The 144,179-nt window shown below is 35.4% G+C and overlaps 11 protein-coding genes and 1 non-coding gene across 18 annotated transcripts in view; 3 read left to right on the top strand and 9 right to left on the bottom strand.

The window, feature by feature from the left end:
- The first annotated feature begins 299 nt into the window (after window positions 1–299).
- LOC142553550 (uncharacterized) lies at window positions 300–2,668 on the top strand. The gene is made up of 3 exons (XM_075663885.1): window positions 300–422; window positions 2,167–2,323; window positions 2,413–2,668. Exons 2-3 carry the CDS (start codon window positions 2,168–2,170, stop codon window positions 2,458–2,460), a joined length of 204 nt encoding a protein of 67 aa, XP_075520000.1. The 5' UTR covers window positions 300–422; window position 2,167; the 3' UTR covers window positions 2,461–2,668.
- Window positions 2,669–3,257: 589 nt separating this feature from the next.
- On the top strand, window positions 3,258–8,025 carry LOC142553552 (neutral/alkaline invertase 3, chloroplastic-like). Its single transcript, XM_075663891.1, has 7 exons — window positions 3,258–3,488; window positions 4,058–4,766; window positions 5,244–5,409; window positions 5,486–5,697; window positions 6,574–7,067; window positions 7,156–7,204; window positions 7,462–8,025. The coding sequence occupies exons 2-7, from the start codon at window positions 4,113–4,115 to the stop codon at window positions 7,783–7,785; spliced, it is 1,899 nt and encodes a 632-aa protein (XP_075520006.1). The 5' UTR covers window positions 3,258–3,488; window positions 4,058–4,112; the 3' UTR covers window positions 7,786–8,025.
- A 96-nt stretch (window positions 8,026–8,121) lies between these two features.
- On the bottom strand, window positions 8,122–26,029 carry LOC142553553 (uncharacterized). Of its 2 annotated transcripts, XM_075663892.1 has the most exons (5): window positions 25,553–26,027; window positions 25,220–25,355; window positions 25,002–25,069; window positions 8,980–9,066; window positions 8,122–8,406 (listed from the first exon to the last, which is right to left on the bottom strand). In XM_075663892.1, the coding sequence occupies exons 1-5, from the start codon at window positions 25,916–25,918 to the stop codon at window positions 8,335–8,337; spliced, it is 729 nt and encodes a 242-aa protein (XP_075520007.1). In that variant the 5' UTR covers window positions 25,919–26,027; the 3' UTR covers window positions 8,122–8,334. The 2 variants fall into 2 exon arrangements, with proteins under 2 accessions (XP_075520007.1, XP_075520008.1); XM_075663893.1 differs by lacking the exon at window positions 8,980–9,066 and having other exon boundaries at window positions 25,553–26,029.
- On the bottom strand, window positions 12,709–12,815 carry LOC142554886 (small nucleolar RNA R71). Its single transcript, XR_012822251.1, has one exon. It is a non-coding gene; the product is annotated as a small nucleolar RNA R71 (small nucleolar RNA).
- Window positions 26,030–26,336: 307 nt separating the features above from the next.
- On the bottom strand, window positions 26,337–30,466 carry LOC142553551 (serine/threonine-protein kinase D6PK-like). 5 transcript variants are annotated; one of them, XM_075663889.1, is made up of 4 exons: window positions 30,031–30,466; window positions 29,783–29,866; window positions 27,470–28,982; window positions 26,337–27,233 (listed from the first exon to the last, which is right to left on the bottom strand). In XM_075663889.1, exons 3-4 carry the CDS (start codon window positions 28,813–28,815, stop codon window positions 26,438–26,440), a joined length of 2,142 nt encoding a protein of 713 aa, XP_075520004.1. In that variant the 5' UTR covers window positions 28,816–28,982; window positions 29,783–29,866; window positions 30,031–30,466; the 3' UTR covers window positions 26,337–26,437. The 5 variants fall into 5 exon arrangements, with proteins under 5 accessions (XP_075520004.1, XP_075520005.1, XP_075520001.1 ...); XM_075663890.1 differs by having other exon boundaries at window positions 29,783–29,869; XM_075663886.1 differs by lacking the exon at window positions 29,783–29,866.
- Window positions 30,467–42,066: 11,600 nt separating this feature from the next.
- Window positions 42,067–43,691, bottom strand: LOC142553556 (large ribosomal subunit protein P2-like). The gene is made up of 4 exons (XM_075663895.1): window positions 43,558–43,691; window positions 43,373–43,460; window positions 42,346–42,581; window positions 42,067–42,249 (listed from the first exon to the last, which is right to left on the bottom strand). Exons 2-4 carry the CDS (start codon window positions 43,458–43,460, stop codon window positions 42,223–42,225), a joined length of 351 nt encoding a protein of 116 aa, XP_075520010.1. The 5' UTR covers window positions 43,558–43,691; the 3' UTR covers window positions 42,067–42,222.
- Window positions 43,692–43,772: 81 nt separating this feature from the next.
- Window positions 43,773–45,583, top strand: LOC142553555 (uncharacterized). Its single transcript, XM_075663894.1, has 6 exons — window positions 43,773–43,895; window positions 44,149–44,298; window positions 44,423–44,496; window positions 44,599–44,717; window positions 44,974–45,057; window positions 45,231–45,583. The coding sequence occupies exons 1-6, from the start codon at window positions 43,889–43,891 to the stop codon at window positions 45,325–45,327; spliced, it is 531 nt and encodes a 176-aa protein (XP_075520009.1). The 5' UTR covers window positions 43,773–43,888; the 3' UTR covers window positions 45,328–45,583.
- Window positions 45,584–47,275: 1,692 nt separating this feature from the next.
- LOC142553557 (DNA polymerase epsilon catalytic subunit A-like) lies at window positions 47,276–82,904 on the bottom strand. 2 transcript variants are annotated; one of them, XM_075663896.1, is made up of 49 exons: window positions 82,674–82,904; window positions 82,513–82,578; window positions 82,364–82,423; window positions 82,188–82,283; window positions 81,834–81,994; window positions 81,597–81,685; window positions 81,273–81,490; window positions 80,141–80,227; window positions 79,934–80,068; window positions 79,239–79,361; window positions 78,661–78,744; window positions 77,394–77,558; window positions 76,828–77,004; window positions 76,178–76,291; window positions 74,493–74,597; window positions 73,653–73,771; window positions 73,411–73,552; window positions 73,232–73,326; window positions 72,969–73,074; window positions 72,801–72,880; window positions 72,532–72,708; window positions 72,218–72,302; window positions 71,987–72,067; window positions 71,701–71,844; window positions 71,267–71,362; window positions 70,636–70,836; window positions 69,400–69,454; window positions 69,150–69,292; window positions 68,663–69,072; window positions 68,260–68,383; window positions 67,951–68,148; window positions 67,781–67,855; window positions 66,755–66,945; window positions 66,415–66,598; window positions 66,270–66,334; window positions 53,046–53,178; window positions 52,848–52,949; window positions 52,668–52,751; window positions 52,208–52,282; window positions 51,998–52,057; window positions 51,645–51,907; window positions 51,523–51,571; window positions 51,027–51,187; window positions 50,890–50,956; window positions 50,057–50,203; window positions 49,050–49,217; window positions 48,734–48,946; window positions 47,946–48,052; window positions 47,276–47,830 (listed from the first exon to the last, which is right to left on the bottom strand). In XM_075663896.1, the coding sequence occupies exons 1-49, from the start codon at window positions 82,833–82,835 to the stop codon at window positions 47,470–47,472; spliced, it is 6,603 nt and encodes a 2,200-aa protein (XP_075520011.1). In that variant the 5' UTR covers window positions 82,836–82,904; the 3' UTR covers window positions 47,276–47,469. The 2 variants fall into 2 exon arrangements, with proteins under 2 accessions (XP_075520011.1, XP_075520013.1); XM_075663898.1 differs by lacking the exons at window positions 81,597–81,685; window positions 82,188–82,283; window positions 82,364–82,423; window positions 82,513–82,578; window positions 82,674–82,904 and having other exon boundaries at window positions 81,834–81,956.
- An 8,758-nt stretch (window positions 82,905–91,662) lies between these two features.
- LOC142553558 (cytochrome P450 94C1) lies at window positions 91,663–93,374 on the bottom strand. The gene has a single exon (XM_075663899.1). It carries the CDS (start codon window positions 93,273–93,275, stop codon window positions 91,779–91,781), a length of 1,497 nt encoding a protein of 498 aa, XP_075520014.1. The 5' UTR covers window positions 93,276–93,374; the 3' UTR covers window positions 91,663–91,778.
- An 8,919-nt stretch (window positions 93,375–102,293) lies between these two features.
- Window positions 102,294–107,732, bottom strand: LOC142553559 (putative fatty acyl-CoA reductase 4). Its single transcript, XM_075663900.1, has 10 exons — window positions 107,534–107,732; window positions 107,316–107,419; window positions 106,968–107,167; window positions 106,228–106,328; window positions 105,544–105,742; window positions 105,283–105,444; window positions 104,959–105,040; window positions 103,145–103,429; window positions 102,702–102,829; window positions 102,294–102,596 (listed from the first exon to the last, which is right to left on the bottom strand). The coding sequence occupies exons 1-10, from the start codon at window positions 107,628–107,630 to the stop codon at window positions 102,443–102,445; spliced, it is 1,512 nt and encodes a 503-aa protein (XP_075520015.1). The 5' UTR covers window positions 107,631–107,732; the 3' UTR covers window positions 102,294–102,442.
- Window positions 107,733–126,096: 18,364 nt separating this feature from the next.
- LOC142553560 (protein HIRA-like) lies at window positions 126,097–134,973 on the bottom strand. The gene is made up of 11 exons (XM_075663901.1): window positions 134,844–134,973; window positions 134,285–134,474; window positions 132,916–133,191; window positions 132,428–132,679; window positions 131,882–132,279; window positions 130,796–131,792; window positions 128,885–129,095; window positions 128,538–128,778; window positions 128,008–128,130; window positions 127,281–127,398; window positions 126,097–126,640 (listed from the first exon to the last, which is right to left on the bottom strand). Exons 2-11 carry the CDS (start codon window positions 134,390–134,392, stop codon window positions 126,404–126,406), a joined length of 2,961 nt encoding a protein of 986 aa, XP_075520016.1. The 5' UTR covers window positions 134,393–134,474; window positions 134,844–134,973; the 3' UTR covers window positions 126,097–126,403.
- A 2,030-nt stretch (window positions 134,974–137,003) lies between these two features.
- LOC142554532 (replication protein A 70 kDa DNA-binding subunit B-like) overlaps window positions 137,004–144,179 on the bottom strand; it is an 8,143-nt gene continuing 967 nt past the window's right edge. The window contains exons 2-7 of the mRNA XM_075665198.1: window positions 138,110–138,284; window positions 137,716–137,977; window positions 137,539–137,638; window positions 137,345–137,469; window positions 137,186–137,267; window positions 137,004–137,036 (exon numbers count right to left, since the gene is read on the bottom strand). Of these exons, the coding sequence (XP_075521313.1) occupies window position 137,036; window positions 137,186–137,267; window positions 137,345–137,469; window positions 137,539–137,638; window positions 137,716–137,977; window positions 138,110–138,284 (745 nt within the window). The 3' untranslated portion in view covers window positions 137,004–137,035. The remainder of the gene's footprint in view (window positions 137,037–137,185; window positions 137,268–137,344; window positions 137,470–137,538; window positions 137,639–137,715; window positions 137,978–138,109; window positions 138,285–144,179) is intronic.

Genomic DNA, 144,179 nt, shown 5'->3' on the forward strand with positions numbered 1-144,179 from the left:
TTTAGATGACATCTCCATTTTTATATTGTACATAATATTTCCTTTTGTTAATTAATTTTAATAATAATAGTAGTTATTATAATTATTTGAGGTGCATTTATTTTTATAATAATTATAATAATATACTATATGTTGAGAAATCTAAAGAGCGGGAGTGAAAAATATAAACAAAATATCATCAAAAGATATGGGCTTAATAACAAGGCTAATGGGCTCAAGTTTTACATGTTGACCCAATATCCCGATTTATATCTAGCTGTCTGGCCCATGTTCAGAATGTTACCCGAAATGTCGGCCCATGTTAATATCTCAAGTGCTCTGCCCTTCACTCCCACATTTTGCTCATCCTTGATCCTCCCTCTGTTCGTTCTCTCGCTTCGCACTTTTTCGCCTACTCTTGGGTTTTCAATTCTCGCAATCAGGTATAAATCTCTTTCTTAATCTTTATTTATCTTCTATTTGTTGCAGCTTTTTTTGCATACAGGATTACGTTTGCTTAGTGAAGAGCTTTGTTGGTCAATTAATCTGGATTTGATAATGGGATATGATTATCGGTGGTTTTGGCCTGAAATTTGTGTATTTTTTTGTTGGATCCACTCGTCTAGATCGCAAATTTTTGGATTCTTCCCTTTCTTTGGAGTTCCTTATTTATCTCATGTGCATATAAATGTGTATTGGAAGTTGTAAAATTAGCTTATCATTCTTTTCCCTGATAATTTATTTATTTGATTGCCTGCGACTTTTCCGGCCTGCGCTTTTCATGTTAATTTGCATTCTACATTTGTTAATATATTTTATCTTCACAGTATTTTGGAGACTTCATATATTTTTAATTTTCTTTCACTTGTTCCTGTCACTTAGTGTTGTTCTTTCAATTTTTTCAGTGGAGCTTGGTACCGTGTGAGTGGAGACTTAAGAAATTTAATCAGGGGAGACTAAACATTTATATAATATTTATCAAAATATAAAAAAGTCGAGTCTCAAAATTTGCATATTTTAAATAGTTAATCAAAATGCTGATATTTTATTCGGGGGAGCGTTACCATAGCCCTCCTGCTTCATCAGTGTGCCTCTCTCCATTCCCCTTTCCTTTCAGTGTACTTGTGCTTTTTGGTAATAAACTGGAACTTGTATTGCCTAACCTCTGCCTAAAACTGGTTGGGTTTTTTTTAATGGTTTGACTGCTAGTATAGTCGTGCATTTGTAAGGGCACGGTGGCATCAACGAACTTTCATTAAATAAATTCTTCTGTTTCGGATGATTATTTATAAGTTTAAGTGAATGAGAGTTTTTTTTATGCATTATTTTTTGGATGCTAAATCTCATGAGTAATTAATTTTGATATATCTACCACAGTACAACACATAGTAACTTATTGAACACCCAAGTCTCCATTCCTTTGACCAATATATGATGTTGTAGAGCCATGTATGCATCAATCATATTGTGCATTTTTGTGCATGTCTGGATTCAAATATCTAGAAAACTGCCCTATGTTACTCCGCAAGGGAGACACAAAGTAGCGAGTCTAACTTCTTGGCTGAAATTTGTTGTCAATTTTTTTTTTAAACTTTTTCTGCTCCGAAAATATATACATTATTTGATGTTAAAATAATCGTGTAAAAGAGCTCACTATGCCAAGCCAAGGTTTGCGTCAAGGAAAATCGAGCTTGATTGTAATTTTTTCTGTCTAGAATTTTTTATACCAAGATTGATATATTTGAGAAGGTATCCGGTTAGTTAGGTAACTATAAGGTTGTTATTTTCTGATTTTATTTTGGCTAGTTGCAGTGTGGATTTATGTACATGCGCAAAATGTTCCAATTTTCTTCCCTCAGAAGAAGAGGGGACTATCTCAAATCCCTCACCACTTTGCCATAGTATAAAAAAGCCGTAATCTTAGTGTACTTTTGAGATACACGAGATCTGTTTCCTTCTCAACCCCACTATTTCCCATAATTTTTCCCCAAAATTTGTAATTTTTTGTTAAATAAAATGATGATTTTACTATTTCAAAATTTCTGCATATCTATTGTCTACCTGCCACGACCACACTCTTATCCTCTCCCCCATTTGTGGGGTGAGAGTGATTCGAGGATCTGGAGGGAAGAAGAATCGTGCAAGGTTGTTGACATTTTTTAGTTAAATAGCGTTCAAATGATGCAGGATGTCAGAAACGCCCTTTAGGCCCCGAGAGAAGCTCATCGAGAAGCAAAAGTATTTTCAAAGCATTCACAAGCATACTTATTTGAAAGGACCAGTTGATAAGATCACCTCAGTTGCCATTCCTCTGGCTTTGGCTGGTACCTCTTTATATCTCATTGTGAGTTATTTTCTGTTCTTCATACGATTTGTTTATTTATATCCATTTCTTTGACGTAAGCACTAATTTTTATCGACAATGCCGTGCAGGGAAGAGGGATCTATAATATGTCCCATGGAATCGGGAAGAAGGAATGAGGATATAATAATGTCTTCTGTTCATGGAAAAATCCATTTTGAAAATGGTTTTTTGTGTTTTTGAAGTATTTGCATGTTCAATGTCAATAATTTCTGAATTTCAGAAGTATTAACAGTAGCTGATACATTTCCTTCGTCGTTAATGATGCCACTTTATTATTCCTGGTAGATTTTGCTTTTGAAAAAAGTGCTTATAACATTTACAGAATTGTTGGTTCAGTGATACACTTCAGTTTCAGCGGTCCTGGTTTTGGAAGCACTACCGAATAGGCCTATATAAATTCTATCTCCAATCCTCGACTCTATCCTTGGCAATTGATATCCGCATTACCATCCAATCCAGTGGCTCTAAGGATCCGTATCTATTTTTTCATGCAAGGCAATGAATAACTAAATTTGAGGCTTTTATCCTAATTAATTCGGTGACTTTTTATTTATATAACTCTATTAATGATTTTTTTTTTAAAAAAAAATTAGTCATTTTTAAAATATCTTCAATCATATATTTATCGATATTTTTAAAAAGCAATAATATATTTATACACATTTTTTAAATTTCATTTCTAATACGAGTAAGTCTTTTCTGAGACGATTCACGAATTTTTATCTGTGAGACGAGTCAATTTTATCAATATTCACAATAAAAAGTTATACTGATCCACATAAAAAATCTGTTTCACAAAATACTACCGCTCACACAAATTTTCTTCTTTTAATAAATAATAATAATTTTTACAAAGGAAAACGTAATATTCTTTGTTTGATATATATCCGTTCCCACAGAAAACAGGTCCAAATGTAGTGCTATTTGCTATAGTGTACCAATTGCATGTTATTTCAACGAATTCGGAAGGTCCACGTGCACCGAAAGTCGTGAGTATCACGCAAACTCGGTGAAACCCAACCTGTATCTTTCCAGTTCCGCCAAGAGTTGGCTTCCTCCGTACCACACCCGCCGTCGCTGTGCATGATTCTCCTCCGATTCTCTAAATTCTTTCCGCAAATACGAATTTACACTCATAAATCTAGTAAGAAAATGAGCACTATTTGTTTGCTGGGCTTGTTTGATATTATATTTATTTAGTGCATAGTTGTAATGAAAGAATCTCTTTAATCGTACACGGTTCTGGATTTTGTTTTCGTTTTTGGTTCGTTGAATTTCGTTTCCTCTTCTCGGTGTTCTTTCTCTTTTATATGGGGGAATAATTTTTCGTGCAAATAACGAGAGGAATATTTTTGGTAGACATGCTGCGATTGTTAGTATTGACATTGTTTCTTGGTTAATTTTTGTGTTTGATCGCGATCATTTAGAGCAGACTGGAGAGGTAACAACAAAGAAGGGCACGTAGAATGAGAAGTTGAAAACTGTGTGCTGAGTCTCTGCTATCTTATTATATTCTCTTTTAGTTTATTTTGTTTTTATTTCATGTTAATGTTGTCCACTTCAGCCTGGTATATGAAGAGGCTGGGTTTGTTTAGAAATTCATGTGTTTCTATCAGTTAGAATTGTGTAAGCCTGTGAATCGATTAACTTACCAATTTAGCAAATGTATGTTTTAATTATTATGCTTATGGAGTTGAATGTTGCTTTGTTTAGGAACACCAGACTAGTCTAATCAACGGAAATACCAAATTTTGAAGTTCCTGTTCTGATGGCTGCTTCAGACACATCCCTACAAGTTCTATCATGGGCAGTGCCATGTCAGATTTACCCAAATTTAAATTTCACTTCATCGCTCCCCTTTAAATATAGTCTCAAAAGTGCAAAAAAAGGAGATTATGGAACCATATTGCGGAAGGGCCGTGGGGTAACTCGATATCATGAAGGAAACCGTGTGATGAAAGGTGTAGAACATGTAAGAGGGCAGGAACCAGGTAACTGGTCAAAATCTTTCAAATGCAATTGCATTAGGGCCGAGAGTGTTATAGAGACATTTTCGAAAGATGGAAGTAAAATATTGATGATTGAAAATCAAAGTTATGAGGCAACAGAGCATTTGGTTTCTGAAAAGGAAGGCCTTTCGTCCAACAATGGATCAGCACATGCGACAGAAAATAATAAGACGACAATTACAGGAGTTGCAGAATCTTTAGAGGACGAAGCTTGGAAGTTGTTGCGAGAATCAATGTTATATTATTGTGGCAACCCCATTGGAACCATTGCTGCTAATGATCCATGCGTCGCGAACACTCTCAACTATGATCAAGTGTTTATCCGTGATTTTATACCTTCTGGGATTGCTTTCCTATTAAAAGAAGAGTATGAAATTGTTCGGAACTTTATTCTGCACACTCTTCAGCTTCAGGTAATATTACTATCTTAATTGGATGAAAAGTTTCCGGTTTCTCAAGATGGTTAACTTTGGTGACTGCAATATCAACTATTTCTATGCTTGAAAAGCAAAATTAAGATTGTTTCTGATCTTCTCTAAAATATTTGCACCAGTATCTTTGCTTGTGTGTCATTTGTTTATCTGTTCTTTCTGTCACTACATTTGAAACTATTATGATTATTTTGTTGTTGTGCATGGCTTCGTTGTCCTATGCCTCTACTTCTAGATGTTAGGACTTCCTCATAATTGTGTGGATCCACCAAGTGATATTTGAGTTTTTAAATGTCTATTTTTTCCTTTCCTGTTTGAGTAAAATCACGCTTGGAATTCTGCACCTGACACCGATACATCCCTGAGTCTTTTGCACTACAAGGGCTATTTACTGAATGAAAATGCTGCTTGGGGCGATAGCTGTTGATTCTTCTGGATGTTTTCTTTTGTTCGACTCAGAGCTGGGAGAAAACCATGGATTGCCATAGTCCTGGGCAAGGACTGATGCCAGCAAGCTTCAAGGTGCGTACTGTACCACTTGATGGTGATGAATCTGCAACTGAAGAGATCTTAGATCCTGACTTCGGTGAGGCAGCAATTGGTCGGGTGGCACCAGTCGATTCTGGTTAGTTTTGTTATTTTTGGCAGGCTTGTCGTTCTGACTATCTGGACATATAGAAGCTTAAGACTTGGTTTCACAGGTTTGTGGTGGATCATATTATTACGAGCATATGGAAAATGTTCAGGAGACCTTTCAGTCCAGGAACGGATTGATGTGCAGACTGGAATCAGAATGATTTTAAAACTTTGTTTGGCAGATGGTTTTGATATGTTTCCAACTTTGTTGGTAACAGATGGGTCATGCATGATCGATCGTCGCATGGGTATCCATGGTCACCCCCTTGAAATTCAGGTGTTTTGTCTCAGACGTTCCTTCTATTTTGTCCTATGCAATCTTTCCTTCCCCCTATTAATTCTTCTCCATTCTCCATTTTTTTTCCCCGTTGGTTTATATTCTTTTGAAGAAAATTAAAGAGTTCGTCTCACCTCAAATGGACTTCAATCCTAATATCTCAAAACCATACAACAAAATTTCTACTGGTGGCAGGTTACCCATTATTTGTCTTTCTATATAGTATTCGAATTTCATAATTTCCAGTGTACTGCCCACCCCCCACCCCCCCTCTCTCCAATTCCTGATTAGTAGCCTGCCTTGTGATCTAAGTGTGAAAGTTAGCTAGTCACGATTCTTGGAAGACTTTTTTGTGTTTCAATATTCCAATGGCTGAGTAACCGTTTGTCTACGTGGAACATATGTTTGAAATGCCATTAAATTCTCTCAGAACATCATGAGACCTTCATTGCAATAGCAATTGAATGATGGCCTTTGAGAATAACAGAACTACATATTTTTATGCGGTATTTAAATTAAAATATCCTGCACACCGTTGGCTTTGATCTCATTTCATACCTTTCCGTCTATTTTCTAGTTACAAGGTGTAGGTAGGTTTGTACAAATTATGGAATATCCAAAGTGTTGTCCTGATCATGGTTTTTTTTCGCTCATGCATATTTCATGCTTATGCTCGATGGGATGACCAGTGACATTTACTGGTAAAAACCTGGGAATTATTAGCAAGCGTAAAAATTACCGTAAGCAAGAGATGTCCTCCAGGCTCAATGATACACATTTAACACATGAAAAGGAGTCACAAGAACAAGTGGCCAAAGTATATTTATTGCACAGGTGTGTCACACATATGTGCTGATATGTTGCCCTTTGTTGCAGTCATTATTCTATTCAGCTCTACTTTGTGCTCGTGAGATGCTTGTTCCGGAGGAGGTTTCAGCTAATCTTGTGCAGGCGCTTAACAATCGTCTAGTGGCATTATCAATTCACATCCGAGAATACTATTGGATTGATTTGAAGAAACTGAATGAAATATATCGATACAAGGTAGAAGAGTACTCATTTGATGCAGTTAATAAGTTCAATATCTACCCAGATCAGATTCCTCCCTGGCTTGTAGAATGGATGCCCAAAAAAGGGGGCTATCTTATTGGAAACCTGCAGCCGGCACACATGGACTTCCGTTTATTTTCACTAGGAAACTTATGGGCTATAGTATGCGGTCTTGCTACAACCGAACAGTCTCATGCGATTTTGGATCTTATTGAAGCAAAATGGTCTGATCTTGTAGCAGACATGCCAATGAAACTTTGTTACCCAGCATTAGAGGGCAAGGAATGGCGAATAATTACAGGCAGCGATCCAAAGAACACGTACAGTTCTAATTTAATGTTCTCATCTTGTATTGTTAATCATATTTTGTGAACCGGTTAATAACACATGTTGTTGCTTTCCTTGCAGTCCTTGGTCTTACCATAACGGAGGTTCCTGGCCAACTTTGCTTTGGCAGGTTAGTTTTTCAGTTTACTCCACTTAGGAGTAGTGTTATACCGGTGGCCTAAAAAGAGTTCAAGTTTCATTTTTTTCCCAGAGGACGATAAATATGAAAAATCACGAGGGTGACATTTTTTAGTTTCATGTCATACTCGCTTTTCAACGAGGAAAGTATAAAACCATAGATTATTCCGTGATCAGGCTTTTGTTCCAACAGCTATTTGATTTATTAGATTTTGTATTTTTTATTGATTCATATATATGCTCTTTCAGCTAACTGTGGCATGCATAAAAATGGAGAGACCAGAGATCGCTGAAAATGCAATCAAGATTGCCGAAAAAAGATTAGCAAGAGACAAATGGCCCGAATACTACGACACCCAAGGAGCAAGATTCATCGGGAAACAGGCACACCTCTTTCAAACTTGGTCCATTGCAGGATATCTAGTAGCAAAACTCCTCATTGCCAACCCAACTGCAGCAAATATTTTGGTTAACGTCGCGGACACAGCACTTTTGAATGCCTTTTCCTGTGCACTAGCCACTCCAAGGAGAAACCGACCACGAAAAGGAACATTCCAGAATTTCATTATCTGAGTACCGTTATAATTTGTTTCGTGAACAAGCCAGAATTTCATTGTCTGAACTATAATTTGTCATTCCACCGTTCTCCTATGCTGGCTATATTTTTGTTGTGCCAGATTTCATAGGGGAGAGAAGCAAATTTTAGGATACCATTCAAACAGTCGACTTAGATCGTGGCACACCAGAGGTGTGGCCACATACTTGTTGACTTTTGCGAGCTGTATGATATAAGAATTATTTTCCAGGATAAAAGGTCTGAAGTTCAGATGCATTTGTAGCTCTCTCGAGTTTCTATTATATATGTAGCCTTTGGCATCCCTTCAGATAATGTAACAAATGGAAACATAATAAAAAAATTATATTTTTAGAATCTTAGGACCGAACAGATACAATAAAATTTTCGGTGAACAAAGTGCACAAAGAAATCAAGGTGTTGGGGATGTAGAGTCCTCTACTTTGTTCGCTCAGACAATGCAATTTGCATGAACATTTCGAACAAGCAGTTGATAACAAGGACTAAAGATCTAAAATGTACAGCATCTTGGGTAAAAGCTAAGAAGCTCAAACTTGACGACCCTTGACCACAATTTTATCCAGTAGCGACTCACAAGCATCTTCAAGTAAATCCAGAACCTGCCAGAGATGTGTAGAATATTTCCAAGGAGAAAAAAAGAGTGAATTAACAATATCATTACATGTAACTCATTCGATTGAATCAGCTAAACAGTCATATTGCTGTTGCTAGGGTGTTTAAACTCATGTCAACAGAAGACAACTACTTGATAACTCAAACTGTTCTCTGGCGTTAGACAATAAGATGTTTAAACTCATGTTTTCAAATATTCAATTAGATCCACAATAGCTTCACGGTCACGGTTCATTAGCAGACTGTAGATTAAATAAATATAATCCCAGTATTGGAATATCTTTAGTATCTGAGAAATATATTCCTACAATCGAATCTGTTAAATCAAGTTTGACCAAAACAGAAACCAGCCCTTGTTCTGGCTCAAACGCAACCTTGGCTTGTAATGGTTAGTGCTCAACTAAGTCTCGATTCAACAAAAAGGGACCACAAATGCAGGAGCACGTGCACGATAAAATTAGGTTGAGGAACTCTATATCAGAGAGTATACAAATTTTGAACTGCATTCTAGTTTTTGATATCACATATCATTCCCAAAGAGGAGTGTTATCTAACATTACCTTCTCAAAACCTTGCTGCCCTCCATAATAGGGGTCGGGAACTTCGGTTTCATCGTGCCTCTTGCAATAGGAACACATCAACTCAACCTTTAATATCCATAGGCATGTGTTGATTACAAGCACCAAAGGTGAGCTTTATGTTGTGGATTACGCCGAAGCGCTCATAATTATGATGATAATATAGTACCAAAAAAATGCGGAATTAAAACAATCAACAAGAACGCAAAGATTTGTGTGGTTCACCCAATATAGACTACGTCCACGGAGCTACTTGCAAATCTTTATTGGAACAAATATTACAAGTGTATACAAAACACTCGATCTCTCACAATTCCAACCTCGCACAAAAGAACCTCTACACTCAAGAATAAAACATTTTCTTTGCTCTCTATTTTACGATGCTGAAAAGCTTCATTGGGATATCTTGATATGGTCAAAGAACGTATCGATGCAAGTTTTTAGAAACAATTGAATGCACAACCTACTTTTGCGGAGGAATTCACACTTTACGCTGCAACAATTGACAATTGTGTCACACTTCTACAAAGTTTTCAAACCAGTTGACCCACTTCACCTAACATTTTTCTTCAATCATGTCTTTACACCATCAATGCAACAACTCATATCTTCTCTTTTACACTTGTAGTCAAACTGAAGTTGACAGTTTGTCAATGGTCACAGCCTTTGTGAATGTATCGGCTGGATTCATACTTCCAAAAATCTTTTCAAGCATCAAGATTCCATCTTCCAGTATTGATATAATAAAATTGTATCAAACCTGTATATGCTTTGTCCTAGCATGACAAACATGATTTTTGCTAATTGAATAGGACTATGACTGTCACAATGTAATGTGCTATTCTCAAGCTTCTGACCCAGTTCATCTAGAAATGATCTCAACCATTTCTAGTCCTTGCTAGCTTCTGTAACTGCAACGTACTCAACCTCAGTAGTTGAAAGTGCAACTTCTGCTATCCAGGTCACCACCAATGTCGGCATCGACAAAACCTTGTAAGCCCAAATATGACATCTTAAAGCTTAAAGATAAACTAGCATTACATTTCAAGTATTCGAGAATCAATTTAACTACTTCCCAGTGTTGTTTTCCCGGATCGCTCATAAACCTGCTCACAACTCCCATTGCATGTGCTATTTTTGGTCTTGTGCACACCATTGTATAGACGAGGCTTCCGACAGCAGAAGCATAAGGAACCTTGTTCATATAAGCTTGCTTCGTTGATGGTGAATGTGCTTTGGTTGGTTTAAAATGACTAGCCAAATGAATACTCACGGGTTTAACTTAATCCATATTAAATCTCCTAACCACCTTTTTCACACACTCTTCTTGAGAGAACTTCAAGATTTCATTCACCCGATCTCTTAACATCCAAATTCCAAGGATTTGATTTGCACCATCCAAATCCTTCGTACCAAATCTTTTGATAACTCTTTCTTGAGTTGATCAATTTCTTCCAAACAAGCTTGTGTTATCAAAATATCAACTACATATAATAGCAGAATGATATAAGAACCATCAAACTTCTTCACATAACAACAATCATAAGCCTGACACTTCAGAAACCATCAAACTTCTAGTTTCACTGTCTTGGAGCTTGTTTGAGACTGTACAAGCTTTTTTGAAGTTTGCACACCATTTTATCTTTTCCTAGTACTTCAAATCTCTGTGACTACTTCATATAAATTTTATCTAGGTTACCATGAAGAAACGTCGTCTTTACCTCTAACTGCTCCAGATATTAATCTCTTTTTGCCACTAATCCAAGTTGTGGTCCTGATAGTGGTTAACCTAACCACTTGACAGAAAATCTCAGTATAATCAATGTTTTCCTTTTGTCGAAAACCTTTTATAACAAGTTTTTTCTTGTACCACTTGCTACCATTATGTTCTTCTTTTAACCGGTACATCCACTTGTTATGTAATGTTTTTTTGTCTTGCAGAAATTGTGTCAACTCTCGGTGATTGAAATCAGGAGATCTTCGAGAACAATTACACCACCTGAAAGATAACCCCATGCACTTCACTATATTTTGCTGACAGACAAAAGTGAACTGGATATCTATGAAGTGGCAATGCAAAATGATAATTCAACCAAGTGGAAGTTAGCCATGCAAGATGAAATGGATTCATTGTCATCCAATCATACTGTTTACTGCTTTTCGATTCATTCACATGAATATTTGTCAATGATAATTCCCCAGTCTTTTTGACTTCAGAACATTAATCTCCAACTCCAATGATTGACTTGTCTTTGTACAATACTTGTTTATTGAAGATTACATCTTTGCTCCAATGATCTTCCGATTTTGGTCATTGATAGGCTCGTAATAGTTAGTATTTTTATTTTCATATTTCCCATTATTTCAACCTCCGATATGTTTAATTGATACATTTTTGTGTAATTTTATTGTAGGAGGAACTTTTATGGTCTTGGAGCAAATTTGAGTTAAAAAGGTGATGTTTATTACATTAGAAGTTTCCAAGATAGAGGTGTGAAAGAGAATGGCCAACCGAGAAGAGGTCCTGGAACAAGGTGTGGCCACGCCTTGTGATTATGTTTCAGCTGCCTAAAATTGCAAGAAATGAAAATCGGATTTTGTGAAGATTATGCAAGATTTGAAAGAATTAATTATGGTGTCTGGTTTAGTGGAAATTCTTGGAGGGAAACTCTAGATAAGATATTATCTATTATTTTATATTTTAAGATTAGGGTTAATTAAGAAATTGGTGGGCTTTTCTATTTTTTATTGGACCCAAAAATATTTCCCTTCTTGCCTACACAATTCACGTTCAATAAGAGGCGGCGGGTGACACAATCATTTTTTCTCTCCAACCAATACACACACCTCTCGTGAAGTGAAGAGAAGGAAGGGCACAAGATTTCCTCCAATTTTCTCCATGACTCTAGTACTTTTCCTTTATTTATTTATTTTTATGGAGATTGTAAATCGAGTCATGCTTGGCTAATTTTCTAGTCTGATTTAAAGGTTGTTTTTACTGTTTAATTTATCAATATGAGGTATTCGTTCTTAGATTTAATATTCTTGTTATTCCAAGTATTTGTCGATTTATGATTTAATTATATGAAAATCATATATCGATTTGAGTTTAGTTATTTTATTTTCTTTTATGCCTCGTTCTTCTCGTACAGGTGAACTCGAATATAATCTAGAAATCGAGAAGACAGCGAAAAGATTGAGAAAAGAAGCAAGGCTACATGGAAAACAACCATCATCATCATCATCTCCTGATTTAAACGTAGCCTTGGAGTCAACGGACACTGAAAAAGAATCCGAACTTGATTTTAAGACAGAACAAAGTGAGAGTGACGAAGAAGTAATGGCAGAACCAGTTCAAAAAACCCTAAGGGAGTTAGCTAATCCTAACGTTATTCAACAGCCATTATGCATTCAATTCCCTACTACTGATGCCACTTTTGAATTAAAATCGGGTTTGAATCATGTATTGCCTACTTTTCGTGGCCTTGCAGTGAAGATCCCCACAAACATCTGAAAGAGTTTCATATTGTGTGCACAGCCATGAAACCACAAGGGATTACCGAGGAACAAATCTCATTGCGAGCTTTTCCATTCTCTTTAGCCGACAAAGCTAAGGATTGGCTCTATTACTTGCCCTCTGAGACGATAACGACTTGGGATAATATGAAACAACAATTTTTGGAGAAGTTCTTCCAAGCTTCGCGAGCAGCAAACATCAGGAAGGACATTTGTGGGATTAGACAGTTACAATGAGAGACATTATATGAATATTGGGAGAGATTTAAGCAATTATGTGCCAGTTGCCCTCAACATCAGATTCCAGAACAGCTCCTAGTCCAATATTTCTACGAGGGTCTCTCACTCTTTGATAGGAACATGATTGATGCTGCAAGTGGAGGTACATTGGTAAACAAAACGCCTCAAGAGGCACGAGCTCTAATCTCCAACATGGCTGGCTGCCAATGCACAACAGTTTGGTACTAGGCAAGACAACCCTCCACGACAAGTCAATGAGGTAAGTGTTACTCCTATCGATCAAAAGTTAGATTCTTTGACATCTATTTTGGAAAAGTTGGTTGCAGGACAGGTGCAACAGGTAAAAGCTTGTGGTGTATGTGCTATGGTGGGACATCCTACAGATATGTGTCCGTCACTACAAGAGGAACCCACGCAACAAGCCAATGCGATTGGTGGATTTCCTGGGCAGCCCCAGCATCGATATGACCCATATTCTAATAGCTACAATCCAAAATGGGGGGATCATCCAAAATTTCAGCTATAAGAATCAAGGAGGCCAACAAGGATATCCACAGCAAAATTGGAACAAACAACACGCACCAGAACAAGCATCCAACTCAGGTATGTCTCTAAACGAAATTGTAAAGGCCTTAGCTAAAAACACTCAAAAATTTTAACAGGAAACGAGGGCCAGCATTCAGAATCTAGGAACCCAGATCGCTACATCAGTCAGCAAGTTGGAAGCTCAGAATTCTGGAAAACTACCGTCGCAAACGGTGGTTAATCCAAAAGAAAATGAAAGTGCCACGGTATTGAGGAGTAGGAAGGAGATTGACCAAAAGAACACTTCACCAACAAAGGATACTGAAGAAAAAGGCACAACTAAAGAGATCGAAGGAGAATCTGAGAAACAACCAAAGGTAAATTCTAAGTCTTTCTCATCTACTATTTCTAATGCGGTTGTTCCTCCATTTCCTTCCAGGTTGGAAAATTCCAAAAAAATGGACTACGAGAAAGAAGTGTTGGAAACCTTTAGAAGGGTGGAGATCAACATTCTTCTTATAGATGCCATCAAACAAATTCCAAGGCATGCTAAATTTTCAAAGGATTTGTGCACTAACAAGAGGAGGCTGAAAATTGATGAAAAAGTAAGCGTGGGGATAGTGTGTCCGCGGTTATTAAGAAGTCACTGCCAAACAAATGCAAGGATCCAGGTATGTTTACAATGCCTTGTGTTATTGGAAATCTGAAAATTGAGCGTGCCATGCTAGATTTAGGTGCATCCATTAATGTCATGCCCTATTCAATATATTGTGCTTTGAATTTGGGTCCTTTAAAAGAAACTAGAGTGGTGATTCAATTAGCTGACCGATCTAATGCTTATCCTGAAGGAGTTGTGGAGGATGTCCTGGTGCAGGTTAAAGAATTGATATTTCCTTCGGATTTCTACATATTGCGAATGGAAGAAGACTCCACTGCGATTTCAACGCCGATTTTATTGGGAGACCTTTCATGAAAAAAGCTAGAACCAAGATTGATGTGGAAGAGGGTACTCTTTCTGTCAAATTCGAAGGGGAGATTGTGAAATTTAGTATTTTTGATGCTATGAAATACCCAAATGAAAACCACTTTATATGTTCAATTGATATTGTTGATTCAATTGTGTAGGAATGTTTTGAGGAGACATATGAGTAGGGATGGCAATGGGACGGGGCGGAGACGGGTTTGCCATCCCCGTCCCCAAATTCTATCTCCACCCCCATACCCGCCCCGATCCCCGCTTTTTCGGGTTCATGGAATCCCCAAACCCGAAACTTCGGGGATTAACTTCCCATCCCCGCCTCCATCCCCGTTTCAAAAATATTAATATGGTTAGACGATGACGGATTCGGAAATTTTTTCAAAGTAAAACTTATTATTATATATTATTATTAGTGATAATATTAATATTAATATCAATATTATCACTAACAATATTATTAATATTTTTAAAAATAATAATATTATTATATTATTAATACTAATAATACTATTATTTTATTATTGTTATTATTTTCCGGGCGGGTTCGGTGATGGGGATAGTAATCCCATACCCGCCCCGAACTACATCGGAGATTTAAAAAAATCCCCGAACCCGAACCAACCGGGGATCCCCATCCTCGTTTTGGGTTTTCCCCACGGGGCCCCAAACCTGTGGGGAAAGTTGTCATCCCTACATATGAGATTGACAGTTTTCACATGCAGGCACAGTTGGAGGTGGAAGGAGAGATAGCTGAAGCTTGGGAAATTTCGGAAACTAATGAGGACTCACAAACTGTGGTTCCAAATTTAGAGACCGAAATATTAACCCCTCACAAGAAATTGCTACCCTCTGTTTTGCAGGCATCCAAATTGGAATTGAAAGATTTGTCAGATCATTTGAAGTATATCTATGGGTGACAATGAAACTTTGCCTGTAATCATCTCGAAGAGGTTAACTGAAGAGCAAGAAAGAGATTAACCACAATTCTCAGAGAACATAAGACGGCAATTGATTGGACATTGGCGGACATCAAAGGCATAAACCCTTCCATTTGCATGCATAGAATTCGTTTAAAGGATGATGCCAAATCGGTAAGAGAATTCCAAAGAAAACTGAATCCGGGAATGAAAGAAGTGGTAATGAAAGAGATTCTCAAGCTTTTAGATGAATGCACAATCTATCCTATTTCGGATAGTAAATGGGTGAGTCTGATCTATGTCGTACCAAAGAAAACAGGTATCACTGTGGTAAGAAATCAAAATGATGAGTTGGTACCGACAAGAGTGCAAAATGGTTGGCGTATGGTTATTGACTTTCAAAAGCTTAATTTAGCTACTAGAAATGATCATTTTCCTTTGCCTTTTATTGATCAAACATTGGAAAGACTAGCTGAAAAAACTTATTTTTGTTTTCTTGATGGATTTTCAGGTTATTACCAGATAGTCATTGCTCAGGAGGATCAGGAGAAGACAACCTTTACATGTCCCTTTGGAACATTGCCTACAGACGTATGCTTTTTGGATTTTGTCATGCTCCAGGTACATTTCAAAGGTGCATGCTTAGTATTTTTTCAGAGTATATTGAGAACTGTATTGAGGTATTTATGGATGATTTCATTGTCTGTGGGGATTCATTTGACAATTGTTTGAGTCACTTGTCCAAGATTTTGAAGAGGTGTATGGAAACCAATCTGGTTTGGAATTATGAAAAATGTCATTTTATGGTGACCGAAGGCGTTGTGTTAGGACATGTGGTTTCCTCTAGGGGTATTGAGGTTAATAAAGCAAAGATTGATTTAATCACAAATTTACCCTACCCCACTAACGTTAATGAAGTTCGAGGTTTTCTTGGACATGCAGGTTTTTACCGCAGGTTTATTAAGGATTTCTCAAAGATTGCTCTACCGATGTCCAAGTTGCTCCAAAAAGATGTACCCTTCGAGTTTGGAGAAGATTGCAAGGAAGCTTTTAACAAGCTAAAAAACATGTTGACCATAGCGTCTATTATCCAACCACCTGATTGGAATTTGCCTTTTGAAATCATGTGTGATGCGAGCAATTATGCTGTGGGGACTGTTCTAGGCCGGAAAGTTGATAAGAAGAGTCACGTCATATACTATGCCTCAAGAACATTGGACTCGGCGCAGTGCAATTACACCACTACAGAAAAGGAGCTTTTAGCAATTGTTTTTGCTTTAGAAAAATTTCGATCATATTTGCTAGGCTCTAAAGTAATTGTGTTTTCTGATCATGCAGCATTGAAATATCTGTTGACAAAAAAGGAGTCAAAACCGAGGTTGATAAGTTGGATACTCTTACTCCAAGAATTCGACATCGAGATCAAGGATCGGAAAGGAATTGAGAATCCAGTAGCTGATCATCTGAGTAGGTTGGTGAACGAAGATAATGTTTTGCCTCTTTCCGAATTTTTTCCTGATGAGCAGCTATTTCAAGTGAAATGTATGAATCCCTGGTATGCAGACATAGTTAATTACTTGGTTACCGGAATTTTACCTAATGATCTTAGCAAATCTCGTAAAGTGAAAATCCGTTGTGAGACAAAGTATTATGTGTGGGATGAACCTCATTTATGGAAATTTTGTGCTGATCAAGTTATTAGGAGGTGTGTACCTGAAATTGAACATAAGTCGATCTCGACTTTCTGTCATAATTATGCATGAGGTGGCCATTTTGGACCAATGATCAAGGAACCTATTTTTGCAATCGAACAATTGAAGCTTTGATGAAAAATATGAGGTGCATCATAGAGTTGCCACAGCCTATCATCCACAAACAAATGGCCAAGCCGAAGTTTCTAATCGAGAGATCAAGTCTATCCTATCAAAAACAGTCAATCCGGGAAGGAAAGATTGGAGTCTCCGTTTAGATGATGCACTTTGGGCTTATCGGACTGCATATAAAACACCAATAGGGATGTCTCCCTACAGGTTAGTTTTTGGGAAATCATGTCATTTGCCCGTGGAGATTGAACATAGGGCATATTGGGCAGTTAAAAACTGTAATATGAACTGGGAAGAGGCTAGTGCATCGAGAAAAATGCAACTACAAGAGTTAGAGGAGATAAGATTGGAGGCATATGAGAATTCGAGAATCTACGAGGAGAAAAGAAGTTGTTCCATGACAACGCGATTTTGCGAAAGCAATTTAGCATTGGTCAAAAAGTACTATTGTACAATTCTCGGCTAAAACTTATGTCAGGTAAACTTCGTTCTCAATAGATTGGTCCATTTGTTGTTACTCATGTGTTCCCTTATGGTGCAGTGGAAATCAAGAGTTTGGATACCGATAAAAGATTCAAAGTGAATGGACATCGATTGACGGTGTTACATGAAGATGAAAGCGCGTCCCAAGTACTAGAAATCGAGTTGCAAAAACCCCAATATTCTGAAAGTTGTTGGGACGAAAAATGTCGAGCATAACGACATTAAAAAAATTGCGCTTTTGGGAGGCAACCAAAATTTTAGTTCTTGTTATTTTTTATTTCGTTCCAGTAGAGGTTTTCGCACAAGGCGTGGTCACGCCTTATTGAAACACCTCTACTGATTTTAAAATATATATATATATTTCGTTCCAGTAGAGGTTTTCGCACAAGGCGTGACCACGCCTTGTTGAAATACCTCTACTGCTGGGAACATATTTTTTTCATATTGTTTGCACAACCACAGTAGAGGTTTCCGCACAAGGCGTGACCACGCCTTGTTGAAATACCTCTACTGCTGGGAACATATCTTTTTTTCTCTTTTTTTTATTAAACCTAATTTTTTTTCTCGCTCTCACAGCAGCCTCCATCGCCTCTCTCCAAATCCCCTTTCCCATCTCACGCCACCTTCTACAGCGCCGACGCGACCCACCAGCCGCTCGTCTGCTCTAACTTCCATAGCCGAGCCACGCAGCCACTAAATCACCACCAATCCCTGTTCGTGCGACCCTCACTCTCACTTCTCCACCGCAAACACCAACCACCAAGGCGCCACCTTTCTGCATCAGCCACTCACGCCTCCTACAAAAGCCGAGAACCATCAGCCGTTCGGGTTTGCCAGCGAACCCAGTGCATCACCAGTCCACATCTCCAACGCAACACCATCACGATTATTATCGGTGACATCTCTCAATTTCGCACTTTTAATTTCAGTTAGTTGATTTGTCATTGTTGTCTGAATTCGTGGACAATTATCTATTTGTTGGACTTGATTGTGATTTTCTGCTGTGTTGGAGCGTATTGGGAAGTATTGGTGGGAGAAAATTCTGTTAATTGATACAATTCTTTGAATTCAATGGATATAGGCACGAGTGAGTCACGTTCATATAAAAAGGTTAGGATGGGGAAAGAGATGAATTCGTTACCACCATCTGAATCAGATTTGAATGGTCATTTGACCTTCACCAAAAGTGGAAAAAGATAGATATAAGGCATTGTGTAAAAAAAGAATCACCCATGCAAGTATATTCACCACCCCACCATGGAATTGTTGAATATTAATACTGGAGTGCTTGATTTGATTCGCAACATTGGGTGGGAATCATATTTTTCTGTCTTATGTCCTGCTTATATAGAACTTGTGCGTGAATTTTATGCTACTTTTGAATTGGTCAAGGCTGCAAGTTTCACACTCTCCAGTCCAGGAGTAGTTCGTTTTAGGTTAATGGGACGCACTTTCAAATTTTCAATCACTGAATTTAATATTGCTTTTGGTTTTATTGAAAATGATTTTGCAAAAACTGATGAATATTTGAATAGTGCGTGTGATTTTCATGATCAATTTAATCCCATTGCCCTTTATCGAGCTATGTCCACACAGAACGATTACGACCCGAGTAAATCCAAAAATTGTTACTTGCACAGCCCAGAGTGGAAAATACATTCACAGATTCTTTGCTTTTACTTTTTCGGGTCGAAAAGATTCTGCAGGTGTGTTTACAAAAGCAGAATTGTTTTTCTTTTGGTGCATGCAAAATAGAACAAAAGTTAATTTGGGGTTTTGGTGTTTGCTGGTGTCGTTGCTCATAAACGTCATTTGATTCTTGGTTCATTGATCACTGCATTAGCTGTCAACCTGAAGTTGATTGCTCTTGATAAGAATGATCTTCATGTTGCTTGTCCTATGCTTCCTCTTGATTTGCGTTGTTTAGAAAATATGGGATTGATAGAACAAGTGCAGGGAGTTTTTTCTTTTTGTCCACCAGGTCCAGTGACTACACGACCCGGCCACCACAATTCTGAATCTGATGGTTCGGACGACCCTTTGGACTCACGTGCGCCTCCACACACATCAGCTACTCCATCACGAAGCGTATCGACGTGGAAATAGATGAGATCAAGCAGCGGTTGACCAGAATGGAACATAATCAGTTGGCATTCTACAGACACATGGGATTCGAACCACCGTTTCCCCCACCGCACCAGTAGATGATGTTTCTTTACGATGCTCAACATTTTTCAGGGGAGTTCTCTAACTCTTCCTACCATTTTATCGTTTTAGTTGAGCATCTATTTTTTTGTCATTGAGGACAATGTCAAGTTTAGGTGTGAGTTTTTGATTTGATTCTGAGAAATTTGACTGGACTGTGGGATTTTTGATTTTTTTTATTTGATTTTTAGTATGATTGATTTAATTTTTCTGCATTTTGGATTTAAAAAAAAATTAAAAATAGTGACGTTAGTTTCAAGCAACTAGTTTCCACGTCGATACGCCTTCGTGATGGAGTAGCATATGTGTGTGGAGGCGCACGTTTGTCCAAAGGGTCATCCGAACCATCAGATTCAGAATTATGGTGGCCGGGTCGTGCAGTCACTGGACCTGGGGACAAAAAGAAAAAACTCCCTGTACTTGTTCTATCAATCCCATATTTTTTAAACAACGCAAATCAAGAGGAAGTATAGGACAAGCAACATGAAGATCATTCTTATCAAGAGCAATCAACTTCAGGTTGACAGCTAATGCAGTAATCAATGAACCAAGAATCAAATGGCGTTTATGAGCAACGACACCAGCAAACTGAGAAGCCAACCAAAAACCCAAATTAACTTTTATTCTATTTTGCATGCACCACAAGAAAAACAATTCTGCTACACACACCCACAGAATCTCTTTTCGACCCGAAAAAGTAAAAGCAAAGAATATGTGAATGCATTTTCACTCTGGGCTGTGCAAGTAACAATCTTTGGATTTACTCGGGTCGTAATCGTCCTGTGTGGACATAGCTCGATAAAGGGCAATGGGATAAAATTGATCATGAAAATCACACGCACTATTCAAATATTCATTAGTTTTTGCAAAATCATTTTCAATAAAACCAAAAGCAATGTTAAATTTAGTGGTTGAAAATTTGAAAGTGCGTCCCATTAACCTAAAACGAACTACTCCTGGACTGGAGAGTGTGAAATTGACCAATTCAAAAGTAGCATAAAATTCACGCACAAGTTATATATAAGCAGGACATAAGACAGAAAAATATGATTCCCACCCAATGTTGCAAATCAAATCAAGCACACCAGTTTTAATATTCAACATTTCCATGGTGGGGTGGTGAATATACTTGCATGGGATAATTCTTTTGTTACATAATGCCTTATATCTATCTTTTTCCACTTTTTTGTGAATGTCAAATGACCATTCAAATTTGATTCAGATGGTGGTAACGAATTCATCTCTTTCCCCATCCTAGCCCTTTTATATGAACGTGACTCACTCGTGCCTATATCCATTGAATTCAAAGAATTGTATCAATTAACAGAATTTTCTCCCACCAATACAATACTTCCCAATACGCTCCAACACAGCAGAAAATCACAATCAAGTCCAACAAATAGATAATTGTCCACGAATTCAGACAACAATGACAAATCAACTAACTGAAATTAAAAGTGCGAAATTGAGATATGTCACCGATAATAATCGTGATGGTGTTGCGTTGGAGATGTGGACTGGTGATGCACTGGGTGCGCTGGCAAACCCAAACGGCTGATGGTTCTCGGCTGTTGTAGGAAGCGCGAGTGGCTGGCGCAGAAAGGTGGCGCCTTGGTGGTTGGTGTTTGCGGCGGGGAAGTGAGAGTGAGGGTCGCACGAACAGGGATTGGTGGTGATTTAGTTGCTGCGTGGCTCAGCTATGGAAGTTAGAGCAGACGAGCGGCGAGCGGCTGGTGGGTCGCGTAGGCGCTGAGAAGGTGGCGCGAGATGGGAGAGGGGATTTGGAGATAGGCGATGGAGGGTGCTATGTGAGATAGAGATTTTTTTTAATAAAAAAAAGAGAAAAAAAGATATGTTCCCAGCAGTAGAGGTATTTCGACAAGGCATTGTCACGCCTTGTGCGAAAACCTCTACTGTGGTTGTGCAAACAATATGAAAAAAATATGTTCCCAGTAGTAGAGGTATTTCAACAAGGCGTGCTCACGCCTTGTGCGAAAACCTCTACTGGAACGATTATTTTTTTTTTTAATCAGTAGAGGTGTTTCAACAAGGCGTGACCACGCCTTGTGCGAAAACCTCTTTTGGAACGAAATTTTGGTCATCCCGAAAACGATAACCAAACTCATTATCTCCATAACCAATACAGAAACATTTCTTTGATTTCGGATCCAGTTTTGCTATGCTAGCTGAATCATTATGAACATAAGATAAACATTCAAACACTTTCAAGAAAGAAAGGTTTACTTTTTTGCCACTTCATATCTCTTCGGGTATTTTGCATTCAAACGATACCGAAGGATCTGTTTATCAGATATGTTACAATGTTAACATCATCAACCCAGAATGATTTTGGCAATCCAGAGTGCAATCTCACGCTCCTAGCGCGTTCCTCAGGGTTTTATTCATCTTTTCAGCTATACAATTCTGTTGAGTTGTACCAAGTATGGTTTTCTCCATCTTGATCATGTTCTGTTCACAATATTTCTTGAACTCATCATCTTCATATTCACCACCGTTATCAAACTGTAAGTACTTTATCTTCAAGTTTGTCTCATTCTCAAACATGATTTTCCACCTTTTAAAGGTCTCATAAACATCATATTTATTTTTCATAAATTAAACCCAAACTTTCTTGCTCGAATGATCGATAAATGTAATATAATATCTTGAGCCTCCAAGATATGTGATAAGAGATGGTCCCCATACATCAGTATGAACCATCTCCAACTTTCCTGCTTTCGGTTCTCTGTCGGCTTTAGAAAAGCTCACATTTTTCTACTTTCCAGAAATACAGCTTTCACATAGCTTGTGTTCAATGATCTTTAATTCGGGTTGCTTCTCATTTGACACCAGCATCTTCATTCTCTTCTCACTCATATGCCCAAGTTTACAATGCCATAGACTTGAATTAAATCCAACGTCCACGACCGTTAATGTATCTCTACAACCGGTAGTCATATAAAATGTTCCAATTTTCTTTGCTCGAGCGACAATCATGGCTCTTTTGTTCACTTTCCAGGAACCATCACCAAAGGTTACATTATGGCATTGGTCATCAAGCTGTCCCACTGAGATCAGATTGTGTGTCAATTTTGGTTATATGCCCGACTTTGTTTATTTTCCAAACAGATCCATTTGACATCTTCATACAGACATCAACCATACCAACTATTTCCAAAGGTTTTCCATCTGCCAAGAAAACTTTTCCGCAATCACTAGCAATGTAACTGTCGAAAATATCACGATTACCAATGGTATGGAACGAAGCTCCCGAGTCCATAACCCAAGAATCAACTGGGCTTTCTATGGATAGTAGTAGAACATCATGTACCTCCTCAGTAACAACATTTGCATTGTTTTTTGTTGATTTGCACTTCTTTTTCAAGTGACCAGTCTCACCACAACTCCACCACTTCGGATTCTTTTCAAATGTGTTTTTGTCTTTTACATTTCTGGACTTGGATCTAGCATGCCATCGGTCATAACTTTTTTTGCCACTTCTGCCCCTGCCTCTGTTCTCGAAATTTAGAAAAGATCTCGATGATGTTCCTTCACCAGAATTCATCCTGAGAACTTCTTCCGCAAGAATTTGATCCCTGACATCAGTGAATTATAGTTTTTTTTCCCAATAGAGTCGCTAACTGTTTCTCGTATACGTTCCCAAACATTTGGTAAAGACGAGAAAAGAATAAGTGCACGAATCTCATAATCAAAATTAATTTCAACCGATGTTAGCTGAGAAACAATCGCGTTGAACTCATTGATGTGTTTAGCCACCGAAGCACCTTCTCCCGTTTTCAAGTTGAACAATTTTTCATTAAATGTATTTTGTTGTTTGCCGATTGCTTCTCGTACATGTCCAATAAAATGGACATCATTTCTTTTGTGGTTTGTGTCTCCGCCACGTTATGTGTCACGTTCTTCGTTAGGGTCAATCACATAACATCTAACATCTGTCAGTCAAGAAGCTCCCAGTCATCATCCTCCATCTTTTCCGTCTTCTTTCCTGATAAAGGTTTTGATGCAACTACTTGCTGTATAGATAATCTCTAAGTAACGACAGAATGAAAAATATGTTCCGTTGAACTTGTTGATAACCCAGGCGCAACACTTTAAACAGGTGCACGCCTCTGCCTAGGCGTGGTGCTACTACTTTTAATTTATCATGCTTCTTTTTATCCTAATTACAAAATTTTGTTCGTTTAAAACTTTAATGTATTTTCTCGGTTCTTGATTTTTCTAACTCCATCAACATACTGTGCTTCATAAAAAATGACAATGCCAGCCACAAATATCAACTTCCATTGCTTCTCGGATGATTGGATCCATTATTCATAAGATAATTAAAAGATCAGTTCAGCGTCTTGTGCCATTGAACGTGCTGCAAAATATGAATTTGAACGACCTAAAATCACTTGAATTATGTGCAAGCATCTTTCGAGAAGGATGAAGATGAATTTGATGATTTAGATTTTTGAATTTTTTTCCCTTAATATACTATGATGCACTTATGACTTACTAATTAATTTTAGATGACTGAAGCTTTTTTCTGATTATGATTGATGCTATATTATCTTTTAATGGATTTTTATTTATGTTGTTTATTATCTTTGTGAAAAATATTTAATTTAAATAGTATAAATTATTTTATATATGTTGAATTTTAAAATTTGAGTCAAATACGCTTTATTTCGATAAAGCGGACGCTTCGTCTTGCACCTTGTGCCTCAGGCCCCAAGGCACCCTAGCGCTTTAGTGCGCCTTGTGTCCTAAATAACTATGATCTTCGGCCATCACTTCTCTAGCTTTAGCAAAAAATTCTCAAAAAATCTTCTCTAACGTGAAAGATCAGACAAAGCTGTGCCCACATAACATACCCAAAATTCTAAGAAATTTTACAACAAGTCTCTGACCAGTAGTTGTGGATTACGTCGAAGCTACCTCAAATCTTTATTGAAAAAATATTAAACTACAAGTATATATAGAAAACTCGATCTATCTCAACCCAGAGCATAACCAATGATATATTATATCTAACTCACCAAAGAGAACCTCTACACTCAGCAAAAATGCTCTTTCATTGGGATATCTTGAAATGGTAATAGATGCAAGTTCTTAGAAACAACTGAATGTGCAACCTACTTTTGCGGAGGAATTCACGCTCACGCTGCAACAATCGACAATTGTGTCACACTTTTACAAACTTTTCAAACCAGTTGGCAAACTTCACCTAACAGTTTATTCCATGATAATTATTTCATGCATAGTTCAAGATAAAAAAATAAACTAAATTTGGAGCGATGTCCACTAACCAACCTTCTTATCCGCATCAACGGGAAATGCTTCTCTGTGCCTCCACCTCTCAAATGCCTCGAGTATATCCTCTTCATCCAACAAGATCGATTGAAGCATTAAACAAATGCTAAATATTATTGAAAGATATTTTAAAGAACACCAACAGAATCATAAAGCAAGAAACTCAGAAATAAAAGCACACTCATAATTGAGTTAAAAGGTTCTACCGATAAATATACCTCTGTTTTGCCTATCCATAGCAAGAATAAGATCGAACTCCCTGAAATCAGACGGCCTAATCGGCCTCGAGATAGAAGTTATTTCAATTCCACGCCTTTTAGAAGCTGCCCTCATTCTTGAATCTGCTGGATTACCCTTCATTTTCAAAGAAGCACCACAACACACACAGCATCATTAGCATTCCAAGAATCCGCAGATTCAATACAGGTATGAAAAAAAATTATGCTAAATGTGGTCAGTCCTAACAAGAACCCTTTTCAGTCAATCCTCTGATTCAACTTTCAGACATCTCTGACACGCAAAACAAACAAAAACAGCGAAGAAATATAAACCTCATGATAATTGATGGTCCCCGCAGAATCAATATAGAATGTAGAATCGAGATTCTTCTGCTTGACAAGATGTCTGAAAACACCCTCAGCAGCTGGGCTTCTACAAATGTTCCCGAGGCAAACAAATAGAACTGAGAATGGCTTAGTGGTCTGTGAACGATCACTCGAGGCTGTAGATGGTGTGGAAGCCATTGATGAAGCTTTGATTCTTTCGGGTATTCTTGATTTTCCTCTGTGTGTGTGTGAAGTGTCGGCTGAATATCGGAGCAATGGCGAAGATTTGAGGGAGAGATTAGGATAGTAGTGGCAAATTCGTAACTTCAAGGTATTTGGTATTAAAATAGTAGCTGTGCATAAGGATTTCATTGAAGATGTTTTTCCGCTGTGCTAGAGGAATAATGAATTTGTAATGGTGGTGGTGTGTTCTTGTCCCATCAAGGGAGAATCTTGTTTTATTTATTCATACGCATATAATTTTACGAGAGATTGAAAATCAAAGTCCTCTAGTTTGGTAAAATTTATCCAAAAATAATTTTAGTTTTTACGTGTGCATTTCTTTTTTTCCCCTTTTTAACTCACGTTTGACTTGAAATTTCAGGAAAATAAATTTCATAATAATCATTTCAGATTTGTTTGAATGGCAGATTCATCATTCCTTGATATCGGTTTTCGGTTGTGACTTGCGCTGGCAGATAAACCAAGATTTTTAGAGATTTTAGGTGTGATTCACTACAACTTTGGATATAACAGTTATTTTATTTTCCACGGGTAGCATATTCTTTGAAATACATTTGCACCATATTCTATATATCAGTAACAAACTGTAAGAAGAAACTTGAGTTAAAATGGAAATTCCTAGCTGTAATACTTCCACATTAAAATTTGCTAAAACATCTCAAATTCTATTTCATCCGCTCTAAACTCAGGGATGGTGCTTCCCAAATCGAAGAACTTAGGAGGCGTTGCGCATCGAATCAAAGCCCAGTTCAGGCCTTCAAAGAATGGGTGTTGCTTGATCTCTGCTGCACCCTTTGTCGAGCCTAGTCTATTCTCTGGTTCCTTCTGTAATAACTGTCTGATCAAGTCTCGAGCACGAGAACTCACCATAGGATAAGCAGGAAACTCGAGGCATTGGGACGACACATTTGATATAGTATCCTCGTTGCTTGATCCTTTAAAGGGCGTCTTACCATATAAAAGCTCGTATAGAAAAATCCCTAGTGTCCACCAATCCACTGCACTCCCATGGCCTTCCCCCTTGATTATCTCTGGAGCCAGGTATTCATGTGTTCCTACAAAGGAGTTGGACCGAGCATTTGTGGGCTCGACTACAAGTTGCGGCAATGGAATGAATTGGTCAGGGTTTAGTTTTCGTGTTTTGGAGGCTGCGAATAAAAATCTTGGTGTAAAACAAGATAGCTGCCATGATGGTTGGAGGCAAAAATGGTCGATGCAGCTAGAACCAGAGCATGGACTGGACATTTTCTTTGGGGGTTCCGAAAGTGGCGACGATGAGTTGAGCAGCATAGGATTTACGGTGCATCTAAAAGACAAGTCAAAATCTGAGAGCATTATATGCCCATCTTCTCTAACCAATATGTTTTCGGGTTTCAGGTCTCTGTACACAACGCCAAGCATGTGAAGGTACTCCAGTGCAAGGAGGACTTCAGAAACATAGAACCTGCATAGAGTGTTGAAACACAAATCCAGTTATTATTCCTTAACAAGCCTTGTTAATAAACCTCTGAACTTTGCAAACACGAATAAAGCTCTTGTGAGAAAGTACAAAGTCAAAAGCAGAGGACTTCGGTTACTATACTTTCGAGCATGCTCATTGAAGTTTATGGTGTAGTTTACTTCCCCAAATAAATTATACGTCTGAAAGGGCTATTGGGAAACTACTGTTTGAAACTTTACCTGACTGCCTGCTCAGGAAAACTCTTCGTGGACTGCTTTTGACGGTGCACATGAAGATCACCTCCCGGACAGTGCTCCATAACCAACAACAAGAATTTCTTGGTTGTAAAGTGCGCATAAAGTGTGGGGAGAAATGGGTGATCCAGCATTTCTAGTATCTCTTTTTCAGTTTGAGCCCTCATAACTTTCTTTCTGCTTGCCAAAAAATCATAATCCATTACTTTCACAGCAAAGAGGCAACTAGTGCCAATCAGCTCAGAAAGATAAACTGTCCCAATATCTCCACCTCCAAGCATCTTCAACAGCTTGAAGTGTTCCAAACCCAAGCTTCCGTGCTGCTTCTGAACAGAGTGTAACGCTTTCCATCTCAAGTCTTTCGACATGTGCGGCCGATAGCCACTGCGACTAGACAGACTTACATAACTTTCATCGCTATTACTAGTCGTACTGCTGTATTCCCCTACGCTACTTTTTGAGCTTTGAGATATCTCCCCTCTTTCCCTTGATCTCGATCTTTCATCAGCTCTTGTCAATACAATCTTTGATTTGCTTATGATACTAGGACCAAGATTGTTCTTGTTTCTTAAGCCTTGCTTGTTAAAACCAAAAACCCTGCTTGAATGTTCGATAAGCTTGCTTTTTGAAGAAAAACTTGACAATAGAAATACAGACTGTAACCTTTCTTCCTTTTCCTTGGCCTTTGCACTCCTCGTGATTGAACCCTCCTCAGAGATAGGAACTGTCTCATTCAAAACAGAAAATTGTGTATTTCTCTCAGATATTCCTGTAATGAATGAATGTCCAAATTCAGGTTTTTCTAAAATATTTAACGAGATTCTTTCCGGTGTTAAGGATAACTCTTTGCTTTCATCATGGGGTTGAACAGATTCACTGGAGGCAACCCTGTATAACCTATGGATAGCTCCTGCATATGAAGCGCCAGGTGATGCTGACGGTTTCGACGTTCGTTTTCTCATTGCGGCCATTTCTGATGCTTGAGAGATGCATGATCCTCTCAGGGCTTGTTTCAAGCTCCCAGACTCTGAAGTTCCGATACCAGAAACTTGAGACGGGCCGATTCTCATCGGTCTTTTCATGGCTCTTTTACTAAAAGTACCTCCAGCATTTCGCTCTAGCCAGTCAACATCTAGACTAGAACTTCGCCTAATATCAATCGTATCAAAAAGTTTGTTAATTTCATCCTCTATAGAGTAGTACTTCTTCCGAGCCTTTCCTGAATGCCACTTTCTATTATTTCCACTGACTCTTTCAGTTTCGGGATTGTGTTTTTCGGTCAACTCTACTATTTCACAACTCCCAGGCAACACATTTGTGATTAGAGACATCTATACCAACAAAATTTAGTCGTAGAAACAAAAGAAACCCTCTATCGATCTCAGACATGCACTCAAGTGACGAAGAAGCCCGGGTCTGGAAAGCTAAACCAAAATACTAGATGGGATCCCTCAATCATCTTGAATGTTGGAGCCCTCAACAAGGCAAACTCCCTAGGCTGTATTCATTTTACAGCACAAAATATCGGTTAAAGTTTAACACTTCCAGGAAATTATGAGCTAAAATTAGTTGATTAAGAAATGCTATACAGCTATATTTTGCACTTCCATTCTCACTTTCTAATGATTTTGCCATAGATGAATACAACAGAGAATGAAAGTAATTGTATATCAACTGAAGTAGATAATAAACTTACTTCTTCAAAATAAATCAAGAATAGAAAAGCAGATAATGTATTGCACAAAGCATTCACATTAAGAAATTTGACCCTCATTCCGTTATCTCGAAATGGTTTTAAATGCCGTGAAACTGGCTATTTGAATAATTTCTCACAACTTAGTTAAAACTGGAATTCATAGCTCCAATTCAAATAATTTCATTCCGTTCCCAGATTTTCTTAAAATATTGTACAATCTTCCATGAAAACATATGCTGTTGACCATGAAGCTCACCCATCCATTTCCTCTAGTTTCTTGAGTCTCATTCTTAATTTCTCAAAAAATTTGATATGTATCCATGTAAAAAACTCAGGAATTTAAAAAACAGTCCTCCGCTGAGTAAAATGAACTAACCATCTATCATCAGCTTTGAGAAATTAACAGAAAACTAGTGAAAGCCAAAACACACCAACAATAGGATAATAGTAGGCAAAATATTAAAAATTTGAGAACAAAATATTGGAAAAAAAAAGAAGAAAAAAAAAACAGCATTAACCGATAACACAACTAAGTTATTTTCTTCCCTCCAAACAACAAATTCCCATCAAATAAGCGGAGATGGAAAGGAGAAGAAAGAAACCACTATCGCTCATTTATTTCTTGTTGCTCCATCTCCGGACCAGTAACATGGATAAACCAATAAATTGGACCACTTGCAGACCAACTGCTATTAAAAAAAAAAAATTAAGCACAAAAAAGCAAGAAACTAAACAAGAAAACCGAACTTAAAAAATTACTACCAATTAACCTAAAAACGTAGTAAACACACAAAGATAATAGATATTGATTCTGAGAAAAGAAACAGAGAGACAGAACTCAAAATGGTACCTGATGAAATGATCAAAGCATCAAGAACCAAAATTCCACTACTCTCTTCAAATTTGAAACAGATTAGAGGCAGAACCGCCAGTATATTTGGAAAAGTTTATAGCTTTTCCCTCCATTAAGAACACGAGGAACGGAGGGGTCGAGTTTACAGGCAGATTGATTAAAAGGGAGTAAAAAGAAACAGCCCAAGTTTTGTACGTTGAGTAGTGGAGATATAAGGAAGAAGAGCGTATGAGAATGGGAAATTCTTGATTCAACTCACGAGAAGAAACACTGTGGTCTGTTTTTGGTCCTGCACCGTGAATTATGATGATGATCATTTAATTTGTGTTGGCACTAGAATGGCGGAAAGTGGAGTTGAAAAATGCCGCAAAATAAATAAGCTTCAAGATTTTGTCTCCAGTAAATCACACACTATGCTAGGCTTGTGAGTGTGGGATGTAGGTGGGGTTGGAGGAAGTAATGCATGAGTTTTTTTTATTATAAAATTTTTTGAAAAAATTCATAATTAATTTAGTTGTTGGGGTTTTGCAGTTTTGCATTAGTTTTGCAAGAGTAATGCAAAACGCCACCAGCAATAGTAGATGTTGCCCATGTAGTAGCATACACTGTAAGTGGTAAAGGCAGCATTCGCTTCTGTTGACAGCTGACATTGCACGTTTTTAGCGTCACAGCGTCTCCTAAGCCATCTAAACCAAATTCTGCTACATGTTGGCCAAATACGAAATTAGGTTGAGACCTAAATGTTGATTGAGCAAGTTGGAATCCATAAAGTTATAATTGTGAGCCAAAATCCATAAAGTTATAATTGTGAGCCAAACAATGTTGGCTTATATACGGGGCTCGTTTTACGAATCTGGCCACTGATGAGGATGTTTTCAGAAGTGATATTGAACCGGGGATGTCACGTAACGAGTCTGAAGAAGAAGAAGAAGAAGTGAATGCCGACGAAGATGTGAATACACATGCAAATCTTGATGAAGTGATATCATCTCGTCAACCACCTCGTGAAACGTTGCTGAGGCAAGTCGTATAATTTTTTTTAACACTTTCGAAATACCGTCATTTTTTATTTAAGTTTTCGGGGAAGAGCATTTTAATTATGTCGGTGTACCTTCTGAAATGGGAACAAGCTACTATAATCCGGAGAGATGAGATATGCGTAAATATGTTTTTTAAGGATAAGAATGATCTTATTATATCTGTGAAAGATTACTCTGTTAGAGTTGTCAGGCGTGAGTATCATGGCGTGGATGATACATGCATTTTATGGAAATTATGATGCAAAAATGATTCTTCTACGATCATATGTTGATGGGGTCTTCGAACTTCTTTCAAGTCGAAAACGGGTTACTGGAAAATAACAAAATATGGCGGGTCTCACACATGTATATTTACCACTGTCAGTATAGACTATCACAACTTGAACAGTGATATGGGGGCAGAAACGCTATTGAGAGTTGTACGATGTGATATTTTATACGAGATTAAATATATCGTGTAAAATGTGAAAGATAAATATAAATATCAAATCTCGTATATGAAAGCATGACGAAGTTTGAAATACACAGTGAAAATTGCTTATGGTCCATGGAAGAGCTCTGTGCAAAAATTTCCAAAATATATATGTGCCATGTCCAAATATAATCATGGAACGATTGTGAAATGGAAATTTCTCAGATCAAATACAAAAGCGATTGAAGACATTGAACTATGTTTTCTAGACATTCAAGACGTTCACATATGAGTTTTGGCACTTTCGAAAAAAATTTAGCGTCGATGGTACACATTTATACACAAAATACAAACAGAAAATGTTGATCGATGTCACTCTGGATATGAACAATCAGGTTATACTGGTAGCATTCGTCATTGTGGATGAAGAAACATATGATTCCTGACAATGGTTCTTGGAGAATCTTCGTTGACATGTTATTTGTGGTACTAATGGTGTATGCCTATTTTTATAGGCAGAAGGGAATTGTACGAACATCTGAGAATTTTCCTTATTTTCTACCTCATCATGTATGTAAAACATGTATTACAGTCACTGGTCACCATCAATTGTTAGACCCCAAATTATCGAAACATCTTGTAACGTAACAGTTGTTTCACCACATCAAAAATAAAATGTGTGTCTCATATCACCATCGTTCAGCAAGAGCAATAATCAAATAGTTGTCAAACACTCGAAAGACTGCTTTAGTTTTGATTTTTTAAATTAATAAAAAAAAAGTTGTAATGTATGGGTGGTGTATAATAACACAAAAACTCTTGTCATCTTATAAGTTAATTTTGTAAAAAAGATTTTCAACCCGACCCGATTAAAAAAAAATATTATTTTCCACTTTAAGTGTGAATCATGTTTACATGTTTCACGGAAAAAGATATATAAGACTGTCTCATAAAAGACTTACTCGTACAATAATAATAATAATAATAATTCTAACAAAAATTACTTAAAAGTATTAATATGATCACCATAATAATAATACTAATAATAATGATAACAACAACGAAGCAAGTTTTGCTATTGACATTTAAGTATCTATATTGAAGAAAGACGGCGTAAATAATCCAATGCCATTGTAACGAATATTTTTATTATTATCACTGGGGAGGGGGACAGGACTAACTCTGAGTCCCCCTCAAGTTGGCGGACAAGTGAGACCACTGGATAAAAACCCGGTTTTTTGTCACAAGTTTTATTAATGATTAATGACAATAAGAATATCATTTCAAAAATTACTTTTTGACCAAAAAAAAAAAAGAATCAGATTTTGAATAGAAGATGGACTTATTTGGAAACAGGAATTCAAGTAAAAATCAAGCTCGATGAGCTTAAAATAAAATTAACGTCGCACTGTACAGAAAAAAGCCCAATATTTTTATACAAAGCGGGCCATCTTTGATATTTTATAGTCTTTTGGGCCATGTATGGTTTAAATGATAGGATTACGGAATGATTAACACATAAATGATAAAAAGAATGATTGAAGTAGATAATGATAAAATAATATTATGTTTGATATGATTATTAAGAATGAAATAAATAATAATCTTTTGATGAATTGACAAAATTGTCCTTCCATTTTTGCGGCGGTGGTGGTCGGCCAGCGGTGTGATTGTCGGTCGGCGGCGGCAGGAGGAGGGGGTGGTTGGCCGCGGCGGCGGCCGGGGGATGGCCGGCGGGGGTCGGAAGGGGTGGTCGGCGTCGGCGGCGTCGGCGGCGTCCGATGACGGGCGGCGGGCGGCGGGAGTCGGCCGGCGGCGGAGGTAGTCGGTTGGTGGATGAAAGTGGTGGTGAGTTTGGATTTGGAGAAGGGTAAAATTGAAAAAAATAGGATGTATTAAGAGTAGGATAAATAATCATAGGGGTGAGGAATGATTATTTTATCCCAGTTAATATAACCTAATCATTCATAGGAGGGATTGACTTGATTAAATAATCACTCGTACCAAACAAGGAATAAGGTGGGTTAAAAATTATAAACCCACATTACCACCCCTGCCAAACACTCCCTTAAGATCCATTTGTAATCGGCCATTTTCGCAGGTGCACAAGTTTTTGTTTCAAATTTATGTCTATATTATTATACTGGTTCAAATAAATATATGTTATCCTCAAAAAAAATTATAATATATATATAATGTAAATATATTATCACTTTTCCTATAATAAATAATTGAACAGTGCATAAAATAATTGATCATATTCTTTTGATATGATATTAAAACAATGATTTCAATATAGCCCATAAAGCTATTATAAAATATTAAAAAAAAAACTAAAGGAATATAATTACTCAATTTAAATATAGAAAAAAATGTTCTGGAAATTAATATTCGAAATTATGCATTTTATTATAAAAAAATTACTTGACATCAAATAATATTATATACAAAAAGTAAATATATGCATAATTGTGTGTTAGAAAATATATAAATAGTAAAATTATCTACTTAAACAATAGAATTTTGTTATGATGTTCTAAGATAATATCAAAATATAGAAAGAAAACGATAGCGGATAGCTTGTATGCAACTCATATTACACCAAAATATTAATTTGGGAAGAAACATCATATTTGTATAAAAATTTATAAGACACCATTTCATAAGTCAATTATGTGAACAGATCTTCGATCTGTATCTATCTCGGTCCTTGATTTTTTTTTTATTATTAGTTTTTTTTGTAAATATAGATAATGTCAATCTATCTCACAGATATTGTAAGGCCCGAGAATTTTATCCTATTAATCTGAAATGATTCGTTAATCAATTGAGGAGAGTATAGACGAAACGGATCAGATTAGGATATCCGAAAAGGAGATTGAATTATGAATTGAAAATGATATGACATGGAAGAGGACATGGAATAGCATGAACAAAGGTTGAAAACCAGTAGGCATCATGCACATGCGCGGAGAAAGGCGCGCATATGCGCGAAAGATCCTTCGCGAGGACAGAACACCTCGCGCATATGCACGAGGCAAGTATTTGGGGTGATTGCCGAGACAGTAAGTCTCGCGCATATGCGCGAGACATGACGCGCATATGCGCGAGCAGGTGTATTCAGGAATGCCGAGTCCAGAGAGTTGGGCGCATATGCGCGGAAATGTGTCGCGCATATGCGCCAGCAGTTGGGAAGACACGCGCCGAGACTTAAGGTCTCGCGCATATGCGCCGATTGATGTCGCGCATATGCGCGAGACGTGTTGCGTGAAGAATGTGCCATTTGCCTTGCTGCATGTACGGGTATGTGTATATATATATATATATATATGCACGATTTCTTCAGAAGCAAAGAAACGTAAAGAAAATTGAGAAAAGGTTTCTGAAAAAGGGTTGAAAATCCTTACGCCTTTATATTTCAATCCGTCCGTCAGATTTTGAATCCGACTTTGGTATTATGTTCCTACCGACGCAGGCTACAATTGGACGTAAGTTTTGTTACGTTTTGATATGATTTGAAATTATGGTATTGTCAGAATCTGATATGATTCTTATATGATGTTCTGGTCATGTTAGACATCGTATAATCGAAATCGGACTGAAGAATAAATACCATATGGAATTGTTATGATTTTCGGAGTTGTTTTGGAATCGATTTGATATCAGAATTGAATTATTACCGATTATAAAATGTTAGAATTGATATCTGACTGAGATGATATTACTGGATATATTGAGACTATGACGTTATATTGTTGAAACAGAATTTGATTGAATTCTGATTATATCCAGTATTGATTGAGTGGTGTATTGATATCGTACCCTCGATATTGTTATTGTCAGATTGAGTATTGACAGGCTTTGAGTTCGAGACTTCGACAGAGTCAGAGTATCAGAAAGAAATGTATAAATTAATGTTGAGTTGAGATTGCACAACTCGAGTGAGGTTTGACTCGAGTTTTCCTAAATCACATACTTAGTTTATTGCATTGATATTTGTAATTGATGATATTGATGTTTGTAGTCTATTGATTTATAGCCACTGCATGTAATTGACTACTGATTGTTTAGTCATTGGCTGATTCGCTTAGTCACCGGCTGATTCGTCTGGTTATTGGCTGATTCGTCTGGTTATCGACTGATTCGTCTAAACTTTGGCTGATTCGCTTAATTACTGGCTGATTCGTCTAGTTATTGGCTGATTCGCTTAATTCTTGACTGATTCGTCAATTCTGTGGCTGTTTCGCCCAGACACTGGATATATGAATTATATCGATGCCGTTTAGGGTTGATTCATTCCTATCGACTGGGATTCGATATAATTATCAATATCCAGACATTGGGATCCCTAGGTTAGAGTTGAGTCGAGTCTGAGACGACGCGTTGTTTGAGTCGAGTCTGTGATGACTAGTTGATTTACAGTTTTATATCATTCATGTTTGTTGATTGGCTGCATGTGAATGATATTTGTTATATGCTTTTGTATATGTTTTTATATGATTGCATGTTTACATTGTTTATACTCGGATTTATTCTCACCGGAGTTATCCGGCTGTTGTCTTGTTTTGTATGTGTGCATGACAACAGGTGGGACAGGTTCAGGGTCGAGGAGATGAGGAAAGATCGTGATTAGAGTGGAGGCTCCGGACTTGGATTAGAGATAGGGTTGGACACTTGATATTAGCTGTTAAACCTTAGTTGAATAAATGTATGTAGTACATGACTTGTACTTTTATACTGAGATGTATATATGTTTTATTTCACTACTGTTCCGCATTTTAAAAAGAAATTAAACCATGTTTATAATTAATTAATTAGTCCCAATGATGATTAAGAACATGATTAGCGTCCGGGTCCCCACAGATATAAATATATTAGACTGTCTGGAAACTTACTCTCATATTTCAGACTTCATTTAAAAAAATTGTTGATAACTTACAACTCATATGATATCAAAATATCAAATTTTGAATGAGATGTTGATTCGAAATTAAGTATATTATACTAATCTCTAACTTTTTTTAAAAAAAAGCAAAAACAAAAATCAAGTGGTTAGCGATATTCTTAGTGATAGATTAATTATTTACTGTGACGATGCGATGTTTGGGTTTTTTTTAAATATTATAAATTAATAAATTTATTGTAAAAATGTGGTAAATTGTAAATTTTTGTAAAACTAGTACAATTCAGGACTTACAGTCCCGGATTCATATTTTTTATTTTTTTAAAAAAAAGAAAAAGAAAGTGGGGGCACGAATTTAAAAAAATAATAATAAAAGAGAGATCGGCAAAACCGTCGCTATTGGCGACGGTTTAACCAAAAACCGTCGCTAAGGCAAATCCGTGAAACCCTGTCACGGATTCTAAGAAGCCGTGTGTGTTTTCTTCTATCAAGTACAAATGCGGGTATTCTTTCCATCATCGTCGAAAATAATTGTTCCTCATATTCATTCTCGCAACTTATTTCTTTCATCCGATTTATATGTGCAAAATCCATCTTTTCTACTTCGATCATATATTAATATTATTTGTTGATTTTATCGTCAATTTCATTTGAAGAGATACGAATATGTAATGTTTAATTTCGTTGATAATATTATAATTATATATTAAGAAGTATTTTTTGTGTAATTTTTTTATAATATATGTCATTTATTTCAGATATTAGCATCGTCCGTTGATATTATTACGAGTTCTGTATAATTACGTCTGAGAAGATAATTTAATTAAATTTTTTAATATTTTGTTTGTATTATTTATATTATATTAATGTAATTATAATTTTGTTCACTAACATTATATGATTAAGTATAATTTAGTTAAATAGTATATTTTTAATATTAATCGCGATATTAAAAAATAGTTTGAATATTAAAAAAATAATAAATATGGTACCTGCAATGAACAAGAATTATTAATAAATACAAAATTTTAATACATAATTTTGTAATTACATTAATAACTTCACATGTTGTAGTTTTTTTATTTATAATATTTTTTTTTAGAAAAACCCGTTCATTATACCAGTTTTAAGTTTTAAGTAATAACAATAGTTATAATATTATTTGTATTATTGGAATTGTAATACTGTAATTTAGAATTTTTCGAATAATAATAAATATACTTAATTTAAATATAAAAATTATATTTACGTGATATAATATTATATCTACACTAATTACAATAATTTAATAACTATACTTAATTTAATTACAATAATTATATTTACTTGATATAATATTATATCCACAACAATTACAATAATTACAATAGTTATATTTAATTTACGTGATATAATATTATATCTACAATAATTACAAAATTTAATTAATATACTTAATTAAATATCAATAATTATATTTACTTAATATAATATTATATCTACAATAATTACAATAATTATATTTAATTTACGTGATATAATATTATATCTACAATAATTACAAATTTTAATTAATATACTTAATTTAATTACAATAATTATATTTACTTGATATAATATTATATCTATAATAATTACAATAGTTATATTTAATTTACGTGATATAATATTATATCTACAACAATTACAATAATTACAATAATTATAATATTAATTGTTTTATTGGAATTAGAATATGTATATCAATTACGGACTTTATATTTACGTGAAATTTTATGTATAATATATGTATAATTATAATATTAATTGTATTATAAATTACGGAGGTTAAAATTACGTGAAAATTTTAAAACTTATTCTCAATATACTTTAAAAACGTAACAAAATACTTTATAATTTCATTAGTATTAAGTACACTAATATTAACTCATTCTTATATTAAATTAAATTATTTATATACGGAACTTGTAATAATATCAACGGACGATGCTAATATCGAAATAAATGACAAGTATTATAAAAAAAGTACACAAAAAAATTATTTCTTAATATATAATTATAATATTATCAACGAAATTAAATATTAACTCTTCGTATCTCTTCAAATAAAATGGACGATAAAATCAAAAAATAATATTATTATATGATCGAAGTAGAAAAGATGGATTTTGCAAATATAAATCGAATGAAAGAAATAAGTTGCGAGAATGAATATGAGGAACAATTATTTTCGACGATGATTGAAAGAATACCCGCAGAAAACACTTTAAAATCCGTGATGGTGTTTCACGGATTTGCTTTAGCGACGGTTTTTGTTTTAACCGTCGCCAATAGCGACGGTTTTGCACAAACCGTCGCCGATCTCCATTTTATTTTTTTTAAATCCGTGCCCCCATTTTCTTTTCCCTTTTTTTTAAATATATATATATATATATATATATCCGGGACAGTAAGTCCCGGATTGTACTAGTTTTACAAAACTTTACAATTTGCCACATTTTTACAATAAGTTTATTAATTTATAATATTTTTTAAAAAAAACCGCGGTGTTTTGTACCTCATATAGTTGATAATGTTACATTCGTTAAATGAGTACTTGATTGAGCAAATATGAACAAATGTGCTTTATTGACTAAGATTTATACTTTAATTGAGCATTAATGTAGTTGTTTTGGTTTCATTTGTATTTTGGTGATGATTAGCTCTCTTGTGAGACGGTCTCACGAATCTTTATCTATGAGACGGGTCAACTCCACTGATATTCACAATAAAAAGTAACACTCTTAGCATAAAAAATAATAATTTTTCATGGATGACCCAAATAAGAGATTCGTATCACAAAATACGACTCGTGAGACCGTCTCCCACAAGTTTTTGCTTTTGGTGAAGTGAGTAGTTAATAATTTGATTATTTACTTGTCGATTGACATTAGTCTAATCAGTCTGACTTAAAATGTGATACAAATGTTCTCTATTCACAAAATAACATTATAATACCGTATTTAGTCTAATTTGTATTTTATTGAAGTGAGTAGTTAAAACTTTGATTATATACTTATCAATTGACATTAGTATAGCTTGTGCGAGGCCAAATCATGTGATACAAATGTGCTTATCTTATTTGAAAATTATTGTACATAATTTAGTTGCATTTGCACCTGGGTGAAGTGATTAGTTAACAACTGATTATTAGTCAACTGATTTCTTGTTAATCAGAAATAGTGTAGTCAATTTGTGTGACTGAATGCTCAAATATTTCAATATCTCAAACATATATCAACTTCGTGTTCTATGTTTAGGATATTTTTGTCTCTAGATAAAGTCACGTCATATTAACATATCATTTACATTCCTGTACTACTTACAAAGAATTTGATCAAGTGTTTTGATAATCATAATCCTTGTGCTTGTGTCAACATCCCCTAGATAATTGAATACAAAAATAAATATCTCGAATAGTGATTTGTATATCATTGCAGCATTTCAATCTAATTAGCAAAAAGAGTATCTTTTATAGTAAATCTTTTTTGTTCACAATCTTCATCGTATTTCTAAAACAAGTGAAGGAGCATCGACTAGAGTATATTTTAAACGTTTTTTCTTTGTCAATCATCAATAACGTTATCTCCTTCCTAAATTCTAAATAATAATAATAATAATAATAATAATAATAATAATAATAATAATAATACAATATATATAAATCAGTAAAACACAAAATATATACCATCATCACATTTTCGTTACCTACAATAAAACCATTTAAATTGGGGATAACAAGCTCTGATTCCAGCACGACGACCTTCTTTCTAAAATCCAGCCTATAACCAATCGTACAAAAATTTTGAATACTCGTTCAAATATGTAAACAAGTAATTTAACGATTATATCAACATGAATACACTGAAAATTTGAGATAATCAATTGAAAATCAAATGCTACATCCTAATTTCTAGATTTCATCCTATTATTTGAACCGATCCAAATACTCATTTCAATATCATAAAAAAATGTAAAAACAATAACGACTTAGGCGCGTGACATAATATTAGATATTTGAAATATTGTTTAATCAATTTATAGAATAAATATTGGACATTTTTAATTTGATATGAATATTATAATTAGTTTGTTTTTACGTATTGTTGTGTATGACAAAAAATCTATTTTTCTATTAAACTTAATTTCAATAAAAAAATGTAATAATATTATGGTAGGAAAAAAAGGGTTTTTTGCGTTAATAATACTAACCGTAAGGTTTTTTAAATTGAGAAGATTTCAGACGTGAGATTGATGTGGTTGGAATAATTATAGGTGGTGTTAAGATGAAGGTAAAAAGAGAAGAAATTTTGGTGTCCTCCTTAAACATTTTTTCTAAACCGTTTTCACTTAGTAATATATAATATACTAGTGCACCAACGCACGCGTTGCGTGCTTCTATAATATTTTTTATAATTCATTTGATTTATATTTAAATGAGGATCAAAATATAATTATAAGAAATAATGAGAGACTACACTGTAATTTTGATATACAAATTAAAAAATAAAAGAATAAAAAAATGACAGCAATAAGAAATTGTACCTATGACCTAAATCCCAAGAAACATTAAGTCTATCCGCTGAACTACAAATACCTTGCATTAAAATTTTAACATTTTATTAATATATATAATTATTAAAACAGACCATGACACCAAATTTAGTTACTCTAATTGTCTCAAACTTAATAAAATAATATAGAAATAGTATAGATTATAGATAGTATAGATAATATAGATATACACTAACAAAATCAATAAGAAAAAACCCTAGAATTTGGGGATAAATGGTTAGAATAGGAGATCAAAAAAATTGTCTCGACGCCACGCAGCAATAAAAAATAATAATTCATGAAAACAATCCTCAAATAGGGTTCAAATTCATAATAATATTACGGTGCAATCCTCTTGTCGATTTCAGACCATGAGGATCTTTTCTCGACTTTTTCTAGTTCTTAACTATCGGCATTCTTCATCTCCTTTACTGCAGTTGATTGGCGGACGTTAGGAATATTCATTTTCCAGATGTTTTATGGTTTCACCCCTTTTCGTGGCGCGGATTACAAAATAACATTGGCCAATATCATTGCTCGAGCCCTTGAGTTCCCTAAGGAGCCACACATACCTGCCACGGCTAAGGACCTGATATCACAATTGGTGGCTAAAGATCCCGGCGACGAATCAGGGCAACAATGGGCTCATCGGCCATCAGACGCCACCCGTTTCTCCACGGAGTGCAATAGGCACTTTTGAGATGCACAAACCCACCCTTTGTTCCTCCTCGTTTCTGTAAAGATTTCTTGCCTGATGATAGTTGGCCCGGCACACCCGTGGACTATTACTAGTGAGATGAACTGATTATAATTTCATGCAAGTAAATGCTCTGTTTCTCTCTTTATAATCTACATTTTTAAAATAAATGCTTAAGCATCCAATTTTTTAAAAAACTTTTTCCATGTTCTTTATTGCAGCTGACAATCATCTTCTAATTGAGTCGTTAAAATAAATTTTTTCGTTGGGGTGCAGCTCCAGACGTATGTAAACGGGATACTTCAATATTTAAGCAACAATTTCATGGCAACTTCATGCGGATAATCAGTATGAGAACATGTTTGCAAAAGCATAACATAAAAGTTAGATAAAATAAGGAAACAACATCGACATGTAAATTCATGTTGAATTACTAAGATTCTGCTGGATTTTGTCCGCGACTAATTTAGACAGCAAAATTACACAAACGTTCCCTTATACCGGAAATTGAAGAACAAGATTCCAAAGATTGCTGTTTCAGGCAAAAAGCCATTGTCGCACCCTCTCAGTCAAAGAGACTGAAGCCCATATCCTGCAATCAAACAAAATATCAGTTGAGAGACGAGTAAAATTTGTCCAAATCTTGCATAATAAATAAGGCTTGATATGGTCATGTCCAGATATTTACATCATCAGACTCCTCTTTCTCTTCTACTTTCTCTTCTTTCTTGGTTTCAGCAGCCGCAGCAGGTGCACCACCACCACCACCAGCAGCAGCAGGAGCAGCAACTGCAACTGCACCCCCCCCACCTGCAGGCACCGAAGACAACTTTTCCCTTCCGGCAGCAATCAATTCAGTGATATCTTTGCCCTCGACCTCAGACAATAGCAAGTTGATTCTGTCATCATCACACTCAGCTCCAACTGAACCGAGAAAGTAGCAGGTCAATACAATCGTAGTCAAAGAACTGATTCCAGGGTGTGAAATATTGATGGTGTGAAACAAGATGCTCCAAAGTTCATTGATAAACTCTTTGGCAACTATACCAGGGGGTTGGCAGAAGCCGCCCTCTCCCACAATCAGGCAAAAGCCAAAAGGTTCTAGTAGTGAGCTAGTAGTTCATATTTAAAACAGTGAATGTTATAAACATCCTCCAATCTTCTTATCTTGTACATCGACTATCCAACGACGATCCATCCCTCTTTCATGGCTTACTATGATGTGCACTAATGTCAATCAGAAACATAGCTTTTAGGTAATGGAAGACCAGATACACGTACATTATCAAATATTTGTCTCTCATCTTTCCCAATATTTCATTACCAAGTTACCAAGTTTGGAACTTCAAAAAGAACTCGAATGTAACAAAGAAAGCCTTGCTTTTATCTTGTCATCCATTAACCATTAAACTAAATAAATTACTCAAACCTTCAAATTTCATAATTAACAGAAATGAGTTCACAAAGCATTCCCTCATCCAATGTTAAAAAACTCAACACCATAATAAAAGGTAGGCTCCAAGTGATCACAAGACTCCTCGTACAAGAAGTTAAGCAGATCTAAAATTCTAAACCCATTTTTAAACATAAAATAATTCCGATATGCATAATCAGATCAAATAACAGTGTATATGAAGATTCGATACTTGAAAAATGTAACTAAAATTAGAACAAAAAAAACGAAAATATACAGACACGGATGGATGGAGATTAACCTGAGTTGAGAATTTTCTTCAAGTCCTTCGCGGACGGATTGGCGTTGCCACCCAACAGAGCCAACAAATAAGCTGCTAATATCTTCATCTGTATGTAGTCCAAACAACAGACTCGAAATAAAATCACAAAACCACAGGCACAGACAAAAGCAGATGAATTATCAAGGAAGAGGGAGAAGAATTACTTCGGATGATTAATCTCTGAGATGAAGGTGCAGCTAGGGTTGTGAAAAATTGCTGGCGATTGGATGGGAACCACTCAAAAAAGATCGAAATATTTAGTGCTCATAGCTAGGGTTTAGGTGTTATGGGCCCTTCTTTATTATTTGGGCTTGAGTCCTATTCCCAGCCCAATGAGCAAAAATGAACTAAAGCCCACCTAAGCTGTTTTTAGCTGCCCAATTAGCAATATCATTACCCTTGGAAAAATTCTCTAGTCACTCTCCCTGTTTCTGAAGCATTTTGTTCGGTGAGGACTTTTTCTGAAGAGTGATTTCGTCGAGCAAATAGAACGCCATGGATGGTACGCCGGTCCTTTACTTTTTGCCCTTTCCCTTCTCGATTCACATTAGCTTTGTTCATATGTTATAGTCGAAAGGGTGGAGGCTGTGATTTCTAGTTTATCGAAATTATGGCTTTGTTTTGAGAAACATGAAGAGTTGCAGTACTTTGGTCTTTGTGTGCATTTGAGCTCAAATTGAATGTTCTGGTCAGATTGCTAAGCATGGTTCCTCAAAAAGTAGCTAGCAATTGAGATTTCTTGTTTGTGTGTATAGTGGATTCGAAGCAAACGATGGAGGACACGGTGTTGGTGGGTGATGATCTGATGATGGGTCCTCCATCACCTCTAATTCCACATGAAATAGCTTCTCATGTTCTGGAAGGTGTTGATTTGTGTGATGGGATTTTGCGGAATCTGTTCCTATGTAAAGTATTCTTCTCATGAACTTTTTAACTTTTTTACCTTAGAGGGCAAGGGAGGATTGTGAGGGTGTAATCTTATGTTCAGATCTTAAAGGTTTGTCCTGTTTTGATCGTTATGGTTAATAGGTCTACACATCAACGATGTGGAGCCATTCTGTCAAGATGAGATTGTGTTGTATCAGGAATGTGCAGAGAGGAGGGTCCGTCGGCTTAACCATTGCGTTATATGTTTCTCCTTTGCTTATTTCTCTTTTGTGTAGTTAACTTCCCCAGTTCTTTGCGGTCGCTTATCTTTTATGCAGGATAAGGAATTAAGACAGCGGCTAGAGGATAGTGAGCGAAAATTAGGGACGTCCATGCCTGTAGAACAAGCAAAGGAGAGATGTAATCAGCTGGAATCAGAAGCCACATTGTTGGAGAGGTCCTTGTTTGTTTTTCTCTGTTTTTGTGATGTGTTTCATGAAGCTTGTGGAATGATCAAATATCAATGATGTCCATTATATATTACTTGCTTCCGGGCACACTCTGACGTGTATTCAAATAAATGTGATATTTTATATTAAATTTTACATTTCCCTGACCCATGGAATGTGAGGAAGTTTCAAAATTATCGATTACAATGTTTACCACATTAGCATAGTTGTTTATGACTCTTTTAAAAATGTTTGGTTGTTTAGGCGCTTGATTTTGGCAAGTGGGGTTGAAGGCATCGAAGGATTTCGACAAAGATGGAGCTTGCATGGTCGCCTTACCGATACAAAGTAGTACCAAGTGATCCTCATGTTTTAAAGAGTCATAGGGGGTAGCATAGAGATTATGCCAACTTATATAAGAGTCCTCTACATCTGCTCTGTTAAAAGTAAAACAAAAAAGGTAGTTCATTCTCATTCTAGATATTCCATGACATTATTTGTACGTGTGCGTCAAATTGTAGGAGGAGATTGGAAGCCCTGAAGTTTGGCTTGGAGAACAGAAAGAAAGACGAGTCAGTTCAAGATTTAACGACCAAGAAAAGATGGTTCTTTTGGTGAACATGGAACGCATTATTTCGTTCTACTTGACCTATTGCCTCTTACTACCGTAATGTGATCGTTACCAGCCTGTGGAATTTTAAATGTAGCTCAATTGGGTATAGCAGTTTATGCTTCTATTTGTAATGTCATGTTATATCATTAATGTTGAATCTTGGGGCAATGCAGTCTAGCTGTCCTTGTTTCTCAAAGAAAAATTTTTGAGAAGATTGAACAAAAGTACGAGTGGATCATAAAATGCGAGTAAACATTTTTTTATGCCTTTCTAAATCTAGTTTCCTTTAAAGAAAATTCTTGGGCTTAAAAAACAACTTTATCATCCATGACATGCTTGTGCGTATTCAATATTTGTGTAAATTGGTCTAAACATACAATTTTGTTATCTCAATTACTAAGTTGGTGCTGTAGTACGTGTAGCAGATTAAAAGGCAAGAGATTTGTACATCGTGGCAACAGATCACCAAAATGCGCGTGCTGACCCTCCGGATGCATGAATCTATACTGTACTATTAAGTGTGAGGATATTATAATAATTACCTAGAGAGGACATCAATTTTTTCTTCCAATTTTACCCTTATATGATACTAATATTACACTTTTGTTTTTTTTGTTTTTTTCAATTTCAACACACAATCTTCCAATTTTAACTTTATATGATATTAATGTTACACTTTTGTTTTTTGTTTTTTTTTTCAATTTCAACACACATTTTTATTTTTATTTTTTTATTTCAACAATTCAAATATCAATTTAGTCCCTCCATAATTTGTCAAATTTCACTTTAGTTAATCGATAATGATAAAAAAAGATTATACACGCGATGCGTGTGCAGAGTAACTAGTATACAAGTAATTCCGTGTCCTTTTTGTTGTTTCTAAGTATTCCATTGAGCACGCACAAAGCACTAAATGTCTGAAATCAAGTTATTCAAAATTAACCTTTGTAATCATGTTAAGTATGAGTTATAGTGGTGGTAAGGATTAAGGATTAATGTTGATAGATCCTTGTTGATCTCCAACGCAGATAGCTTTCGAGTGAAAAATGCTTCGCTTTTGGATGCTTCTGTTTATGCACCATGCCAACATTAAGATCTCCATGTTCTCGTGCATGACGTTTTTTATTTGTTGGCAAAAGAGTGTTCCGACTCGGGTCCATTTTTTACCCATAATTCTTTTTTAAAAAATACTTGTTACGTATACATTGCCTCAATATAAATTTATTATCACAAAAAATTATTTTTTTTCAGCGTCCAATATAAACTTTTTTGTTATTTCCAAGCTTTTTGATAAATTTATTTGTTAGATTTATTATTTCAAGGTCTCATGATAATTTTAATTAATATAAATTTATTCTTCTTGAGCTCAATATTAAAAAGAAATTATTCCTTAATCTTATTATATTATATAGTAATGTAGTTGGACCAATATAAAAACATATTCAATGACTCATAAGGTAATGATATTTAATGAGGATAATTTATTTTCGAAGGTGACATTTTTTAAATTCTCATTATCAAGATAAGCAAATCAACAATTGTGTAGTGAATTATTTTAATAAAATAAATGAATATTTTTTTATGTTCACATTGTTTATAAAATCTTTTTAATTATCTTAGTTACAGTGGTAAGTGTAAAACAAAATTTCTCAAAATTAAAGATCATTAAAAATTTTCTTCCATCAACTATGGCACAAAAGAAGATTGAATGAATTGACTATATTGTCAATTGAGAAATAAAATATTGAACAATTTGATTAATATTTTTAACTCTAAAACTGTATTCAATGATATTTTTGTACATATTTGATATTATTACTCAATTATAATAGAAATTTTTTGACTATTATATAATATTTAATTTTTATTCTTTAATATATTGATTTAAATTGAAAAAATTGTTATAATTATAAAAAAAATATGAACACATGATCATTTATGGACTTATTTAAAGTTTAAACTCATGCCCAAAAATTGTGAGGATCGACTGCCTTTCACTAGCTTTATAAACTTGATTCAACATTTTCAAGTTCATACAAGAGGGGCTTAGATCCCAACAATTTTTTGTTAAGATCTTGCATTGAATGAAGAGCCGGAACCTAAAATGCCTTATATGATCAAATAAGATGAGCCTCTAGTTTTCAGAATTATCGAACCTCTAAGATCCAAGAGATGCATTCTTGGAGTAGCTGAAATTTCTGATCATTTGCAACATTCCAAAAAACTTGCATTTTTCGGTGGAACTCGGAAGACTCCTCCTTGCAAGTGAAGGACCCAGCACATGTACAATATTCAGCCAAGTGTGCAGCTTTGATATGGCTACACTTGAGGCACACCAGGTCTTGAAGATGGTAGAGTCGTTCTCTTTGTCGTAATATCTGTAGAAGAGAATTCTCCAGCACTTCACGGTCATATGGTTGCCCACACTGAGGCGCCGCACAACACCATTCCTGAGATGTTAGGGTCCTGTCACGGCATAAATCTAGATCCCTGCAGTCGTTGCAGTAACTGGCAGACAGAAAAAGAAATGGAATTATGAGAAACAAAACGATACATAAGAAAACCCAAAGAAGACCATTGTTTACAATTCCTTTATACTACATATTTAATGCGACAACTTTACCTGCAAATGACATTTGGTAGAGTTAGAGACAGAGAGAGATAATGAAATTCAGCCTCTGGAGCAAATTCCCTTATGCTGACCAATTTCAAAAGATTTCTTCTCATTATCTGCTTAATAACAACGACATTGGTTTCCAAAGATCAAAGCTCTTCAATTAACCACAAAACATTATTAGAAGTAACTAAACAATCATAAGAGTTTACAGTACGACTTCATGGATTTCTGACAGCGTGTGAGAATAATTAATTAAATGTGAGATATTAGCTAGAATGTGAACATAAGTAGAGACAACTATGATGCATCTCATTAGCACAACAATATAAACCTGACCAAAGACCATATGAGCTTAAAAATAAAAAGATTAATGCTTTTCGTTTTTTATGTAGAGACTCCATTTTTTGTTACAACTTTCAAATGATATTTCAAATCAAGAGAAAAGATCGACTTTTATTACGTCACAAATTATAAAGAAATAAAAATGCTATGATTATAAAAACACTGAAAGATCATATCAAACAAAAAATCCTACGAATGCCATAAGGAAATATGAAAGAAGGAATCAAAGAACTTCATAAATGCAATTTCTCTAGTGCCACACAATCACAATCTTAGACATACCTATTTTCCTCTGATTCTAATATCAATAACTAAATAATTTGAACGAGCAGAAGCAGGTGTATCAACATTGCTATGACTTTGCAGGCAAATATGCACAAGCTCACTACGGAAGGGAAATATGTAGGAATACCAAGATATGCATAAGAAAAAAGTTTAACAGCTATGGTTACCAGGACTTCATGCTGAACTTTTTGGTCCAGTGCCAAAACTGCACAAACATACTTAATGAAATCTAAAGCAGGATCCCCCTTGTAACTACTGTTTATAGATTGCAAACTTCTAGTCAAGGTGTTATGATCACTTCGAGACTTGTTTCTTCCATCCATATGAAGACCTGGATCAGAGACAATTTTAAGAAGTTTCTCCGTAAAGTGAGATCTGATCTGTACGATATACAAAACATGGATCAGCCTTCACATTGTTCAGAAAAAAAAGAAGAAAGGAATAGAGGGACGTCCTAAAATTAAATCTATCAATATTCAATACCTTTATTTTCAGAAACTCTGTCATCTGTGATTCAAGAATTTCAGCAGTTGATGCTGTGATCGATGGAGTGCATAAATTGCCCACTGCAGATGCTCGTTTCTCAGATTCCTCTAGAGCATACTTCCACGGAAAGTACACAAATTCAGAAACAATTAAGATGAAGTGATCCTGCATAAAACAACAAATAGAATTTAACAAGGCAGAGATCAAAACTTGATGTTTAATTGCGACTTCTAAATTCTGTTTAGAGAGCTTAAAAGCTTTTCATTCCATGTCATCAGTGAGACAAATCCCCGAAGCATATAGATAAGCAAGTACCCTTTAGCATACATTCTCCTCAAAAATTTAATTGTTGACTTTTTGGAAAAGCTTTGTTCTTATCAAACATTGAGACCAATTAAATACCACATTTATGTTACTACCTAATAAGAAAAAATTGGAAAGAGAAACTTTTAGCAAGACAAATTAGAAAAAAATACAAGAAAAGGCCTTAAATCACAGCAGCCGCCACCAAAATCCATGAGCCTATCACAAGAAGAAATTCTCTACTTATTCCACATCACCTTAGGATATGGCAATTTGTCAGAGTTCTTCCACTAAAGGTTTTTTTTCCTATTCTTATCGGTTGCTGACCTCTGGAGGCAGGCAGCTAAGATTGCTGAGAATTGGCCGTATATTGAAGTAGAGATGTTCATTTACCATTTTTGGAAAGACACCTATGTGCAATTTTTTTTACAACCATGATTAAGAATCTTGAGCCAGTGATTTTTTTCATGAAACATACAACATTGATTAACATATTGATGATATACTCATAGCAAGGTGGTGGACATTTCCATCTTGCCATGACCTCAATAATGACATGCTTTCATATGGTTTTTTTACAACAGACTTGGAAAAAATATGATTTGACATGCAATATACTTCAGACATATAGTGAAGAATCTTTGGACCCTGCACGAGCACTGAACTAGCTACGTCAATTGTTAAATAAATGGATGCCCCACCTGGGTTGATTTAGGCAAATTTTCCGCAATTGTCCAGCTGGAGACAATATCTATTTGTGAATTGTTGAGCATGCTTTTTACACTTGCTTCTGAAAATTCTTCTGTGGAATCATCTTTTAGTCTTGCTTGAATTCCACCATAGTTGTACTGTGACATCGAGAAGATAAGGAGAAAAAAAAGAGAAGGATACGTCAGAGAGGGAGGAACAAAAAATCATGATAACAAAAAATTGGATCGATTGTCTACTTTGAGTTGCAAATTTGGAATTATACAATTGCAAACAATAAACGTAGTTAAAATAGACCCAATATCCATCTCCAACAAATAAAAAAGGGTCGAGAAAAATAAGTAGCATGTGATGCCACAAAACCTACATTAACACATGGAACACTTCAACCACCCACAATTCATCTGAAGTTAGCACTGGACGTCAATTCTTTGCTTAAAAAGGACTTAAATATATTCATAAATATGACTGTCTAACATGCTGAAAATGAAATCTAAAGTACCTTTCATATGATTGATAGGAAACACAAAAAGCCTAGCATATGCTAAGGGAAGTGTCAGACTCTCATACAGAGGCATATTAATGATTCCACCATGCCAATCAGTTAACAATATGGAAGAAATCGCATAATGATCTATAATTACGTAATTGAAAACCAAAGCTTTAATAAGTTGCATCATACAATATACTAAAGGCAATTCTTCATCTCTTACTAATTTACAAAGCAAGAGATACACTCCCCTGCTGAATCAATCATACCAAATGTTATCAATAAAAAATAGGCATTCAAAGTTACGGTGGCGGATTGTAAGCATAGTGTGCAAACCTGGTCCATAAAGAGTAAGGAATGCCAAAAATGGAAGGGCTCGAGCTCAATCCACTCAAATAAGTCCCTGCCACAAAGAAGCTTCAAGAATAAATGTGATAATAAATAATAACTCCGCAGGTTCTTAAAAGACTAACCTGGTTTGCAAGGTTTTGAGAACACTCTCACAATAAGCTTTGGCTGCGGATATATCTGACTTTCCTGTGTCTATAATAACTTTAGTGAAGCTTGCAAAAACAATTGTCGCGCCTAATTTACGAAGTTCAGCCATCAGCAAAGCAAAAATTTTCTGCATGACCTGTTCATAGATACAGTCAATTGCGTAGAAACGGATCAAAAAGTTTCTTGACACTCTTTGATAAATGAAATTATGCAAAGAAAATAGCACAGTGGCATTTTTTCTCGTTGAAACATTTGGCAACAAATGCTCGACCCTTGACATTATAATGAACGGACAATTATAAATATAGTATTATTGTTCAACTGTGAACTTGTAGAAAATTGAACATTGTTGAATAAAGAAGGAAACATGGAGGCAGATATTTAGATAACGATTGATCTCTCAATCATAGGTACACTGATATTTCTTTTTAGCTTCAAACAGCCATTATGTTTTCCTGAATAAGAAATTACCTTGTGGAGCATGTGGTGAATAGCAGGGTCATGAAGTTTAGACTTTGGACTGCATTTAGCAAAGAAAGGTGTAATTATTTGAAAAGAGAAGTGTAACTTTGAAATGGTTAACTTTCAGCAACCTGCAAAGCCATCGGTACAAATGCTGCAGTATAGTGTCTGCAAAGACATTTCTAGATGAAACAACATCTGCAAGGCATCTTTGTATCAACTGTTTGAGGACACGGAATGCAGGTGAACATGAGATAGCCTCATCAAAGGAATAACTCTCATCAGAAGTAGATGGTGGAGGATTCAACTCCTTCTCTAGACCAAATAAAGCACCTCCTTCCATCTCATTCACTTGGTTACTTTTTAGCAGAGCATTGACTGCAAGGTGATGAATCTAAAATTTGTACAAAATAAACTATTGTCATATGGTTAAATAACATCACAAACAGAAGAAAGAGGAGAGAGAATATGTGCAAACTTAGACCTTAAGCTCAACGGTTACTTTTCTATATGCACCAGGATAAGTGAGAACAGGTTGAGTGACCTGGTTGGAAAAATAGTGGTTAAGTCACACACCTTGCAACAATGTGACATTATTACCTTTGTTATATCTTGCTAAAATATTTAGAACCGGTGGAAAGTAAATCATGCACCCAGAAAAAGATAACATTGTCCAAAGTCCCATATCACTCACCTCATCTATAAAACATGGTACTTCTTCGTCAATGCCTCCCAAGTCTGGAATGCCATTATCAGATATCCAAAGGACCTATTAGGATAAATACAATTTCATCAAGCAAGCAAACCTGATTGAAGCAGCTAAGAACTCATTTAGATTGCTTTATTAGTTGATGACATAATTCAACAAGGATAACTACATTTTCTCCCCTAATGTTAGTCACACACATATGTAACACTTTTCATTTGGTTTTCAACATTATACAACTCTCCTTGTTCTCAGATATACAGTACTATGTTACAGCTTCCCTGACATGCACCTTCCTTAACAGAAATTAAGGACATCAACGACATATTTTGCTCTCATCCAACTCTCTAACCACATTTTGTAAGATATAAAAGGTTGTGAAGATGATAATCCAGTTATTAGAAGCAAGAAAATAAAATTTCAATGTTGCCAGGAAGAAAACAGAAACCTGTTGCTGATCATGTAGAGCTCTCGACAAGAAGATATCAGCTGTATGGATAAGCCAATCACTTTCAAAATTTCCCAACGGAACCTGCTCATTCACATTATTTTGTCGAGTTATCAAAAAAAAAAAAAACAATTTACACAATAACTGTAGCTCACAAAAAACAAGTATAGCAGGTATTACATGAGCATATCGTGAAAGTGAAACTCTCGCATTCAACCATTGGGAGGACGAAGCGCAACGTAGAATTCCATTTTTCGCAGCAAGTACTTGCCAACCAATAGCCTATACAATATAGTGTAACTACGTCTTTTGTTACATCATGTAATGGTAAAATTTACAAACCTAAAGCATTGGTAGAGATTAATAAGTTAGGATCACCTGATATTGGCTATCACGAAGATTAGCTGGGATGGTGACACAGGGGAAATCTTCTAATGCCCGTAGACCAGACTTCAATAATTGGATATTTGGGCATTCAACAACAGCAATTACAGGCCCATGATGTCGTTGCCTGCCAAAAGGATATACGAAGATAATGGTGAGAGAGATCTACCCACTCTGTTATTTTTCAACATAAAAAACAAAAATCAACTACTTGTTCAAGAGATAAGGGTACCAAAAACAAAAATGTGAGTACAAGTTGATTGTGAAAGCTTCAGAAAATCACAGAACACCTCCAAGACTAACATTTGCACCATCTTTGGTCCACTGGAGGAGAGGATTGAGGCATAATTATACACAACACTCAATTTGTTCATATAGTTATTTACCCAAGCCTAAAATAGAAGGACACTGGACAAAACCAGTTATCAGTCAAACCATCTCAGCATACTCTCTGGACTCCATATCGTTGATTATAGCCAGATGAATGGCGGAGTCACTTATTTAAACAGTACTACAAACAAGTTACTTCGTTATTGTTGACGCAGTCTAGAGAAATCTTAGGCTAATTGTTAGAATAATTGCAATAGTTTAGGTCTAGAGAAATCTTAGGCTAGAATAATTGCAATAGTTTAGGTCTAGAGAAATCTTAGACTAATTGTTAGAGTGATTGCAATATTTTAGGATGTGATTAATTAGTTTTATTCTTTCCTTTTTTATCTCTTGTAACCTACAATATAAATAGATAAGTCTGTATCTTAATTTTTTTTTATGAATGAATCAAAAATTATCATCTCCTGTTCTAGTGCTTTTATGGTATCAGAGCAATAAAAGCCTTTTTTGAATATTTTTTCATCTATGAAAAAATCAGAGATGCAACCTGTTCTCAGTGCCTCTGATAACTCCCTTCCATTCCAAATTACCAGCTTTAAACTCAGTGGCCGGAACTACTTACAGTGGTCTCGTTCCGTCCAACTCATTATCCGCGGGAAAGGACGATTTGGATACCTTGATGGTTCCATTTCGACACCAAACCAATCTGATCCTTCGTTTGCAGCGTGGGATATTCAGAATTCCATGGTTATGGCCTGGCTTCTTCACTCTATGGACGACTCCATTGCAGAGATCTACCTTCATTACCCAACAGCAAAGGCTATTTGGGATGCTGTTGCCTTAGCCTACTCAGATCTTGAAGACTCGAATCAGATGTTCGACCTCCGGACTCGCTCTCGTAATCTGCGACAAGACGATGGTACTGTAACTCAGTACTTCGTTTCGCTAACAAAACTGTGGCAAGAACTCGATCTCTTCACTCAACCTGAGTGGACCGATGCTGCCAACCGTGAGATCTACCAAAAATTGCTCGCCAAAGAAAGAACCTATGACTTCCTCACCGGCCTACATCCATCCCTGGATGATGCTCGTGGACGGATTCTGAGTATCAAGCCATTACCGAGCCTTGATACCATTTTCTCCGAAGTCCGTCGAGAAGAACAGAGGAAACGAATTATGCTCGGTGAAGCTACCATACCCGTTGCCACCAATCATGATGCCTCTGCCATGGCCGCTCGAGGATCCCGCAAACCGCAGCTGTGGTGTGAACATTGCAACCGACCTCATCATACTAAAGCCACATGTTGGAAGCTCCACGGCAAGCCAGCTGACTGGGTGCCACGCAGCCAGCGTAACGCCGAGTCCACCAAGCCAGCCGTACCGGTGAAAGTCGACAACAACACACCATCATCCGCTGCAACATTCTCTCAAGCACAACTCAATCAACTTGGCCAGTTCCTTTCCACCTCGACTTCACTGATGGCGCACGGTACTTCTTCCTCTGTTACCGACCCTGGTAACTCTGGTGAGTGTTGAATTATTGATTCAGGTGCATCCGAACACATGTCCGGAGTTCGCACCCTTTTCTCATCATATCAACCATGCCAAAGATCTAGATCAGTAACTTTGGCAGATGGTTCAATTTCTCCTGTTCTTGGTATTGGCACTGTTTCGTTGAGTCCCCGTATGATATTACAGAATGTCTTGTTTGTCCCTCAATTGACTTACAACTTGCTGTCGATCAGCAAACTCACCCTTGACTCCAATTGTATTGCCAATTTTTCACCTAAGTTGTGTATTTTTCAGGATCGGGCCTCGGGGAAGACGATTGGGCGTGCTGCTGAGGTGTCGGGTTTATATCACTTTCTACGAGCTGATTCTACTGTTCGGTGCTGCCAAGTGGTCCATGATTCTACACATCAATCTCGTCCCCAACAAATAATGTTACTTCATCAACGCCTTGGTCACCCAAGTTTTTCTTATTTAAAACATTTGTTTCCTTCGTTGTTTCACTCTTGTGATAGGTTTGTATGCGAAGTATGTCAGATAGCTAAACATACTCGCATACCTTTTGGCATTCATCTTTATCATGAATCTAGGCCATTCTCTCTCATACACAGTGATTTGTGGGGTCCGTCTCGAGTCGCTTCAATTTCTAATAAAAAATGGTTTATTACATTTATTGATGATCACTTTCGTGTCTGTTGGATTTTTCTCCTTCCTAACAAATCTGAAGTTTTGAAAATTTTTGAACAGTTCTACAATATGATCCTTACTCAATTTAACTCTAAAATACAAATCCTTCGGTCTGACAATGGCACCGAGTATTTCAATTCATCACTCAATGAATTTTCTTCAAAACATGGTATTATTCATCACAGTTCATGTGTTGATACCCCTCAACAAAATGGGGTTTCCGAAAGGAAAAACCGACACCTTTTAGAGGTCGCTCGCGCCCTTCTTTTCACAAACAATGTTCCAAAAATCTATTGGGGGGATGCTATTTTAACCGCATGTTACCTAATCAACAGACTTCCGTCTCGGGTGTTAAAATTCCAAACACCATTAAATACCCTCAGAAAATCATTCCCAAAGTCCAAAATATTCACTGATCTTCCTCTACGTACGTTTGGATGTTCGGCGTTTGTTCATATTCATGATAATTCTAGGTCTAAGTTGGATCCTCGTAGCCACAAATGTATGTTTGTTGGTTATTCTTCTAAACAAAAGGGTTATCGATGTTATTCTCCATCCAAAAGAAAATATTTTATTTCACGGGATGTCACATTTCTTGAATCGCAATCGTTCTATCCCCCTACTCCGAATCCAATTCTCATCTCCCCTCATAATTATGCTCCCGATCCTACTTCCTCGCCTCGAACCAAAAATTTTTTTTGGGAATATTTATGGGAACCGAATCCAATACAAGAGTCACAAATCCCACCTCCATCCCAACTTAACACTCAAATCCCACAAAATCAGGAATCTCCCTCTTCCTTAGAGCCAGAATTATTTTTGGGATTTCCGTCCACCTTGGAGCCACATTTAATTCCAGAAAATCCGCAGCCTTCACCCAGTATACCACAAAATCCGCCTACTACTTCTGCTCCAAATCCAATTCCACCTTCAAGTCCACCCGCTGAAATTTCTGTAACACCAACTCATCCTCCTCGTGGAACCACTGACCGCTTTGCAGCAACTTACAGCAGACGCAAGCACAAGAATATCGAACCTGCACCTTCTGCATCGCCCCCGTCAAACCCAGCGCCCGATCCGGATACCACCGAATTGGCAAATTTGGATATCCCGATCGCCCACCGCAAAGGTACTCGGATATGTACTCAACATCCTATTTCACTATTTTTTGGGGCATTCTAAGTTGTCGCAGCCGCTACAAGCCCTGGTCACTAACCTGTCACATTCCACCGTTCCCTCAACCATTGATGACGCCCTTCGCGATGACAAGTGGCGTACAACAGTATTTGCCGAGATCAAAGCCCTCGAAAAAAATGGGACATGGGAGATTGTTCCGAAACCCGATGGCAAGAAACCGGTTGGTTGTAGATGGCTGTTCACCATCAAGTGCAATAGTGATGGGAGCGTTGACAGATATAAAGCGCGACTTGTGGCTAAGGGATACACGCAGACCTATGGTATCGACTACCTAGAGACATTTGCACCAGTAGCCAAAATCAACACTATCCGAGTGTTGCTTTCTCTCGCAGCAAACTTGGATTGGCCACTTCACCAACTCGATGTCAAGAACGCGTTTCTCAACGGCGATCTCGTTGAGGAGGTGTACATGGATCTACCACCCGGTTTTCACAATCAGGGAAGTAACGACAAGGTTTGCCGGCTAAAGAAAGCTCTCTACGGTTTGAAACAGTCTCCGAAAGCTTGGTTCGACAGATTTTCCACCACTGTTCATCTTCTCGGGTACAAACAGGCTCATTGTGATCATACATTGTTCTATCATCGGGTCAAGGATAAGATTGCTATTCTTATTGTATATGTTGATGATATTATAATCACCGGGAATGACGTGGCTGAAATAGAGCGAATTAAGAAGAAATTGGCCACTTCTTTTGAAATGAAAGACCTCGGTCACTTGAGATACTTTCTCGGAATGGAGGTAGCTAGAAGCAAGGCTGGAATCTGTGTTTCACAGCGACAGTACGTCATTAACTTACTCAATGATACCGGATTGATGGGTTGTAGACCGGCCGATACCCCCATGGATCCTAACATCAAACTCGAGGCCAAACCAGATGATACACCTGTCGACAGGGGGAGATTTCAACGGTTAGTCGGCAGATTGATATACCTCTCGCACACCCGGCCGGATATTTCCTTCCCCGTGAGTTGCATTAGTCAATTTATGCACTCACCATACCAATGTCATCTTGATGCTACAATCAGGATATTACGGTACTTAAAGGGCACTCCGGGCCGTGGTCTCATGTTCAGAAAGCAAGAAAAGAGGTGTGTTGAAGTCTTTGTTGATGCCGATTGGGCTGGATGCCCAAATGATCGACGCTCCACGTCTGGTTATTGCTCCTTTGTCTTTGGAAATCTGGTTACTTGGCGCAGCAAGAAGCAATCAGTTGTTGCACGAAGTAGCGCGGAGGCAGGACTTCGATCAACGGCTCTTGGAATTTGTGAAGCTTTTTGGATCAAACTGTTATTGGAAGAACTGAGAATAGAGAAAAAGAGCCCTATGCTTATCCTATGCGACAACAAAGCTGCCATAGCTATTACTCACAACCCGGTTCACCATGATCGTACCAAACACGTTGAAATTGATCGGCATTTCATAAAGGAGAAGATTGATAAGGGGATACTTGAAGTGTCCTATATTCCTACGTCGCAACAAACTGCTGATATCTTAACAAAGGCTTTGTTCAAGCCTATGTTCGAAAGACTGATTGACAAGCTTGGGATGTACAACATTTACCATCCAGCTTGAGGGGGAGTGTTGACGCAGTCTAGAGAAATCTTAGGCTAATTGTTAGAATAATTGCAATAGTTTAGGTCTAGAGAAATCTTAGGCTAGAATAATTGCAATAGTTTAGGTCTAGAGAAATCTTAGACTAATTGTTAGAGTGATTGCAATATTTTAGGATGTGATTAATTAGTTTTATTCTTTCCTTTTTTATCTCTTGTAACCTACAATATAAATAGATAAGTCTGTATCTTAATTTTTTTTTATGAATGAATCAAAAATTATCATCTCCTGTTCTAGTGCTTTTAGTTATTTAGTTTTTTACTTGGTTCATGAGATTTTCATTATTTGTCACTTTATGTCCAATATTATATTCCTAATAACATGCATAATTTTTCATGTATCGGTATTTTAATTACACTGTGTATGGCTTCTATATTACTGTTCGTAGGTGAGGCTTCAGTTTCTCTCCAGTTTGTTCAGAGACGGGTGGAATGGCGAGGGCTAAATTGACAAAATATCTTTGATAAGTTAATTTAAAGAACCCGGAAAAAATTATTTATCCATTATTTTGAGGAGGATCAATGATCAATGCTGACCTCCAACCTCCAAATAGGGGTGGACCAGCTGGAGAATAAAAAACTTAATCAAATTAAATAGTCTTGCACTAAGGTGACAAGAATCTATGACCAAAAAGTCCGTAGCATAAAAGTGCTAACCAATTGGCAGATTTTGCTTGTCTTGGGAAAATTATTTTCGTGTAGAGTGGACCTAAAATTTATAAACTTATTCCAATACAATATTAAAAACCACCTTTATATAATACAATCATATTTTTTTTATAAGAAACAATATTATATTCATTAATTAAAAGTATTTAACAATTGGCGGACAAGTGATCTGCATATTAACAAAAAAGAAAGACAAAAGCACTGCTCAAATTAACAACAAATATAACTCTAATCCAATCTCTCAATAAATATGAGATCAAGAAGTTCTTAACTCTACATGCTACCCAATCGAGCTAGATGTTCGAATCTTAATTTGTCCTAACACTCTTCATTCAACGTCTCTTCTAAACTGTCAAAAATCTGTCTATTCTGCTCCAACCATACTGACCAACAGATACAATGAACTATTAATGTCCAAGAAATTCTACTTGTCCGGCCAAGATCGCGTCAAAGATCTGCAGCAAATAATTCGTGCGGAGATCTTGTAACTACCAAAATCAATCTCATCTCCTCCAAAGCTCTGAACCAATGACAACTTGTGAAATAACAATGAATAAGCAAATGATCATGATTCTCCATCTCTTTCCGACACAACACACCAATTCAGACAAAGATTACACGAAGGTCATCTCTTTTGCATTAACTCACAAGTTGACGGCTTACTCAGCACCTTGGTCCACGGGAACAGTTGAACCTTTGGTCGGATCGGAGCTTTCCAAATGACATGAAAGAGAGGGAATAAAGCAAAACCACTGATCATAAAGAAATACTCTTAGAAAGATTTGACTAAGAATAAACTTGAAGGATCCCCGTCCCAAACCCTCATATCATAAGTCCCTCAACCAATATGATCCTCTCTAAAGACCCTAACAAGGAGCTCAGCTCAAACACTTCCTCATCCTTCATACCCCTCCGCAGATGCAAAACCGAGGACATAGAAGAAGAAGAGGAAGAGCCCTCCCACCAGATAAAATGAGAAATGGAATTATTATGAACCGATAACAACTGAAATAAAATATGATAGAAATCCTCCAAAAAAAAAAAAATTTCCCCCACTACCTATCCCCCAAAACCTGATCTTATTGCCCCTATCACCATTGCCCTCACAAACGGGTGAAAAGCCTGATAATTTCTCGAAATAAACTACAAAGGGCTATAAAAATAACATTTCTTACTAAACCTGCATCCCAACCATTATCATGTAACTCATATTTGCTCACAATAACTTTTTTCCATAACAATAAAAAAAACTTCACCACTCACGTGTTTACCATTAGTTGGGCAAGCTGGCTTTGTCTTTTTCTTACTGGAAAAAAAAGGCTTCACCCAAAAACCTTCTTTCTGGCAATATTTAGTTGCAGTTACCTTTTGCTGAAAATATACAAAGTAGCAATCTTGACTGCGGAAGCAAACTTTTTTGAGATTCATTTTTGCATTCAAGTCTAACTCTTCTTTCTGTCTTTTACTGGATTTCCACTACTTGACTAGCGACTTAAGCTAGCATACTCAGCTTTAGCCCATGCGCTTCGTTATTTCCCTAAAAGATATGGCTATGGAGTCTTGATTTCGCACCCCAACATCGGTAGGACCCAGAGAGCTGCCTTCGCTTTTAATAGAATCACGGGGTTCTTCCTCAACAGAACACCTCCACCACCACTTCCCCAGAAAAACCCTATCCCTCATACAAATGTTTCCAATACCCAAATTTTGGTTTACAGACTTGTTTCCACACAACCATATGACTATGTGAATCTCCATCAACTCCATCCCATAGAAATCCCTCATAGTCCTCTCTACAATCTCTGCTACACCCCTTGAGACCACAAAAAGAGACGTAAAGTACAATTGCACCATATTCAGCACCACATAAATCAAGTTAATCTTCCCCTATAATGAAACACTTTATTCCAACTTGCCAGCTTCTTAGACATCTTGGATAAAACAGGTTCCCATAACGATATTTTCATCGGGTTTCCGCACAGTGGAACCTCCAGATATGTAATAGGCCAACTTCGTCTCCCACAGCCAATCTGTCGAGCTAATATTTCTTCTTCTGCTCCTAGACAATTAATGTTTAACAAGGCACTCTTTTCCATGTTGATTTTTAAACCTGACATTTGACCAAATGAATTCAAGATCTCTACCAAAAACAGCAGATAACTTTCATTGTTGACAAAAAATAGATTATCATTCACAAATTGAATGTGTGACACCTCAACTCTCTTTTTACCCACTTGCATACCCCGAATGGGGTTTCTTGCCTTGGCCTTATCAACCAATCTACACATCACGTCTACTATCAAATTAAACAGGAAATGCGAGTGTGGATCACCTTGTCTCAGGCTTTCTCACCCTTAAATTTACCCCTTGACCTACCATTAATAAGAATTGAAAATGAATCAGTCAAAACACATCCCCGAATCCACTTTCTCCATCTCTTTCCGACCTTTTTTTTCAGCAGAACATGATCCAAAAAGCCTCAATCCACATTATCGTAAGCTTTCTCAAAGTCAACTCCTCCACCACCTCATTCGCTATAAGACGACAATCGAGATTCCGTCTCTTTTTGATATAAGCACTTTGAGTCTCTGCTATTGTGATGGATAAAACTTTATTCAATCTACTTGACAAGACCTTAGCAATAATCTCATACAAGCTAATTGTCAAACTGATAGGCCGAAAGTCTTGTAGTTTGATTGAACCTTGTTTCTTCATTATCAAACATATATATGTTTCATCGGTAATACCATTTATAACACACCCTCAAAAAAGTCATCAAACACCTTTATTAAATCTTCTTCTACAATATCCCAATACTGCTGATAAAATGCCAATGTAAAACCATCTGGAGGTCCAGAGCCTTTTCTCCATCAGTCTCAAACAGTATCGTTTTAATCTCGTCGTCTGATAAAGGTTTGTCCAACTCTACTACGAACTTTCTAGTGATGGAATACCATTCCACTCTTTCTATGCATCAACCTTTTCACCAGATATGTTGTATAAATTTCTGAAAAACTCTACAATGGTCGATTCAATCTGCTCACCATCTGACTTTATCGACCCATCCACTCGCTCCAACTTACCAACCCATCCACTCGCTCCAACTTACCAATAGATGACATGTACGATGGTTAAACAAGGAATGAAAAATTTTCTGTTATGATCTCTTTCTCGCAAACATTTCACTTTTGCCCTTTAATTATCTATCAGCTTCTTACGACACACTAATATTTCTGATGCACATTTGACTTCCATTCTTTTGATTGCTACTCATCTGGCCCCCGACCCTCATTTTCTTGCTCATCCAATTGAACGATTTTATTTTCCAACTCCGCACATCTCATTCCTATGTTCCCGAAAACCTCTTCATTCCATAATAAAATATTACTTTTGATAGCTTTAAATTTCCGTACTAATTTGTACCCATCCCAACCCTGAATATCTGAATTCTTCCACCAAAATGAGACTACTTCGTTAAAACTATTATGTTTCAACCACACTCTCGAATCAAAATGGTGACGGACCCCACTTAGCCTTAGTAATATTATCTAGGATCACTGGAAAGTGATCTGAAGTCAATCTGGGCAAGACTATATGTTTGTAGAAAAGAAAGGATCCACCCACCCCTAAAACAAGAATATGTCCAACCTACAACAAATAAGAAGTGCCCTCAAATTCGAAGAAATATACTTTGCACTCAACAAAGGTGGATCATACAACTCCAATTCCCTTATCAACGAATCAATACATTTCATACTCGTAGTTAAGGATCTACGATTCACCTTTTCACTTGATGGTCTAACGACATTGAACACCAATAATCCCCACAAATTACTCTCAGAATTTATTCCAAAAATTTTGTCTCTCCCTCGGCTTGCAAGGTCCATAGACTGCTGTAAAACACCACCAGATACCAACATCTTTTTCAATTTGAACTGAAACTAAGAACTCTCCAATCAAATTATCGGTAACCGAAACCAATCTAAGGTCCATATTACCAAGATACCTCCCGATCTACCTATAGAGTCAGTAATATCCATTCAATAAACCTAGACTTCACAAACTTGGAATAAATCTCATATTCACCAAGTCTTAATTTCTCGAAGAACAACAATGTTCGACCTCTCTTTGTGCAAAGCTATTATAACTGAACCCCTACGTCTGGCCCGACCCTCCACCGCTAATATTCCAAGAACAAATATTCATTTAACCACTATGGATCCCCTATGAGACGATCCTTTCTCATAATTGATCCCAAGGGTCAACCTCAACCTCTTTAACTCCCTGGGTTTATTAAATCTCGACATACTCCTTACTCTACTCTCAAGAGACACATTCTCAATCCCCAACATATACCAGCAATTCCCACTATCAGCCACTTTTGAAAAATGCATTGTCGACCCCTCAATATTCCCTTGAAACAGCCTCCTCTATTCATCCTCAAACAGGTTATCCACCAACTTACCTCGTATTTCACCCATCAATGATTGCACATCCTCTCCTGATGAACCTTTAGACAGTCCCAAAGTAGAATAAAATGAAGGAAACAAGGAATTAAGATTGAAGGATTGTTTTAGAGGTGATGTTTGAAGAGAAGGAAAAACTTCCCCCATTTTAGGATCTGAAAAATCCTCGATGCGCAATTGCTTGGAAATCGGATGCGATGCAAAGAGAACTCATATGTCCTCCATACCCAAACAAGTAGGCATTGAGATATCTGAACTAACAGAGCTGCCAAACACGGATGATTTTGAGCCCTCTCCGAAACTATCTTCGCTAAAGCATTGTGCATTTGATCCTCGCATTGCCCAAGACCTCCACCACCCAAAGTCTATCTTCCTGCCTCAATGGATCTCCGCTAGAGAAGACATCCGCAAATGAGTTTTCTTTTAACTGTTGTACAGGACTTCCTTCTATAGTATACATTAACAAAATTATGCACTAACGCCCTTCTCGCTACCGCAACTAGACAATTCTGCAACTCCAATGTTTGACTTGTTTATATTCTGAATAGAACCTCTTTTAAATTCACCAACTCTTTTAGGGATAATCATCTTGAGAATTTTCATATGTTTGCCTCATATAGCACTTCTGACCCCAAAGGATTACTTGCTGGACTTTCCGCCTCATCTTCAAGATTTGTCATGCTTTTGATTATTATTAACAAACTAAGTCCACGCCTTCGATGTTGTGAGTATGGCCAAGATCCCAATCCTCATAAGATTCTTAGGTATAGCGCTATCTTTGCTCCCACAAACCCATATTCAGTTGCAGCCTCCAAGACTACTTCCTCGATTTTTTGCTCCAGTAACAAAGTCCACATCTACCTTACCTTAACATTTATATGGTCCTACTCCATTGTGTCCTTCATGAATAATTTTCACTTTCAGACACCCAACCATCCTTTCACTCCGTCAACCACCACCCGAGTGTATGATTGTCATTCAAGGATCTCGTATGCTGCTATATTAATAGAGTCCACTATTCGGATATCCAAGAGGCCAAATTGTGATTGAATCTGCAACATATTATTAATAAAACCACGTTCAGGCCGAACGATAAATCCTCAAGCATAAAAGTGTCTTGGCTAATTTCCAACAAACCTCCACAACGATCCCAAATAATCTTAAACAAATTTGTTGATCACAAGTTCTACGGAATTCCGAAAATCCTAACCCAACTATCACGACGCTCATACACTACCCCATTTATCTTTATCTCCAGACTCCATCTTTCGAAGGACAAAGTAACTCTATTTTCAAATAAAGATCTCCTCAGCCTCAAATAAAACGTGGGATCTTCCTCATTATTCGGCAACCACACCGCCTTATTAACTTGAAACAAAAAAATTTCAATGCGCCGTTTGACCGTCTTACCAAGAACCCCCCAAATCAATTCCCAAGAGACAGGGCCCTCCTTCTAATAAGTGCTTCACTCCGGTCATTATTCTTACCATTAAAAAGTTTGACTTTATCCTAAAGAATGGTAGACGTTGGCTTACTATGTGCATGATCAACTTTTTGAAATGACTGAGAAAATCGCTCTCGACCTACTCGCGAATTTACCAACACCGCTTTCTTCCCGCGGGGCCTTAGACAAATGATTAGAAACAATTTATGTTCAACCTTAAACTCTTTATACAAACGAGCAACATAGGGATCGCAAACCCCCTCAAAGACTGACTACCCACCTTACTCGGAAATATCTGCACCGGTGGCTTTGAGAAGCCCTCCTAACGCATGTTGGACAAATGTGGCGGCCAAGAAACAACAAGGCTTGGATAAGCTAGAAACCAGAAATCGAGTAAGTATCAAATGAAGACACTCGCAGGCAGCCGGCAAGGACCGACGGAGCACGGGAAAGGGAACCTAAATAGAAACAGAAACGACCACCCTCTGACTAAACAAAAGCAACCAGAGGACAACTAAAGAGAAAAAAACGGCATCACCGGTCGGAGAAAGGGGATGGAAGCTAGGAAAGTTAAAGACTGATCGGCTTTAGCCTGGAACAAGAGGGAGAGGCATTTTCAAAAACCTCTCTCTGTAGGGTTTGTTGTAGGTTGAGAGTTGTTATAAACAAATTATTACTCATGTTATAGAATCATAATTTGGATCATGTATTATTATTTTACAGAGATATACATAGTATTATGCAGAAACAAGTAATACCAACCGACGACATATGTCCTCCCAAAACCAATCCAATGATTTAACATGGTTTCCCATTCAAGTTTTTAACAAACATATTGCACTTTGAATGTCAGTCATAAATTCAAATGGGAAGATGATGTCCCTTTTTCAATTCCATGAGACTAGTAGGGTTAGCACAACATTCCATCTCACACCTCTCTACTGTCGTAGTTGATAACAGTATGTAATCTAGCAAGCATGGATGTAGCCAATTTACATCATCTGCTGCTGCATCCTGCTAAAAAAAATTCTGTTGAGATCCACGCAAGCATTAAAAAATTTCAGAAGCTTACCACTTTGTAATATCCATGTTTTCTGCAGCCAACAGAAGTCCACCTATGTTATTGGTTTAAAGGCAGAATTATCTTTAAAAAAGCAGAAGAGCAACAAAATCTCCTCAAAGATCAGAAGTTGTTAAGATTTTGCTTAGACAAAAACATAGCAAACTATGAAAGAGACATCAAAACAAATTGCCACCCAATTTCGACAAGTAACAAATAAGATATTGAAAAAGTGAAAGAAACACCTGTATTCAGTTATTATCCTCTGCAAGGTCATTTGAGCATCCTTTAAATTATCCGTGTAATCCACCTAAATCACGGCAAATTCAAAGAAAAAACATTGAAGTGTAATATTATATCAGAAATTATATTTATGACTGGTTACTTTACCTTGAAAGTAATTCTTTCGTTTGGCATGGGAGGTTGAAAAGATGATGCTTGGGTAGATTCACGAAATTGCCTTTCAAGCATTTGAGTTGATAACTCCTTACTTAGGAAAGGACTGGCAACCACAACAAAAATTTGGCTTGATACAGGAAAATATCCAACAAACATAGCTCGGCCATCAGAAATGCTGCAGAAAATGGGAATATTAGATGGCAAACATAGGTAATGCAACAAAATGGTGTACAGAATCAAATGAAAAAGCAATGCCAATTTTACACTTTAACCAGAGATTATAGTAAACTTGTACCAGAAAAGTTGAATAAGTGTCTAGCAAACATATTACCTATGATACAAATAGAAGAAGGAAATTGACTGTTCCAGGTATGGGCATTCGGCCGTTGTTTTCATATGCAATTCATTCACATTCCAACCATCTTGGAAATTTCGCTTTTTCGCCGTCTTATCAACTTTACAGACACAACCAATCTGAAGGATAGCATTAAATTCCAGTGGAATCTTCGTTTCATATATTCCCTATCAAAGTTTTTGGGTATTATGACATGTGAAAGGATTCAAGAGTTAGAAATGGAGCAAGTTATAAGAGTAGATTTTAGTAATATTCAACCAAGCCATTTTCAAAAATCACCCAATACATAAACACGAAATGCAAGAGATGACCTTTAGCTAACCACCAACAAGAGAACATGTGATGTAATAAAAAACATACTAGTTACTCCAAAAAAATTCTTCACGCTGTAGAGATCTGAGAATGAAGAATAAGGTAGAAACTTCAATGCAACAACAATTACTTTCCTAGTCCAGAGGAAACATTTACTCTGATGGTGAGGGTCATTCCCTCAATCTCCTCTTTGCAAAAGATGTGCATAGAGTCATATTAAGGTTTATTCTAGAGCGAGGTCATGACCATACAAATTAGACAAAAACACAATGACCTGTGCCCTTGCACTGACTTTCTTAAAAGGGACACTGCATACCGAACTTGGAAGGTAGACACAAATATTTCATGCTTCAGTTATATGGGATCACAAAATGAGAAAATTGGCATATCATTTTACACCACTGCGACAAGTGCATTGGCGTGAGAAAAACTGCAGAATATCAAAGGAAGAATGAAGTAAATCTCATGGTGGTTGTATTTTGGTTATTAATTGACTGGATGACTCGGTTACATTTTGAGGTGGACCTTTCGTAAATAGCTCTGAATTACATAGGAGGATTATTATAAAAGTAAATCTAATTGGACCACAGCACACGACATGTTTTCTAAGTGAGTAACTAAAATAATTACTATATCAGAAAAGATATTAAAGGTTTTCTGCTACATGTTATCAGGGGTAGGAAAAAATACCTCAACTTCAGGATCTGCAAGATGAGCAGCTAATTTCTTGCTTTCGGCCCTAAACTGGTCCTCGTCAATTTTAACCTTTGTAGACAGACCATTTTAAACAATAAAAAAACACAAAACTCATTACTCCAATGAGCTAGACATGACTATCATGTAAGGAATAAGAGAAGTACCTCAATCAGGTTATGACTTCGTCGTCCGTGAGGAAGAATCTTGTTCACACGCCTTCCAGGGAATTGTTCTGTTACAGGAGCTTTGGAATTCAGGTAAAATACTCTGGGAACAAATATGGGAATCTTGTGCATTGTCCCTTCTACAACTACCCAAGCGAAAAATTGGCCAGGCTGTGAACCTGCTGCAAGCTGAATTATCTGAGATGGAAAGAATGATATATATTTCATTTCACAGTAGATGCAACAGATTAAGATACAAAATTAGAAGCCAAAAAAAAACCGCATTTAAACTCCTATTAACTTTATCACCTGCCAATGGCAGCGGGTAAGTGCTAAGTCATGTCTTCGGAAATAAGAATTGACTCTAACTCTGCCTTGAGTCCGTTCATGATTGGGAATGCTCGGCATATCAGTACCATTAACCAGGTTCAACCTGCCATTTTAACAGATCCCATTATGACAATTAACAGCAAGGTTTTTATAGGAACAAACATTGCAAGAATTAACACCAAGGAGTGGTGTGGGAATAACTAAAAAAATGGGAAATTTTTTTTTTAAAGGGAAATAAAAAAATTATCTCGTGTCCTTTAATTGCTTGAACTGACTCAAAGCATACAAATGATGTTGCACCAATCAAACATAATATCCTTGCCCCCCTCCCGTGCAGCAACTATAAGCTTCACTCGAAGTAATAAAGTCTGTGGAGGAGTACCTTTGACGCTTCCTTTTCTCTCGTGTCTCTCTCCACTTTCTTTTCCTTAATTCCAGCCAACCTAGATAATCTTCATTGCTGTCAATATTCTCCTCTAAATCATTTTGAAACAATTGTTTTAAGTGGGATCGACTTGTGTTGACTTGATATGGTTTGTCATTGACTCCATAAGTGCAAACAATAGGTTGCGGCCCAACAAGAGATGTTTTTTCAGCTTTTCTAAAGTCTTCCATGTCTTTAACATTATCACTCTTATCCGCAAAGGGATCATTATTCGTTCTCAAGGCCTCATCCCTCTTTTGCGAACTGAAAATATCAATCAACTTTCGTTGGCGAAATTTTTCCTCTTTTTCACGAACCTTTTTGTGCAACCAATCAGGATGAACCACCCTTGGTACAGGATTTGCAACCTGACAAATGAGCAACTCCACATGAGGAACCAGAAAATTTCAGTAAGTGATAATCAATTAATAAGCAGCATCTCCACCTTCTGCATTGCAGCGGGAATCGTTATAATCTTTTGAATTGCAGAACTAAGCCTTAGTTTGTAATAGGACCAATCAATAATGGACCGAATACCAACTTCTGATGAGACTTTGCACCACTTTTTCACATAGAACTTCATAATTTCTGAAAGGCCACAGTGAATCTTGTGAAGGAAACATTATCATACATAACTTGATGCATGTAGCAACCGTTGAAGAAAAAATTACAAGAAAGCTGCTACGAAAGCTCACCAGCTTCAGTTTCAAAAATCGCAACAGGAACAGCACGCTCACTTACTGGGGTCCCCTGCTCAATGTAGGATGAAATAGCCTTAAGGTTCAAAAAATGGATTGAAAAAGAAGAAATCACGAGTGAAAGAATATCAAAGTCTACTTGAAGAAAAGTATTGAGATAGAGCATAAATAACACAAGAAACATGAAATTGAAAATGTCAGACAAGTATTGTAAGGTATCAGTAATACAGCAATGTCCTGGGATAGAGCACAAATAACACAAGAAACATGAAATTGACGAATGTCAGGCAAGTATTATGAGGTTACAGTAATACGACAATGTCTAATACCAATAGTCCACGTCATTCATATCTTCCAGGTGTAAAAAGTTATAAAAGTGACACTTCATATGTCCTGTTCTGAATTGAATGCACGAGTCATTTTTTCATAATATTTTAACATCCTAGTTGAAAAGCCACTTGGCGCCAAAACAGCCAAGCACTAAATTTATTATACACCCAAGAACTCCCCAACAATATGAGATTCGTTCAAACACATTTCTATTTGACAAACAACATATAAGTTTAAAAATTAAAAGAATCAAATTTTGATGAATGAGGCAGCGTTTCTCACTTGTCAAAATACTATTGGATAAAGTATTAGTCTTTCCGTCTAAATTTATTCTTCAACATCCAACCCAAAGCTACTTTTAAATAACCATTTCCTACTAGACCAAACAAATAACTTGATGTTATCGTGTCTAGATCAACTTTTTTGTATTTTACTGAAAGTTCAAAATGGCAATAAATTTTTTGGTAATATTGAATTAAAGTAAGAAGTGTTGGGGTTATAAAAATTATTAAAGAAAAAAGATAATCTTTTAATTATCTTAATTAATTGCGTTTTTTATTCTTCTAAAAGTAAATAATATATATTTTCGAACAAATAGGGGTGAGAAAGTAATTAGAAACTAACTTTGGGAGAGGTTGTCGACTTTTTTCCAAAACTCACTAATGTCATTGAGATTCCCCAAATGAAACTCAGAGCGGTATATTGGAATTCTACTGCAAACGAACTTGCAAATATTTTCTTGAGACAACCGAATTTTATTCCATACCATAAAAAAAAACTTTTGAATGATTGATACTTGGTGACAATTCCAATCAAGTACTTTGATAGGCAATTATTTAGTTCGACACTTTGGAATCTAGAAGCAGAAAGCCTTTCGCTTACTACAGTCAGATAATTTCATACCTTAGGCTCACGTGCAACTATATACTGGCAGCGCAATCCTTTATCTTTAACCATAGCATCCCCAAGAAAATCTGCAAGGCGTTTCGCAGTGGTCACCGCACATGACTTCTGTTCGCCATAGTCTGCCAAAGACTTGCTCATTGTGCTTGATTCGGATATAAAATCTAGTAATTCACTGTCTGCAATGTCTTGTCCTTGATTCTGAATTTATGAAAGATTTGGATTATAAGTAGCAGTGTAACTTCGCTGTTAAAAACGTTTTTCAATAACTGATGCAATTGATTCACTGACGATTACAAAGATTGCACTTACAATTTTTAAAATCGAATATTTTCTCATTGAAGCGTATCAAACTGTTGGATCATTTTACTATATACTTCATGAAATTCTACTGTACACTACTATACACGCTCAAACCTAATTCCTTTCACATAAAATTCCCAATGATATACAGAATGTACAGAGGAAAAAGAGTAGATAGAGGTACTCAATTAAAGTTCCAGCCACTTTAAAGGAGATAATTATATTTAAATGGTACTTGAAAACAAAACTAGTACTGATTAGCGCATAATTTTGCAGACATTTGAAATCAGAAAACTAACAAAAACTCAAGTAAGACTAAGCAACATACGTCAAGAAGATCAAGCCAACGATTTGCAACAGAAGCAACAACTGAATAGCATTCCTCCAATGTTTCTCCATGTAGAAACTTATCGAATAGCTCAGCCTGCAAGAGAACAATGAAAGTGACGCATGGAAAAAAAACATATTACTCTAATTTATATGCCAAAAATACATTATAATAATTGCATGGTTCTTGGTGGCAATTCATATAATAAAATTCTGGCTCCTAGCCCCCAGCTCCACTATTTAGACCATTTTTTTTGGAAAAACAGTAAGTCAAGTGGCGTCCACGGCTGAAATCAAGGACTTTCTACAAAAAAAGTAAGTTAGAAGCCCGCTGTCTCACTTATCTCAACAGTTACAACTAACAAAATGATACTTTTTGATGCAGTAAAAATTTCACTTCAGTTTCGAGAAAGGGATAAGTATTCACGGGACTACCTGGAAAACTTTGATGAGCTTTAGCTCACCTCTTCGTTTGATCTCAAAACCTTTCAGTTCTGCCAGGGTACCATCATCATTAAAAACAGCATAACGCTTTTTTATCAATATCCCTTCTTCCTTGGAAGCTGGAAGAATCATTGCCTAAATTCATGTTTAAGAACATCGAGATTAATACACAAGGCTCAAAAATTTATATTAACAAAGAAACCAGTCAATCAGAGTGTCAATCACATGAAAGATTAAAATAGTTTGTGATTGCATGAGTGAGGTGCATATGCAATACCTTGTACGGACCATCAATTTCAAACTCAATTGAGCACTCACTATGTGTCGTGTATGTCTTGCGCAAAGAATCTTGTAGTGTCTGCAAGAAACATTAGTTCTTAGTTTCTCATCTGCATGATTTTTTTATATTTTTTTATGCACAAAACTTAAGACAAGCCACTAAAGTTCAGAATCATAATTAATCTGAGGATGGATGATACAGAAATGTAACAAAGGTTCATTAGCCAACCTGGTATTGATCGTTGGTATTGTTCCTAGCTACATCAACATTAAGCATGACACAAGGATATGATATGGTCAACTTCTTTGAGTCTCTGATGCATAAATTTCACAGAATATCATCAGCATCTCTTGATAACATTAAAACAAATGGAAAATATGTTTATTGTCTAGAAGTACCTTACTAAATTTTATACTACGACATGCCCACAATTATTTAAATGCACAATGATTGAAGAATCAAGCACATTTGGCTTTAAAATATAAAAACAACAATATTATCTCCACGAAGAAAAAAACAACAAAAGAAGGGAAAAAATATACTTGGACTTGAATGTGTAGTTCTCAGGGAATGAACCAGGTAATGCACACCAGATACCATCTGTGTCTAATTCCAATGGCCTTCCTATTCTTTCAACTAGCAAACGAGCATTCTGAATGATTTTTGCACCAGTATATGTCACAACTCCAGCCATTTCCATCGAGTACCATCTTGCACCCCTGTAAGTTTAAAAAATTTACTAATATATGTATGCCAAAAATATTTCCTGGACAGATAAAAAGTACAAAAGATGATCGTTCACAGTACACACTTGCGCATCACATATCCATAAAAGGAGTTGAGGATGCACTTATGAGCCAGTTGCAACGAATCATAGACGACAACCATGTCCTGTAAAAGTTGAAAATCCTTCTACTTAATTTCCTCACAACAATGTCACTTTTTCTCTACATAGGAGAGGAGAGAGAGGAAGAGATACTTGTGCTTCCTGTATTTTAATAGAATTCCCACTGGCCTTTGCTTCAGATAGCTTTCCCTTCCAAACTTTATTGAGGCCTTTGTATTCATACCTTCTATCTCGAAAACTTTAGCAGGGAGTGACAGAGAGAGGAAAATTACTAATGAGACCACTTAGCATGAGTTTGTCAACTTAAATTACGAAACTTTAGCAGTTTTCTTTGGACAATAGGTTTGAAAATATGTATTATACCCCAAAGGAGTGATGACACTCTAGATGCTTACCTGCGAACAGTATCAACATAAAAAGGGTTTTCGCGCATGCAGATCCCTGCTTCACGGAGTTCAGTAACGGGCTTATCAAGTACTCTTTTGTATGCCTGGGAAAAGGAAAGAACAACCGTGTGAATTTTATCCCAGACACTTGTTTCACTTAAGATAAAAGAGGCAGAAGAACAGTTAACCTTTTGGCAATATTTCTTCAGCCGCTCTTTGAGCTTCGCTTGTTGGTCTGATTTGGGTAGCTCAAGGAAAGATTTCGATAATTGACCATTCATGGTATCGACAAGCTCAGACTCGATTTGTCTCTTAAGATGATGGTAGTCACTGCAGTCATGTTAATGCCAAAAACTTGATGAATATATATATTTCAGTAGAATTCTCACATCAAATGTCGCGAAGGCGGTAGATAAACATGAAATCCAACCTCCTCTTAGCCGTATATGTTTCCCCACGCCAAACCCACTCAAGCTTCCGAAGGCAGTTTTTGCCTGGACGATTAAAATCACATGCAGTGCATACTTCATCCGTAACTATTGATGGTGGCTAGAAATAGGAAGGACATGCTCAAGTTAATAGTACAAAAGTCTGAAATTTTATCTTCATCAGTAACTAAATTTTTCTAATGATGAATTAATTAAGAAAAAATGTCAGTGAAAGTGAATTATTTGAGAATGGAATTAATATGAAGAAAACAGCAAAAAATAAATAATTCAAATCTACGCACGCTATTCTGAAAGATCACATTTGTACTACCCAATTCAAAAGAAGCCCCGACATAACTTTATTGTGTCTAATCAAACATGAAGTCCAATTCAACAATAGCATAAGAAATATTACAATTAAATGCTATCCTATAGTGCAAACTAAAAGTTTAAAACCATTTACAAATAAAAGAGAATTCAGAGTTTGAAAATTCAGAAGATGGCTCACTTGCAAAGAATCGAAAAACATCTAGACAACAATTTGATTACTAGCTAAAGAACACAAAGCTAGGATTCTGTTATATCATTTAGGTTTATGTTCTTTCTACGTATAAGTATCAATAATCAACACTCTATTTCATTACTGGCTAACAAGACATTACATGATTTTATTGGTACACAACAGAGGGACTGAACCCCCAAATAGGTCATAGTATTATAAAACCGTAATGAGTCTTGATTTTACACGTCAGCCAACGTTAATATCCTCCTTAATGTAAATAATACTTAATATCCACGATAGATAATGTTTCATTAGAGGAGATACACCAGAGGAAGAGTACCTGAAGCCTATTTGTCAAAATGATGTTTGGATACATTGCAGCAACGTCAAGATGATAAATGAGAGGACACTCTTCACGTATAGGTTCATCTCGTAAAGTCATAAGCTGCATGTTGATGTGCAGAAGAAATAAAAGTTTGCAAGTTGAATGACATGTCATTTACACGTGCTAAGCAAATTGGTTCACAGAAAACTTTTGGTATGGTTCAAATAAATCAGCTTTTATACATGCCAGTCAGAAAATCACATAAAGCATAATAATGCAATGATCAATATGCAAGTCGGCGTAGCGGGAAGACAGATATAATAATATACTTAATGAGGTATTGCGATATGCCTGCATCCTCGAGTTGAGAAAGATAAGTGCAACCCTATTAGTCATCTATAATTTTCTCTATTTCTCATAGCCAGGCTTCGCATCCAACAGATTGAGCATGCAGTACACACAAAAATATTCCAAGTTCTATTAGTTTTATCACTACTTTTCCAGGAGCCGCCTGCCTTACCTACTTGGTTAAATTTGTACATGAATTAAGATGGTGAAGGGAGATAGATATAACACAGAAGAGCTTTGTGGTCCTATGACACTGCTTATGTTCAAATATACATACCCAAAGGGCTCAATGATTGCAATTTTACTTATTTTAAATTTAAAAAAATACTACAATAGAGTGATGGACAATTATAGCTTTGTGTGATTGATTTGCCATACATGGAAATTGGAATCACCCTAAGAAAATAGGTTATTAAAGAGGAAGGATATCTGAAATATAAGTTGGTCCATAAATTATTCCGTAACCCTCGTAGACAGGGAGCATCAATTACTCCAGAACCCAACCAACGCATGCATTCATGTGGTGTGAACCCCTTGCTAGGCCAACCCATCCTGTGGTAGCAAGTGCTTCTTTAGATAGCATCAGAGCATGACCCGGGTGTATGTCAAAAGGCCTGCTCTGAGGAGTCCATATACACGAGGGAGTATATTAATCGGGTCCATATCACAAATGCATAAAATCAAATCACATATTCACATAATCTTAACAGTACCAAATGTTATGACCAACAAGCCCCTCTAAAATCGAATATGAAAGGAAGTGTTTTGCTTGAAACTGAAGTGATTTTGAGGAAAAAAATAAGGATTTGTACTTCAGGTGACCGACAACTTACGTCTGCTACTCAGAATTAATAAGGAAACATACATCATGCCCTGTGCTATAATGTATGTAACATGCAAACAAAGATATAAAATTAAATGAATAAGCATTGTGAATGTCGATGAAATAAAAGTAAAGAAGGCCCATAAATGCTTCTATACCAAGCTAAAATATCATCAAAATGCAATGAGAATATATAGGCATAACACACTAGAATGCCCAAGTGGCACAGGAACTTTAACTTTTCTTTCTACTTTAAATCCCAATGGTGATCTCCATGGATGCGTGAACAATTACAACAAGTGTCAGTAATCAAAGGAAGAAATCTACAAAATCAAAAAAAAATCTTTATAATCTTAACAATATTATTTTGATTGTTAACAATTGCCGACTTCAAAATGCCGTATGTTCAATATGGCCAAAAAGCATGCAATATGAAAACAAGCAAAGTATAAACATATATAAGCCAAGTATTAGAGAGCCAACCAAAAATGCTTTGAGTTATGAAGGGTTTATGAAGGTCAACACGTACCTTCTCCATGATGGAATTCTTCACCTCATCATAATTTAAAACTGATTCCAGGTTCATTTTTCCCTCCACTCTAATAGCATATTGCAGGTCACGGTCTAGGTTGTCAAGCAGTTGCTGTAGGATAAAGTATTCCAACTGTTAGGACTTAGGAAAACATAAATCTGGGAAAATAGAAAGCACGGAAGCTGTTAAAGCCTGCATTCCCTTCAAACAAATTACCAGAAGACGTGAAGAGGTAATTATAGAAAAACTGTTTCCAACATAAAAGCTGCAGCCCTCAACAAAACATGGTGGAAAAAGTTCCAGAATAAACCCAGATACGGTGATTCTTGAAGAGTATTACAGTAAGTTTACACTATAAAAATCCAGTGGATAAGATATAGTCTGGTGTAAGGACCAGCCATTTGAGAATGAGAAGATAGACAAACAAAACACATTGTACATAAAGTACCTTTATCACCACTAGAAAATGCAAAAGATAAATAAGTTTCATAAATATATCATTTTTAAAACTATTTACATATATTTTAAATTTTCATAATCGAGCCTACGAGAAATATCAAGAACCTTTGATAGATGTGAACTTCAAACTAGTAGTTCAATCACAATAGAATTTTGAATATCCATCGTAGAGGCGACGCGAAACATACTTTGTATGCTGTTGGATCAAGTTTAAAACTAGTTGGAAGATCAGATCTGAAAACACCACTTTCCAAGCATTCCACATGTCCTCCAATATAAGTCTCACTTTCGAGAAGATGATTATTGAAGAACTTCTCAGGATCAGATTGGTGTTTGTTAGGACAAATTACATTTGCTTTGTTCGCCTGCAAGAATCATAAACACAAAAATAACTGATGTTTCAGTAAACAGAATTTAGGAAGGACTGGAGAGGTCAGAGGATTCTTATTCTGTTGTATATTTGCATTTTGCCATATTTTATTTCCTTTTCTCCTTTCCTTTTTCCCCTTCTGGGGTGTTTGGTGAGGATAGGAGGTTGGAGAAGGCAAAATCATAAAAAGAGCAGTGAATAAATAGAAAAAATATTGATGCCTTAAGGATTTCAACTTGTAGTACAGCGAGGTAGATTTTATTCTAGACCCAACTCATTCATAAATAAGTTCAAGCAAACCAAGATTTCCCAAGTATCAGGAAAAAAGGCAATATAAAAAGGTTTGACACAGAGATTCAATTGTATAGCATGTCAATTATCCACCTGAACCATGAGGAGCATTTCACAGAGAGTCCCACTTCCTTTCCTTAGAACCTCATCTGGTGGCATGGGTATTATAGTAGCAAGGGAGAAAATGAAGGGGTGAACATAAGTCATGTACAGGTAGTAAGTTGCAACAGCATCGGATACAGAATAAGATGCCATCATCTGCATGGTCATAGCAAATAGTAAGAATTTTGAGATCAGCTGGAGTATCCTCACATATCTTGCGATATGAATTAACTAAATGTAAAAAATGCCAATCAGATATCATCAAGTAACTAAATTTGAAGAATTGGCTATTAAAAATATAAAAAGATGGGAAGGCACTAATTTTGACACATCATTCTTGATGAGATATGCTGGCAACCAAAAACATAAGAGGATTTTTTCCAATTCAATGCTTCAATCCTAATATGAGAGGTAAAACCCAATAATCAATAAACCGTGTCCCAAGGCAGTTTATCTGCGCACTTAGTTCAAGCAGTGTTTTGACTCCCCAATTAAATTGATCAACCTAAAATATCAGGAGGCTGGAAATCTGTGAACTTTACAAGTACTCATTAAGACAGAAAATCTGATCACTGAGAAAAGTGCCGGAGTGGACCAACATGAACTGGGCATATACTGTGGACAGTTGCTGTTAATTCTGTCACGAGGAAACCATTGTAGATCCAAATCTTGCTCAAACAGATCTTTTGCAATTAGCATTTCTTATAAAACTGTGATTTTCTGTCATCAACTCTTCAATTCAAATTTTGCATGAAATTCTCATGTTCACAGCATCTGAGTGTTAAGTATGAATTTGAAAGTTTAAGATATTGTACCATAAGAAAACCCATCTTTTGAATTGGAGTAGATATTATGTATGAGAAGATAATGTTCTTGCAACCTTAAAAGGAGGACTCCTACTAAACATAAGTTATAAGCAGTCAACAAACACTGGTTCTACAAACTACAAGTTGCTACATTCGCCTTTGATTCAATGAAATCTAAGAATCATTAGTTAAAACATAGCCCCTTCAAAAGCTAACATAAATACATCAACTTTTACCAGTATCTGCTTGCCCTATTACTCTTATGGTACAAGCATTGAGTACTTCTGTTCCTTAACCAAAATCATGAACTTGAGACATTATCCTGCCCGACTTAATATTACTAACATCGTCAGATTATAATGCAGAGTCCTCCACTCAAGTACTTAATCATCATTGAAACTCTCAATGAAAAAACGCCAATATGTCAACTTCCGTTGTCGAACCAATCATACCTGGGGCCTTTCCTTGGCGAATCGAACCATATCCTCAGGATTGACCTCCAACGGATCATAACCTAATTTTGCCTTGGTAACAGCCTGCAATATAGAAAAGTGGTGTATAAATAACTTGCTCACCGACACAACAAGAAATCATGCAATCTCACTAGACCCACTGATGAATCCAGAAATGCTTGATTGTTAATTATCAGAAAAAATGAATTGTTATTTATACCTATACTGTCGGCTGCACCAAGAACGGACACCTCAAAGGTTTAGCTTTTTTCGATTAAAAATATCAGTTTCTACAGTTTGTTACTTTAAACTTTAGGTATGACATTCTGTTGATATTACGATTAAGAAGGAAATGTTGTAGAATAAGTGCTTCAAAAATTATATTGGCAGTCTCAAGGAAAAATTTTAGAATAAACATTTAATTACAAAGAAGAGGAAATGAAAGCCATAATCACCGGGAGAAACATCTTCTATTTTGTAACTTAAGAAAACTAGTTCTGTTTACCATTAAAAGCACGAGGATATATGAAGTAAGCTCTTAAACCCAGCAATCAGGAGTTCATGGAGCAAAATTGTACCTTCAACCCCTGGCTGCCTTGGGGAAGATAACTGTCGCGCTTCACCCATGCAAAACAATCCAGATGGCAGGCAAATTTGGCTCGACATTCGCCTTGATTTGTATCACACTGAAATCCAAGTTCCTGTGGTTTGAAAGTGAAACAGAGATTTTTAAATAAACAAAATACAAGTTAAAATTTCATCTGCATTGGAAAAATAATTCAGGATGCAGTCCGTGGACTAAATTTATACTGTATTAACTAAATCAGCATTCTCAAATGTCTGACAAAACTGAAATGTAGACAAGCTAATGAGAATAAGTATCTGGAGTCGTTGAGACTTGATCTGATAAGAAAATGCAGTTAACGTTAAGACAATATAACCAAAAAAAATAACAGTTTTCATATTTCCGTCAAAAATGTTAATTATTTTTACGGATTAGACAGAGAGCCGCAAAGGTGAAAAATAGCATTTCATAGTATTCAATTTTACTAAGCACGAGGGTACAGACCCAGAAACATGTAAAGTGATGGAAAACTACCCATCCTGTGACTACAAAAATAGCTTGGAGCTTAAATCATGATGTTCCCAACTTTATAAGGACGGTCAACTTTGCCATGGAAAATTTAGAACTTAAAAGGTAGTCTGGACACTTATGATAAAGGAACTTCAATCGACAAGGCACTTGATTTGGTGGTGTAAATAGGTTACATACCTCATTCATCTTGTAACCATGATGAGCTGCTCTCCTTTCCAAGAATGGCCAGTCAAAAAAGTCTCCGTTGTATGTGACATATATCCCAGGCTTTACATCTTGCATATGGGCAAACCACAGCCTCAGAAGTCCTTTCTGTAATAAAATAAAAGTAGAAATTTAATGTCTTTAAGAAAAAATAGCATGTATGAGAAGCACAATATTTACCTCATCTTTCACATTTGTCACTTTAAAATACCCTTCAAATTCTGGTTTCGGCGTATACTCCAAATCCTCAATATCATGACCAACACACTGTGCAGCAACAAAATGACACTCATAAACTATAATGTCATCAGACAATTTGATTAAGTGACATGCATCAAATATTACAAAAAAGAATAACAAATTTTAACTGTCGCATCAATAACTTTGAAGTTTTGATTGTAGAATTCATGAAAGTATCACCGGGGGATAAAGAACTCATATCAGCATAGATGCAATTATTTAGTATTTGCCTGACCTTTGAAATGTAAATATTCATGTCATTGACTCAAAAACTCAAATAGTTACACCATTGACCATCCATTGTTATTACTTTGGTGAATAGGAAAATATCAATGTATACCTCTTAGAAGGACTAGAAAAATTCAAAACATAACCTGTGCAAGAAGATTTTGCTTTTGGGATCCATTTTACATACATTATTTCAAAGTTAATAAACGTCCAAACTCCAAGGGCACTTGTGGTTATGCTGAAAGTGTTGCAAAGCTCGCCTTTGGCCCTAAAAACAAGCTAAGGCCCGATGACACACCTTGGCCGTAAAGATGCATCGTGGCATGCCTTGAAAGTTAAAACCCATAGAATTAATTAATAACTAAATCAATAAATAATTCAACGTATGGGCATAAGTTGATACTTTTTATGTAAGCATCTTTCATTCATATTCCGGATCCATTATACTTTTGTGGTGAATTAAATTAATTCATTTATCTTATATTATAGTACAGTAGTTTATGAGCCAGCTATTTAGGTCCTAAATGTTATGCCTTAACATGCTTTGTTTCAATGAGGGACATGCCTGCCTTGCACCTAATGCTCTGTGCCTAATCTCTATGGTACCATGCACCTTGCGCCTCTAATAACCATGTCCAAGTTCATCCTTTGACTTCTAAATGTTTGTACAAAAAGCAGATGTGCATCCTAGAAAAGACCAACTTTTGTTAAAAAATAAAGAGAAAATATTATACAGTTCAATCAAATAACCTGGGAGAATATTATGTAAAAGAATGGACTCCAGAAATAATTGTTAATAACAGTGGTTCTTCAAAGCAACAGAATCATCTTCTGTTCTGTTTACCTCTCTATTAATGATGAGGTACCCTTGACCATCAACCATGTACGAAATCATCATGATTGAATCATATTCAGCATCTGGAAATTTTAAAGGGAGCTTTGTCGTCTCAATATCAAAAGCACAGAGATGAACTTCTGCACGTTGCAACAGATCCGATCTCCTTTCCATTGCAACACCAGCACAAGAAACACTGACATCAAACCACTGCCCACATCTTACATCTAAATTACGAGAACAACAGAATGAGGTAGAAGAATATAATGGTGATTATAAATTTATAGAAAGAATGAATATGATCCCCAAAACTTATTTGCAGAAAGTAATCACCATTGTCAATGGCAAAGCGAACATGGTATGGCACATCGTACTCGCGAAGATCAATAATGCAGTCCATGGAATCTTGTGGTCGTTGTTTGCTAAAAATCAGTTAGAAATTCAGAAAATAAGTTCTAACCAATAATTATGCTAGATGATCTTAGCACAACTGTAAACTATCAACAAGGACGATGAGATTATTGATTATAAATAAAAACCACAAGTAGTTGTTCAACAGTAGCAGACTACCTTTTCCCTGTCAATATAGATTCATAAGCATCCTCGGCAACCAACTTTGCTTTGTTTCTTTCGACTACATGGATTAGATCATTTTTCACTTGTATCAATTGTTGAACAGTGTCAAAAAAGATCTTTAAATAACATTTGTGCAAGCCAGACAGATGATTTTTCTGCAACAAATAATAATGCATCAGAAAATAATATTTTGAGAAAACTAGATGGCGCATACTGAATATCTGGACATGAAGACAAAGGGCCAGTAAATAAGGATGAAGGAATTCAACTTATTTGATAAGTCTAGTGGCATAAAGCACCAAGAAAACAGCGCTTGAATGGAGTTCTACCAAGAAAATGGTGCCTCACCAGATCAAGATCTTCTTTCTCCACAATTTCAATGTCTGCAATTTGACCTTCGTAACGCCTTTTCAAATAAGCCTCTACGTCCATTTCCATCTTATCCTATAATCACATAAACGCTCAAGTGTGGCAAAAGGATCATTCAATCCAATTTTTTGATACTCAAATCGGATTTCACTCACCTTGGTGGCAGCAAAAAAGTACGGCCGGAACCTATATTTTGCCTTAAATGTTGAACCATCCTAGAGTTAAAGATACAAACATCAAACAAATAAGTGAAACAATACTTCCAAGTCAAACAACGATGGAACTGATCTCTACAGAAAATTACCTGACAAACAAAATAAAGATCAACACAACTATACACTTTACGTGTCTCCTGATCCTCCCAAGAAGACTAACAATACAAAACCACGTCAAAATTTGGAAATTAAAACCGAAGCAACCCGTATAAGAAAAAATGGAGAATTGGGGGAAGAATATGAAACTAACAGAAGCGAAAGTAAGAAGCCATCCGAGGCGTTTGTCTCCTTCAGTGAAGAGATTGAAGCCGAGTTTGGATTCAAGCTGCTCCTCCGCGTTAAGTATCAGCTTCTGCTTTTTTGAAATTCGAGTATCCTTCCTATCTCTCCTCCGATAATCGCCGGCATTCATCTTTTCCACCAAAAGATCAGTACCTGGTGAGGGAAATGGATGCGAATTTGGGAGGAAGTCGGGCAGTAGGTAGAGATTTTCCCGCGCTTTGGCACCTAGTTCGTGAATTAGAATAATTACCGCTCGTGGGCCGACCATCTGGACCGATGGAGTCTCGAATCCCACTAGTGTATAAAACATCATTACTGTAGGCTTTTGCAGAACCCATTTGGAATTACTATACGAACTTGGACTTGGTCTTCTAGCCAATTACGCATTTGGGCCTTAAATTGGGCCAGAGGGCACTTTATACTCTTCTCCCATTTCAATATCTAAATGGACTGGATCCACTTTCCGAGCCTTGTGAAATGCTGTAGTTGGTTTTGAATTCCGATCCAATAACAACCCATAAGTAAAAGGTCCAAGGTTTTTATTTTCTCTGTCATAAAAAAAAACACCTAATTCCCTCAAAATTAACAAATAAGAACGCTTTATTTAAAATAAGACACAAAAATAAAATCGGCAAAAACATGATTTTTAGAAAGAACTCCGACCTATTGCTAATCTAAACAAGAACCTCGGTATACGATTCATCCTCGACATATTGTCCATAACCAAGATAAAACCTTGACACATGAAACCTCACCTCGATCCACCGCCATGATGCACAAGACCAGAGTCACACATTGAAAACGAAGAAGATGCTACATCCATGCACACGAATACACGATGATGATAATTTCAAGTGTCGAACGCCACGCCACGACAATTACATCTTTGATAAACTCAGTATGTTCGATAAACTCACAATTTTATTGACAATAGGAACCAACCTCCTACTGATTAATATGATTTACAACAAGTCAGTCAGTCAGTCAGTGGACGTAAACATGCATACGACGTATAATTTCCACAGACTACATAATGCATTGAACACCAGTTAGTTTATTTAATAAAGGAATCAATCCATTTTAATTGTGGTGTATGTATATGCACATATACAACTATATTAGTTACCCGACAATATAAAAATGTTTTAAATCAGTTTTTCGAAAATTTCATACGCCCGACTAACTTAATAATAAATAATAATATGTAGTATACACGAGTTAGACATTTGGGTGGTCTGTGGATGGAATATTGAAACAATGTGCGACTTTGTCCTATTTAAAATATAAATTATACGATTTTAACGGTTGCAATCTTGGCACTTGGCCCTCCCCCCGGATGTGGCTGCACAGAGTACTTGGAACTCTTTTCTTTTTTATATATACGCGATGCGTGTGTACGATTTTTTTTATCGTTATCGATGGAGTAAATGAAATTTGACAAATTATGAAGTGGCTAAATTAATATTTGAATTGTAAAAATAAAAAAATAAAAATAAAATGTGTGTTGAAAAAAAACAAAAAACAAAAGTGTAATATTAGTATCATATAAGGTTAAAATTGGAAGATTGTATGTTGAAATTGGAAAAAAAAATAAAAACAAAAGTGTAATATCAGTATCATATAAGGGTAAAATTTGAAGAAAAATTTGGTGTCCTCTCTAGGTAGTTATTATAATGTGCTCACACTTAATAATATAGTATAGAAGTATAGATATAGTATAGATATTATAGATTTGGTCATATTAATAATGATAAATCGTTAGTCAACAGGACTGCATTTGCTATATATATATATATATATCCTTTGACATTTTTGTGTAAATTATATCTGTCTGCATGCTTGACTTCTCACAAAAATTAATTAGACAAATGACCATCTTGATAATATGTTCTAATTTACAAAAACAAATTATGGCAAACATCCTTAATTAAATAACGAAAACTCTCGTAAGACAATTTCACGCGTAGATTTTGTGAGACAAATATTTTATTTGAGGTGCTCATAAAAAAATATTAATTTTTTATGTTAAAATTATTATTTTTTATTATAAATATGAGTAAAAAGTTGACTCGTCTCACGGATAAAAAATAAAGACACTATAATTAAATTAAAACCATACTAAAAAGACCAGCTACGCGAGTTAGGTGACATGGAGTAATTTAGGACACGATTATTCTAGTTGTTGCAAACGAACCCAACATAAGGAGAGAGACTTCAAATATATATATATATTTAAAATAATAATATTAATTAATTATATATATATATATATGTGTGTCTTGAATATATATTAGAAGGCCGATGGTATTAAGAGAAACGTGGGGCGGTACTGGATCGACATACTTTATCAACCTAGGAACTCGCATCTAATTTTGTTTTTTTTTTTTTTTTAATTTAAAAAAATATGATTAATAAATAAGTTAAAAAAGAAAAGGAAATAATTTTAAATTCAAGAGTGTTCAAATAGGTATAATGAATTTATTTATATGATTTTCAAGCTTATAAGCCCATTTAAATACATTCTTAAACAGTTTATAAATCTTATATCAAATCAAATACAGTTGATTGGATAAAATTATTGTTTTTTAGGGTTTAGGTTATAGGTTCAATTCTCACTAAAGTCATTTTTTCTATTTTTTTATTTTTAATTTATATATCAAAATTACAGTGTAGTCCGTCGTTATTTCTTATAATTATTTTCTAATTCTCATTTAAATATAAATCCAATGACTTAAAAAAAATTTTATGCAAGCATGCAATGTGTGCGTCGGTGCACTAACGTTGAATAAGGTTGTCCTTAGATGATAATGGAGTTCACTACAAACAAAATTTGTGATAGTTTTTCCAAATATTAGCGACGGTGTAAACAAAAACCGTCGCTAATTAAAAAAACTTGCGACAACTTGAATTTATGAGCCTTCGCTGAGTAGCACATAAACCGTCGCTATAACTACTTTAGCGACGGTGTAAACAAAAACCGTCGCTAATTAAAAAAACTTGCGACAACTTGAATTTATGAGCCTTCGCTGAGTAGCACATAAACCGTCGCTATAACTACTTTAGCGACGGTCTTTCCTAAAACCGTCGCAATATTTCTATAATCATTTTCGCTCACACCGCTTTACATCTGCGATGAATTTTTCTCTTGAACGATTCTATTTTCGATTTAAGATAAGTTTTTTGCTCCTCAATTCTTAGTAAATTTCTGATCAGTGTGTTGGTTAAAATCATGAATTTTTAGCTTGTAATACAGGTCGTTTTTCAGCTGATTTTTGGTGCGTGTACAGTACTACAACATCTGTTACTGTCAAATTGTAAGTTTTTCTTTAGATTTATAAATAATTTAATATGTTTTTGTTGCATGTGATTTAGAAATTAAATAACATATATTGAATGTTTAATTTGTTATTAAAATATTATTTACTTTAATTAATATACATTATCAACATTAAAATTATAAATAGATATATGTAAAAAAAATCATGATTTATCAATCATATATAATGAAAATAAATTTGAATTAAATATATTATTAATTAATGTTGGGCTAAAACATAAATCAATAAATTAGATATTGATGAAAATCTTAAAGAAACATTATGTAAAATAATAATGGATTCAAATCAGGATTCTGAATATAGTAATGATTCTGAAAATACTTCAGAATTATATTATTCAAAAGAAATTCTTGAATCGGACATTTCAAATCAAGAAGAATGTCATAATTGTATACAAGGAAAATATTGTATAAATCATTTAAGTGAAAATGGTGATACAAAAAATGAATTTTATAAACTTATGTCTCAATTTCAAGATCTTAAAAAGTAATGACCGTGAGTTTTATCATAATAAAAAATTATGTACAATGCTATTAAAAAAAGCTATAATAACAATCTAATTTTGGTCGCACCTTTTAAAATAAAATTATTATATGCTTAGTGAAATATTTTAAAAATTCAATAGTGATCCCCATTTACCGAACTGATTTGAATTAAGTTTAAATAAGAATAAATTAGAAGTTCATGTGCGTTAAGCTGCTGATGTTGTGTCATTTGATCTTGTTGATTAAGTGGGTCTCAAAAAAGTAGAGTCAGATCTTAACATGTAATAGTGTCTCTGTTGAGGACATGACCGGTACACACGCGCCTCTTCGAACTCATGAGCCTAATAACCTAACTCATTAGTACTCAATCAGAGATTATGTGCAGAACCAAGACATTTGCTTGGAACGTGTATCTACTCATCAAACAAGTAGCAAGCATCTTTACCAAACTATTATTCGAGGTTAAGTTTTTTTATTTTCGTAATGTTTTAAGTCTCATTGATTTATCTTAAACATCAACTCAGGGGAAATATTGTTTAATATGACTAAGATTTTATAAAATATTGTTGTATTAAATACTCATCCTATTCGACGACCCCACTATGGTATGCGCCAATAAGCCAACTTTATTATATTGACAAGACATTGTTTCTTCTAAAAATGTGTCATTACTGGAATTTCTCCAGTATTCTCTCTTTTTAGAAAACTTTATCATATAATATACCAAATTTTATACATTGTGCTCCTTTATCATTAACCGAATATTGGACAACCTACTGCTTCTATTTTTCAAAACATTTTCTCGCACTTTTATGCAATTGGTCAGTCTATTAGCTCGTCTTTCTAAAAAAATTAAACTAACTGTAAATATGCTGACGTGTGTCCTTGTGTTTGTAACTTATGGTTGTACATTTATTTTAAAAGCATCCTTTCAAAATTTACATCATTTACTTCGCATATATTCATCTTCGAGCCTTCTGCTTTCTTTATGCAATATTTACAATTTTCTGGAAATCTTTCTCTCGATTATTCTAACCTTCAAATGGGCAGAAACGCCCAACGCATATACTCTAAGTGCTTACCAAATCTAGTTTACATATGTCTACATTGTTTGAGATGCCAACCTTGTGGCTATGTTCGAAGCCTTGGAGACATATGGCCTCCGTTAATTTCTGGTAACTCCAACAATCATATATGGAACTACGCTTCTGGATTTCTATGCCAAAGCTTCTATTTTTGTTGAATGGAAGTTCGTCTATTCTCATGACAACAGTACATTTATTATTGATGAAGCTCTACTCATTTCCATCTTGTCTCTTCCCACGATTGGATTGTTGATTTCTCATCCATCTCCAAGGAAGATATGGCTACTGCTTTGAAGAATTTTTCGGCTTCAGGAGAAGATTTGTCGCCATCGTGCTTCAAGAGTTGATGAAAATGGAATTTCGAGTCTTGATCGATATTGTTGCAAAATCTATCTTGATAAAGGCCAGAACCTTTGACAATTGAAAAAAGAGAAGGTCCAGGTGATTTTTATTGTCATTACTACTGGAACTCAAGTCAACAGGATCTACGTTCTGTTCAAGTCACTCTCTGAGATGGTTTAGAAGAAGAGTGTTCATATCAAACTTCTCAGGGATGCTGGTTTTTGTTTCACTTCTGAAAAAGATGACAATTCCACCACTATGATAGATACTGATAATGTGGTTGTCATTCGACCCAAACTTTCTGTGCATGAATTTATCGCAACAAAGAAAGAAATCGGGGTTCAACAAGAAGCTGCTCAAAATCAGAAGAGGATCAAGAGAAATCTTATCACTATGGTCAATGATTCTAAACAAACAGAGTCTGAATAATCATATGCTCTCATTCAACTTCTTCGAAACAGACCTCAGCAAATAAAAAATCCAAACCTACAATCCACATTAAGAAAACAACGGTCATTTCGAATGCACACCTTATAGTGTACGTCTTGTTTTACATTAACTTACATTTTTACTTACCAAATACAAAATTACATTTTTATCCTTTTAACCAATGATAATTTGGTGATTGATAAAAAAATGTAACCAAGGTGTACACTAAGGTGTATATCTGGCAATGCTCTTAAGACAAATAAAATATTTTTGTCAAGATTGTAGTATAAAAAATTCATATGGGGATTGAATACTAATAAAAGATATGACAGAGAGATTTTAGCCCAACTTCCCCTTGTTATATTGTAAAATATAAAATTATCCTCACTTAAATTTTTTTAGCTTGAATGTTTTTTCTAATTGAGTTTTGAACCTAATATCTCGTCGCAAACTTGATATTTTTGATATTTTATTAATTAATTAATAACAAGACTAGCAATCATACAACTTATTATTAACTTTTCTTATTTCATCTAATTGATTCAGGTTATGTTTGGATGGATGAATTTGAGATAATGAATCAAATTTATTGACTTGATATTATTTTAAATTTTTTTCGTATCAATTTATGCAATTTTAATAGTAATTGCGATGAATTTTAAATACATATGTCGTACCCAAATTATGGCAAACCCAAAACAAACTAAAAACCCAATGTTAGAGCTCATTAGATTAAAGAAATTTTGGTCGTTTGAAAACTGGGTCAAACTCGTGATGAACGTCGGGGAAGTTACGGTAATCGTGGGAATAAGGGAGAATTCACTTGGAGGAGTTTGAAGAAAAGAGATGATGAAACATAAGAGAAAGGAAAACTCATAAATCATCAAAAAAATTCAATACAAAAAGCTTTCTGACAAATTCTAGAAATTTTCATCTTTCTAGCCTAATTATTTAGCATATTTTTAATAGATTTTCTAATACTCCCTTCATATTTTATATTATTCCTTGTATATATGTTTATTATAGTTCGTAATTGCAGAATTGATTTGATTGCTATTTGTGAACCTATTCCCCAATTTGTTTTGTATTATTGAATAAATTTCCTATTTCTTTTTGAGTAACAGATAGAATTATTACCAAAAATCGATTCAGGATCAAGAAGATTTATGAAGGAAGTCAAATTTAAAGTTGGCACGCTTTCATGCAGTTATTATAAGTCAAGTTGAAAGATTTGAGAAGCTAAAACTCAAATTTAATCAATCTGAAAATATGGCTGCAACTTATTGTTTTGAGCATATCTCATCACTTGGTTACGAAAATGACCAGCAACCAAAACGGTTGAACAAAAAACTCAATTTTCCACAAATTATGCCTCAAACTTTCTTGACGAATTCGCATGTTACATAGGAAAACCGACGGTGGCAAGATCAAGCTGATGTAATTGAGTTGGAACTAGTTTGACATAACTAGTTCTTGTATTTTGTTCATATCTCACAAACCAGTTTTTGTACTAATTAACTAGCGACGGTTTTATGATCCGCCGCTATAATTAGCGACAGTTTTATTCACAATGTCGCAAGTTTTTATTTAGCGACGAATTTTGTTTAAATCGTCGCTAATTTCTGGAAAAACCGTTGCTAACACTAATTTTTTTTGTAGTGAAACTGAAATCCATTCTCATCTAAGCACAATCTTATTCGACATGGCTAGTCCACTGTTGACTTGTGTGGGTTATCAAAAATTAGAGTAAGAGTTGGGAAATAAAAAAGGGTACTATCCATTTGTTTCTTGAATTAATTCCCACAATAGAAAAGCTATATTTGATTTGAGATAAGATTTATAAACTGTTTAAGAAGGTATTTCAATGGGCTTATAAGCTTGAAAATCATATAAATAGCTTCATTATACCTATTTGAGCACTCTTGAATTTAAAATTATTTCCTTTTCTTTTTTAACCTATTTATTAATCATATTTTTTTAAATAAAAAAAAACAAAATTAGATGTGAGTTCCTAGGTTGATAAAGTATGTCGATCCAGTACCGCCCCACGTTTCTCTTAATACCCTCGGCCTTCTAATATATATATATATATATATATATATATATATATATTGAAGTCTCTCTCCTTATGTTGGGTTCGTTCGCAACAACTAGATAATCGTGTCCTAAATTACTCAATGTCACCGAACTCGCGTAGCTGGTCTTTTTAGTATGGTTTTAATTTAATTATAGTATCTTTATTTTTTTTTCTGTGAAATGAGTCAATTTTTTACTAGTATTTATAATAAAAATAATAAATTTAACAAAAATAAATTAATATTTTTTATGAGCACCTCAAATAAAATATTTATCTCATAAAATCTACACGTAAAATTGTCTCACAAGAGTTTTCGTGATTTAATTAAGGATGATTGTCATAATTTTTTTTACAAATTATAACATATTATCAAGATGGTCATTTGTCTAATTAATTTTTGTGACAAGTCATGCATGGAGACAGATATAATTAACACCAAAATGTCAAAGGATATATATATATATATATATATATATATATATATATATATAGAGTAAATGCACGTCCTGTTGACTATCGATTTATCATTATTATTGTGACCAAATATATATAAAAAATGAAAAGAGTTCCAAGTACTCTTTGCAGCAACATCCGGGGGGACGCCCAAGTGCCAAGATTGCAACCTTCCTTAACACCAAATTTTTTTTAATGTTTGAAACTATCATTTCAAATCATTGATGTATGGATGAATTTATTTCGCTGCAATTGTGATTACCATGGATTTGACATCCATTCTAAACATATGATCAAGAAATGATGAACATAAAGTTCGAGTTTAATCAAAAAATAATAAATTCATATTGTATTTACTTTAGTCTACTTAGCCGAGAGATGACGTTTAAGACGTTTATGAGTAATTTTTATAAATTTATATTTCTAGGGATCTCGATAAAATACTACTGTTGTTTAATTTTTTTAATATATCTTTAATAAATCTTTTTACAATTAATATATATATGATTGTGAGAGTAGGGCAAACTAAAATATTGAAAATTTTGAAATATCAGAAGTGTCGGTTGAAATTGATATATAGCAGCAGATAAGGATTCTAGATTTCTTGAAAAGTCACGAACGACATTCTTGATTTGTTCTTTAGCTCAACGAACACAAGAAGACTTTACGATTACGATGTAACTTTTTTTTTTCGAATTCATTTTAACATACACATCTCTTCGATCGCCCGGAATGGAATGAAATGAAATTACAGGTTAATCATTCAAATATATTCCTTGGAATTGATCTAGCTTGGCCAGATAATAGATACATACAAAATGTGCAAAATACTATATTCTAATTGATGAATTCACCATGTGTGTGTCATCTTTCCCGAACTACGACGGGTAATCCTCCTCTGATCGTGGCCGTGATGCCCGGCCCGAATTTCAGAGACCGATCCGCCATAGCTACTTGGATATCAAACTTCCTGATCAAAGACAAAGCCACCGTTTTCATCTCCACAAGTGCTATTTCCTTGCCCAAACAAACCCTTGGCCCGGCCTGGAAAACGGGATACTTGAATGGATTCGCCTGCTTGAAAACCCCATTCTCCAACCATCTTTCGGGCTTAAATTCTGCACAATCATGGCCCCAAATACTCTCCATCCTCCCCATTGCATAGGGGTGATAAGTTACCCGAGTGCCTCCCGAGACAATCGTGCCGTCTGGCAGAACGTCATCAGCATCGGAAAACTTTGAGTCGAATTGTACCGGAGGAAAAAGCCGCAAGCTTTCGTGTACCGCCGCCTGCAAGTAATGCATTTCTCGCAACTGGTTAAAACTGGGGCATTTTTGAGTCGCCGACCCCATTATCCTGTCTGATTCCTCGATTATGGATTGGATTACACTCGGGTTCTTGCTTAATAACCAGAAGAAACTGGTTAAAGATGAGGCCACCGTGTCGCGTCCTGCTATAAGAAAGCTTATGACTATGTCGCGGAGAAATTCGTCGTCGTCAATGGTAGCCATGAATCTGGACAAAAGATCATTTTGTGATGAGATTTCTTGGTGATTTCTTTTATACTTTATCACCTCTTTTGCCAGGTCGTTGACTGATTCAATGGCCTGTTTGAGTTGCTTCTCCTTCCCCAAATTGAAAAACCTCTTGATTCTCCAAACAATTGGAGATGCAGATATGGCCCTTTCTGCCGAGAGTCTCGACGCCAGATCAAAGGCCGATTCGAATTCCGAGATGGGCAGAGATAAATTCAAGCAACCAAGATCTAATCCGAACGAAAATCTACATATTGATTCGAATGAAAATCGTCGGAAAACGTCTTGCAAATCGAGTAAATCAGCTTTGTTTGCTTGAACAGATAGCAAAGGAATGAGCTTGGACTGGATTTCAGAAGTGACAATCTGGAAAGCATACGATCTTACAGAAAAGCTGCCCAGTTCAAGACTCGCCATTTTCCTCTGGAACTTCCACAAATCACCATCAACGTTGAAAATCCCTCTGCCCAAAAGATCACCGAGTATGGCCGAAAAGGGTTTCCCTTTCGGGTAGTTGTGGAACTTTGTTTTCAGCATATGCTCCACATTCTCAGTATTAGCTGTAATAACATTATTCAGGACATGAACATGAATTGTTCCAGTCGGAGAAATAGCAAGAAGATGAGAGTACCAATCGCAGAGATTATTGAACTGCGAAGACCAGCTTGAAGTGAGAAAACTCTGGCAAATTTCACAGCTACACCATGGCTTCAGCCTCAAAATGAAACTGAAAACGGAGAAGACAAAGAAAAGGGTGGTGAAAATGAAGAAGATGAAACCCAGAATCATCTGTATTGGAGATGTACAAGAAGATTCAAAAGCCATTACTATATTTGTGGAATATTAAAGAGAAACAAGATAGATTAAAGAGACAATTAGGATCATAGAAAAGAAGAGGAAATAAAAGATGACTGTTAGAAGAATGAGAGTGGGGCTCTCATTTATACGGATCGATCGACTTACTTTTTCGTAATTAACAAAGAAGCGTGTGGGGAACATAATTTTTTTTCTAGTCGGCAAATTTTTTATTTTTTTTTTTATTTTTGGAAGGGAGTCGACACATTAAAATTTCAATTTGGGTTTTTATGGCATGAGATTATGATATTTAACATTTTATTCTATGTATGTGAGGAAAATAATCACTTTTTTTTCATAGTCGACAATGTTAAATGTGGTTTGATATATGTTATTCATATGTACCGTGTTTTCATTTAATTAATATATGATATGCATATATGTTGAGTAATCAATCATGATCACTCATTCATACAATATGATTATATGAATGTGTATTATTTATCAACTGAGAACACATGTCATATATTGAGTATATAAATATAATTTTTTACGTAAATAACATGAACTCTTACTCAATTATTAAATGCAAGTACCTGATACGAATTGAGAATAACAACAAAATATGTCTTAAAGAATTTTTTAAAATATATTTAATGTTGTTCATTTAATGGAAATAAAATCATATTATAATTTATAAATGGAATGCTAAGGAGTGAGAAAATAAATAAGCTGTACTCCAACAATGTTTTTTTTTTTTGTTATTTATCATTTGAGTAGGTCTCTTGTGAGCCGTTCTCACGAATTTTTATTTGTGAGACGGGTCAACCCTACCGATATTTACAATAAAAATTAATACTCTTAGCATAAAAAATAATATTTTTTCATTGATGATCCAAATAAGAGATCTGTCTCACAAAATACGACTCGTGAAACCGTCTCACACAAGTTTTTGTCTTATCTATTTTTGTTTAAAAATAGTGATGATAAATTATAATCATTAAGATGGAAATTACATTTACGTTTTCAAGTAGAAGGTTCTATTTTATTGTTTTTGACAGTTTTTCAAGCGACGTGTACTTTCGGAAAAGTTTTTTTTTTTAAAAAAAATGTATAAGAAAGTAAAAACTATGTTTGCTTAACTCATAATAACCTTTTTCCCTCTATCCTTTTATATCATTCATTAAATATGTATTATTTAAGTTTTTTCATATACGATCGTTACATCATATTACTTTATTTTTACATATTACATACAAATACAACTTCATCTGTATTATATTATTAAATTCGAGACTCTTAGAGTAATTACCTTATATGACATCAAAATATTTAATTTCATAATTATATTTCTTACCTTACTAAAAATCTCCTCAAATCACTTCATAGTTTAAATAAAAAAAATCTAAACAAAACTTTTTTTTTAAAATCGAACCACTTTTCTAAATTGAAAATAATTTCGTGTTATTTATTTAATATTATTTGTTAAAATTAAAAATGATAATAACACATGTAATACGTGTGCATTGTGAGATACTACAAAGATTAGTCGTTACGTCGATTCCATATTCAACCGTCACAATCAACCTAAACACGTGAAATTCACACTTGACCTCGTATAAAAACAAAAGTTTTAGGGCCAACGATGACCTACATGAAAACAATACCCTTTTTTTTTATATATACAAAAAGAAAGTGGATATTGACATTTGATTGATACAGAGATTAGTTAGCTGTTACATTTTGTTGTGGCGGGGAAATCACATTTTGGCTCTTGACAGACGTGGTTTCGAGATTATACGCGCGTGTGTATTTTCATTTAAACACACGCTGTCCATTAAGTCTAAAGGATCATAAGTAACGCGTGCGCAAAAGCCTTTGAATTCTTTGCACGTGTGCGTCGATATTCTAGACTTGAGACAAAGTAGATATTTCTTGCGGCGTACGTAATAGAAATGTAACGACAATGTGGCGACACTTCAATTCATTTTATTGGAAAAGTCACGGTTGAAATGTTCTCTCAATTTCAGCGTTTGAATGGATATAATTATTGAATTCCATAAAACAAAATATATAATTATGAAATAAAATCTAATCTATATTTCATTGAAAAAGTCCTGTTGTGTGACCGCGTAACTCTCTTTTTTTTTTTTTTCCTTTTTTTTTCTTCTAGATATTGCATTTGATTGATATCGTCATATATAATATACAATATATCTATTAAAATAATTTTTTTTAACTTGAAATAATGTGTATATACGAGGCTATGTTCAGCTATCGAGTAAATCCACTTAACTTCAAAAATTGTCTAATCTTAAAAAGTTGCAATCATATAAGAATTTAAAAAATATTAAAACTCTCTCTTTTCTTATGATGTATTTATGATGAACACATTCAGTAGACTTAACTTGACGTATGCTACATGACATAGGAAAATAATTTTAGCATTGAGTGAGCTTATATTGAGTTGCAGTTTATAAAATTTTAAGAATGATTGGTCAAGAGTCTCTATCTCGTGTACGCCTGCTTACGGAGGTGCAAATCAAATGCCCGATTTGCATTGAGAATTACTTGGCTTGTGTGCAAGCGTACGAGCGAGACCTGAGTGTGTCGAACTGTCAAACCGAAGGCAAAATTTCCACCAAGGTTCACTTAGTTTTTGCTATTTTTATTTTCAAAAATTCACTCCAGATCTTTCTGAATGTGACCTTTCACCTGCTTGATTGTTAGTGCTCTATATGGCTGACTGTTGGTCCTCCAGCTGGGCAACCTTTGGCCTTTTGGATGGCCAGTCTGTGACTGTCTATATGGAACTCATGTGTCTATATATAAAGGCAGCCTCGAATCCTTCAAGCACATCTCACACTCACGTGTTACTCTTGACTCTCTTCTTTTCCCTACGTCATGGTGCCTTGCAACTCTGCTCCCGCTCGTGATACAATTTAGGTGCTTCTTCATTCACTAACATAGTATTCATGTTAGGTTATTGTTGGTTATCTCGTTTTATCATGAGAAACAGTTGTCCACCTTGATCATCGAAACACATATCGGATGGGACAAATCTATTTTAAGGATACTGTATTTCGTGAAAGTCTCGGTTTGCTTTATTGTTTCAGGTTTGCATATTATTTTTCTCACGTCATCGTTCGTAGTTGTTTTTGTTTTGGATAATGTTCTTATATATATATATATACCAATATAATTAATAATGTTATATAGTATATTGAAATAAGTGTGATTAGGAGTTGTGATATTATTTTAAAAATATAATACGATCAAATAATAGTTTGAAAATGATTTCAAGGTTTTTGTCTATAGTTTAATAATTATACAAGGCTTGGGCACCGAAGCCATTGCCTTTTTTTTAGAAGAAAAGACTGATTCCACCATACTTCTTCTTGCTACGAACATGTTTAGAAGTGGGTCAGTAATAATAAATATTTTTTTTGAAAGAAGGAATAATAAATATTAGTAGTCTATAATTTAGAAATTTCGGGGATATAGTAAATTGATTAATAACATAAACGTCAATTGGACTAACTGTATTAAATTATTAATAAATTGAGAAATACTAGTTTGTGATCTAATTAGCATTATGACTTAGACTTTAAATTAGTGAAATTTTGTAACATGCACGTTACATATAATACTAAATATCTAGGGAATGTCGTCCCTTTAAGTTGATTTATTGTAAGATAGGAAGCTACAAATAAGAAATATTGCATTCTAGGCATACAATTGATATACCTTGAGAACTTGTTCCTTGAAATAGTAAAAAGTCACAGTATGGGCGAAGTGTTCTGATATCAATTATTAAGATCAAGTATTTATTACTAGACCAAAATATATAATTGTTAATCAAGGTACAACTTTATTTTCTTATATTCATGACAGAAAATAGTGCACCTATTTAGGTCCTAATGGGTCCGGCTGCTAGAACTATTAATTCGGCTAAAATTAAATAGACAACTTAAAAGATTTTGAGTATTGAAATGGTCTAGCTAGACTGGTGATACAATATATAATCAATATAAGCAAGTGTTTAACTAAATGTCTAGATTATAATAATGAAAAAGACAAAAATATAAAGTGTAAATAAATAAGACACAATATTTACGGATGTTCGGAGATTAGCAACTCCTACGTCACCCTTTTTTCCACTTAGTAAGGAAACTACTAAAATAATTTGATTTATACAACTCTTGTACAAACTCACTTCTATTAGGATTTATCACTGCCTAGATCAAAACTCTTAGTGACAACTCAAACAACAAAAAAAATGAATCTGACTGTCTTTAGAACATTCTTTAAGACCTATATAACATATTGATAAAAATCATTTATGTCAATTGAAAGATGGTAGAATATTATTCGATAAGTTTGAATAGCAGCTTGAAATGGAACAAGTTCTTGATATAAACATTGCAGTCCAGCTTGACTTCACAGTGACAAGCTCGAAACCTCAGAGTATATATAAATAACAGCAAGATCATGAAACAACTCGAAAATGTTTGTTATCACCAAAATTAAAGATATTTCAATCTAGCTAACATACTCCGTTCTCTGTCTATATCTTTATCAAATCTCAAATGTGATTTCATATTTATCAAATTTGAAATTTAAAATATTGGCATCAATGAGCATAGCTATTTTTCGCTTACACATTCATCAATTCTATGTAAACTCCTAAAACATTAGACATGCCAATCCAATATATCAAATATAAGACAACTACAATAAAACCTCTATATATTAATAAAGTTGGGATCATGAAATTTTATTAATTTATAGAGATATTAATTAATTGATAAATTGATATTTTATTATTTCAAAGAGTATTTTTGTTTTATTCAAGGACGTATTTAATTACTTAAAAAGTCATTTTTTTCCAACAACGTATTGTATCATATTATATGAAGTAACATATGTATAAATTCATTTGTACATAAAAATCATTATCTTACTAATGTATTGAAATTATTAACTTATCACATTGGCCAAAGTCAAGACCGAGAAAAAAAATATTATTTTAGAGTTGTTATTAATTTAGTAAGTATTAATTTATAGATGTTTACTGTAATTAACTTTTAAAATAATCAATACAAAAAACGTCCAATTAATATGAGCGTTATTTAGTTATTTTATTTTTTGACGATGTCAAGTGCAAATATGCAATATTAATCGAGATTAACAATAAAAATAATTATAGAATAATTTTTTGACTTTATTTCAAAACAGATAGATGTTAGTCATCTAAAATATAATAATATTTGAAATGGAGTGTACGTGGTGTGGTGATCATATAGTTAAATCATCACGAAAATGAATTTGTATTATTCTAACCTTTTACAAAAATCGTGACGGTATATTATAATATTCAAAATGAAACTGCATGTGCTTTTTAAAGTGAATGATGCTATTTAAATGTGTTTAATATATATATAAAAAATTCAAATATGATCTGATTTTGAAAAAAAGAAATTGGGTAATTAAAATATATAAAATTAAAAAAATGGGGTGGCTAAATATTTTGATATCAGTATTTATTAATAGTTGCTTCATAAATATAGTTGAATTGCCAAAATATCGGGTTATTCAAAAGTATATAATATTATAGTAGATCTCTTGTGAGACGGTCTCACGAATCTTTATTTGTGAGACGAGTCAACCATACCTATATTCACAATAAAAAGTAATATTCTTAGCATAAAAAGTAATGTTTTTTCATGGATGATCCAAATAAGAGATCCGTCTCATAAAATATGACCCATGAGACCGTCTAACATAAATTTTTGTCATAATATTAATAATAAATTAAACATTGACACGAACGAATTATATAAAGATTGGTAGTGTGGTTTCGTGGATATTTAAACTATGTCTAATTTTCATTTATTGCCTTTTTAGGTGTCAAACATTTTCTCTGACAAATGGATTGCATTGCTTATTATTTATTTTAACCTATGAAATTAGCCCAAATTGGGGCAAACTAGTCTTTACTCGCAATGATTAGTGAGGCACTTGATGAGGGTTCGGTCGACCCTATCCCTGCGGGCAGTGCAGGGATCGATCCAACGGCTCGAATTTTTCCGAGTCAATTTTTTTTTTTACAGGGAGGTGGGCCCGGATCACTCATATGGAGTGATCCGGGCCGTTCATTGCCCGTGCAGGCAGATTGAAACAAGCCCTTGATGAGACGAGTAACACGTTAAGTTTCATGAAAAAATCGAAAAAAAATAATAGGATGTACAAAAATCACTAGTAAACTTATATCATCAAAATTAGCTAACAAATATTATAAAAAAATAAAACTGTAAAGAAATTTTGATACTACATTGACATATCATAGTTAGTTAGTACGAGATCTTCAAATTTAATAATATAATACAGATAATTTTTGTAAGAGAAATAAACGTCAAATATACTAAGTACAAGGAAGTTAATTGCGAAAAATTCTTGCTTTATTCATAACTCTTTTTAAAACTTGTAATTAACTAAGGACAAAAACTTGTGTGAGACGGTCTCACGAGTCGTATTTTGTGAGACAGATATCTTATTTGGGTCATCCATAAAAAATATTATTTTTTTTGCTAAGAGTATTACTTTTTATTGTAAATATCGGTAGGATTTATCTGTCTCACAGATAAAGATCCGTAAGACCGTCTCACAAGAGACCTAGTTTTAACTAATTGCACATAAGTCAAATTCATCTTCCTAGTGGCCGATGTCGGCTGAAATTAATGTAAGAACTTGTAACGTGACCGTAGATGTGGACTTTTTTTTAAAGGACACTAATTTTAAAAAATCATGCGTGAGATGTTACAAATTAGAGGCAAAAGTTAATGTCACATATGTTTGGATTTTTTTTAATATCATTTCGAAAATATCCAAAGTAACTTTTATTTTAAAACGTGTTTAGTTTTTTTCTTTTTCCAAAATTGATTTGATGTTTCTTTGAATATTTTTTAAAAAAATGTGTTTGGATTTTTTGGACAACATTATATAATTGAAAATTTAAAAGCATATATGTGGGAAAGTGTTTTATTTAAATCTGATGTACGATAGATTTCTATTTTGCAAATGAAAGAGCATTTTCATATTATTTTCAATAAAATTTTAAACAATTTTCCAAAATTCATTTAAATTTTATAAAATATATTTAATAAAAGAATTAGATGATATAACTTTGATTTGGACATTACAACCGTCAGAGAAAAAAATGACAAGCGTACTAGGTAATCGAGGATTAATAGAGGTGATATATCCTCCGATATCAAAAAATATATATCATATATCATTTAAAAAAACATTTACGATCGAGATTTCGTTATGATATCGGTATATATTATTTTATATCGAAAAAATACTTTATATTTTTTAAAATTTTAACTTTATTATATAAAAAACATATATTTTTAAATTTATATATATTATTTCAGTATTTCGGTATATACCGAAATTTTCAAATTTCATATCGTTATTATACCGAAAATTTCGATAACTTCAATATTTTTCTATACGATAACCTCGATATACCGAAAATTCGATATTTTTTCATTTACTCCACGTTAAAAATATAGGATACTAAAGAACACATTTTGCACGTTTAAGTATGGGTCGAGGTGTCGACCATAGTCGCTTTTATGAAAAGATTTGATGTGTAACCAGATTGTCTTTTATTGCTTGCCAACTGCCGCAATACAACCTTAAACGTGTTTACTTTCTCGTGTACGTCGGTCTCCAAGATTTGGGGGAAGTTTTGGTACATCACACCATGTTTTTAACTGTCTCAGAATAAATATGTTTTTTCTTAGACCGGACTTGTAGCCCAGTGGTCTCACCCGTCAGATTAGATGGCTCTCTTCCTCGGGTTCGATCCCCCTCCCCGCGTGTGTTATAATAATAATAAAAAAAGATGTAATTATTATTTATTCATTTTTTAGAAAATTTTAAAAAATGTAGTGTTTGATTACAAAAGTTTAAATTTTTTGGGGAAATTTTTTAAAATATCAATATACAATATATTTATTGATAATTTAGTATAATTAAAAGATAAATCTATCCTTTTCGATACCATCTTCTTTCTCTTAACGAACTTTTAAAGTCCAATTTATTTGAATTTATGCGTACAAAGATTTTAACCTATTCAAATAGAATAGAATAAAATTTTATTTTAAATATAATTATTAACACTCATATTGAGTAGTATGAGAGCTTCTGAGCCCAAGCTCAAGCCCAAGCCAATATCGGTCTCTGCCTATATCCTTAGGCAATTTGCTTGGCCCATTGAACATCTCAAATCAAATATCATAAATTTTGAAATTACTCATTTGATTTAACTTGTAGATATAAAATCATTAAGTTTACCATTTATTATAATATTACTTTGACTGTATTTATTTAGGTAATCTCCGACCCTTAATTCTATTACAGTGCAAGTTTTGCACTAAAATAGTTGAATTTCTGTACCAAATCCAACATCCAACTACAACCCATTTACTTCTAATCTTACACCAAAAAGAATATTTTTTTTTATTTTAAATATATGAATCGTTATATTTTATATTTATATTTGTGTTAAATTAACATTTTCAATTGTTATATTGTATTTTTACAAATTGTATTATTCCATTAAAATTTTCATTTGTATTTTACTATTATATTATTTATAAATATTTAAATCAAACCATTAGTTAAATGTTTTTGATTAATATAAATAAAATTATTTAAAAATCTATTTATAAATTTATTTGATTAAATATTGTAATTTTTATGATTAAATATCTAATTATTAAAATAATAAAATTAATATTATACTATTTTTAAATAATATTTATAATCTTTAATACAAATATCTATAATAAATAATAACAAAAAAATTTAAAAATGTAAACAAAAAAATAGGAGTTTGCGCCAAATTAACGCAGAGAAAATGGGGCTGCGCTATTGGAGAACATCTCCATGCACCAAAATGTTAGAGTTGGAGATGCTGTTAGGATCATGCATTTGGTTTTTCTTTAAATAAAAACTAGTTGTGGAAGGAAAAATAAAAAATATCGACCAATTACAGTTTACAAACAAACTCGTTGAGAGTAATAACACTTAATTTTCAAACAAATTCGTGGAGAGTAATAACACTTAATTGTTACATTTTGCACCAATTACAACAGGAATAAAATATTGTTGGAGATAGTAGATCACTTCAATGCATACTTGGTGATTCCAACAAAATGAGTTTTCAAAAAGTACTCATCCCATTGAACATACTTCGGATCAAAATTCAACAAGTTCATACTCGTTTGCGAGCTTCTGATTTTCATTCGCAAATTTTTAGTGTTAGCGTCGTCGAATCTGAAAACAAGAACATCAAATAATACCCATTATGCTCGGGGGACAAAAAATTTGAAAACGTGACCTAATTAGTATGTAAGAAAGAACAAGGTTAAGAAAACCTACATTCCTTGGAAGAATATGTAAGGTTTGTAGAGCTCTGCTAGACGCATAGCATGACTGATACGTCGTTTGGCACTGGTGTATGCACTTTCAAAATGGTTGCAACATATCACGTTCACATATTGCAATGCCTGCAAAATCAAATATATAAATAAACAATATAATACAATAATTGTAAGAACATAGGAGTGGTATATATTTGTTCATCTAGCATATGTAAACAAGGAGAAAAAAAGTAATTGAAAACAACTAATTACTTGAGGTTTACAGGGTCTCGAAGTCGAGATCTGTCTCATTTTTTAGACACATGGCTGCACTGAACCAAAATACCAGTGGTGAATCGCGAAATTTTGGTTCTTCAAAGAGTTAAAATACCATTTTTCCTATAAAAAAATTGCATAAACAATAAGAAATAATTTTGGGCTATAAAGTACATAGATACTAACCTTGACAAATGGCAGGTAATGAGTTGTAATATATCTGTGAAAGCTTGCCATGGTATTTAAAGTATTAGGTTGGCCTACTTTTATAGGTTTTCCTCTGCCATCCGACAATGGGTTCTCAGTTAGAAACCGATACATTAGCCACTTTACGTCTGCAAATTTTAGAGGATTACACTTGGAAGAACCAATATGATATATGGATAATCTTGATTCATCACTTTTTGGAAGTGGCGCGGCTGCTACTGCCATTGCTGCAATCATACAATTTACCACCATGTCTCCTGGTATCTGTTAAATTTTGTTTCAGTTACACACAAAATCGAACTATCAAATTCTTAAATATTTGTCAAAATTATATCCTAATAATGTAGAAAATACTAGAACATATTTAAGGCTATATATAAACTGTTTGAGCTTATAAGTTTGGTGATTTTTTTTTTTTAAAAAAGAGCCTATAAGCTGTCAAAATAAACTAAAGATGTTTTTAAAAAAATTGAGTTACTTCAACTTATTTTTTAAAATCTTATTTGAATATAATTCAAGATCAAATTATCTTTATTAATTTTATCATATATCAAATCTACTATCGTATAATATATTATGCAAGTAGTAATAATAATAAAAATAAATATTATTATATACAATAATTAATAATTACTATTATTTGCCATAAATAAAATTATAATTATACGAATTACATAATAATATTATTTTAATACATTTACTAATAAATAATAGCAATAATTAATAATATAATTGTTATTATAATTTATTGCTATTTTATTTTAATAATATTAATATTATTAAAATAATTTTACAAAAATTGATAATAATTATTATAGTATTAATAACAATATTAATAATTGTTATATTTATGATTAACATTATCATATTTAATAAATAATAATTAAAAATAATTATTTTTTATTTTTATAATGTTATGTTTTTTGATAATTAATATTTTAAAAAATCTTATAGTACCAAACACATCAATATATTTAAGATATACTGTTTAATTTTATCCAAACACTTTAACAACTTACTTTTAAAATAAGCTCATACAACTTATAAGCTCGATAATTTTATACACTGTTTTAAATAAGTTTAGCAAAACACTTTCTAAACATAAATAAATAGAAAACTACTCTATGATCACGTGGGAGAATCTTTTAAACTTAAATATAGCCATGAACTATATGGACCACATTAATATTCGGTTTCTAGATATGATGATTTTAATGTAACGATATAGCGGATACACAAATGAATTTTTGACATTTTTACAAAAATAATTGGATTCAAGTTTCTCTGGAATTCAATGTTTTCGTGTATATATGTTGTTAAATTTGTACTATTTTGTGGACTCATTGCAAAATAGTTGTGGTTAATGGGTTTAAACTTAAATACAAGGAAATTTCTAAATTCATCATTAATTAAGTTGGTCTTTTTTGAGTTATTTGGTTTACATCATGTGAATTTGGTTCGTTTGTGCATATATTTCAATTAAATTTGAGTGATTACTATGACAGACAATGCTGACGTGATATAAAAATTATTGATGTGCATGGACTTAACATACCAATGAAATAAGATTAAATGGTTTTTTTTTTTTTTACTAACAACAAACTTACACTTCCAAGACCTAATTTGAATTAGGACCAAAACAAAAAAATATGTCAACTTAATTAGAGGATTATTTTAGAAAATTTTCCCCTTTATATGCACAAAAATTAATAAATCGATACTTTTGAGGAACCATGCCATGTTACTTAAAATTAGAAACATAATACGTTAGATATATAGGTAGACCAACTTACCATGTCAAGTGTTGACCCAGGATCACCTACGAAAAATTTCAGTTTCCCTTTTCCATAGGCAACAAAGATGCTGTCCAAAGTTCTGTCATCAACAAATTAATGAACAATTAAAAATTGTGAATTGTTTGCAAATTAGTCATAAAAATAAATAGTTTTAGGATATCGAATTCATATGCTTTTTTGGATGAACAAAATCTGACTGAATTTTAAATCCACTTTACATCTACTTAAACAATTTCAATAATAATTGTAGTGATTTGAAATCTATACCTCAAATCGAATCCAACGATGCAATAAACGCAACAATATGAGAAAAATCACTACCTTAAACCTTCAATCCAACCAGAGAATGGTTCTGTTATAGTGCTTGTTATTATAGTGGGACGTAGTATAATAAGATTGGCCTTTTCCTTGAAATTCTCCAAAACCATCTCTCCCATTGCCTTTGTAAACACGTACGTATTCGGCCATCCATGTAGCATTGCTCTGATTAATTCAAAAATCCCAAAATTTATATAATTAAGAAGTTTCAATTCATCAAAATCTTTAGATCCATCCACACTCAAATATGAAATGGCTACAAACCTTTCAATGCCTAAATCCTTCATAGCCCTTGTGATTTCTTTCTCTGTTGCATTCTGTGTTTGAAGTTCCCTCAGCCTTTCCTTCGCGATCTTCGTCTCCGTGTTAATGTCTAAATAAGATATCTTAGCTCCATCAAGGGTGTCTCCCTTATGAAATGCTCTCTCTGGTAAGAGTCCAACACCATTGCCATGTACATATGCTATTCATGGTAATTAAAAAAAAGGCAAGCTGTTAGTTATTTGGTCCTCTAAGTTTCAAAGTTTGATTTTGGTGTATTAACTTCGATTTTTTTGGCTTTCAGCCTTATTTTACCAGAGTACTAGCACGTCACAGGAAAATGCTTATATGACATCGAAAAATGATATCGTTACATTGAAAACAACTTATTTATCTGATGTCACGTCAACAACTTGACAAAAATTGCCAAATATTAAAAGTTTTGTGCAAAAACCAAACTTTGAAATTTTAATGGATTAAAAATCAAAATTAGACAAGTTAATGAACCACAAAATTATTTCCCGGCATGACCACATGAATTGATATATTTATTTTGTGTGTAAGAGTATATATTTAAAAGTTTTAAAAATAATGGAATCCAATCTCCTATAGCCGGGCATTGGGCTAAAGCCTATTCATGTTTCAAATTTTAAAATCAATTAAAAGCTTGAATATGGTATTACTAACCCGTGGAGACATGGAGTAGTGTCTCTAATTTTGAACATTTTCTTGCGAAGTTTTCCACATGCATGGCTCCCAAAGCATTAATCGCCAACGCTACATCATATCTGCATGCATACTCGAAGTTTTTTTATTCAAAAAATTAGAGGTATATTCAATAAATTAGAGGCATCCAACAATTTTAATTAGGCTTTGAAACTAGCTGTTAGGTTATGAATTCCACAGGGGTACCATCCCAAAAGATTTGCATATTGGGTAGTGTAATATTCTAGAGTTTATAATTCATTCTTTATTAGTTTAATATATAAACGCGAGACATATATAACATTGTCGACTCCTTGAGAAACCGACGTCCGCGGTGACCTACTCTAGACGGCTTTCACTCACATTTTCCAATAGTAACCCTTTTTTATATCGGCCCTTCCGCTATACAGACTCTCAACGAGAGCACCAATATTAAGTTATAAACCCAATAAGAGTATCAACCCAAAAGACGCGGTGTAACCTTCTTAGAGTTTATAAGCCACTCTTTATTAATCTAATTTAAAATGGAGAAGAACATTTGTAACACTAGCTTACTTCTAGGTATACCATATTATATATAGTTGCTCCATCATCATCTTAAATATTGAAAATCCTAAAGGGGTAATAATTTTTTCTCAAGCAAGTTTTGACTATTTTCAGATATTATACTTTGTCTCGAAATTTCTGGTAGGAACAAAAGTATGAACCCCATCTTATCGTACCTCTCATCAAAATTGGTGGTTGCAGCTGAGTTCACAATAATGTCAATCTCTCGTAACATATTATGTCTCAATTCCGAGTCGAGAATTCCTAAGTTGTCATTAGCAATGTCACCCGAGATTGGAATAACTTTTTCCAACAAAGAGCTCAAGTCGTCTCTCATCCCTTCTCGTAGAACACGAAACAAATCGATGCCGATGATCTAGGAACACAACAATATAAGTGAGTATGTTTTCATATAAAGAGGAGTTTGTGTGTGTGTGTGTGTGTGTGTGTGTATGATAAATTCAAGTTGTGATATATCTGGCTATTCTATCGAAATGAGTCGATATCTCAATAACTTGTAGTACCTCTTCATGTAGGCGTTGTTCAATAGATCTTTCGGATGTCGGCCGAATTAGAAGAAACAATTTCTTCACGTTTGGCTGCACACGAAGAATTTTTTCCAAGAAAACTGCGCAAACAAATTATCGAAAAAAGGTTAAAAATAAAGGGCATCACCCCCAAACTATACAAAAAAAATTAAATTAAATTTCGTGTTTGGAAATTGATGGCAAAGGAATCTAACTCTTTGCAAGAAAGCCAGTGGCACCAGTGATGAAAATGGTCTTGCCCTCAAAATATTGGACAATTTCAATCTCCTCCATTGCAAAAGAGAATTGCATGCACAAAAATGGCAATTAGAATGCACAAATTTTATTAATTTCGATGTGTACACTTATGCCTTGTTATATACAAGTTAGATGCAACACATATTGACGTTTTGGTTGGAAGGTTGGCTGGCTAATTCATGTTATATATATATATATATATATATATATATATATATAAAGAGAATATTCAAATGTATATAAATAAAATTTCATCCTTTAGTATAGTATAGTATAATATTATATTATATTATTATTATTATTGGCACGAACAAGAATATTTATGGCGAGCGATGCTTCTGGTTGGCCTACCAATAAAAAAAAAATTTACTCGTCTGATTCAAGATTGCGTCAACAAAATTAAGCAGGAAGAATAAAACTAATGAAAATCGGTTTTTTAAATATTTAGTTAAATTATATTGATATTGTAATATGTGAAGCATTTTTTTTATAGAAATTATAAGACGTAGTTACAAAGTCACAGCTTAAAAATGTATAAATTTATTGAATCTGATTTTATAAAAAAAAAAAACACAGTATCGGTTCAGTTCTGACACTTGGATATAAATATAAATAAATTCTATATATAATAATTTTTTATTATTGAACGGGAATTTTATTTTTATGAGGCAAAACAAGTAAACGGTTCACCTACCATGGCTTGTCTTCCAAATTTGTATGTTGTAAAAAAAAGACCTCACAACTGTCGTAACTTGATATTCGGGTAATTTGCTGTCTCGTGTATTTGCAATATATATATATATATATATATATATATATATGCAACATCAAACAATCAAGAGCCAACTTGATTACATCCACCATTAATTCATTTTATATATGATTACTTGTAATACCCCTTGTCCCAAAATATAAGCAAACTCGAGTTAGTTATTATAAACTTCGGATGGGGAATTTATGTATGTAGTTAGATAGTTTTTGGTTAACTAGAAAATATTAAAATTTCACGCTCTTCCACGAAAATAATAATAAAACTAAGGGATAACTACTCGTTGTGACATGCGAAGGATGAAACATAAGAATTTTTATGAGTCGGTCTCATAAGTTCATGAAATTAAGTATTTGATAATATGAAATAATTAAAATAATTATTAAGATGTTAAATTAAAATAATTATTTATTTCAAATAAAATTAAAAAATGGTTCAAAAATAAGTGTTTTAAAATATCAGATATCTATATTATATAAAATATATATCGAATTAAAAAAATACACAAGTAGTTTTTTTTTTTTTTGATAATTTCTAAACTATGGGTGGAGAGGGCTCGAACTTAAGCCACTTATAATTATCGGATGAAAGTAGGTGAGACCTATTAGGCAGAACTCCGTCTCAAAAAATGCACAAGTATAAAAAAATAAACAAAATGGCGATAATTGAGCATTTCACCACCGAAAAACTAAAATAAATTGAAGGTTTTGATAGTTCTCGGCTTGAGCTTCATTTTTATACCATTTTTTTTAAAGGCAAAAATCGTGTCCTCCTTGAGCTCGACCCAGAGCCCCGAACTGGAGGCCCGTTTCTGCGCGATCTTTGTGTTGTCAGCTCGAGAATTTCCATCAAGTTTTGGGTGAGTTTTTCTTTGGTTTCAGACAGCTTATAAAGTTGTATTTGAGCCTAGTATAGTTCCTGACCAAGCCCAGCCTTGTCCAGTTCGTTTCAGCAGTGATTGTAGCTTTCCAGCGAGTTTTGACCAATAGAATATTGTTCCGAGTCCAGCCTGGGAAGCATTGATCCTTAAGATTTTAGACTGTATTTCGAGCTCAAGTTCCAGCCTACAGTTCAAGTTATACAGCAGCCTAGAAGTGAGATTCTTATATTTTGGATATAATCTGATTTTGCAGCTTTAGTTGCAAAATACTGACCTATTAATTGGGTATTTATTGTAGGTTCGATAATTGGAAGCCATCTGTGTATAATTAGACGAGCCTTTAAATTATGTCGAATTAGTTAATACAAATAGTTTGAGAATTGTCGATATCTATACTTCTATATTATGTTATTAAGTTTGAAACACTTAAAGTAATCAATTTTGGTGTCATGACATGTTTTAATAATTATATATATTAATAAAATATTAAAACTTTAATATAAGTAATATGTAGTTCAGTGGATAGAGTCATTGTTTTCTAGAAATTAAATTATAGATTCAATTTTTATTGATGTAATTTTTTGTATCTTTTATTTTTCTATTTATTTTTTAATTTACATATCAAAATTACAGTGTAGTCTCTCACTATTTCTTATAATTATATTTTGATTTTCATTTAAATATAAACCACATGAATTATAAAAGTTATTATATAAGCACGCAATACGTGCATCGGTGCTGTGAGAACCCGAATTTCCAGCACTAGCTAGCATTTTTGCAGCAGCTAGCGAAATTTCAGCAGAAATTAATGCAAAATTACAGAAGAAGCTAATATTTCAGAAGCTGGTATTTTTCCAGCAGATTATAATCCATCAGCAGACAACAGATAAAATCCAGCATCATAAGAGCGATATTCCAGCAGACAATTACTAATTCAGCTCATGACTTGTAACTGAAGCATTTAAAATGGAATAAAGGCTGTTGATGGCAGATTATGTCCATTAATTGGGAGGCTAACAGTCACAATTTTTCCAATAAATATCACCCTCAAACCTCTGAATTGGGTTACACAAATCTTGATATTATCACTTGAATTTTCGATCTAAGAGAGTGCTTATTTTCGAGCAGTATAAACCAGTAGCAAGAACAAGCAGATTCCAGACTTCTACCGAAACCTCATAGCAAATTACGTAAGTGGGCTTATGTATAAATATCTTGAAATCAGTTTGATAATTCTTGTTTTATATATTTCTGATATCTGATTTTGAAGCACTGAAGCCTAGTGAACTAATGGTAGGAATATATATTCTGAACATTTCTGAATTCTGATTTCTGATTCTGGCATCACCCCTTAGAGGAGAGAACATGTATGAGACTGATATCAGTTTAGCCATGAAATTCACAAACGTGCTCAGTGTTTACTTACTTGCTAATTTCTGATTTTTGTTCTGAATATTGATTCATGTTCTGAAAAGAAGAGTTTCTGTATATTATTTGTTTTACTGTTTCTGTTGAAAATGATTTCGAAAACTGGGAGTTATTCCCGCCTCCGTTTATTGAGTGACAACCATATCACTCACCCACCAAACCCATCGCAGATAAGAACAACGAAGAATTGTTAGAAGAAGAAGAGCAAAATCAATTCTGGGGCTGATGAAGAAGACTGTTGTTCTCAGTTATCATTTTTGTTATTTCTGCTGCATTTGTTAAGACACTGTTATGTCTGGTTTTACATTTCCGTTGTAAAATATTAGTTATTTGAGTTGTAACAGATAATTAATTATTTAGTATTATGAATAAAAGACTGGTTTCTGAATTTTGTACTTCTGAGGCTTGTTGTTTTCGAATGTAAATTTGAGAGCAATGCCGGTGTCAACCAACTCCCGTCCCGGGGTGTGACATTGAAGTGGTATCAGAGCAAACTAGGTTTCATAATCTGGGGAGGAGGAACTAGAAATAATAAGTTCTGATAGACTTCTGAAAATAAGTCCTGAAAGTTACTGAGATAGACTACTGAAAATAAACTACTGTAATAGACTACTGAAAATAAGCTATTATAATAGACTACTGAAATAAGTGGAAAAAAAATCAGTAGGCCAAAGTCAGTAGACCAGGAACCAACAAATAACCGAAAAACAGTAGCATCAAAACCAGTAGTCTGGAACCAGAACCAGCAGATGAAAATCAGTAGATCGGAATGCAGCAGGCTGGTGTTAACAATGCTGGAAAGCAGCAGACTTGACTGCAGTAGCATCAGAATTTCAGTAGGAAGTGAATTCCAGTAGGCGCATGCAGTAGGCCTTGCAGATTATATGAAAGTTAAGGTGTTTTTCGCACAAACTTCAAACGAACATAACTTTTGATCCAGGAAGAATTTTTACTATTAAAAGATACGGTTGGAAAGCTCTCGACGAGGAGAACCCAACCTAGAACGAAAATTTCGTTCATTTCCAAATGGCTCAGTATTTTTGCACCAAATTTGGTACACTTCATGTTCTTGATGTGAAAGATTTTTAGTAATTTTTCACGAGATTCTGAGATCGAAAAATTTTGAGCTATTTTCTTCCATATCATGTTTTGGATGTAGGATATGGCTGACCAGAGTAGCTACATTAAGATCTTAGAGAAGAAGCTAGAGAAACTAAAGGAACATAACTACTGCCTAGAGCTGGACAAAGATGAATTAGAGCGTCGAGCAGAACACTTGAGAAGTGATGTTCAACGATATGCTCACTATCTGCATGAGGCAGAAGAGGGGAATAGGAAAGCTCAAAAGGAGTTCGAAACCTCCCAAGAGAATGTTGCAGAGTTAATCGAGTTACGTGATACCTTGGTTGAGAAGATCCAAGTGCTTAAGGATCAAAATCACCAACTCTTTCACCAGCATAATCAGTATAGTGAACAGACTGATGCTCAGATTCAAGAGCTGCAGGACACTGTTGAAGTTCTTAGCGACCAGAATGCAGTTCTGCATGGTCATATTGAACATCTAGAAGCAGTAATAGCCAACCATGAAGACGAACCTGAGGAGGATCCCGAAGAAGATGAAGAAATCGAAAAGGATCCTATGGATTTGGGATTAGGAGAAGTGATAGATTAGACCATCAGTAGTAGTTCTTTGTAATAACTCTCGTTCCAATTACATTTATGTTGGCATTTTCGATGGTTAGTAGTAATGGCACTTTCTTGAGAAATCAATAAAAATTTATTTCTATCCATTGGTTTCATATTTAATTTTTGAGCAATTACTCAATCATTTTGCTTCTTTTGTTTAGTCTCTATTCTGCCATCAACCTTAGAACTTTCATAATTGTAGGAAATGGACGGACGACCGGTTAGAAACAACCGCAATCCTCGCTACGGCAACCGCAACAACAACCGCAATGATGAGGATGCACAGCAACAACCACCAGCAGTTGGCCTCATCCAAGCGGACCTGATGGCTATAGCCACGATTGTGGCAACCACGCTACAAGGGTTTGTCAACCCTAATGCTAATCATCCACCACCACCACCACCTCCTGCTCAGAATGGGACTAAGCAGCACTATGAGGCTCTCCGAAGAGCAAGAGTCCCAAATTTCAACGGAAGCTCCGATCTTGAGGTCGGACAGAATTGGATGAAGGAGGTGGAGAACCATCTTCGACTACTTGAGGTTCCACAAGGGATCAAGGTAGATGTGATTACACCTTTTCTTGTGGATAAAGCAACCAAATGGTGGGAAGGAGTCTCACCAGCTATGGAAAGGGCGGGACCTATCACTTGGCAAAGGTTCCGAGAGGCATTTCTGAAGCAGTACTTCCCAATAGCAGTTCGAGTGCAGAAGCTGTCAGAATTTGAAAGCTTGGTTCAAGAACCAAACATGACAGTGGTGGAGTATTCATCCAAGTTCTACTCATTGGGAACTTACTCTCCAACCATCATGGGAGACAAGGCCTTGAAGATACATCGCTTCAAGAAAGGGTTGAACAGCCGCATTCAATCTGCCCTTGCTGTTATCGAACCCGATAGTTTTGATGAATTGATGGGAGCCGCCATCAGAGCTGAGAATGACATCAAGAGGCGTGAAGGTGAGAACAAACTCAAACGTCCTCATTCAAGTCAGTACATATCGGGCCAACAATTCAAGAAGCCTAGATTTTCAAGCAACTAATTTACCAGTGCTCCATCCAAAGGAACCACTTCTTCTCAATCAAGCAAAGAGGGAGTCAAGTGCCAAACTTGTGGATTCGCTCACACTGGTGAATGTCGTAGGAATTCTGGAGCTTGTTTCCGTTGTGGAAAGATGGACCATAGTATTGCTCAATGCCCTCTTCCAGATTCAAGGAATGGTCCAGCAGGAGGAACAACTCCAAACAAGCCTAAGAAAAACAAGACAAGTGCTCGAGTTTATGCTCTTACTCAAGAAGAGGCTGACAACTCAAATGATGTCGTAGCAGGTACCATTATAATTAATGATATACATGCGTATGTGTTATTTGATCGTGGTGCTACACATTCATTCATGTCTAAGAGATTTGTCAAGAAGTTAGGAACTAAGCCTGATAATCTTAGAAGAATCATATAGAGTAGCAACTCCTGCAAATCGGATTTTAGAAACTCACACTCTATATCGGGATATTGGTGTTCTTATAGAAAATCAGAACTTCAAGGCAAACCTAATCCAATTAAATATGGTGGAATTTGATGTAATTCTTGAAATGGATTGGTTTAGCCAAGAATCATGCTTTAGTAGACTGTAATGGGAAGACGGTAATCATCCAAACTCCACGCCAAGAGAAACTTTTATTTCATGGTAAGACAAAAGAACGAAAGACTCTTCTTTCTGCTTTCAGACTTGGAAAGCCATGAAAAGTGGAGAAGAAGTTTACTTAGCTATGTTAAGCGAGGTAAAGAAAGAAACCACACTTACACTAGAAGAGATTCCAGTAGTACAAGAGTTTCCGGATGTATTCCCTGAAGAACTCCCGGGCACAATTCCCGACCGTGAAGTGGAATTTGAGATTAATTTAGTACCCAATGCTACACCAATCTCAAAAGTATCGTACCGAATGGCTCCAACAGAGTTGAAAGAACTTAAAGAACAACTTCAAGAGTTGTTGGATAAGAAGCAAATCCGACCAAGCGCATCTCCGTGGGGAGCTCCTGTTCTGTTTGTGAAGAAAAAGGACGGAAGCATGAGATTGTGTATTGATTACAGGGAACTAAATAAGATCACAATCAAGAATAAGTACCCGCTTCCAAGGATAGATAACATGTTTGACCAACTCAAGGGAGCTACAGTCTTTTCCAAACTTGACTTAAGGTCAGGCTACCACCAACTGAAGGTCAAGACAGACGATATTCCGAAGACAGCCTTCAGAACAAGATATGGACACTATGAGTTTATAGTAATGCCGTTCAGATTAACAAACGTTCCGGCAGCCTTCATGGACCTCATGAACAGGGTGTTCAAATCATTTCTTGACAAGCTTGTTGTGGTATTCATCGACGATATTCTGGTATATTCATCAAGTGAGGAAGACCACAAAGAACATCTTCGTCTCACCCTCCAAAAGCTGAGAGAAAAGGAACTGTACGCCAAATTCAAGAAATGTGAATTCTGGCTAGAGAGCGTCGCATTCTTGGGACACATAATATCAACAGCAGGAGTATCTGTGGACCCTAAGAAAGTTGAAGCAATCTCAGATTGGCCTAGACCAAAGACTGTGACAGAAATTCGAAGTTTTTTGGGATTAGCAGGCTATTACCAAAAATTTGTTGAAGGATTCTCTTCAATGGCAATACCTCTCACCAAACTCACACCGAAGAACTCTAAATTTCAATGGAGTGAAGAGTGTGAGAAAAGCTTCGAGACTTTGAAAAAAAAGCTTACCTCTACGCCAGTGTTGGAATTACATATGGAAGGCAAAGACTTCACCATCTACAGTGATGCGTCTCAAGGAGGTTTAGGATGTGTACTCATGCAAGAGGGAATGGTGATTGCATACGCGTCGAGGCAGTTGAAGCCGTATGAACAGAATTACCCAACATATGAGCAGCAGTGGTATTTGCACTGAAGATTTGGAGACAATATTTATATGGTGCTAGATGTGAGATATTCACCGATCATCAAAGCCTCAAATACTTGTTCACTCAGAAAGAGTTAAACATGAGGCAAAGACGGTGGATTGAACTCTTGAAAGACTACGACTTGACGATAAGCTACCACCCAGGCAAAGTCAACAAGATAGCAGATTCTTTAAGTCGAAAGAATACGAGTAAAGTGATTCTGACATCACTTTCAGCACAACCATGTCTACGAGAGACAATCAAAATAAGTCAAGATAGAGATTCCATTTTGGTAAAACTAAAAGAGCAAGTTAAATAATGAAAAACACCAGATTTCGAGACGGATAACAAGAGAATCTTGTGGATGAAGGGACGATTGTGCGTACCAGACATCGACATCCTTCGACAAAAAGTAATGTCTGAAGCACACATAAGTCGAAATTTTCAGTCCATCTTGGCAGTACCAAGATGTACAGAGATTTGAAGAAAAATTTCTGGTGGAGTGGAATAAAGAAGGACGTGTCAATGTTTGTTTCTAAGTGTCACGTGTGCCAACAAGTCAAAGCAGAACACCAGAGATCTGGTGGACTTATTCAACCATTAGAAATCCTGGAATGGAAATGGGAATATATTTCTATGGATTTTGTAGTTGGTTTACCCAAGTCGAGACAAGGTCATGATGGCATCTGGGTAATCGTAGATAGCGCATTTCTTATCTGTCCGCATGAACTATAATCTGGACAAGCTAGCCACATTGTACATGAATGAGATCGTGCGACTACATGGAGTTCCAGCTAGCATACTATCAGACAGAGATCTGAGGTTTACATCCCATTTTTGGAAGAGCTTTCAACAAGCTATGGGGACCAAAATTACTCTTAGCACGGCCTATCATCCTCAGACCGATGGCCAAACAGAACGGACAATTCAAACTCTAGAAGATCTGCTGAGAGCTTGTGCTCTAGACTTCAGTGGTAATTGGAGCGAACATCTGCCCTTAATCGAGTTCGCATACAATAATAGTTATCACAGTAGTATTAAAATGGCACCATACGAAGCTCTGTATGGACGAAAGTGTCGATCACCATTGTATTGGGATGAAGTAGGTGAAAAAACCATCGTTGGACCCGAACTAATCCAAGAAACCGTGGATAAAGTTGCTATGATCAAAGAGCGACTAAAAGCTGCACAAGATCGACAGAAAAGCTGGGCTGACCTGAAAAGAAGACCCGTGGAATTTGTAGTGGGCGAAAAGGCATATGTGAAAGTGTCACCCATGAAGGGTGTAATCCTATTCAATAAGGCTGGGAAACTGAATCCCAGATATGTTGGACCTTTTGACATTCTAGAGAAAGTGGGAACACTTGCTTATAGATTAGCACTTCCACCCGATATGTCAAGGATCCATAATGTTTTCCACGTGTCACAGTTAAGAAGATATATTTTCGATCCAAAACATATTCTTGAAGCTGGACCACTGTTAGTTGAGGGAAATTTAAATGAAGAACAGAAGTATGAAGAAATTCCAATTCGAATTGTGGATAACAAAGACCAAGTACTAAGGCGACGAACTATTCCATATGTCAAAGTACAATGGTCCAATCACACTGAAAAAGAAGCTACTTGGGAGTTGAAAAAAAATATGCGAGAACAATACCCATATCTCTTTGAGGATCATGTATAACCAAGTTTCGAGGACGAAACTTTTCATAAGGAGGGAGGGATGTGAGAACCCGAATTTCCAGCACTACCTAGCATTTTTGCAGCAGCTAGCAAAAGTTCAGCAGCAATGCAAAATTCCAGCAGAAGCTAATATTTCAGAAGCTGGTATTTTTCCAGCAGATTAGAATCCAGCAGCAGACAACATATAAAATCCAGCATCAGAAGAGCGAGATTCCAGCAGACAGTTACTAATTCAGCTCATAACTTGTAATTGAAGCATTTAACATGGAATAAAGGCTGTTGATGGCAGATTATGGCCATTAATTGGGAGGCTAACAGTCAGAATTTTGCCTATAAATATCACCCTCAAACCTCTGAATTGGGTTACACAAATCTTGATATTATCACTTGAATTTTCGATCTAAGAGAGTGCTTATTTTCGAGCAGTAGAAAACAGTAGCAAGAACAAGCAGATTCCAGACTTCTACCGAAACCTTATAGCAAATTACGTAAGTGGGCTTATGTATAAATATCTTGAAATCAGTTTGATAATTCATGTTTTATATATTTCCGATCTCTGATTTTGAAGAACTGAAACATAGTGAACTAATGGTAGGAATATATATTTTGAACATTTCTGAATTTTGATTTCTGATTCTGGCATCACCCCTTATAGGAGAGAACATATAGGGGACTGATATCAGTTTAGCCATGAAATTCACAAACGTGCTCAGTGCTTACTTACTTGCTAATTTCTGATTTCTGTTCTGAATATTGATTCATGTTCTGAAAAGAAGAGTTTCTGCATATTATTTGTATTACTGTTTCTGTTGAAAATGATTTTGAAAACTGGGAGTTATTCCCACCCCCGCTTATTGAGTGACAACCATATTACTCACCCACCAAACTCATCTCAGATAAGAACGAGGAAGAATTGTTAAAAGAAGAAGAGTAAAATCAATTCTGGGGCTGGTGAAGAAGACTGTTGTTCTCAGTTATCATTTTTGTTATTTCTGCTGCATTTGTTAAGACACTGTTATGTCTGGTTTTACATTTTCGCTGTAAAACATTAGTTATTTGAGTTGTAACAGATAATGAATTATTCATTATTATGAATAAAAGACTGGTTTATGAATTTTGTACTTTTGAGGCTTGTTGTTTTAGAATGTAAATTTGAGAGCAACGCCGGTGTCAACCAACCCCCGTCCCGGGGCGTGACAGGTCCACTAGTTGTGATTATCATTGAGACTTCATAACGATTATTTAGTTGATAGATAATCGAATATGTGGATATATTGGATATGGGTGTTTTGGAATGAAATTCTGGAAAATAGTTCAACTTTGTATTAATTCTGGGAAATTTAGTTCAAAGTTTGTGAAATAATTGGTTGAGTTGGATATTTAATAAAATAATTCTACGTTAAGAAGTGTGAAAATTTTAGTTTGATTATTTGAGTTATTGTGGATTGATTTATGAATTATTCAGCTTAATTATTTTATCATTGTTAGGCTGAAGAGATTAAAATTGTTTGTTGTACTGTTGTTTACGAATATTTATGTCATTTATGTGATTTTTATGAATTATATGAGTTTAAATGACATTTAATGTCTTTTTGTTTATATGTTAAATTGTTTCACACATTATTTGGCATTTAGAAATATGACACGCAATGATAGGATGTCCTATTTCATAACCTGATTCCACAACTCAGGTTATGAAAATCACAACAATATGAAAGTATATTTTGCTCAAAAAGACGGGGTAATATTTTTGTTTTGTTTTTTTTAGATGTTACTTTCACACAAATGATTTGATAAAGAGATTCTGAGCATTCTATGATGATTCTCCTACCTCAACATTTTTTGTGTGGCAGTATTCTGGCCTTTCGCTCCTTGGCCAAATTTTTTCTAATATTCTATTGCTTTTTCCAATCCTCTCATTGTAATTGACATGATCTTGCTCAATTTTTTTGTCACGCGACTCATAGATTCTTCTATACATCTCATTAAACTTGAAATAATCAAATCCAATTTCTATATTCCTTTTGCTCCACGCCTGAAGTAACACGAGGAACTAAGGAACCCTCATAAATTTTTTTGGGAGGTTCTTTTTGATATTTCACCATATTAGGAAAGAATCCTCCCAGTGATCTTTTTTGTTTTGCATATCCTTGTTCTAGCCCTTCATATAAAACTCGCGTTACTTCTGTTGGGAATTAAACTATCAAAGATCAAACTAATTTGAGAGAAAAATCAATCTATTCAATTCATAAATTTAATTTACAGAAAGAAATAAAAACTCTCAGATCTCACAGCACTCTCAAGCCTCTCCTCTACTTGGGATTATGATTCCTCAACTGGGAATGAGATCATTTAAACAACGAGCTGAAGCCTCTATTTATAGAGGATATTCTGCACATGTTAATTGGTGTGAATGGACGATGACAGCCATTGGAGAATCAACAATAGCTGCACCTACCGTGGACTTTCTAGATGGTGGCTGGAGATTGATTTCCAATTTGAGTTCTTCAATTCTCCCCCTCCAGCCATATCCAAAACAAGCATTCCAGCTATGTCTCTGCATAGCTCTAACTTTTCTCGCGTTACCACTTTTGTCAACATATCTGCTGGATTCTCCTTCGTATGAATCTTAACTAGTCTCAACAGTTGTCGATCCATAACTTCACGTATCCAATGATATTGAATATCAATATGCTTTGTACGGGAATGGTACATGGAGTTCTTGCTTAAGTCGAGAGCACTTTGACTGTCACAATGTACCTTATACTCTTTCTGCTTGATTCCAAGTTCTTGAAGATATCGCTTTAGCCACAACATTTCTTTCCCAGCTTCAGCAACAACAATATACTCTGCTTCTGTTGTGCATAAAGCAACACACTTCTGCAGTCGTGACTGCCATGAGACAGCTCCCCCCGCGAAAGTGTAGATATATCCTGAAGTAGATTTGCTACTATCAATATCTCCGGCCATATCTGCATCCGTATAGCCCTTCAATATTGGATCAGCTCCCCCGTAACAAAGACATAATTTAGTAGTACCCTTTAGATACCTGAGAATCCACTTTACTGCCTCTCAATGCTGCTTCCCAGGGTTGGAGAGAAAACGACTCACCTTTCCCACTGCATGAGTAATATCTGGCCTTGTGCATACCATTGCATACATCAAACTTCCAACGGCTAAAGAATATGGTATTGATGACATTTCCCCGATCTCTTTCTTGGATAAAGGACATGCACTCTTGCTCATCTTGAAATGATTGGCAAGTGGAATGCTGACTGGTTTGGCGTTGTTCATGTTGAACCTCTCGAGCACACGTTCAATGTACTTCTCCTGAGATAACCATAACCGTTGGTTGTTTCTGTCTCGAACAATCTGCATTCCCAAAATCTGTTGAGCTGGTCCTAAGTCCTTCATTTCAAAAAACTTAGAGAGTTCATTCTTCAACTGACTAATCTTCGTTGCATCCTTTCCCACGATCATAATATCGTCTACATAAAGTAGAAGAGCAACGAAACTCCCGTCTGAAAATTTCTGAATGTCAACGCACTCATCTGCAGCAGTTTTCTTATAGTCTTGACTTGCCATGCATGAGTCAAACTTCTTGTACCACTGCCTTGGTGCCTGCTTTAGACCGTACAAGCTTTTCTTAAGCTTGCAAACGAGGTTATCACCTGAAACCTCAAAACCTTCTGGCTGCTCCATATAGATTTCTTCTTTTAAATCTCCGTGAAGAAAAGCTGTCTTCACGTCCATCTGTTCAAGCTCCAAGTTCATACTTGCTACCAAGCCAAGTATAACTCGGATTGACGTCATCTTGACTACTGGTGAAAATATCTCATCAAAGTCAATTCCTTTCTTCTGTTGGAATCCTTTGACTACCAATCGTGCTTTGTATTTCACCACTTGTCCGCTGCCATCTTTCTTCATCTTGAACACCCATTTGTTTCTTAGTGCCTTCTTCCCTTTTGGAAGTTCTATGATCTCATAAGTGTGATTCTTCTGCAGAGATTCCATCTCATCTTGCATTGCTGACAACCATGTTTCTTTGTCCTTATGAGATAGTGCTTCTTGGAAACTCTCTGGTTCTCCATCTTCAGTAAGCAGAAGGTACTCGAATTCCGTATATCTTCTAGATGGAATCCGTCCTCGTTCAGACCTACGAACTTCTGGAATAGTCTGAGAAGATTCACCATCATCTGGGCCTTGTGATGATCCTGGAACATCTGGTGGAGTGGGTTGTGGCTCCCCCTGCTCAACACCCCTTTCTTCCTCAGCTTCTGCTTCTGGCATGTATTCTGTCACTATATCGAACGAGTTTAGTGCTGCATCTGAATTTAGAGCACCAACATTTGACTTCTGAGACATTGTAGGTTTTTCAATGTCTTCTATTGTCTGGCTTTCATGGAACACAATGTCCCTGCTTCTGATCACCTTCTTCTCCTTTGGATCCCATAGTCTGTATCCAAATTCTTCATCTCCATAGCCAATGAAAATGCATGGAGTGGTCCTTGCATCAAGCTTTTGTCTGAGCTCCTTGGCTACATGTGCGTACGCCAAACATCCAAATACTCTTAAGTGTGAGTATGATGGATCCTTTCCAGACCACAGTTTCTCCGGAACTTCAAAATTCAGTGGTACTGATGGTGATCTGTTGATCAGGTAACAGGCGGTTCTGACTGCTTCTCCCCAGAATGACTTTGGCAGTTTAGCCATACTGAGCATACTCCGAACACGTTCCATGATTGTCCGGTTCATTCTTTCGGCTACACCGTTGTGTTGAGGGGTGCGAGGGACCGTCTTCTCATGTCGAATGCCGTATGTTTTGCAATACGCATCGAACACCTTGGAAGTGTATTCGCCTCCATTATCTGACCGGAGATACTTCAATTTCTTCCCAGTCTCACGTTCTACCATGACATGAAACATTTTGAAGTATTCGAATACCTGGTTCTTCGTTTTCAGGAAATAGCCCCACAACTTTCGAGAAGCATCATCAACAAAAGTCAGAAAATATTTATTTCCGCCTAGTGATTCATCCTCCAGGGGACCGCAAACGTCAGAGTGTACCAGACTGAGCAACTCTGATCTTCTCGTTGAATAGGAACTGAATGAGACTCTGTGCTGCTTACCAAATAGACAATGAATGCAAGGATCTGGCGCAGCATCTTTGTCAACGATGATAAGCTCTTTCTTTATGAGGGTAGACAACCCTTTCTCACTCATATGGCCGAGTCTCTGGTGCTACAAATTTTGAGAACCCTCCTTCTCAGCTACGTTGAGGGTGTCTGTACATATCTTCATGTGAGTCTTGTACAGTGTGCCACAAATGTGTCCTCGAGCGACTATCAAAGCACCCTTTGACATCTTCCATGTGCCATTGCTGAAATGATTATCATAGCCCTGGTTGTCAAGGGCTATTCCAGAAAAAAGATTGAGCCGAAGATCTGGCACATGTCTGACATCCTTCAAAGTGATTGTACTTCCAACACTTGTCTTTATTTGGATATCTCCAATTCCTACAATCCCAGAGAAACTGGAATTTCCCATCTTCACTGCTCCAAAGTCACCAGCTTTGTATGTCATGAAGTATTCCTTGTGCGAAGTCACGTGGTAGGAAGCTGCAGTATCTACCACCCATTCTGTGTCTTCTTTTGAAACGTGAGGGCATGTCTCATTATGGGTCGAACAGAACGCTACATCTCCAGGAATGATGACTAGCGTTTCTCCACCCTTGTTCTTCGACTGGGAACTGCTCTGGCCTTGCTCCTCTAGCCATTTGTAGCAATTCTTCTTCATATGACCCTCTATTCCACAGTGATGACATTTATACGAAGGTTTTCTGCCATCGGTGGATCTGCCTCTGCTTTTGCTTCTGCCTCTCCATTTGCATTTACCCCTTTGTTGTTTCTCTTGTTGTCTTCCTCGGGGCTCTGTGACAAGGGCATGAGTCTGGTCTGTGCTCATATCATTTCTCCTTGCCTCCTCGTTGAACAGGGCATCCTTAACCATGGACATGGTAAGTTTGCCATCTGGAGCCGAGTTGCTGAGAGAAACTACAAGTGTTTCCCAGCTATCAGGAAGCGAACTGAGAAGTAGGAGTGCCTGCATCTCATCTCCAAGCGGCATCTCTACAGACGATAATTGATTTACCAGACTCTGGTACTCACTGGTATGCTCGGCAACAGAAGTTCCACTTTTGAACTTCATATTGACTAACCGCCTCATCAACAGGGCTTTATTCCGAGCGGTCTTGGCCTGGTACATGTCCTCCAGCTTCTTCCAGAGAGCATATGCGTCTGTCTCCTGTGCAACATGGTGGAAGACACTATGATCAATCCATTGTCAGATTTGACCAATAGATTTCCAGTTTAATTTCCTCCACTCTGACGCTTTGGTTGGATCAGGATTTTCACCTTTCAATTCTACGGGATCGAACAAATCTTTACAGCTGAGGAGATCTTCCATCCGAGGTTTCCACAGCGTGTAGTTGGTTGCCGTGAGCATAATCATAGCTCCAGAATATGATGTTGACTCTTCTGTGGTCATCTTCAATATTTATTTATCAAAATAGGAGCTGAATCTCGTAAAACGGAGTACACCGTTGTGTCCGGAACGGCCGAAAATGGTGGAATCGGCACTTCGGGGTCAGAAATTCTATTGCTGAAAATTTTGGGATCACTATATAACTTTCTGATAGTTCAGGGGTCTCTAAGTCATTACCAAAAGTTCAGGGGCCATTCTGTACTTTAGGAAAGATAAAGGACCATTTTGAAACGAGCAGAAAATATAAGGACCAAAATGCAATTTTCAGAAAATTGAATAGTGCTGATGACGTGGCACTGACTGGACGCTTACGTGGCAATGACGTGGCGGGCACTGTTCATCATCTTCTTCGTAAAGAACTTTTGAAAAATCACAGAAAATTCATTTGATGTCCAATTTTCGATCTGAAAATACCGGTAGACTCGTGGGAACGAGAGCTACGTCGTGGTATAATCAAAACAAGATTTCAGACACTTTCACGAAATCGAATTTTTCACAAAGAGCTCTCCTTTGATGGCTAATACCTCTAACCAGGCTCTAGATACCACTTGTTGGGAATTAGACTATCAAAGATCAAACTAATTTGAGAGAAAAATCAATCTTTTCAATTCATAGATTTAATTTATAGAAAGAAATAAAAACTCTCAGATCTCACAGCACTCTCAAGGCTCTCCTCTACTTGGGATTAGGATTCCTCAACTGGGAATGTGATAATTTAAACAACGAGCTGAAGCCTCTATTTATAGAAGATATTCTGCACATGTTAATTGGTGTGAATGGGCGATGACAGCCATTGGAGAATCAACAATAGCTGCACCTACCGTGAATCTTCTAGATGGTGGCTGGAGATTTCCAATTTGAGTTCTTCAACTTCTTATAAAATATAATTGTATGGATATGAAAAATCAAAAATCATGTAATCCTCAATGTCAAACAATGCATTCCATTTTTGTGAATGCAGTTCTTCTACTATAGCTCTCGCTTACATGTTACATCATTTTCACTGTAAAAAAAAAAGGCACGAGGAATCTGCATTTAATATGCAAAAACATCACCAAATAAACATGAAGAATTGAGATTAGAATATTTTTCATGTTCCCGATGATTTATTTGTTCATTTCGTTGATGCAATGAACTTCCTCAATATTATCATCATCGCATTCTTTCAACTTGTTTCGACAGAAGTTGTTTGAGAAATCCACTATCTTATTTTATGAAAGATCATTATATGAATATGAAAAATCACAAATCATATATCCTTCATTCCAAGTATCCACTGAGCACATTTCCTTCCAGTGATTCTTAAACCTACTGAACTTTGTAGTATTCTTTTGTCATTCTCAGTGTTTCCTTGCTTCTTTGACATCGTGGTCCCTCTTAGCTTGCCAAATTGTTTATCACGAAAATTTACGGACGTCAGACACAAAATTGTGCCAGATATGTGAAATCCAACTTCTAAATCAAACGGTGTGAGCATCAAATTAGTCGTTAATTCTAATTCTCTCGGTAAACGTAAAAACGGGAAACTAATTTAGGAAAAAAAATTGAAAGGAATATCTTTAAACATCAACAAAACAAATTATGCTATTATGAATCGACATTTTTACAGCTAGAAATTAAAAATAAAAGTTGGAAGAATATACTTAAAACTACTGACATTAAGCTAATGATTGAGTTAATTTAAATGAAATAGTATTAATGAAGATTTACATAGTAATTTGCTTGAGTTGTTGATTGACGACTTGTATGTATATGTTAGTTTTGTTCCCTTATTCACAGCCGTTTGTCCATCTCCCACGTTTATCAATAAAAGGTAGTGGGCCAACTTCCTCCATCGCGCGACCTTCTCAAACCAACAGAATTCTTCACAGGCTTTGGCAACTAATGGGCTTTTATACAGTGCAGAATTCTTCTCAAACCAACCGAATCTTTCGTGGGTTTTGGCAACTAATGGGCTTTTATACCATTTAGGTGCAATTCTACACAGGCTTTGACAAGTAACGAGCTTTTTATACAGTGCAGGATTCTTCTAAAACCAACCTAATCTTTCGTGGGTTTTGGCAACTAAAGGACTTTTAATCATTTATTCATTTAGGTGCAACAAACGGCGTTATAGTATAGTACTTTGATATTTTTCCCGGTTCATAGGTATTTAATATTTGATAGTGGTGACAGGTGAGGCGACTTGTTTGTAAATTTATATATGAACTTTTATTCATTTTAAATAGTAATTTCATTCTCATACTATGTCAACCCAAAACATACAACCAAAACTTTTATTTTATATGCTTGTCAAATACCATACAATTTATTCACACTACATAACTATTTATATGTAACAACCGACCCTCCTATACTAATCATCTAATTATCTCATGCAACGTACCAAACGATAATCTCATACAACGTACCAGACAGTAACCATAATTTAGAGAGTCATACAGATGTTCTCCACCGATAGTTAATCTAACATACATGTATACTTTTCGATTGTCCCATAGATAAAAGCGTTCATAATCACTTGATCAGGACCGACAATAACATAATAATAACATTAGTAACTAATAGCAGCAGATGGAAGGCCCGACCCAAGGTACTTTAACTTTACAATCTTTAATCTGCGGGAGATAAGTTTGCTTGATATTAGAAAATGTACATGTCCAAAAACAAGTAGATTGATTCAGTAAAACTATAAACAGCTATAACCCACAAATTTTTTTACAGCTCCCCCAATGTCACATCCTTCCTTGCACACTACAAAATCCGCTCCAGCTGGGAGACAAACATAATGTTAGCATTTGGCATCCCTAAAATCACCCAAATAAATTTATTGAGATCAAGAACGCTTTTCAGTCACTGCTGGCTGATCCGAGGCAGAATGATCCAGATTATTGTTCTGTATCAATGACTGGTAGAACTTGGTAAGTTAGGGGCTATCAAATCTGAAATCATGTTATCCATTGCAGGAGGGTCGGTATCCATTCTATCTGAGGTGAGATTCATCTGTTTGAGGTTTAGTTCGGCTGAGTGATATTCAGATAGTAGATCCATGAACTCGTTGAGTAACCGTTGAACATTTCTGTTCGATGCCATAGCTGGAAGAATATCTTCCTGAAGGAGGCTGTGCTTGTTCATTCCCTGTCACAAGGCAAAGATTTCAATCGGGACAACGAAAACAGACAAGCCATAGCCGCTGAGACTCTGAGAGGAAATCAATTCCTTTCTCCACGTGGACAATTGCTTTTCACCACTTTTAAATATTTAAAATGAAAACAGAAAACGCTTATACTAAGAAGTGTATAAACACATAAAAGGAGAGCATACAAGGTTGACGATAAAACAGTTTTCACATGAACCCAAATGAATTTATTATCTCGATCTAATTCTGTTCAGTCTAACAAATTAGAGATGGAGCCTGAAATTGGCGAGAAAATTAGGAGATTATTAAATCAACTTTAACCTACCCAAGAAAGCCATATCCTCCCTGCTCATTATGTGCAACCAGAATCATTCATCTTCTTTGGCATTTCTATTAAAGGTAGTCTAATCGTACAATAAAAAGAAACCGTGAAATGGCAGCTCTGGGGATTTCAAGGTTAGAATAGTAAAAAACGAAAAAAATATTCGAGTATAAATCTTCTACCAAGACCCTAAGATTAGGGTCTAGGGACAAGTTTAATAATCCCATTTAAAAAACACAGAAAGAGAAATAAATGAATTTCACTTCTGGTGACAACTACAAAAAAAAAAATAATCAAAAAACAAGATGAGGCCTTACAAGCACGCAAGGGTCCCACTCTGGCGTTTTAGAGTCAGGTGATCCAGATTCAACCATTCCAATGGGAGGTCCAAGAAAGCTCTCACAAACTTCTCGTAAACGGCACTCATCTGCCTCTCTGCATTTTCAAAGAATATACAAAGTGATGACACTTGAAAACAAAAAATCTACTCAACTGACTATCAAGCACAGCCGTTCTTCTCTATAGAAATATAGTCAACTACTCCACGTGTATTATTTGCATAACTCTTAAAAAAATTTCCATATTTTTGGATTAAAATTGAGAGTAAGAAATAACACCTCAATTTAGAGCAAAATACTTTCAATAATTGGAGATCTCTCAAAATGTTTACTACCATCACAAGTCTACATGGTCCAAGCGGTGTTGTTAAAAACATGCCTTGGAAGGTGCAAGGCTCATCAGGCTCCAGCCAGTGCGGCTGGAGACGCTCAAGGCATACTAATCTTGAACAGGCAACTACATTGTTAGGATAGGCGCATGCCTTCAGGTCAGGCGCAAGGCATGCCTGAACAATTAGTGATGTTCTATAGTAGCCCTCAAGTCCAAAACCTCTCGGTGTCTTGATGAGCCTTGAGATCTTAATAATTATTTACGGGTCCAAGTCAATTAATCGAACACTACTGAGTTCCATGTGTATAAATCCTTCCTATTATGAAGAATAGCTGGATCTTTGACACAACATAAAAAGTAAGTAATGCAGCAAACCTTGTCAAAAATCGAACGTAAGACACAAGACATTGGCGATATTCATTTGGGGATCTCAAACTCAGCGCAGATGCCACCTGAGCTTCCAAATGGGCTCGTGTTTGCACCTTGTCATCAGTCCCTCTGCACAATGTAAACACCCTGAGGTAAATTTCTTCTAAAAAACCTTGGAAGATGATAGGAAGTATCCACTTAAAAAGCAACTAAAGTGGACTAGTACAGATGAGCAAAACCGCTAATATTCAAGGCCAAAAACCATTACTATAAATGTAAAAGTTAGAATGTTATTATATTCCAAGTAGAATATTAGGTAGCTTCATATCATCTTATAACATAAGTTCATCAAAGAAAGAATGGAATGAAAGGTCTCAGCAACTGAAATTCATGCAGAACTATTATATGAAGGCTCCAAAACGTAATTTAATGCTCCCGGTGAAGGCAATATCATGGGATTCAATTTTATCATAATGTTTAAAATATCAGCAAAAGATCATTAAAAGATTGAAGTTCTGTAAAACATGCATACAGACCTAGTCCACACTGGTTTCCGGGCCTGAAATTTCCTGACATCAACCTGCAATGCTGCCAACTCACCACCGTGGGATGAGCCAAAACTCCAAGAGCTAGCAAAGTTTGATGCAGAGAAACAATCATCTGCGACCCTCAACCAACACATAAGGCTCACATCAAAGAGGTAAGCATGGCGTGTAGCCAAAACAACAAGGGGTGAACCAGCTTTTGAAAACTTTGCAGAAATAACTTTGATTGTGCCTGGAGGAAGTTCAAGAAAGCAAGTATTTGAATCAATGAAAAGTCACATTCTTCATCATTTACGAAGCCACTATACTGCTTCATAATCAATTGCCTTTCTATTTACCGTTATCTTTAGCTTTGGGCGTCAGGTTTGTAGTAATCAGTGAAACCAAGGAGTCATGGAGTATGCATTTCCTGTTTTGAAGATCCCAAACATACAAGGACCCCTTCCTCGTGACAAGCAACAGCTTCCAAAATTCATCACAATCGATAAATACGGCCGCAGATCCCATCATCATGATTGGCATAGCACGTCTCCCACGATTTGTATAAACCTTCTCAGGGACTAATGTAATTAGTATTTGAAATCAACAAACTAAATTTGATCACAAACAAACAAAACTTGAAGTTTGTGGCACTAACTCAGCTGGTTCCATGGCTCACAGTCATTAAAATACAGAACTTTGCAATGCTTATCCCACTCTCTGATTATTGCCAGCAAAGCAAATGTTTTGTAGTTGATTAAGAAGATCAACCTTGTGCATCGGGGAAGGGAAAAATCAAATGAATTTCAAGGAGATTTCTAGCATGCCCAAAAATATAAAGGCATATTTGAATTGATAATTTGAAATTAAAAGACTACAAATTCATTATTCAAATCCATGGCAATCGTTTGTGATAAGTTACTTGAATTTTAAATTATTTCCCCATTATTTAAACTTGTATTTCTATTATGTAAGCCATAAGGGAGCATGTGGATCCAAATATTAAAATCAAAGAATTTTAGATCCATCACATTTGCTTTGATACTTTTGAATTCAATGAATTTGAAATTCTCCAATTTTCATTTTCAACTTGTTTATTAATTGATATATAGATTTCAACTTTCAAATTACCACAAAGTGATGCCATATAAAATCCGTTCCCTCGAATCCTTTTCTCAAATCCAAATAAGTCCATCCAAATGCAATATGAATGAATTTCAAATACTTCCAAATCAAGCCTTTTTGAAATTCACACGTCAAATCTATTCACTAAACACCAAATCTATCAAACGAAACACATACTACAAAAAATTCAATCACGAGTCTGTAACAGGCACAAAAGCCTGAATCAAGGAAAATGACGATCCAAACCAGCAGCTCAATATTGGGGCCCAACAAGGAAGCGAGCTAGTATATTGTCGATTCACACATGGAAAATTTAAATCAAGGAAGGTGGATATGAACCAGCTCCAGTCAAGGGATAAGGATAGCAAAGAATGAGGATATCAGCCAGCTTCAGTCAAGGAATGAAAATATCAAACAGCTTTAAGACTATAGGATTCTAGTTTTCTAATTTATTATACTTTCTTATTTTTCTTGCATAATTAGTAGTTGATTTCTTTATTGAAGTAGTATCCTATTTGTATCTAACAGACAAAATAAGTGGAATAAATATCATATCTAATATTCCAATGGGCAGTAAGATCGTGAGGGTTTTTTGAGAAAACAAGCCTATAAACTTATTTCTTCCAACATAGGTAGAAAAGTCCGAAAAACCCACAAACAAATCAGCGATCTAAACGACCAATCGCTCAATTGCCCTATAACCAGATTCTTTAGACCTTTACCAAGGACCATAAGTTCCACCACAGAGTCTGACAAAATCACTTGCATATCGGTACTGACATGAGATGATACAGGTATGCTATCAGGCGGAGGGTGACTGATAAATAATAAACGATAGAAAAAGGTCCCATTTGTTTGCGTTGATAAGAGCTTGCAAGTAGGGTAGGCTTAACTGATTGCATTTCTCCTTTGCATGAAAATGGGAACCCTTAGACAGAGAATATTCATACTAGTAACTGCATGTCAGAAATTGAATAAACCCAAAATCATGTCAATCCATCAAATCACTCAGCTAGGTAACATTCCACAAAATTCAATTTATCATTTTATCAGGGAAGGGTTGCCAGAAATTCAATTTCAGCAGTGCAAGACGCTTTTGACTACGTTCTTTCAAGCATTAAAAGTGTGGCAGCAAGCATACTAACCTGTAGACATCCATCTTCACACCCAACAGCCCAAAAATTAGAATTTCCAGCCAAAACAGTGACTTTTCCACAGATCCTGTCTGACCACATGATTTGCGACCCTCTTGTGCATGAAAGTTCTGTTTCATTTATCATAAAAGAGTTTCCCACCCCTACAATGTCATTTACTGCATGCTCCCTTGGATGAGCTTCCAAACAAACAGGTAATATAGCATCATCACCTTCTTTCTTGTCATATACTTTTATTGAGAGAATATCACCAGAAGCTAGAGGACCACTGTGCTCGACATGTTTACTTTTTTCTTTATTCCCAGAAGCTGGAACCTTCTCGACGACCAAGTTCTCACTAATAGTTACTCTAGATGTGACACCAAAACACTCTTTCAGATCAGCATTACCACCTACTCCTTTCTGGATGGGCACTTCTACAGAATTCACATCAGTACGTATTAGCCCATTATCATGCTTATGGTGTTTCAAGGATTTCACCGGGTATTCAAGAGCTTCAGACTGAGCACCAATTGAGGGTCTTTCCTGATGGGCTGTCACTCCAACTGCTTCTGGTATTATCCTCTTTCGACCATCAGGACATCTGTATTCTTTTTGTTTGATTGGACTTGACCTCCGAGTGGGGGTTGCTTTATTTGGCCTGTCACTGATAGGATCCTCAATTTTCTTTGCATCAGTGAGATGTGCCTTGTTGGTTTTTGTTGTAGCCACCAAGTTGCCAGCAGGTTTTACAGATGTTTGATTATCTGAGACAACCACATTCTTCTTCTTACCAGTAGTCTTCTTTGTAGTAGCTACTTCAAGCAACAACTGTGCAGGAGTTTCAGCTAAATTCCCTTGTCGTCCGATGACATCACCGTAGCGGTTTGTCTTCAAATCATCTAATTCAGCATCAGTTAGCTTATGCCCTATTTCATTTACATCAAAATGGAATGTAGCCACAGTCCCATCCAACGAACAAGCAAAAAGTGAGAATCCATCAGGGCTCCTGCAATCGCAGACAAATTTAAGACAAAGAAATAAAGGTATATCTGAGTTTGGATAAGCTAATTGCAGATATCAGAGAGGTAAAGTTACCAGGTTAGATCCACAACACTTTGAGCAAAAAAATGCTTAGCTACAAAGAGAGGGCGAGGACTTGCGGTAGTCCACAGAGTTATAGTGCGGTCCTGGCTTCCAATTGCAATAACATTATATGGCTGTGAATCTTTTCCTTCAGTCTTCAAAGAACCATTGGCCCACCCAAGAGATGAAGTTTTGAAGTCATGAGAATTGGATATATTCCTTCTAAACATTGAATGGTTAAACTTAACAACAATGATTGGGGAGTTATGACCTAAAAAGTCAAAAGTGGCAGACCATTCCCCTCTCTCGAGAACAGGAGCAGAATGCCTTGGCTTTTGAAAGCCGTGAGTTGTAGTTATAAAATGGCCACAAGGAGACCAGGAAAGCCGCCTGAAGAAGGTGGATCCAAGCTGAAATTTTTAAAAATCGCATTGTGCAACATGCAACATGTATCAATAAATAAGGAAAATCAAATCCTTAAAAACTCGTAGACAGGTTAAGGCAAGTAGAAAAAGTTAAAAATAAAAAAGTATTCATTCAATGTCATAGCCAACATACAGATTTAGCCCAGTGACCGTCAGTTCTATGAGCAAGACTCCAGTCACTTGTTCGCCAAATTATGACAGTCTTGTCATCCGATTGACTAGCTATGAATGAACCAATTGGATCCCAAGCAACTCCCTTTACCAGACTAGAGTGCCCCCTGAGAATAGCAGTGCAAATGCCATTGCTCATATCCCAAATATGAACTGTATTATCCAAACTTCCACTAGCCAATTTAGAGTCATCAGGAGACCAGTTGAGATCCACCTACTTAATCGAACAGAACAAAAACACCTTCTCGATTAGAGGGCAAATGACACAATCAAAAGAAATGATCAAAGTAAATCAAACAAAAATTAAACTACGCGAAAGATCGGATTGAAACAATCTGTGTTTTTAACGTCATATATTGTAACATAGATTTAACTAGCGTGCCCCATTTAAAGACTTTAACGGATTAACAGAAAGGAAGGAAATTAAGTATTTACAAAAATCTGTATTACCACATCTGCAGTGTGCCCCCTCAAAGTCATGGCAACTTTCCAATTCTCAATATCTGGTGGTTCTCCACTACCAAATTCCATAGTCCCTGAACCTGGCTTCCTCTCGTGAATAAGAATTACTTGATCATCAGACCCAGAAGCAAGATAGCGACCATGCTTAGCCCACCTCACACAGTTAACTGACCCAAAATGATCACGCATTGTTGCTAGAAGTTTTAGTGCAGAACCGTCAGCCTGCAATTCTCTGCCCACTGATTTCATGTTCCAAATGCGAACCTGAAATATGACAGGGACTCCATTATTTTATAGCAAGATAGAGAAATGAGACTGACAACATGCAATTATTTATATCACCGTGTCGCACATCATTAAAACAAAAAACAGAATATAAATGCACATGATAAAAAATAAACTAGTAACATTACTGTATCATTGATACTAAAAAAAGGAAATGATGGCGGTATCTTCAATTTCTTCATCAGTCACAATATTAGTGATGCATTTAACATAAAATGCCACTTAAATCAAGACTAACATTATACGAGGATTTGAAAGTAAACATCCAATGATTCAGATACTTAGAAGGTTATGGCTTTCCTAACTAAGCATTGATTCCGAAGAAATTCCAATAGGTCATTGAAAGTCACCATTTGATAACTCAATGTCAAAGAATAAGATTTATGGTTGGAATTTTATATGCACACATCTTATCCTGAAAACTATAATCGCACAATCAGTACAAATGGTGATAAAACTAAAGCATAAAATAAATCAACGATATATCAAAATAAAACTAAAACCAAAAAGGTATTTATTTAAAGGATTCCGGTTTCAATTAGAGGAATATATATAGATGCAGCCTAGAGAGATCTATTTTTTAAAAAAATCAAGGATGCCAAAACAGCGTCGGCCAACTTATTAACACAATCTCGGATAAAATATTTATCGTTCCACGTGTCCCTAGAGGAAGAGCTTCTCGATGATTGGAGACCGTTATGTATTTGGCCATCAGTGACTGCTCGCATACAGAGTGAATGTTCCAATCTTGTTATCAATCATTAGTTATTTGTGTCTGTCAGCTACACTAGTTGAAATTTCAGATTCATATTAAAAGGTAAAGATTATAATGGAGAATAAGTACTCTCCATTATGACCTCAATTCCTTGATCTCTCTTTCCCATCACTCCAAATTCACATTTTTCAAAACTCTTCAGGCGTCGCTTACCATAACTTTCTGTTTCCTACTTAATTTTCTGGAGCATTATAAAAAGTTCCAATCTTTCACAAAACCTCAACATCAGCAGAAAACATGTTAGAGTTGAAATAAAAACTTGAATTAAGTGAAAGCAAAGATAAAAGGAGAATATACCTTATGATCACCACCACCAGAGGCGAACCTGAGGCCGCCCGGTTGAATGTCAATGGAGAAAATCTGTGTGCCCCCATGCGTTATCCAGCTAGGCTTCTCTGCTATCATCTTCCACTACAGATTTTCACCTCAAGAAACTTCGGAAGGAAGTCTCATTCAACACCCACGAGCAGTCTCTCCAAGTTCATGCCTTCATACCCCAAAAATTCGACAAAAATCCATGAAGAAACAAATGGAAACACTTGAAAAGCCCAAAATTGTGAGAAATCAAAAATAAAAAAATAAACTGATATAATTAAGGAGAAGGGAAGGATGCAGTAGTCTGATTTAAGCAAATGCATCAGTTTTAGCAAATTTAAGAAAGTTTCGAGTGATTTAGGAACTAAATTAATTATTACTTTAAACTAAAAAATTTAATAATAACAACATGACAACATAACGGAATACTGAGAAATTTGCATTTACGCAACTCTGTAAGAAAAACCCTAGTCTGACGCACGGGTATGGAATTTTTTGGTAAAAAACGAGAGAATTTTCAAAGAATTGATTAGCAAATCACCATTTGTCGTGAGCATTTATTTCTTTTTGGTGGAATATTTCTTTGGCTTTTTAAGCAAATACTTTAGATTTTTCTCAGGTTACATCAGAATTTGTTAGTCGAGGAGTACGAGAAATTGATCGCAATTTATGTTATGTCCTTTTATTTTTTTAAATTGAATAAAGGGGCAGCTATGAATCCAGATATCTATACTTTATAACTTTTATGGACACCAAAAAATGACATCCATTTTCTTTAAATGTTTTATACTTAGGAGAAAAATCTTGAAATTTATTTGAATTCAATACTATAAATATATATATATATATATATATGTATGTCAATATCAAAATATTTTCTTACAAGCTACCATCACACAAACTTTTTTCTTGAATCATATCACGTTCTTTTTCCAGTTCAACGCGTATATATTTTTTTATCAATCTCTGTTATTATTAATATATTCGACTTTTATATTCACTAGGTAAAGATATGTGCGTTGCACGTGTGGATAGTAGTAAGGTTGTAAACATATACAGGGGCGGTCCTAAGAAAAAAGAGGTCCTGGGCGAAACTTATAATATGGTCCTCTTGTATTGATTCGAAATTCAAATGTATATTAAAAAAATTGAATAGCAAAATCAAAGTAAACCAAAAATTTGGGGCCCCCGTCATATTTAGGTAAACCAAAAATTTGAGTCTTACTGATTTGAGTATTGAAAATGCTGATGTTATAATTTTTTTATCATATTTAGGTCTTATTATATATATAATATAATTAAAGTAATTATTTGGGTCCCAATACTAATATATATATATATATATTAAAAAAATTTGGGGCCCCCATCAAAATGGGGCCCTGGGCATGGGCCCAGTTTGCCCTTGGAAAGGGCCGGCCCTGAACATATAATACAAACAATAGGCACAACAATAAAGATAATAATATTTTATTGCAAAATAGATTAATTTAAAAGTTTATCAATATTACAAACCTCCTTTCAAAAAAAAAAAAAATCAATATTACAACCCTTCATAGTTTTTCCTTTTTTATCTTTATATCTTGCTTTTCTGGTGTCTCTGGGATTTTAACTTGTTTTCGGCTTTTGCGAGTGAATGTTGATAGCTTCTCTTCATCTCATATGTCACTTGATTGGATTTTCAGCTTCTCTGTGCTCTTGTTGTGTTGACCTTTTTCCTTGTTTTTCTGGTATGCGGTGAACTATTTTTTTCCTTTGAACTTGAAGCTGAAGTACTCTTCCTTTTCTTAACATCTTCGGAGTTGGCTTGTATTTTTTTTATCTATCACCAATCCTTCCACTATGATGGACACTGTGCCATTATTTTGTTTTACATTGTTGTCTAACTTAAACAAGAATTTGTGTTTGACAGTATTTTGCTCCTCAAGTTGTTGGAGATATTGTTTAGGTATTTCATCCTGAATTAAGAAATGTTATTTTTTATCGATGTGAAATTGAAGATGAACTATTGTTATATTACGAAATATGTTACCTTCAATGTCTTGTCAATGAACTCTTGTACTGGGAAGCCTATCAACATAGCAGCAATATCCTCAAACAAAGTAATCATTGCCATCAAATCATTTTCTTGTACAGTTAATGATAAACGATACATGTTTATATTTCATTGTATGTTGTAAATATTTAATTATCTTATTTGTAATTATATGGTGCTGGTGATTATCATCTTACCTTGGAATGATCTTACTGTTGAAGTTGATGCAGTGGATGCAATTGTTTTCTTCAGTTGTTTTTGTGATTGCTTTCAGACAGTTTTGACATGCGTCATATCATGGGGTCGATTTGTTCTCAATCTTTGAAATAATTCCTTCGAGACAATAGTAGTGATTCTGTAGACGACAATAACATTGGGCAAACAATAATTGATATTGGATTGACTACTACAATGTTTTTGTTTGGGAAAGGTGACCAAATGTTCTATTATTTTTATCAAGAGTATATATGGAGTATATATATTAAATACTGCAACCTATTGCTTGTTAAGCATTTATATGCTAATGATGTAGATAAGGATAATATCTAATCGTGCATTTATTTGGTAATGATGTTGATAAGGACAAAATCAAATCATGTATACACTGTTAAAGTATGTATTTCCTTTTGTAACTGTGCAATAGTGACAGTCTTCGAACTTGATACCATTTGCAATAGTGACAGTCTTCGAACTTGATACCATCTTTTCCATATACATCATATCCAAGTTGCTGTTATTTTGATCAGTTTCAAACATGTTCATGTGTACAAAATAATGACATTCTAAATGTGTGAATATTATTTCACGATAATATAAATGAGGTGTGGATTAAAATTTACTATAGATTATACCATGAGTTCAAGTCCTTGGCTTCGGCGCAAATTGGATTCCGCAGCATTCCCGTTGTTGAAAACGATAGCAATTGATTTACTCCTGAATCATTTTGCCAATGATGAGAAATATATGTTATCATAATTTTATTTAATGTATGAGTAGTTAAGTTTTCTGACCTTGGTAGGATTGTGCTTTCATGTTAAAAAACGCGATCACTGGGTGTTCAGTTTCCATAGCCTCCAACAAAAGGCCTTCATTGAATGCTAAATCGTCCCATAAAGTTAATGTAATTGTATCCAACCTACATAGAAATCGACATTGCAAATTAATATTTGATTAAACTATAAGTATTAATTTGGTAAGAACTTACATTGGATTGATCAATATGATTTCCCTTCTATATGCAGTAGGCTTTTTTGATGTTTTGAAACAAACCAAATGCTTAACTCTTTTTACAATTCCTATAACATCTGTGAGGAAATACAAATTTTGATCAGCAAATAATATTTCGATATGAACATAAAAATGTATAAAAAATGATTATTACCATGATATTCATCTTTCCATGAATTATTCTTGATATCTGCAAATTGCTTGAAACTGAAATTGAGTGCATATGATATGTCTGGCTTAACTTCAATTCTTGTAGTTACTTGGAAAATCAATTCAAGTTTTGGGTTGACATTCGGAAAAGATTGATTAATTTGTTTAACAATAGGGTCAAAGATAAGGTAGCTATTATTGTTGCGCATCTGATTTTGGAATTGTTGTATTGTACTTGTGAATAGAAGCTCATGAGTCATATCTCCCTTGAGTTGAATACATAATAGTTATCGTAATGATGTTAAATCAATATATACAATAATATATGAAAGTATGATCTGAATTTGAAGCAAATACTTGATATTATAAAAAAAAATTGTATTCAGTACATCACTAACTTTTTCATCCTTGAAAATTAGTTTTCGAATGGATTTTGAGTTCAACTGCGTCTCCATCAGAATACCTTGGCGAACAACAATTACTCTGATTGCTGCATCCTTTTGCTTCTCTTTCAAAGAATTGATAGATACAACTGTATAGTTATTCACAGGAGTTGATATTTTGAAGTTATTCCTAACAAATATTATTTTGTTTGACTTAGTTAACAACAAATAATTTATATGTAGGTCAGGTTTATCGGGTGTTAGAATTAAATTTATTGTGGAGATGCTAAGGAAAAACCACTAGATGTTGGATTAAGTACAAAACCAGTAGCACCAGTAGATGTTGTAAACCAGAAGTACTTGTATCGCGCTAAAACCTGCTTAAATAATTTCTTAGCTAAAACCAGAACTAGAAGGATACAAAATTCGAAATATACACTAACAGAATCTTGCGTATCTCAAAGTCTCTAAATATTACCGTTGATCTATTAACGTGATACCAGCATTTATCGCTTCATTAAATGTCATTAAATGCTATACAAGAACATTTAAGACGGTATACCATTTTTGGTATGAACTGCGACTGATTACTTTTAATGTATTCTGCAGGGTCCATTTTAAGCAATAAAGCTGAACCACCAAAAAGAAAAGAACCGTTCAGTTTTTGAACGTTGAATAGAGCCTATATATGGAGATGAAGGATTTTGTGAAGAAAAATGAAGTATTGAACAAAAATCTGAATTGAAAAACATCATTCGAGCATTGTTAGAACTTTCAGTTATCTAAAGAGCTCAACACTGAAAAAGGCAGCACACGCTTCATTGCATATTGTTGATCATTGAGATCATATTGTGCTAGCTACTTCAGTTATATCTTCTTAAGCTATTTATTTCATCAATTCATTGATAGAAGAATTTGTAACTGGAAAAGAGTCTTTTCCAGAATTTAAGATCATTCAAGAAGTTGAGTTGTAAAGCTAAGAGTTTCAATAGGCGAAGGGCAAGTCCTATTGAAGTGGGTGTGTACAATTGTTGTGCTGTATTCACCAAAGTCTTTTAGTGATACCTTCTGGAAACAGAAGAAGGGGAGACGTAGAAGATTCATCTTCGAACTTCCAGAAACAAACCTTGTGCTATCTACTGCTTTTCGGCTTTATCATTTTTCACCCACTAACCAACAGATCGTTTTCCGCACATTATCTTGTGATCTGCTGGTCTTTATACTTGAACAAGAATCGTTAAAATCTCTAACAGGATTTTAGCACATCATTCGAAAGAATTTAATAAGTTGGCCATTGAGTTTATTCAACCTCCACCCCTTCTAAACTCAACCTGATCCTCAACCAGTGGTATCAGAGCAGAGTTATTCTTGTTCTGAAAAATATTTAATAGACATGGCTCATTTCAGCAAAGTTCCAATGTTCTCAAAAGAAGATTTCGATGATTGGAAAATCAGAATGCACGCTCATCATGCGGCTCAAGATGATGACATGTGGTATGTCATCACTGATGGTCCATTAAAGATCTTAAAGCCAAATTCAGCTATTGCTATCACCGAAGGTGCACCTCAGATGCTTGAAAAACCAAGATATGAATGGACAAGTGAGGACAAGAAGAAAGCCAATCTTGACAACGTTGCGAAGGACATTTTATACAAGACACTCGACAAAAATACCTTCAGCAAAATCAAGATGTGCCATACTGCCAAGGAAATCTGGGAAAAACTAATTCAGATCTGTGAAGGAAACGAAGAAACAAAGGAAAACAAACTGTCTGTAGCCATGCAGAAGTTTGAGAATATGAAGATGAGGGCTGGGGAAACTATGAATGAATTTGATGAACGATTCAGCAGCCTCGTCAATGAACTCTCAGCTCTTGGGAAAGACTTTGGCAATAGAGAAATTGCATTAAATATAATGAGAGGCCTACCAAGAGAATGGGACGTCAAAACAATGGCAATGAGAAATTCCAAGGATCTCAACAAGTTAGAACTACACGACTTGTTCTCGGATTTAAAGGCATATGAGTTTGAACTTGAAGTTCGAAGTGGAGAAGAGCCCTTAGCAAATCCACCAACCAAAGCTCTAGCAGCTACTGTTAACTCTACTACTACAGTTGCTCCAAGCTCATCTTCTGCTACTGCTTTAGAGAACACTTCTGAGAGAAGTGCTGAACAGATAAGCAATGACGCAATGTCATTATTTGTTAAGAAGTTTTCCAGATTCATGAGAAAGAATCATAACATTTCAAAGTCCCAACCGCAATTTCAAAAAGGAATCATCACCTAGTGATATGGCATGCTTTAACTGTGGAAAAGTTGGACACTTCATTGCTGATTGTCCAAAACCAAAGAAGGATGACCAGAGGAAGAAGGGTGTCAAACGCAATGATAAAAAGACCAGAAGAGACAGGAAGGCAATGGTTGCAGAAGAAAGTAAGTCCAAATAGGCAGACTCAAGTTCTGAATCTTCTGGTTCTGAAAGCCATTCGAGTGAAAGTGATGAAGATGAGATCCAATGTCTGATGGCAAATACTGATTCAACCTCGACATATGGAGAGGTATTTGACTTTGATTCTGATGAATTTACACGCACTGAGTTAGTCAAAGCATTACACGACATGGTAGAAGAGTATTCTAGACTTTCTCAATCATTCGAGGAAGTTAAGATCGAAAATCAGGACTTAAAAGATCAGAACAGTAAGTTAACTTGCTTGCAAGTAGACAGCTGTAATGATTTACAAGTTGAGATGAGTAAATTAAAAACGGAGAATGAAAGAGCAAAAGCAGAATACCAGAAGATGCTTTCTGAAAACCAGAAGTTATCACTACTGGTAAATGTTTGGAACAAGTCCTCTATTTCACTGGAAAAGATGCAAGAATTACAAAAACAATCTGGAGACAGGAGTGGTCTCGGATTTTGTAATAATGAAGGCACTTCTGAAACGAATACTAAGCCAAAACTGGATATGTGCAAAGGGAAGTATATTCACTTTGTGAAATCCAGTGTGGTACAAAAACCAGAAGTACCTACTGCTTCAGTAGAAAGGAATGTAAATCAGATGAACAAAAGGATGCATTATGGTCTGAGTTATGATGAACCTAAGGAAAAAGTTGACCAGAGTTCTAGAATCAGAAGAGGATTCAACTCAGGAAGACAACCTCCTATGAAGGTTAAAATCTACCAGTACTACAATTCTAGACCTGTTCAGAAGAGATACAGGCTAGACAACAGAAACAGAAGGGAAGAACAACATACTAAGATGCACAATGTTAGAAACAACAGACCCTCTGTTGCACACACCTCCATGGATACCCGAAGTATAAAAATTGTACAAATGTGGGTTCCAAAGGGACTAATAAGACTTGGACCCAAATAGATTGGGTACCAGATACTAAAATTTGTGCTTGCAGGAACTGGTGAAGAAAACCAAGATCAGTAGCTCAACATGGTATTTGGACAGTGGATACAGAAAAGTCTACTATCAGAAGTAGTAAGTTGTGCTGGACCAGAGATAACCTTTGGGGATAACTCAAAAGGTAAAACCGTGGGTAAGGGTAAGATTATCCATGGTAACATCACTATTAAGAATGTGCTCTTAGTTGAAAATATTTGTTATAACTTGATCAGTATTAGTCAATTATGTGATAATGGATTTTCAGTAGCATTCCAGAAGCACACTTGCACAGTTAAAAATGCTGATGATTCTACTGTTATAACCGGAGTAAGAAAAGGCAACACCTATAAAATCTCATGGAACATAGATCATATCATTGCTCCTACATGTTTAGTTGCATCTCTAAGTAATAAACACTGGTTGTGGCACAAAAGATTGAATCATCTAAATTTTAAGTCTATCAACAATCTCAAAAAGCAGAACTTAGTCGATGGATTGCCAGACATAAAATTTATTAAGAATCATGTATGTTCTGCATGTCAACTTGGTAAGCAAGTAAGATCTAGCTTCAAAAATAAAGGCAGCAAATCATCCTCAAGATGTTTAGAATTATTACATATGGACTTATTTGGTCCAATCCCTATCATAAGCTTAGGAGGAATGAGATACACCCTTGTTGTTGTTGATGATTTCTCTAGATTTACTTGGGTAATTTTTCTTGCCGGAAAAGATCAAACCAGTAACCTCCTGATCAAACTTCTGAAAAAGATTCAAAATGAAAAATCAGTTTCTGTCATTAGAATTAGAAGTGATCGAGGTACTGAATTTACTAACAAGATTCTTGATATATATCTAGATGAACAGGGCATTCATCATGAATATTCAGCTGCCAGGATGCCTTAACAAAATGGAGTAGCTGAGAGGAGAAATAGAACACTTAAAGAAGCTACTAGAACAATGCTAGCAGATGCAGACATCTCTCAGCGCTTCTAGGCAGAAGCTATTAATACAGCTTGCTACACACAAAACAGAACGATGATCAACAAGAGAAACAATCAGACTCCATAGAAATATGGAAATGAAGTAAACCGAACGTATCTTACTTTCATGTTTTTGGTTGTAGATGCTTTGTGCACAATAATGGCAAAAATCATTTAGCTGCTTTTGATTCAAAATCTGACACTGGTTTATTTCTTAGATATTCAGCAGTTAGTAAGGCTTTTAGAATTTTCAATAATAAAACTCTTAATGTTGAAGAATCTATTCATGTTGTCTTTGATGAAGACAGCAGTGTTCCCGAGATTACTAACATATCTAATTTAAGTAAAAGATTAGTCAGGGTTTATCTGGAATTAGACAGTGAAGATGATGCAGAAGCAAGTGTCAAGGATATTCAAAATCCAGAACCAGACATTCACATTCCAGAACCAGCAGCTGATACTCCAGAACCAGCAGCTGACATTCCAGAACCAGCAGTCGATACTCCAAAACAATCTACTGTCTTATATGAAGACAATCTAAATCCTTTTATTTGGAGAAAATCTCATCCTCCATCTTTGGTAATTGGAAATCCAGCAGCCCCACTAAAGACTAGAAGACAGATGATAAATGAATACATGCATGCTGCTTTTATTTCTCAAGATGAACCAAAGAAGATTGAAGAAGCTCTTCTGGATCCCAGTTGGATAGAAGCTATGCAAGAAGAGCTGAATCAATTTGAGAGGAATAAAGTTTGGTTTCTAGTACCTAGACCTTCTCACCAAGCTGTCATTGGAACTCGGTGGGTATTCAGAAACAAACTAAATGAGGAAGGAACAGTTGTAAGAAACAAAGCAAGACTGGTTGCACAAGGATTCAGACAAGAAGAAGGAATAGACTATGATGAAACTTTTGCACCAGTAGCTAGGCTCGAAACTATTAGAATATTCTTAGCCTTTGCTGCTTTAAAAAATTTCAAAGTATATCAAATGGATGTAAAGAGTGCGTTTCTTAATGGTCTACTACAAGAGGAAGTCTATGTTGAACAGCCTCCAGGTTTTTCTAATCATTTGTTACCAAATCATGTTTTTAAATTATATAAAGCATCGTATGGTCTGAAACAAGCACCTAGGGCTTGGTACGACACACTTTCACAATTTCTCATTAATCATGGTTTCACCGTTGGTACTGTAGATAAGACTTTGTTTACCTTAGCCAAAAACAAACACATATTGTTAGTTCAGATTTATGTTGATGATATCATATTTGGGTCAACTAACCCCAAATTATGTGCAAAGTTTGCTAAGTTAATGCAGGACCAGTTCGAGATGAGCATGATGGGAGAATTAACATTTTTCTTAGGACTTCAAATCAAGCAACTTGATACTGGAATCTTCATAAACCAAACTAAGTATACAAAGGAACTACTGAAAAAGTTTGGGATGGAAACATGTTCTGCTGCTTCCACTCCTATGAGCTCATCTACTAAACTTGATAAAGATGAAGGGGGAATTTCAGTAGATGTAACTCAGTATTGTGGTTTGATTGGTTCATTGTTATACCTTACTTCCAGTAGACCAGATATCATGTTTGCTGTTTGCATTTATGCTAGATTTCAATCAAACCCTAAACAATCACATTACATTGCTGGTAAAAGAATTTTAAAATATCTTAAGGGTACTCAAAATGTAGGCCTCTGGTATCCCAAGGAC

Source organism: Primulina tabacum, chromosome 8, assembly GCF_025594145.1.
Source record: "Primulina tabacum isolate GXHZ01 chromosome 8, ASM2559414v2, whole genome shotgun sequence".
Lineage (NCBI taxonomy): Eukaryota > Viridiplantae > Streptophyta > Magnoliopsida > Lamiales > Gesneriaceae > Primulina > Primulina tabacum.

What these genes read in the sequence shown, in the direction of transcription:
- LOC142553550 (XM_075663885.1), top strand. Translation starts at nt 2,168, where the DNA reads ATGTCAGAAACGCCCTTTAGGCCCCGAGAGAAGCTCATCGAGAAGCAA. An exon ending in GTACCTCTTTATATCTCATT is followed by an intron (nt 2,324 to 2,412) that starts GTGAGTTATTTT and finishes AATGCCGTGCAG; the next exon opens with GGAAGAGGGATCTATAATAT.
- LOC142553552 (XM_075663891.1), top strand. Translation starts at nt 4,113, where the DNA reads ATGGCTGCTTCAGACACATCCCTACAAGTTCTATCATGGGCAGTGCCA. An exon ending in GTCACCCCCTTGAAATTCAG is followed by an intron (nt 5,698 to 6,573) that starts GTGTTTTGTCTC and finishes CCTTTGTTGCAG; the next exon opens with TCATTATTCTATTCAGCTCT. An exon ending in GGCCAACTTTGCTTTGGCAG is followed by an intron (nt 7,205 to 7,461) that starts GTTAGTTTTTCA and finishes ATGCTCTTTCAG; the next exon opens with CTAACTGTGGCATGCATAAA.
- LOC142553553 (XM_075663892.1), bottom strand. Translation starts at nt 25,918, where the DNA reads ATGAAATCCTTATGCACAGCTACTATTTTAATACCAAATACCTTGAAG. An exon ending in GGACCATCAATTATCATGAG is followed by an intron (nt 25,356 to 25,552) that starts GTTTATATTTCT and finishes TTGAAAATGAAG; the next exon opens with GGTAATCCAGCAGATTCAAG. An exon ending in GGCAGCAAGGTTTTGAGAAG is followed by an intron (nt 8,407 to 8,979) that starts GTAATGTTAGAT and finishes CATCTCTGGCAG; the next exon opens with GTTCTGGATTTACTTGAAGA.
- LOC142553551 (XM_075663886.1), bottom strand. Translation starts at nt 28,815, where the DNA reads ATGTCTCTAATCACAAATGTGTTGCCTGGGAGTTGTGAAATAGTAGAG. An exon ending in TTTCCTGAGCAGGCAGTCAG is followed by an intron (nt 27,234 to 27,469) that starts GTAAAGTTTCAA and finishes CACTCTATGCAG; the next exon opens with GTTCTATGTTTCTGAAGTCC.
- LOC142553556 (XM_075663895.1), bottom strand. Translation starts at nt 43,460, where the DNA reads ATGAAGATATTAGCAGCTTATTTGTTGGCTCTGTTGGGTGGCAACGCC. An exon ending in GAAGAAAATTCTCAACTCAG is followed by an intron (nt 42,582 to 43,372) that starts GTTAATCTCCAT and finishes TTCTCGGTTCAG; the next exon opens with TTGGAGCTGAGTGTGATGAT. An exon ending in AGAAAGAGGAGTCTGATGAT is followed by an intron (nt 42,250 to 42,345) that starts GTAAATATCTGG and finishes GTTTGATTGCAG; the next exon opens with GATATGGGCTTCAGTCTCTT.
- LOC142553555 (XM_075663894.1), top strand. An exon ending in TTTGCGGAATCTGTTCCTAT is followed by an intron (nt 44,299 to 44,422) that starts GTAAAGTATTCT and finishes TATGGTTAATAG; the next exon opens with GTCTACACATCAACGATGTG. An exon ending in AGGAATGTGCAGAGAGGAGG is followed by an intron (nt 44,497 to 44,598) that starts GTCCGTCGGCTT and finishes TCTTTTATGCAG; the next exon opens with GATAAGGAATTAAGACAGCG.
- LOC142553557 (XM_075663896.1), bottom strand. Translation starts at nt 82,835, where the DNA reads ATGAATGCCGGCGATTATCGGAGGAGAGATAGGAAGGATACTCGAATT. An exon ending in GGCTTCTTACTTTCGCTTCT is followed by an intron (nt 82,579 to 82,673) that starts GTTAGTTTCATA and finishes TTGTATTGTTAG; the next exon opens with TCTTCTTGGGAGGATCAGGA. An exon ending in TTCACCACATGCTCCACAAG is followed by an intron (nt 51,188 to 51,522) that starts GTAATTTCTTAT and finishes ATCTATGAACAG; the next exon opens with GTCATGCAGAAAATTTTTGC.
- LOC142553558 (XM_075663899.1), bottom strand. Translation starts at nt 93,275, where the DNA reads ATGGCTTTTGAATCTTCTTGTACATCTCCAATACAGATGATTCTGGGT.
- LOC142553559 (XM_075663900.1), bottom strand. Translation starts at nt 107,630, where the DNA reads ATGCAATTCTCTTTTGCAATGGAGGAGATTGAAATTGTCCAATATTTT. An exon ending in GGTTGGATTGAAGGTTTAAG is followed by an intron (nt 105,041 to 105,282) that starts GTAGTGATTTTT and finishes TGTTGATGACAG; the next exon opens with AACTTTGGACAGCATCTTTG. An exon ending in TACATATTCTTCCAAGGAAT is followed by an intron (nt 102,597 to 102,701) that starts GTAGGTTTTCTT and finishes TCTTGTTTTCAG; the next exon opens with ATTCGACGACGCTAACACTA.
- LOC142553560 (XM_075663901.1), bottom strand. Translation starts at nt 134,392, where the DNA reads ATGATAGCAGAGAAGCCTAGCTGGATAACGCATGGGGGCACACAGATT. An exon ending in CTGGTGGTGGTGATCATAAG is followed by an intron (nt 133,192 to 134,284) that starts GTATATTCTCCT and finishes GTCATATTTCAG; the next exon opens with GTTCGCATTTGGAACATGAA. An exon ending in ACGGTCACTGGGCTAAATCT is followed by an intron (nt 132,280 to 132,427) that starts GTATGTTGGCTA and finishes TAAAAATTTCAG; the next exon opens with CTTGGATCCACCTTCTTCAG.